The sequence below is a fragment of the Salvia hispanica genome, chromosome 3 (genome assembly GCF_029641045.1).
Source record: "Salvia hispanica isolate PSC_SH4W2 chromosome 3, Shi_PSC_v1, whole genome shotgun sequence".
Taxonomy (NCBI): Eukaryota; Viridiplantae; Streptophyta; class Magnoliopsida; order Lamiales; family Lamiaceae; genus Salvia; species Salvia hispanica.
Genome location: NC_142694.1, coordinates 10,636,478 through 10,769,280, shown reverse-complemented (window position 1 = coordinate 10,769,280; position 132,803 = coordinate 10,636,478). Strand labels below are relative to the sequence as shown.

General features: G+C 35.4%; 24 protein-coding genes, 1 long non-coding RNA gene, 5 other non-coding genes and 3 pseudogenes across 46 annotated transcripts in view; 18 read left to right on the top strand and 15 right to left on the bottom strand.

The window, feature by feature from the left end:
• The window catches only part of LOC125214009 (uncharacterized), a 3,084-nt gene extending 422 nt beyond the window's left edge, over nucleotides 1-2,662 (bottom strand). Inside the window, exons 1-6 of the mRNA XM_048114841.2 lie at nucleotides 2,536-2,662; nucleotides 2,350-2,425; nucleotides 1,865-1,960; nucleotides 1,206-1,722; nucleotides 635-770; nucleotides 1-52 (exon numbers count right to left, since the gene is read on the bottom strand). The exon at nucleotides 1-52 is cut by the window's left edge and continues 422 nt beyond it. Coding sequence (XP_047970798.1) covers nucleotides 1-52; nucleotides 635-770; nucleotides 1,206-1,722; nucleotides 1,865-1,960; nucleotides 2,350-2,425; nucleotides 2,536-2,649 — 991 coding nt within the window. The 5' untranslated portion in view covers nucleotides 2,650-2,662. The remainder of the gene's footprint in view (nucleotides 53-634; nucleotides 771-1,205; nucleotides 1,723-1,864; nucleotides 1,961-2,349; nucleotides 2,426-2,535) is intronic.
• Nucleotides 2,663-2,917: 255 nt separating this feature from the next.
• Nucleotides 2,918-5,922, top strand: LOC125214010 (uncharacterized). Its single transcript, XR_016137067.1, has 2 exons — nucleotides 2,918-3,057; nucleotides 3,621-5,922. It is a non-coding gene; the product is annotated as an uncharacterized LOC125214010 (long non-coding RNA).
• Nucleotides 3,226-5,546, bottom strand: LOC125214007 (putative clathrin assembly protein At1g03050). The gene is made up of 2 exons (XM_048114840.1): nucleotides 4,907-5,546; nucleotides 3,226-4,524 (listed from the first exon to the last, which is right to left on the bottom strand). Exons 1-2 carry the CDS (start codon nucleotides 5,544-5,546, stop codon nucleotides 3,452-3,454), a joined length of 1,713 nt encoding a protein of 570 aa, XP_047970797.1. The 3' UTR covers nucleotides 3,226-3,451.
• A 1,124-nt stretch (nucleotides 5,923-7,046) lies between the features above and the next one.
• Nucleotides 7,047-9,648, bottom strand: LOC125213251 (peroxidase 43-like). Its single transcript, XM_048113684.2, has 4 exons — nucleotides 9,320-9,648; nucleotides 9,066-9,251; nucleotides 8,821-8,983; nucleotides 7,047-7,705 (listed from the first exon to the last, which is right to left on the bottom strand). Exons 1-4 carry the CDS (start codon nucleotides 9,509-9,511, stop codon nucleotides 7,293-7,295), a joined length of 954 nt encoding a protein of 317 aa, XP_047969641.1. The 5' UTR covers nucleotides 9,512-9,648; the 3' UTR covers nucleotides 7,047-7,292.
• Nucleotides 9,649-9,790: 142 nt separating this feature from the next.
• On the bottom strand, nucleotides 9,791-12,654 carry LOC125213252 (vacuolar iron transporter homolog 4 pseudogene; annotated as a pseudogene). 2 transcript variants are annotated; one of them, XR_016136348.1, is made up of 2 exons: nucleotides 10,767-12,654; nucleotides 9,791-10,676 (listed from the first exon to the last, which is right to left on the bottom strand). The product of XR_016136348.1 is annotated as a vacuolar iron transporter homolog 4 pseudogene, transcript variant X1 (transcript). The 2 variants fall into 2 exon arrangements; XR_016136349.1 differs by having other exon boundaries at nucleotides 9,791-10,661; nucleotides 11,234-12,654.
• Nucleotides 12,655-12,782: 128 nt separating this feature from the next.
• LOC125213250 (uncharacterized) lies at nucleotides 12,783-16,260 on the bottom strand. The gene is made up of 2 exons (XM_048113683.2): nucleotides 14,360-16,260; nucleotides 12,783-13,165 (listed from the first exon to the last, which is right to left on the bottom strand). The coding sequence occupies exon 1, from the start codon at nucleotides 16,063-16,065 to the stop codon at nucleotides 14,377-14,379; it is 1,689 nt and encodes a 562-aa protein (XP_047969640.1). The 5' UTR covers nucleotides 16,066-16,260; the 3' UTR covers nucleotides 12,783-13,165; nucleotides 14,360-14,376.
• Nucleotides 16,261-16,861: 601 nt separating this feature from the next.
• Nucleotides 16,862-19,299, bottom strand: LOC125211820 (cytochrome b-c1 complex subunit 6-1, mitochondrial-like). The gene is made up of 5 exons (XM_048111757.2): nucleotides 19,177-19,299; nucleotides 18,965-19,000; nucleotides 18,692-18,776; nucleotides 17,300-17,389; nucleotides 16,862-17,210 (listed from the first exon to the last, which is right to left on the bottom strand). Coding segments are annotated over exons 2-5 (210 nt in total). The 5' UTR covers nucleotides 18,967-19,000; nucleotides 19,177-19,299; the 3' UTR covers nucleotides 16,862-17,177.
• A 3,078-nt stretch (nucleotides 19,300-22,377) lies between these two features.
• On the bottom strand, nucleotides 22,378-22,449 carry TRNAE-UUC (transfer RNA glutamic acid (anticodon UUC)). The gene has a single exon. It is a non-coding gene; the product is annotated as a tRNA-Glu (tRNA).
• Nucleotides 22,450-25,059: 2,610 nt separating this feature from the next.
• LOC125215745 (WAT1-related protein At1g25270-like) lies at nucleotides 25,060-27,191 on the top strand. Its single transcript, XM_048117277.2, has 7 exons — nucleotides 25,060-25,421; nucleotides 25,602-25,664; nucleotides 25,856-25,972; nucleotides 26,050-26,299; nucleotides 26,390-26,548; nucleotides 26,626-26,777; nucleotides 26,842-27,191. The coding sequence occupies exons 1-7, from the start codon at nucleotides 25,228-25,230 to the stop codon at nucleotides 27,137-27,139; spliced, it is 1,233 nt and encodes a 410-aa protein (XP_047973234.1). The 5' UTR covers nucleotides 25,060-25,227; the 3' UTR covers nucleotides 27,140-27,191.
• Nucleotides 27,192-32,858: 5,667 nt separating this feature from the next.
• Nucleotides 32,859-36,065, top strand: LOC125209198 (WAT1-related protein At1g25270-like; annotated as a pseudogene).
• Nucleotides 36,066-38,939: 2,874 nt separating this feature from the next.
• Nucleotides 38,940-41,023, top strand: LOC125215746 (WAT1-related protein At1g25270-like). The gene is made up of 7 exons (XM_048117278.2): nucleotides 38,940-39,133; nucleotides 39,366-39,428; nucleotides 39,621-39,737; nucleotides 39,835-40,084; nucleotides 40,170-40,328; nucleotides 40,406-40,557; nucleotides 40,621-41,023. The coding sequence occupies exons 1-7, from the start codon at nucleotides 38,940-38,942 to the stop codon at nucleotides 40,904-40,906; spliced, it is 1,221 nt and encodes a 406-aa protein (XP_047973235.1). The 3' UTR covers nucleotides 40,907-41,023.
• Nucleotides 41,024-43,146: 2,123 nt separating this feature from the next.
• Nucleotides 43,147-46,376, top strand: TLP10 (tubby like protein 10). The gene is made up of 6 exons (XM_048118896.2): nucleotides 43,147-43,354; nucleotides 43,474-43,525; nucleotides 44,089-44,534; nucleotides 44,709-44,796; nucleotides 44,960-45,092; nucleotides 45,599-46,376. Exons 3-6 carry the CDS (start codon nucleotides 44,187-44,189, stop codon nucleotides 46,272-46,274), a joined length of 1,245 nt encoding a protein of 414 aa, XP_047974853.1. The 5' UTR covers nucleotides 43,147-43,354; nucleotides 43,474-43,525; nucleotides 44,089-44,186; the 3' UTR covers nucleotides 46,275-46,376.
• A 2,254-nt stretch (nucleotides 46,377-48,630) lies between these two features.
• On the top strand, nucleotides 48,631-50,541 carry LOC125213169 (protein ROH1D pseudogene; annotated as a pseudogene). Of its 5 annotated transcripts, none has more exons than XR_016137042.1 (3): nucleotides 48,631-48,851; nucleotides 48,966-49,064; nucleotides 49,334-50,541. The product of XR_016137042.1 is annotated as a protein ROH1D pseudogene, transcript variant X4 (transcript). The 5 variants fall into 5 exon arrangements; XR_016137039.1 differs by having other exon boundaries at nucleotides 49,221-50,541; XR_016137040.1 differs by having other exon boundaries at nucleotides 48,935-49,064; nucleotides 49,221-50,541.
• Nucleotides 50,542-51,016: 475 nt separating this feature from the next.
• Nucleotides 51,017-53,880, bottom strand: LOC125213171 (bZIP transcription factor 12-like). 3 transcript variants are annotated; one of them, XM_048113559.2, is made up of 5 exons: nucleotides 53,166-53,880; nucleotides 52,963-53,034; nucleotides 52,839-52,868; nucleotides 52,607-52,690; nucleotides 51,017-51,334 (listed from the first exon to the last, which is right to left on the bottom strand). In XM_048113559.2, the coding sequence occupies exons 1-4, from the start codon at nucleotides 53,697-53,699 to the stop codon at nucleotides 52,634-52,636; spliced, it is 693 nt and encodes a 230-aa protein (XP_047969516.1). In that variant the 5' UTR covers nucleotides 53,700-53,880; the 3' UTR covers nucleotides 51,017-51,334; nucleotides 52,607-52,633. The 3 variants fall into 3 exon arrangements, with proteins under 3 accessions (XP_047969516.1, XP_047969515.1, XP_047969517.1); XM_048113558.2 differs by lacking the exon at nucleotides 52,607-52,690 and having other exon boundaries at nucleotides 53,166-53,878; XM_048113560.2 differs by lacking the exon at nucleotides 52,607-52,690 and having other exon boundaries at nucleotides 51,249-51,384.
• Nucleotides 53,881-55,317: 1,437 nt separating this feature from the next.
• LOC125217091 (uncharacterized) lies at nucleotides 55,318-58,500 on the top strand. Of its 3 annotated transcripts, none has more exons than XM_048118916.2 (2): nucleotides 55,318-57,343; nucleotides 58,207-58,500. In XM_048118916.2, exon 1 carries the CDS (start codon nucleotides 55,599-55,601, stop codon nucleotides 57,249-57,251), a length of 1,653 nt encoding a protein of 550 aa, XP_047974873.1. In that variant the 5' UTR covers nucleotides 55,318-55,598; the 3' UTR covers nucleotides 57,252-57,343; nucleotides 58,207-58,500. The 3 variants fall into 3 exon arrangements, with proteins under 3 accessions (XP_047974873.1, XP_047974872.1, XP_047974874.1); XM_048118915.2 differs by having other exon boundaries at nucleotides 58,204-58,500; XM_048118917.2 differs by having other exon boundaries at nucleotides 58,103-58,500.
• Nucleotides 58,501-70,264: 11,764 nt separating this feature from the next.
• Nucleotides 70,265-72,975, bottom strand: LOC125213095 (COP9 signalosome complex subunit 8-like). The gene is made up of 6 exons (XM_048113455.2): nucleotides 72,847-72,975; nucleotides 71,905-72,065; nucleotides 71,731-71,810; nucleotides 71,404-71,585; nucleotides 70,687-70,794; nucleotides 70,265-70,590 (listed from the first exon to the last, which is right to left on the bottom strand). The coding sequence occupies exons 2-6, from the start codon at nucleotides 71,986-71,988 to the stop codon at nucleotides 70,451-70,453; spliced, it is 594 nt and encodes a 197-aa protein (XP_047969412.1). The 5' UTR covers nucleotides 71,989-72,065; nucleotides 72,847-72,975; the 3' UTR covers nucleotides 70,265-70,450.
• Nucleotides 72,976-73,102: 127 nt separating this feature from the next.
• On the top strand, nucleotides 73,103-75,546 carry LOC125213094 (large ribosomal subunit protein uL3z). Its single transcript, XM_048113454.2, has 6 exons — nucleotides 73,103-73,204; nucleotides 73,568-73,668; nucleotides 73,927-74,037; nucleotides 74,234-74,538; nucleotides 74,631-75,040; nucleotides 75,134-75,546. The coding sequence occupies exons 2-6, from the start codon at nucleotides 73,584-73,586 to the stop codon at nucleotides 75,390-75,392; spliced, it is 1,170 nt and encodes a 389-aa protein (XP_047969411.1). The 5' UTR covers nucleotides 73,103-73,204; nucleotides 73,568-73,583; the 3' UTR covers nucleotides 75,393-75,546.
• A 1,519-nt stretch (nucleotides 75,547-77,065) lies between these two features.
• LOC125212879 (putative WRKY transcription factor 9) lies at nucleotides 77,066-79,557 on the bottom strand. 2 transcript variants are annotated; one of them, XM_048113163.2, is made up of 5 exons: nucleotides 79,312-79,557; nucleotides 79,093-79,230; nucleotides 78,692-78,988; nucleotides 78,497-78,610; nucleotides 77,066-77,946 (listed from the first exon to the last, which is right to left on the bottom strand). In XM_048113163.2, the coding sequence occupies exons 1-5, from the start codon at nucleotides 79,483-79,485 to the stop codon at nucleotides 77,290-77,292; spliced, it is 1,380 nt and encodes a 459-aa protein (XP_047969120.1). In that variant the 5' UTR covers nucleotides 79,486-79,557; the 3' UTR covers nucleotides 77,066-77,289. The 2 variants fall into 2 exon arrangements, with proteins under 2 accessions (XP_047969120.1, XP_047969121.1); XM_048113164.2 differs by having other exon boundaries at nucleotides 79,093-79,223; nucleotides 79,312-79,436.
• A 4,668-nt stretch (nucleotides 79,558-84,225) lies between these two features.
• On the bottom strand, nucleotides 84,226-88,619 carry LOC125215123 (uncharacterized). The gene is made up of 5 exons (XM_048116445.2): nucleotides 87,529-88,619; nucleotides 86,675-87,438; nucleotides 86,505-86,594; nucleotides 84,829-85,524; nucleotides 84,226-84,720 (listed from the first exon to the last, which is right to left on the bottom strand). Exons 1-5 carry the CDS (start codon nucleotides 87,608-87,610, stop codon nucleotides 84,595-84,597), a joined length of 1,758 nt encoding a protein of 585 aa, XP_047972402.1. The 5' UTR covers nucleotides 87,611-88,619; the 3' UTR covers nucleotides 84,226-84,594.
• A 3,986-nt stretch (nucleotides 88,620-92,605) lies between these two features.
• LOC125209334 (histone-binding protein MSI1-like) lies at nucleotides 92,606-95,235 on the top strand. The gene is made up of 6 exons (XM_048108937.2): nucleotides 92,606-93,118; nucleotides 93,548-93,874; nucleotides 93,973-94,125; nucleotides 94,363-94,487; nucleotides 94,627-94,722; nucleotides 94,823-95,235. The coding sequence occupies exons 1-6, from the start codon at nucleotides 92,774-92,776 to the stop codon at nucleotides 95,049-95,051; spliced, it is 1,275 nt and encodes a 424-aa protein (XP_047964894.1). The 5' UTR covers nucleotides 92,606-92,773; the 3' UTR covers nucleotides 95,052-95,235.
• Nucleotides 95,236-95,737: 502 nt separating this feature from the next.
• LOC125211966 (Ribosomal protein L10 family protein) lies at nucleotides 95,738-97,704 on the top strand. The gene is made up of 8 exons (XM_048111941.2): nucleotides 95,738-95,841; nucleotides 95,921-96,086; nucleotides 96,207-96,297; nucleotides 96,415-96,473; nucleotides 96,697-96,757; nucleotides 97,002-97,092; nucleotides 97,180-97,256; nucleotides 97,358-97,704. The coding sequence occupies exons 1-8, from the start codon at nucleotides 95,814-95,816 to the stop codon at nucleotides 97,472-97,474; spliced, it is 690 nt and encodes a 229-aa protein (XP_047967898.1). The 5' UTR covers nucleotides 95,738-95,813; the 3' UTR covers nucleotides 97,475-97,704.
• A 783-nt stretch (nucleotides 97,705-98,487) lies between these two features.
• Nucleotides 98,488-101,347, bottom strand: PYM (partner of Y14-MAGO). The gene is made up of 4 exons (XM_048111570.2): nucleotides 101,007-101,347; nucleotides 100,815-100,934; nucleotides 98,983-99,201; nucleotides 98,488-98,898 (listed from the first exon to the last, which is right to left on the bottom strand). The coding sequence occupies exons 1-4, from the start codon at nucleotides 101,184-101,186 to the stop codon at nucleotides 98,764-98,766; spliced, it is 654 nt and encodes a 217-aa protein (XP_047967527.1). The 5' UTR covers nucleotides 101,187-101,347; the 3' UTR covers nucleotides 98,488-98,763.
• Nucleotides 101,348-101,902: 555 nt separating this feature from the next.
• Nucleotides 101,903-107,343, bottom strand: LOC125215482 (Lung seven transmembrane receptor family protein). Of its 2 annotated transcripts, none has more exons than XM_048116904.2 (6): nucleotides 107,147-107,338; nucleotides 104,453-104,808; nucleotides 103,101-104,040; nucleotides 102,885-102,980; nucleotides 102,481-102,617; nucleotides 101,903-102,375 (listed from the first exon to the last, which is right to left on the bottom strand). In XM_048116904.2, the coding sequence occupies exons 2-6, from the start codon at nucleotides 104,641-104,643 to the stop codon at nucleotides 102,216-102,218; spliced, it is 1,524 nt and encodes a 507-aa protein (XP_047972861.1). In that variant the 5' UTR covers nucleotides 104,644-104,808; nucleotides 107,147-107,338; the 3' UTR covers nucleotides 101,903-102,215. The 2 variants fall into 2 exon arrangements, 1 of the variants encoding a protein (XP_047972861.1); XR_007175269.2 differs by having other exon boundaries at nucleotides 102,237-102,375; nucleotides 102,481-102,633; nucleotides 107,147-107,343.
• Nucleotides 107,344-108,969: 1,626 nt separating this feature from the next.
• TRNAE-UUC (transfer RNA glutamic acid (anticodon UUC)) lies at nucleotides 108,970-109,041 on the top strand. The gene has a single exon. It is a non-coding gene; the product is annotated as a tRNA-Glu (tRNA).
• A 1,055-nt stretch (nucleotides 109,042-110,096) lies between these two features.
• On the top strand, nucleotides 110,097-112,650 carry LOC125214382 (uncharacterized). The gene is made up of 7 exons (XM_048115384.2): nucleotides 110,097-110,538; nucleotides 110,888-111,031; nucleotides 111,200-111,272; nucleotides 111,357-111,462; nucleotides 111,532-111,628; nucleotides 111,702-111,797; nucleotides 111,868-112,650. The coding sequence occupies exons 1-7, from the start codon at nucleotides 110,230-110,232 to the stop codon at nucleotides 112,015-112,017; spliced, it is 975 nt and encodes a 324-aa protein (XP_047971341.2). The 5' UTR covers nucleotides 110,097-110,229; the 3' UTR covers nucleotides 112,018-112,650.
• Nucleotides 112,308-112,503, top strand: LOC125217262 (U2 spliceosomal RNA). Its single transcript, XR_007175679.2, has one exon. It is a non-coding gene; the product is annotated as a U2 spliceosomal RNA (small nuclear RNA).
• Nucleotides 112,651-113,672: 1,022 nt separating the features above from the next.
• Nucleotides 113,673-113,868, top strand: LOC125217273 (U2 spliceosomal RNA). The gene has a single exon (XR_007175688.1). It is a non-coding gene; the product is annotated as a U2 spliceosomal RNA (small nuclear RNA).
• Nucleotides 113,869-113,913: 45 nt separating this feature from the next.
• Nucleotides 113,914-115,491, bottom strand: LOC125214383 (putative plastid-lipid-associated protein 4, chloroplastic). The gene is made up of 6 exons (XM_048115385.2): nucleotides 115,143-115,491; nucleotides 114,926-115,039; nucleotides 114,701-114,796; nucleotides 114,450-114,524; nucleotides 114,296-114,363; nucleotides 113,914-114,172 (listed from the first exon to the last, which is right to left on the bottom strand). The coding sequence occupies exons 1-6, from the start codon at nucleotides 115,434-115,436 to the stop codon at nucleotides 114,097-114,099; spliced, it is 723 nt and encodes a 240-aa protein (XP_047971342.1). The 5' UTR covers nucleotides 115,437-115,491; the 3' UTR covers nucleotides 113,914-114,096.
• Nucleotides 115,492-116,074: 583 nt separating this feature from the next.
• On the top strand, nucleotides 116,075-120,845 carry LOC125213137 (chromosome-partitioning protein, putative (DUF639)). Of its 3 annotated transcripts, none has more exons than XM_089068382.1 (10): nucleotides 116,075-116,519; nucleotides 117,223-117,445; nucleotides 117,599-117,746; nucleotides 117,997-118,104; nucleotides 118,467-118,624; nucleotides 118,705-118,894; nucleotides 118,974-119,110; nucleotides 119,244-119,934; nucleotides 120,013-120,125; nucleotides 120,197-120,845. In XM_089068382.1, exons 1-10 carry the CDS (start codon nucleotides 116,294-116,296, stop codon nucleotides 120,714-120,716), a joined length of 2,514 nt encoding a protein of 837 aa, XP_088924508.1. In that variant the 5' UTR covers nucleotides 116,075-116,293; the 3' UTR covers nucleotides 120,717-120,845. The 3 variants fall into 3 exon arrangements, with proteins under 3 accessions (XP_088924508.1, XP_047969466.1, XP_088924509.1); XM_048113509.2 differs by having other exon boundaries at nucleotides 116,077-116,519; nucleotides 118,729-118,894; XM_089068383.1 differs by lacking the exon at nucleotides 116,075-116,519 and having other exon boundaries at nucleotides 117,305-117,445; nucleotides 117,591-117,746.
• A 194-nt stretch (nucleotides 120,846-121,039) lies between these two features.
• Nucleotides 121,040-121,157, top strand: LOC125217298 (U5 spliceosomal RNA). The gene has a single exon (XR_007175710.2). It is a non-coding gene; the product is annotated as a U5 spliceosomal RNA (small nuclear RNA).
• A 1,141-nt stretch (nucleotides 121,158-122,298) lies between these two features.
• LOC125213138 (F-box/RNI-like superfamily protein) lies at nucleotides 122,299-124,550 on the top strand. Of its 2 annotated transcripts, XM_048113512.2 has the most exons (4): nucleotides 122,299-122,479; nucleotides 122,996-123,741; nucleotides 123,820-124,100; nucleotides 124,179-124,550. In XM_048113512.2, exons 2-4 carry the CDS (start codon nucleotides 123,000-123,002, stop codon nucleotides 124,413-124,415), a joined length of 1,260 nt encoding a protein of 419 aa, XP_047969469.1. In that variant the 5' UTR covers nucleotides 122,299-122,479; nucleotides 122,996-122,999; the 3' UTR covers nucleotides 124,416-124,550. The 2 variants fall into 2 exon arrangements, with proteins under 2 accessions (XP_047969469.1, XP_047969468.1); XM_048113511.1 differs by lacking the exon at nucleotides 122,299-122,479 and having other exon boundaries at nucleotides 122,964-123,741.
• An 84-nt stretch (nucleotides 124,551-124,634) lies between these two features.
• On the bottom strand, nucleotides 124,635-126,467 carry LOC125213139 (transmembrane emp24 domain-containing protein p24delta3-like). Its single transcript, XM_048113513.2, has 4 exons — nucleotides 126,129-126,467; nucleotides 125,185-125,397; nucleotides 124,979-125,055; nucleotides 124,635-124,892 (listed from the first exon to the last, which is right to left on the bottom strand). The coding sequence occupies exons 1-4, from the start codon at nucleotides 126,342-126,344 to the stop codon at nucleotides 124,748-124,750; spliced, it is 651 nt and encodes a 216-aa protein (XP_047969470.1). The 5' UTR covers nucleotides 126,345-126,467; the 3' UTR covers nucleotides 124,635-124,747.
• Nucleotides 126,468-127,303: 836 nt separating this feature from the next.
• LOC125214491 (ankyrin repeat domain-containing protein 2B-like) lies at nucleotides 127,304-130,907 on the top strand. The gene is made up of 9 exons (XM_048115539.2): nucleotides 127,304-127,432; nucleotides 127,638-127,668; nucleotides 128,135-128,289; nucleotides 128,519-128,734; nucleotides 128,830-128,978; nucleotides 129,756-129,924; nucleotides 130,095-130,187; nucleotides 130,313-130,452; nucleotides 130,539-130,907. The coding sequence occupies exons 1-9, from the start codon at nucleotides 127,424-127,426 to the stop codon at nucleotides 130,636-130,638; spliced, it is 1,062 nt and encodes a 353-aa protein (XP_047971496.1). The 5' UTR covers nucleotides 127,304-127,423; the 3' UTR covers nucleotides 130,639-130,907.
• Nucleotides 130,908-132,803: the final 1,896 nt, after the last annotated feature.

Below are 132,803 nucleotides of genomic sequence, written 5' to 3'. Positions count from 1 at the left end.
ATCTATTCCCAGACTTACGCCACTTCAAAAATTTCCTCTCCAAGGATAAGTACTGCCAACGGAAATTTTGAAATTATAAACTCACAAGGAAAAAAATCGAGAAAAAATTAGATCCAGCATTGTCAGAAAGGTCTTCTTATTAGAGAGTTAGTAGCTACAGAAACATCCAGTGGATTTTTATATAGAAATGTATTTCTTGATAACAGATACTGATACAATAGGGAAATATATTCTTATAACATATCAATTTTAGTTCAAATATATTACGAAGGGTGCTTAAATATACCCCCTCATCAAACCAACGAGGCTGGGGAATAGAATACTTCTGAGCCGAGAACAAGGTGTTGGGTACTAAATCAACAGTGCTATAGAAAATAGTGGTTCAAAATGCTGGAGGCTTATTTGTAAGGTTTGGCTGGCAGATTTTCTTTTACAGTTCAGCTAATTCAGTCTACAAATTTGACACGTGCGCACATGACCACCTATTAACATTCCAGGATATCAAAACACCAACCAGGTATGTAATGTGAAAGGCTACCACAGATCCAAATAGAAACATTCAAAATATGAAGTGGAATTCACTTTTGAAACCGATATTAGACTGAACCTCTCTTGGGGCCGTCAAGCACTATACCTTAGGTAAAATAGTGCACTGTGATCGACTTCTTGTGGTGTCAAACCCATGCGAAACAGCTGCAGCAAAAGCACCGGAAACTCCAGCTGAAAGACTAACAGCTACTGGAGACAATGGACCAACTTCACTGTCATACCTGAAAAATATTTTGTGAAGTGAGGAAAAGAGAATAAACAGATCACTTATGCATAATTGTTGTTATATCCTACAAAATTCACAATGTGACTCTATAGTCTATAACAAAAGCTAAATTCTTGTTTAAGGAAAATTCACAAAGAGGCAGCTTGTTAAATCAGAAGCTAAATAAATGCTGAGTATTAACACAAAAAAATGGGCACACTTTAAGTTTCATATCTCTATAGAATATGACTACAGTGTTCATATTTTCCTCAGAACTGCTGACGAACTGATAGAATAATTCTTTATTTGTGCAATATGCAGACCAAAGAGGACATAATGGAAGATCAATAGATCACAAAGTCACATTTCTCTTGAAAATCACAAAGTCACATTTCTCTTGAAAGAACAATAGATCACATAATGGCAAACCAGAAAAATGATGAATATAAACCTTGGCATAGGATCCATATTCACAGCTTTCCAGTTGATCATGACTTGGTGCAAAAATTGCCAGCTCCCAAAAAATAAGCCACCAAAAATGGAATCTCTCACTATACCAGATCTATAACCTCGCCAGAGAGCCGTCCATCCTTCCAAAGAAACAATTTCTGATAAAGTTCGAACATTGCTAACAGGAGGTGGTTTTCCAGATCCTGTCATCATCCATGCGTATTCTTTCAAGGAATCCAATATGTTTCCCTTTCTATTGGTCAAGGTAGACAAAAGGCCCATGGATTTGCTCATTGCATTCATATCCAGGGAGTATCTGGGAAGCAATCTCGAAACTAAAGGAGGAACAGCACTCTTTTCAACAATGGGTGGCAGGGGCATATTGCCAGAAGCAGAAGCAACCTGAGCACGAACTTTGATCATTTCAAATGGAGAGCTTATCAGTGATTCGACCGTTCCAGAAGCAAATCCTGCCAGTAGAGCCTCGGAGAGAAGTAAATGATCGTCCTCACGACCATCTGGTGAGGAAAGATTGGGGTGAGCACAATATCATCTCTAATATGCTAGAATATATATTAAGGACAAAAGAACATTTATCACCCAAACATACACCAAGAATCTATAGAAAGAACAACAGAAATGCAGAAAATTTGAAGTTACCTTTGTAGAACGCGGTCAATATCTCATAAACACCAAAGCGAACACCGAGACCCAGCGTTCTTCCCAAAGTCAGCCACCCAACGCCACTGTACAAACCTAAAATACACATGAAAGAATAAAGGTATGAAGGGCGCAACACTGAATTATACACACTTAAAAGGAATGTATAAACCACAGATACGGAAAAAGATTGTACAATGCACCAGAAAACAAACACTGTTAGACCGGACGAGCTATAAACATGGAAGGTGCTTGATTCTTAATCATATCAATTTCCCCTCAAAATTTCAAATTGAGACCATAAATATCTAAAACTAACAATTACCAAGTTGCTAAATTCTCTCTCAGTCCTCTACAAATTTTGCTTCTAAGCATGATCAACAAGTACTGATAAACAACTTTATATCCACAAAGATGAGTTTGGTTTGAAAATTGCACTATTCACATACTGAATTTTTTAAGAGATTGGTGGCTTTAGAATTTACCTGAATATCCCGATAACACTCGCACTCTGTGATAAACATCAGCTGCAGCCAATGGCCTCTTACCGGTGGAGCCAACCTGTGTTCAATTCATCACACAAACACCTAGTATAAATACTGACGAAGATCGATAATCCATGGATATCAATGAAATCAAGCAGTAAGAGATCAAATTTACATATTTGAAACCTGCACCAAGACTTTGAGAGTATCCAGCGGGTATGTCATGGCAGTGCCTACGGCCACGGACGCCGCCGCAGCGGCGGCGTGCACCGCGAATGTCTTGTTCAACAATTCTTCCATCTTCAAGCTGAAGCTGACGATTTCACTCGAAATTTCGACGCCCGCGGTTTTTTCAGGCCCTTTTATCGGCTTAATATTAAATGAGTTTTCTTTCTGTCAAATGATGGGCTAGAAGTCGGTGGGCCTATTTTTTCAATAACTCACACGAAAAAGTGAATGAAATTTTCATAAATAATTATTGAAATTTCTAGATGTAGATTTGATTTTTTAGACGTGTTGATGCCGAAGAACGGAAGAAGTCCTGTCAATTCAATTCTCTTGCGTCGACAATTTCTCAGAGACCTAAAAATTTATGCACGCAACCTGTTTGATCAAAGTCCTCAGCGAGATGCTTGATACTATGTGATGAATTTCGAGATGTTATATGTAGCTATGATTTCTGATCAACACTGCTCCTCTCTTCCTAAGGTTTGGTTCGATTTTTTTTGCCAATAGCAATATTTCAGCATAATCAGTTTCTTCAATATAATGGGATCATAGTTGTAGGAAGTATTGATATGATCATTCTTGAATAACTAGGGTTAGTGTTTGCAGCTGTTTTACTTGTTACTCAAATTGACAAAACCGTGAAAAAAGTTATGCAAAAGAAGCTAAAATTGAAAACTAAAAACCATCAAAACACAGTCTTGTTTCCCTTTTCGGGAAAAAAACAAGTTAATATTAACAGTGTCTTGAACTTGAAGCAGTTTTGTGCTGGTGGTGATTCTTATCTAACTTGTATTAGATACTCGCAAAAAACATCACTTGGTGCAGTTTTTTTCTTCATAATCTCAAAGGCTGTCCCTTCACTCGCAAAACAATCTCAGTGCGCTGCTGCGTACGCGTTTGGAATGTATTGATACGGGCTCTGTTGTTGCAAATTCGCTAATCCCATTTGTCCGTGCATCCCGTCTCTTGTATACTGCTGCCACAGAAGCTGCTCTTGTACTAATAGCATCTGCTTCTGCTCCATCTCCGACATTTGTACGTAGGCAGGTGGTGCGATGGCAAGAGAAGCTGCGAAGGGGTCGTTCGGTGAGAAAGCATTAGGTCCATAGTTAGCTGGTGAATGTGGTGCCGGCAATGCCAGTATGGCTGGTCTCCCAGCCACGCTGCTAGCACTTCCGTTGGCATAGAAACCCGAGGAAGCTTGCATTCCCCCATATTGGTACATGCTATTAAAAACCAACGGATCGAAGCCTTGAGGGAGAGACGGCTTCTGGTTTGACAAATGGCTAGCGGACTGAACTAAGGCCGTCTCCCAATCCCCTGATTCTGGTTCGTTGAAGGCTTCCCATGGCGAACTTGTGCTTGTGGAAGGAGTCGTGGCGGGATAGCCGTCAAACAGAGCTAAAGCCAGTTGATCCCCAAGATCCTGAGGAGTTGGTGTGTCGTCGTACAGGTTCAGCAGATCGCCTTCTACTTGAGTTTTCTTATATTGCTGTGGTGCAGGAGTCATCTTTAAATCATCTGCTGTTTCTTCCTTGATTGGTGAGAGCAACTTTTGAGGCTCCTCTATCCAGGCTTCTTTTGCGAGGGCGAGTGCTGCTTGCTGTGGCTCGATGGCCTTCCTGCTGTGCAGTGTGGATGACTTGTGGTGGATGAAGTCGTCCATCATGTCGAGTTTTGGCTGGGAGATTTTCTCCACGTTGGGATACTCGTGGAAACGCATGATCCCGACATTCTTGCACCAGCTGTAGAAGCCATCAAGCTCGTCATACTGCTTGGAGACGTGCAAGAAGATGTCGTGGACTTGCATCATGTCAGGTACGTCCAGCTGCATAAAACGCTCTATCAACGTCGCTAGTATTTCCGTTATGCAATGGTAGATTTGGAAGCTTTCTTTCAGAATGGGGTAGAGTGCCACCACCACAATTCTGTTATGCTTAGCAGCACCTACAACAACAAATTTATGAGCATGAACTCAAGAATGATTGCTAAATCACATATTTATCTGTAGGATAAATTACCAAATAAATTATGAAAGCCGTTCAAATTCTGACCCCATCATTCCCTTTTCTAGCAATTACGTGCTGATGTGGCAACCGGTTTAAAACACGTGGATAAAACAACAACGTCTAATTAAGTTCGAAACGATGCTTTGTCCATGTGTTTTAAGCCGATAGGCACATCAGCGCACAATTTGCTGAGAAAAGGGAAGGATTGGATAATTGCGAAAATTTGGTCTTTCGTTATTACTCTTCTTTTTGAAAAGTGTGGGACAGACTAAAATTTGACCATCTTTCGTGATTTATATTTTCCCTTATATATATATTACCTATTGGTCTGCATGCTAAGAACCTCTGAAGAAGCTGCATGAGATGATCAGCTCGGGCGAAAACAGCCTCGGTGTCCATCTCAGACACGGGAGTAGCCCTCACAATGACGGCACCGTCATCCTCCTCCTCCTCCTCCTCCACCTTACGATCTCTGCCCCTCTCGGCATGGCCCTGCATCCTGAACTCGAGGAGCTCGTCCAAGTACAAGGCGTACGTGCGGACAAATGCAGAGTAGTCCCACGCCTTCCTTGACGAATCCCTGAAATCGCAGAGGTTGAGGAAGCGCGTCCCGCGCCTGGTGGTGAAAAAGATGTCCTGCTCGAAGGCAGTGCCTCCCTGAGACAGGAGGCGCTGGACGAGCAGGAGGGCCTTCAGGGCCACCACCCAGTTCTTGGTCCGGTTGAGGCGGCGGGCAATGATGGCGATGCAGGAGTTGACCATGGAGCGAGAGTAGCACGTGAGGCTGAGGATCTCGGCCACGTAGCACTGGTTGGGGGGGTTCTGGCCATGGCGGGTGGCTTTGACAATGGCCACTTCGAGGTCGGAGAGGGAGCTGCTGCCGGTGGAGACCTTGGCCAGGCTGATGCTGGTGTGATCCTTGAATGCTCCTATAACTTCTTTCATCTTGCTCGAGGCCATGCGTTTTTTTCTTCCTTTTCGTTCGTCAATGCTTTATGTATTCGAGTTTGATCAACTTTTTCGAGTTGTTGAGGATGAAAGAGGGTCAGAGAGATGGAGAAGGAGAAGAGGATTTGAGGAAACTACCTATTTGGATTCAAGAATCTAAACAGGTTGAACTCCTGTTTATTTTCTCCTTCTCTATCTCTCTCTCTCTGTCTGTGTATCTCTCTCTCTCTCTTCCTTCTTGATCTCATGTTTGTTTTGTGGAGTTGAAAAGATTGGCCTCAAATTTGGCATGAAATCAGGACACCCAGTGAAGTCAATGGGGTTAACATGTTTGTGGTGGAGATTATAGTATGTTTATAACTGTTTGTTAAATGATTCTTTGTGGAAAGATCATACAGTATGATATACTAATTGATGTGTGTAGTCTCTTTTTCAATGATTTTGGTAATTCAATTGGCCACGCAGTGGAGATTTTACTTGTTACTGGGCCTGAAAATTTAATCCGCAGGTTTCGGGTATTTCCGACCCAATCCCAATATCCGACGGGTTTTGGGTACCCGAAACCCGAAATTATGGGTTCGGGTATGGGTTCGGGTAGTTAATGTTAGAATTTTTTGGATTTAGGTTACCCGATTAAACCCGATTAATTATGTATTTGTGATAAATATTTTTATTTAGTATAGGGCCTATGGCCCGTAGGGTAAATCGAGGGTAATTTTATTTAATCATATGTAGATTTAATACGTCTTTACATTCGAGTTCGGTTCATGTTGCATTATTTATGTTCTTACTTGTTATCTTTTGAAAATAGTATATATTTAATTAGTTATTCTTTCTCCATTTTAGTTACATGTTCATTTAATGTCTTAAAAAATTATTTTAATCTCTTTTATATTTCAAATTATACCAAAAAAAACATTTATTTTAAAATTAAGTAGTGTCTATTTGTCTAATGTCTATGTCTATTTTATATAATATAGAATTATTGTCGATAAATAGTAAGTATTGTGTTATTTTTAATCATTTCTATTCTCATCACAATTTAATTTATATAAAAGAATAAATTTTAAATATAATAATTCCGGGTTTATGGGTACCCGATTAGTTGGGTTCGGGTACCCGCATCAGGTATTAGGGTACCCGAATTCACATACGGGTCGGGTATTGGGTATGATATTTTTTAGATTTCGGGTTCGGGTACCCGAATTTTCGGGTTTGGGTACCCGAATTTACACCCCTACTTGTTACTACCTATTTATATGGTATTTTGATCACGAATTTATAATTAAACAAGGACAAAAATAATTATACGATTATACAATTTGAATGTTCCTTTTGTTTAGTGTCCGTGTCAATACTCTCCTCCTATTCTGACGCAAGTATCGAATCAACCTCATCCATATAGAATAATGGTAGTAGTAATAACTTTTTAAAAAGACAAATCTGCGATAAAGTTTAATACTACTTACTAAGATTAGGTCGATTTCGTTTTCTAAAAGGTACTATTACAGGTAAATCCACAAATACAACTTCTTCATTTTATTTATTTTTCAATGCAATTGCATGTCACACGCTGACAAAATATGATAGTACTAGTATATTTATTTGTACATACATTCATACAACATATACTAGCTGACGAAATTCACTAATCCATAATTTGTGTCGCATTTCACATCATACTAAAATGAAACTTTTTTCATACCATATAGTAAAAATGAAATGAGACACCAATTAGAAACTAGACAAATTCATCGATCAATCGAAAGAGGCACAACTCCGCCTGATGGTGCCCTGCAGCCCAGTGAGGACTCCGATCCTGCCCATCCTCACCATCGCGTCGGCAAAATCCGCCTCGAACGATGGCCTGAACGAGTCCGCGAAATACGAGTCGACGACGGCCTTAGTCGACTCGTCTTGATAGAGGGCCGCATCGGACTGCAGCACGGCAAAGCCTTTCCTTATATTTTGCAATATTTGGCTGTCAAATACTTGCTCACTTCCCCTGTCGATCGGCAGCCTTACGTTGATGTCTCCGTTTTTCGGACACGTGGACATTAGCTCCGGAAGGAAGTCCGGGTTTATCGACGGATCGGAGCCGCCATCGGCCGGAAACTTGTAGAGCCTGTCGTTCATGAAGAAACATGCTGTTGTGCCAATTGAATGCGCAGCTGAAATAACACATTAATTCTTTCCATCAATTCAAAAGAACTACTATAACTTTGTTTTGTTTTCAAATGTTATAAATCCAATTAAAATTTGATCAAATTTTATAATTTAAATGCCTATTATCTCTATGCATATACATACAATAATTGACATCAATCAAAACAACCACTAATATATGTCTCTAGAGGCTGATAGTGACTCATCATGACCTATATCAATAGATCCAACATTATTTACTTAATATAGATAAAGTTGAATCGACATTGGCGCATCATAATCATTTATATAGTTTCTCTTCTCATGAAAACCAAATAAACTTATTCAAAAACATATTAAATGTAAATGACAACGATTTCATATATTGCGTGTGTGATCATCATTCAAGCAATGTAACAACTTGCATCTTTATTTAATTATCACATGCCATTATCTATCAATCCTTGTTTACATTAAGATATTTCCTTTCATGGCCCATCATTATAATTATGATCACATGTTGCATGGACTGGAGAATTCGTTATCATGATATATATCATCCATAATTTTTTGTACTAATTATTAAATCCCGAGTGCCAATTAATCTTGGCATATTTTCAATCATATTAGATGACATAGATCATCAATAATCTAAGACCACCGACAAAAAACATAAAAAATAAACAATAGTTAAAAGAAAATTAACATATTAATACTTGATCTTATATAGCACCTTTCACGTTGAATCATGACCTATAATTTTATTTATAATTGCCTTAAAGTGAAAAAGACGACGAAAAATCCAGACGCCTACGTGCAATATATTATTGATATTTTTATCAAACGATGTCATTTATTCATGGATAGACGACATCACTCAACTCATCAACGCGACAACCACATATGATTTCACGGCATATACAATTTCACCTGAAAACTCTGCTACAGATAATCGATAGTTTTTACTAGTGATTTAATTCTAAAGTTGCGGGCAAGCCGAAATTTGAATAAACTTTAAGATGAACATATGAACATTAGGAACCAAAAACTAGTCATTTATTCAAGACTTCCTACCGAATTCAACACCCACAAAAGTTGCATGCTTCTTAGTTCATGAGAGAGAGAGAGAGAGAGAGATTACCAGTAAGAAGAACAAGATCCTTGTGAGTGAGGCCTTTCTGCAAAAACTTGGTTTTGAGAGTGTCAACAGAGTCACTAACATCAGGCATATTATCTGCTGAATCCATATTCGAAACTACACCATCTCTCCTCCCCATTTCCACCTCATACGAACTCCCTTTCGCCTACACACAAATTTCAAATTAAACTCAAACCAAATTATAAAAAAAAAAACATGATCAAAATTAAGATGATAAAAAATGTTACCAAAAGTAGTGCTTCTCTCGCAGCCAAGGCAACAATGTCGGAACAAGAGACCGTTCTCGGGCACAAGGCCTCGAGCTCGGCCTTGGCCCTCTCCACAATATCAAACCCTCTCACCCCTTGATGCCCGAACGCATTCTTCTCGTCCCTCTCCGCCCCATTATCGATCAGGATCGACCCATCGCAACCCTAATTCATCACATTAATTTAGTGTGTGGAAATGCATGCAAGAATGTAATCAAAATTAAGTGATCGACCTCAACGAAGCAGTCGTGGAAGTGGAGCCTGAGTAACACGGCGGCAGTGTTCTGGTCGGAGGCGGCGGCCTCACGGACCACGCCTCCGACTATGGCCTCCACGTTGGGGCAGGTTTTCGCGTAGAACCCGACTTGAAGCTGCCCCTGCGAAGTTCCTATGTTGAACAAAAGGAGTAGAAGAAATGGCAGCATTTTATGTGATTATATGTATCTTTGAAAATGAATTAAAATGAGAAATTAATGTGCATTAAGAGATGTGGGAGAGAGAACATATAAATAGATTATTAATTGGACATATTCCTTGATATGTATGTATAGGCAAGGAAGTTCTGGAAAATGATGGCAGTGTGCTCTGCTAATTAATTCAAATATGGAAATGGAGCTGTTGCATTTGGTATTTATACGAATTAAATGCATGAAATCATTTTTTAAGTGGATATTATCTGTAAGTTTTATGTGTTCTATGCACGTTCAATGAACTACCAAAACGATACATACTGCACAAATACTTCATATGGAGTATACTAAAAAGTCCATAAAATATACTACCTCCGTCCACCAAAATTTGTCCCATTTCACTTTTATCATTTTTAGTAGTGGACCTCACTCATATTCCACTAACTCATTCTTACTCACATTTTATTATAAAACTAATATATAAAAGTAGGACGTACAATCCACTAACTTTTTCAACTCACTTTCTATTACATTTCTTAAAACCAATGCCGGGTCAAAATGGGATAAATTTTGGTGGACGGAGGTAGTAGTAATTAAATTCCTTAAAAATTAAAATAAGAGATTTTTTTTTTTTTTAGTCAAACGCCTTCCTGGCCGAGGGTTAGGCGGATCCTCAACCTGTACATTTCACAAGAAACGAGTTTACATGATGCCCAAAAGTGGCATGAAAATACATCAAGGAAACTAGACCTTACAATCGGATAGCTAGAGTATGGAGGTGGCGTGATATGCATGAAGATACCTTTGAACCCCGTTACTCTTGCCCGTTTCCTCCCTCTCAATTTCCTTCATCGTTGTCTTCTTCGGGTCGTCCACCATTCGGGACTCCCATGCAATCTAGTCTAGCTGATGCCTTAACAAAAGGGGGGGCTGATCCTTGGTCAAAACTAGTCTGCCCTTCCTGCCTCTTCCCCTGTTTCGCGAGGAAGTCCACGATCGCATTTCCTTCCCTGGGAATGTGCGAGATTTTGAATGTACATCCCCTGAGTTGATTTCTGATCTCTGGAAGGACATGTCGGAGGTCTGCAGCGTCGATCATGTTAACCACTTCGTGTGCGTCCACCTCTATCCGCTTCAAATTCTTTAGCCACTTCAATTGCTGTACCTGCATGGAAATGTACTGCAAAGCCCCTAAGAGATTGAGACTTCTAACATGAAATCATTCGAAAACTAAATTTCATTAGTGTCAGTTTATGTTTTCCAATCATACTTGAAGGTTTTTCCTTTTATGCAAATTGCCTCTTTCTGCACGAGAACATTTACCATCTTTTATGTTATAAATTTGTCTTTTGCCAACACCTTAAACAAAAATAAAAGATATTACAAGAAAAATTAGTACAAAAAGTTGTTGTTAAGGCACAATTATACTCCATCCGTTCAAAAAAAAATAAACTTATTAATAGACAACACAAGTTTTGATTCGCATTTGCTTTAGGAAAAAGAAAAAAAAAATGAGTAAATTATGAAAGATAAAGAAAAAGTGGAGAGGAAGTTTACATAAATAGAAAAAAAATAATAATGAAAAAATGAACCTATTTTCAAGAACGGATGAAGTACTAGTATATAATATCAGTTCATTATATTTGTGCTCACATCTCAATTATTCGTTTTATTGAATTTAAATTATCTTGAATTCCTAAAAAATTCTGGAGCGATTTTAAATCACATTTCTCATACCGCTAATTAACAGTAAGTAATTTAATAAAACAAGTGGTAATAGCCATAGCCATCCAGCCTCCCACCAGCACCCTAACACAGGAAGAGACCACCCGGCTCCGTCCCAGCACCGTCCCAAGGCCGCCAATCGCCGTCAGTGCCATGGTGGTGGAAGCCACAATGACCACAGCTAACCTAACTGTATATTCGGTTATATAAGCAGCCACGAGAATTGGGGCGAAAGCCCCCAGTGAAAAGGCGAGGGTTGCTTCAAGAGCAGGTCGAAAGGGATAGGCTGAGCCTTCTCCCCTCATCTGGGCTATCACTGCTTCCACAGCAGGCCGAGAGGGATTGGCCGAGCCTTCTCTCTTCATCTGAGCTATCACTACCTCTAGCTGAGAAGACGCATGGACAAGCTCCCCTATCGCCATACTGCAAGCACTAGCAAAGAGTCCTGCCAAGAAAGTGAGGATCAAAGCCCTAACTCCGCCTTTGACAGCTCCGGCCCCCATCATCAGTGAGGCAACAGATACAAATCCGTCGTTGGCTCCTAACACAGCAGCTTGCAGAAATTGTGCACTAAGTGATAAGTCAAATGCTTCTATTTCAGGAACAATCCTAATGTTGTCATGGTTTTGCCCTGTATTATCTCTTGGGATTGTAATCTCTATATGGTTTGGGAAAGCCATCACTAAGTGGGGGGAGAGAGAGAGAGAGAGGGATATGAGATGGCTGCTTGAGACGGCTGAGTATGAAAAGAGGTGTATTTATAGATAGCTCTGAGAATTTTCATGTATATAATACATATATATGAATTGAATCCAAGGCCGTGTGTTTTTCGTCCACCTAAAGATTATTAAATCCAAAGAAACTTATAAAAATTAAGAGAAATTTATGAAGATGGATGGATGCATCAGAAAGCACTTGCAAGAATGGAGAGTTTTGGACAACACACCAAAGGGTAGCATATTTAATAGGAAAAAGTGTGCTATGCACACACTAAGTGGGATGATAAGCCAATTAGAATATATCAGGGAGTGTGCATCCCACACAAAATCCACAAGCCTCACTAACATATTCATATAGTGCATTCATATAAAAACCATGAAGCTTATTCTCAGGTACCGACAACATGAATTGTCTTGTCAGACAAGCTTAAACTGCTAGAGAGAAATAGATGAAAGATCTAATGGAGCATAACTTTTCAAGTTGTGGTGTAAAGTACGAAAGCTATAACCTTCTCTTACACCACAACTAGTCTTACACACCAAGCTTAATGAAGAGGCTCTTGTTCTAACGTATTGGTGTAACAGCACTCGAACACAATATTGGCTTCCAGCCTAAAATATGATTGTGGATGCAAATCTTATATCCACATAACAATGTACACTAATGAGTAACTTCTATCGCCTTATTCTATAAGGGCAAGTAGAGCAAGGGCAGCATGTCACTTTAAATGGATGTTACAACTATGAATTAGATATATGCATATAGTATATAATATGTATATGCATGTCTGCATAAATTAGGAAATGCCAGTGCTTTCACTAATACCATTGTTAGACCGATAAAGATGAAATATAGGCGAAAGCAACTTTCTCATTTTTTTCTGTTCTTCCAAGGCTGTTGTCATATTAGAAAAGGGAGGTTTTGATCTAAGATAAAAGGCTATATACATCAAATCTACTCATCATCAGATAGCCACAGGCCACAGCATTAACTATTTCTACTAATACAGATTTCAGATGATGCATGCTATCATGAAGAAGCAAGAGGCTGATATTGTCAGCTTAATCATCAAATACTACAGAGATTTGTCAAAGCAGCAATGTGCATGGGCATCAAACAATAATGGAACAACAGGAAAGAGTACCCTTCTTACTCTAAGCCATCTTTACCATTTCCACCAATCTACTGAAAGAATGCCACCAATATTGGAGTAATTCAATCTTCCTGCAAAACAGTGAACAAAACTATGACTATTCATACTCCGCACTTTACAATGAATCCGATCACAAATTTATTGAACTTTACGAGATCACACTGCAGAAATATCACCAAAAATATGTTGATATCATGCCTTTTCGCAACGTACAGTTCGATTTTAACAACTATAGTGGAAAAGTTTACCACACATTATGCTTTTTTATTATGTAAAATCATATTTGGTGCATAATAAATTATTAAGAGGTGAATAAGTTGTTCTAGATCCATAACAAGTCAAAGCCTGAGAGGTCAAGCAATTATAAAGTGGACATGACATAAAGATGTCACCAATGACATCACAAAACCATGTATAACAAAATCAAACTTATAATGTGAAACTTGAACGCCCATGTTTTAAAAAATTAACCAAATCTAAGTGATACTCAACTTCTTACTGTGGAAAAGAATAGTGTGAGAAGAACCTTATGCCCCACAAAGAAATAAATGAAGGGTTACATAATCTGGTATCATGTTTGCTTATCGTGCTGCAAAGAAAATTGTTTAAGGGTATCTACACACAGGGCTACATAAGTCATAGCACTTCTTGTGAAATTACTGTGCAAGATTACACCTAAAGAGAAGTGGCGTACAGAACCGAAGCAGGAAGGTCAAATTAGAACAAAGAAGCAATAACTAGCATGACTTTTCCTAGTCCTAGTAACTTATTTTGGCCTGAAGCTTTTGTGGCGACAAAGGAAGGGTGAATTGATGCTTAAATGTCAGGCTGTGGTCTTTATCCAATATATCCCATAAATATTACTAGTACATAAATACCACTTACGACTTCAAGAATACAAATTCTATTAAACTCAACTTTTTACCAAACGATGCATTTCCCAGAAATAAAGGAAATCATACATGAGTGGTCCCCAAGACTAAAAACTATTCTAATAACAAATGTTGTCCATTTAGATAGTATATAGATTATAGACAGATGTTATTGTCAGCAACACAAACAAAATCCAACCGACCATAGAGTCCATTTAACAAAGCAAGAGCAGCTTAGTATAGTACTATGCCTTACCAGTTAACTACTAATGCAACAATCAGTGTATCCATTAAAATAAAAGAAAGTAAGCAACATGAAGAGCAATAACTACTAATGCAACAATCATTGTATCCATCACTTAAGGGGTTGAATAAAGAAACTAAATTCATTACCTGCTCATTGAGGAAGATCAATGGTAAAGGAGATCAGACAGAGTACTAGATTCCGCAGAGCAGTTGGTAGTTAATCTTGTAGCAGAGATGCCAATTTTATCCAGAAAAGCATTTGAGTGTGGTTTAGCTTCAGATTTTGAGCTGTAGTTGGAGCTCTTCACCCTCTTAGCATATTTAAACAGATAGCGGTCTATGCCATAACGCAGGAAACTCGAGTTAACTTTGGTGCCTGGAATCCTTTTCACATATTTCAGATTAAAGCGATCAGGCGCTGTATCAGAAGTGCCACTCGGCAAAATCTCCTCAGTTTTACTCTTGATAGTATTAAGGTTTGCAGAATCATATTGGCAACATGCAGCCTCGAAGGGCGATCCACAGTTACCACAAGGGCTGCTATCACCATTAACATCAATCCGGCCATTCATCTGGAATACCTTCTTCCCGAACCTAGTGCGCATGTAAGTTACAAGATCTTTCCCAATTCTACCATCATCTGCACAAGAACTAGTCCATCCAATATTATCACAACTTGGATCCTCTGATGTATCAGCACCACTCGTAAGCGAACACCCAACCCCAGCTTCATCTGAAGACTCAATCCCAGCATCATCCAAACAGGCAACCCCGGCCTCATCTGAATGCAAGTTCTTCAATGCTGGCTGCTGGCTGGATATTGATGCAGAGATTTCAGTATTCTCATTTTCTGTTGACCAGATTCTCCGCTTCTTGTCCCGCCTATAAGGTATTAATCCTTGGGTTAATCCAGTTAGACCAGCATTTGAATCATTCACAGCACTATCAGCACAGCTATTAAGCTTCTGATCTCCACTGCAGCGTTTTCCTAAATCAGACCTCTTATAAGATAAACCTTTCCAATTCCTAGTGTTCGAAGCATCCACATCATTGGAGCTTCCCAATGGTATACCCCTCAAAATTCTCGGTGAACTATTCATAACTCTATGTAGTTGAATTGCTAATTCAGCATCATCAGCTTCACTTTCACCACTAGAATCCGAACTCCCGGCCTTCAAACTATCCCTATGGTTCTTACCATGCAAATTAGATGTACCATCAACCAAACCATCCTCATCAATCGTCCCATTTCCCATACTTGTCACTTGATCCTTTTTAATCTTCTCCACCTCACACTTTCCATTCTCCTCCGAATTCTCCAACACATCTTTACCCTCACCCTTTTCTTTCAACCCACCCATGTTCTCACTCCCCAAAACCTGAATCGAATTTTTGAGCAATTCAGGCACCCAACAATCCACACAAACCCTAAACCCCTCAAACCCCGCCCCCAAATAACACCAAGGCGTGCATTTACCATAATCCCTAACACAATTATTATGAATTTTGCGTTGACAAGCTCTGCATGTACAAAGATCACCTGAATTCCCCGTTGCCAGGAAGCAGTAAGGGCACGTTAGGCCCGAAGAAACACCCCTGCGGCATTTCCTGCAGAGGAGCACTATCCGCCAAACGCTGTCGATCGGCTGGAGGCGGTCCTTAGGGTTTGATTGGTTAATCCGGCGACCGCAGCAATGGCAATCGGACATATTGGGCTGGTCGCGGGTCCTCTTCTCCGGCGCCGGACGCGTGCTGGTGGCGGAGGAAGAGGAGGCGGAACTGGGGACAGATTTGGGCTTCAGATCTGTGATGAGAAGCTTCTTGGAGGGGGAAGAAGTGGACGAGGGTTCCATAACTAACAGTGATGGAATTCGAGAGCAAATTGCCAGTTCTTGACCTTGAATATGTTTGCAATTTGAGGAGACAAAACTAATTGAGAAGAAAAACAGGGAAAATCTTATGGTTATTTTGTGATTTGAGTAATTTATTAATTTCGAAAAATAGGTTTTACTTTTAACATAGTTCAAATAAGTGTTCACAAAAGGGTTTACTCTGGCTATGGTTAGGAGAAATAGTATCACAACAAATTCTTGAATATAATGATTGACTTCAGCTCCAGTTTTCATTCATTATCACAATCTCTTATCTTTTCAATCTTGATAAGCACCATGCGTAATAAACTAGACATATCAAATGATCGTTAGTTTTTTCTCATGTTCAGTGAGTTATCATGAAATGTCGATTAATTTACTAGACATATCGTATCATCGTTAGTTTTTTCTCATGTTCAGTGAGTTATCATGAAATGTCGATACAAGATATTTTCAAGAAATATTGTCACAATTCACGCGGTGAACGAAGGATAAAATAATTAAAACTTGAGAAACAATAAAATATGAATGAGCTTCACAAAATTAATAGTCCTAAAAAATGTTAACCTTGAGAGAGATCTTACAAATGATTCAAAACAATTATCTTAAAGATATCATCCACACTCTCCATTGCAGCGAAGCTATACATTGAAAAAGTGATTTTTTTTAGTTCTTTAGGTTTACTTACTACTAACAATGTTTAACAAATTATTTGCAAAACATTCCACTTGTTCATCAAATAAAAGTTCATGAGATGTTCTTATCCAATTAAAACATGTTGACACAAACAAAGTTATTTCAAATATATTGTTACAGCCTTACTTTAAGTACAGTACATGCAAATCATAGCTTCAGTAGAAAATTAGCTGAATTATTTGATAACAAGCAACTGCAACCACAAATTCAACTTGCAAAAGCATATTTGTCCCAATTCCGAAATTCTTATTTCTCCGAAACTCAAAACTCCATGTGGCCAAGGACTTGCCTTGGAGAGAATATCTGTTCACAACAAGAACACAATAAAATTGAAGTGCCGGGTCCTTTTGAGACAAAAGAGGATAATCAGGATGAATGCCAATGTGGGTATTCTTCTGTTATTTAAGATGTGTAAATAGCTTAGTCGCAACCTGTAATAAGGAATTCCGGAAGTGAATCAGAATACAGCTTGTTAAAGAAGCAGAGTAATTAGAAGGTTTAACAGGAAAATGCAGCTTACACATTTGTCAACACAGCGCCAATAGTCAAAGTATTGTCCCGTGCAGTGCTTATGCCCCGATTCATCACCTTGAATTCTTTTAGCACATGCCTATTAACCAACAGCGTATTAGCTTTCCAAAACATCAACTTCCGTAAGCAAAACCACAGAAGCATGTGGTGTTGGGACAAAAGTTGGAAAGTGAGAAAAATAATACTAACAAATCATCACAGAAACACATGCTCACTGAAACAGCTGGAAAATATTTTTTCTCAGTTTGAAAGCTGTTAAGATTCCAAGACTAGACCACTGTACTTATAATGGGGATTTCACTGTTGTAACAACCTTATGAAAGAGCAACCGATACAAAAAGCAGATAAATTCCACACATGTTCAGATTGGGTTCATTGTTCCACCCAAAAAGTGATTTCTAAAACTTGTCTGCTGATTATACATTGCTTTGCAGAATCACATGGAACAAAAATTCAGTATCACTTTTTCCTTAGGATAATTCTAAAGTATCAAATTTACTATATTCACCTCATAGAAGTATATCATGAAGTATTGCACATATAGATCCATGAAAAGTCAAAAATTTAACTATTAAAATGCAGGTCTATGGGGGGAAATCTGTAGACAGTAGCAATGTATCAGTATGTGCACTGTACACAGGTGAATTAGCAGAATTCTCAATATGTCATGCAGAATACTCCTATTAGTTAAACAAGAGAATATCTGTCCATATAAAATTTGATTATGATTTCCTTGTCAACATTGAAGACATCAACTAGATATCACCACTTGCTTCATGTACTACTTCACTAAGTTTTGTTGTTCTTGCATCTTTATGCAACCCCCTCACACAATCAAACGGAGACCAGAAGGATCTCCTCTTATACAGGCTACACAGCAGTCATAAGCATTCAATTATAACCAACAATAAATTCGCACACGGAAAATGACAAGACAAACTATCAGAGATTAACACTAGAACAACAATACAAGTACAAAGAGTAATGAGTCTTATGAGTACTACAATCTGGCCTTTTTCTTGTAGTCCATACAATGGAATGCATACAAACAGCCTAATTGACACACAGCACAAAGAATTACTATTGCTATATTCAAACTAGAATTGACAAAAGAAGCTCAATTTAAAATAAATGATGCCAATTCAAATATTATTTGTACACATATACACAAGTAAATTACTAAGATACAGAGTGGGACTCCCTGCTACTATCACTTCAGGTTTTAAATGAATCATAGCCAATGCATAATGAGCAATAAACTAATGAATGAAAAATGAGCTACATGAACTAGCTGGAAGAGAGCTGCAGAAAACAACAACAAATGCATTGAAAAATAGACATTGAACATTTAACAATCAGTCAATTTGCCAACTAAACACACCTGATATTCTTTTAGTGGCCGTGTGCATGGAGCCTTGCACCGATCTTCGAGTTCCTTTTTAGGATCTACAGGCTCATCATCAGCCCTAAAGAAGAAAATCAAAAGCGCTCAATTAACCAGTTAGCAAATGAATGCTATCAAACATAAATTCCAAAGATATCAACTGGAAAAATTGAAACATTTTATAGTAGAAATGGAGAAAATCAGCGGGGAAAAAAAAAGAAAAAAAAAAAACAAGCGTAAAACGGGAATCGAAATTGAATGAGAACTCACATCGTTAAAAAAAGGTGAACAGCTAACCCAATCAACCTGAAAAGGAGAATAACAAAAGATAATCCAAGCAAATCCACTCAAACAAAATACGAAAAATCAAAGAAAAATTCGTCCATCATTGTAACACAACAAAAACTCAATTAAGAAATGAACATTAAATTAATGAAATATTGGACAGCAAGAGTATAAAAATTAGAAAAATAAAAACTCACCGAGCAACGATAGGCGGCGGAGATAGAGCGGAGGAAGAGGGAAGACTGATCAGATGAGATGGATCTGGCTGCGTCAAATTAACGTGTGTGCCCTACGCCTGGATTGTTCATTTCCAAAGTGCGAAATTACGATTAAGGGCTGCTGTGTTTATTTCTTTTTTTTAAATCTAAAAAGCTGATTTCATCTCCATGTGTATAATTTTAGTTATGCATTTTTTTAAAAATCTAATAAGCTGATTAAGGAGTAGTACTATTTAGTTATGCATTTTATTTAGCAAATTTCATTTCCATATATATAATTTTAGTAAAAAATTACATTATTATACAATCTATAATTTTTAAAAAATTCAAATATTATGATTGTGGCAATCGCGAGGTATTTGCTTTTGGAAGAGAAGTAGCGTGTTGGAATGTATGATGACAATTTTATGAATGCGTGTGTGATGTATGTTGTTAGGGGCCATCGCTATCGTGGCAAGATTGTACGAGGTGTTGAGGGGTTAATGCAAGGACTGAAGACAACAAATATTAGTATTGCCGGAGATTAAAGAAGTGCATATTGACATTCCATTGTCATTGCCACCACCGTCGTCACGGAAAAGTTTGCGACGACAGCAGGAGTAGGTAGTCTTTACACAAATCCTTGATGTAGATAGTTCATACAAGTTGTATAGTGGTGATAATGGATGAACTTTTAACTTTTTCAAGGTGATTTTGAGGTCTATCGATTTAATTGTTATTAGTCCACAATTGCACGCATCTTTCGTGCGACTAGGTCTAGACTGCAGAGTGGTGCATCGGAACTTATTCTTCAATTTTAGATAATAAAACATAAATTTTATATCATAAAATATAAAAAGGAAATAAATAATACAAAACAAAATTTTAAAAAAAATAATAGATTTGTCATGGGAGTAAGACCGCTGGCAGCGGTCAGAGGCAGCGGTCAGAGGGCTCCACAACCTCACCGTTTAGGTGAGACCGCTGGTCTATGGGCTTTACTTGTCACCAAGCCCGCATCTCTACGGTATGTGGCCCGGGGACTTTCCTGGGTTAGCCCGTTCGAAAATGGGCCAAAGCCCATTCACTTCATCCCATGACTTGTTAATGGCAATACAAAACTATTGAATACATATAGCGGTTTGAAAACTCTAACCGACTCCGATGTGGGATTAACTGCTAATGCTTTTGTCCCCAAAGTAATTAATTATAATTAATCAAATACGATCTAATATTTAGATCTATTGAATGGAATCTAGTTTAAAGGTAGTGATTCAAATTAATGTTTTATTCATAATTCAATAATTGGAGATGCTTTACAAGTTTCACAATCTAAAAAGAATAGTACTACTACTGTACTAAATTTAATGCAATCCTAGGTAAACTATAAGTCTTAATTTATAAAATAAGACACATTGTATTGATTTTTATCGATACGATCACAGGTGAATATTAAATTTAAATTCGACTTTATATGAAAAACTAAATACTCCCAACTAAAAACAAAAGAGTAAATTGGGAGTAAATTCTAAACTTTAGTCATAATCTGATCCTGCAACGGCTCATCTTCTACTGCACGTAAGATCTCAAGACTAAATAATGATTTATATTAAAAAATATTTATTCTTCTTTATTAGGAGTAACAATTTTTATTGATACTCGTACGTGAATATATACTCCTTCCAAAGAAATAGATAAACTTGTAAAGACATGAATTTTAATATGCTATTAGTAAAAAAAAAAGAGAACATAAGAGAGAGGGAAAATATAGTGGTATGTGATTAGTTAAAAATTTTCCATATTTGGACTTGTCTAATTTTGAATATCGGCTCAAAATAATAAAATTAGTCTATTCTTCGGACAAAGGGAGTATTTAGGTGTGTGTATGTTTGTCTAAATAGTACTCCTAATCCATAAAACAAATATGATCACATTATCTAAAATATTATTAGGTCAGATCCATATATTGCTTTGAAATAAAGTAAATTAACTATAAAAATTACTAAATGGGCAAACCCTGATATCAATAAGAAGATTAAATTAGTTAATCATTTTTATGTGTTTTATCTTTTATGAATATAAGTCCCAGCTTTTTTTGGATTGTATGTTGGTAAGAAACGAAAATAGGTTATAATCAAAATGTATAAGAGTAACATTTTTCATTTGATATATTTAGAAATTTTTCTTTTTAGTTCTACTGACATAAGTATATAGTACTCCACATAGTACATTAAATATTTTCGGTGATATATTAATTTCCTTATACTGATAGTCATTTTATCATCATGATATGAGGCTAAATAATTGAATTGTAAAGGTGCTTTAAAATTAATTTCAATAATTTCTATAATAAAAGGCATATTTAAGATGCAGTAATATAACTAGGCATCTAGATAGAAAAATTGATCAATAATATTTTAGAATACTTATAGAATTTTGCTTGGTTACTTTTTGATTGATAAGTTTGTTTAAATGATTTTTATCTAAGAAAAAAGAAAATGCTAGATGTTTATGTGCTTAGAATGTGGATAGTTAAAAAAGAAAATGTTAGATGCTTATGCGCTTAGTTAGTCACTACAAAAATTAATTTTTAGGGAAAAAAAAATTGAGATACAATTACTAGCGTTCGAAATTTTTAAAAATATCCGTGATTTAAGATGCAAAAGAAAGCGTCTCTAAGTTAAGGCAAATTATATTAATTTTTTTTAGAACGCTTTTATTTATATCCTCTAATTTTAGTTGACACACCTGCAATAAGGACATTTATAAAGACAAATAAATTATTTCAAATAAATTAAAATACCAACATGTGTTCACACAAACAGAAGATGTTTTCAACAATTATAACTAAAATGTAGACAAAATGGACTATGACATTATGAAGACAAATAAATTATTTCAAATAAAGTAAAATATGAACACGTGTACACACAAACAGATGATGTTTTCAACAATTATAACTAAAATGTAGACAAAATGGACTATGTGATGCATAATATGCGTTGCTTATAATAAGTTGGTATTTGTGAAAAACTAAGTATATCAACAATATTCATAAATAAAATACTTACTTATTCTTCTTTATTAACATTTACATAAATTCAATCACTAAGTTTCTAAATACACGTTTGATTAGAATAACTGATCGATAATATATTTGAGAATTGTATTTATAGAATTTAATTGCCAAAATAATAAAAGTTCCGTTGCCGGGAATCGAACCCGGGTCTCCTGGGTGAAAGCCAGATATCCTAACCGCTGGACGACAACGGATTTGTTATTAGCAAACATCTAAATTATAATGTTATATTTCAAACACGTTTTACATATTTTCCCTTTTTGTCCAATTCTGAATACAGATCATGACATAAATTCTTTTCCCTTAATTCTTCCCATCAAAATTTGGAGGCAAATCCTTTTCTCATATTCTTTCCATCAAAATTCGGAGGCAAATATTCTTCCTATTAAAATGTATTTCCCTTATTCTTCCCATTAAAATTAGCAGTGTTTTTTTTTCTATTTTAACAATTTTTTAATAGTTTATAATTTAATTTTATAAAATTTACATTTGAAAAAAAAAATTAATATGTTTATATTTTTCAGTAATATTTTTTTCATGAGCTCAATTTTGAGTGATGCAATGCAAGAAGCCAATAACATATACTCCCATGCACGGTCTCACTAATCTCCCTATGGTTGAAGATTAAGTTTGAAAAACTGTGTTGTGAGATAAGTTAAAAGAAAATAAAGGAGATAAATAAAAAAGATAATAAAGTAGAATATAAAATAAAGTAATACTACAATGTATTAAAACAAAATGTGTTGTTTTTTTTTAAAAAAAAAAAGAAAAAGAAAAGGTGAAATATCAAAAAAATCATGAAGTTTGTCAAATTCCAGTTCATCTGGCAACTTTAAAAATCAACTAATAAAATCATAAAGTTTGGATTTGTTTTCAATTATTATATCATGAACTGTTTTGACCGCCTACGTCAAATATATTGTGCATATTTTTTCTCGGACGATGCAATTTTCTTTGCAAATGACAATATTGTTTAATTAATTCGTAGTGACTTCCACACAAAAATATCATTACGTGACAAGTAAGAACAAATTTCAAACTTCACAATTATTCTGGTTGATATTCAAAGTTGCGTGACAAGCTATTATTTAACCAAATTTCATGAGTTTTTCCGACAATATACACAAAACAAATGACACAACAATAATTGAATAATATAAAAAATAGACTCAACTCTAAGACATAGAAAGGGAATATATTCTAAGATTTTATTAACTATAAATTTCAAGAATATTATGCAAAAATATGCATTTAGCCTATTTAGCCAAGGCAAAAGATATTGTTCCTCTTCGCAAAAGCGAAATCTTTTTATGATATGAGTAGTAATCTATCAAAACTTTTGAAGGCGCATATTACCCTATAAATGAAAAAATATGAACCACCTTAGAGTTATGAACGAAAAATGAAATTTGTCACAAATGTAATAAATGCGAATGTTTTCGGGAAGCGTTACACTTACAAGTCATGAAAAAAAGCTGCATTCACAATTTAAGAAAAAGTAAACTATTAAAAACAAATGCATTTAATTCATTTGCATGCAATTAATGGAACTCAACGCACGCCATGACGTGCACTTGCAAAAAACATACTTTACATTTTTCTAATAATTTCAAGCTGGCAATATATAAACGGAAAATTTAGACAACTAGCCAGCTAATTTGCTTCATATAAACATAACTAATTACATTAATTCTATGCACATATATAGAAATTATAATTACAATTGTAGAAACTAGAAAATCAAATCAAAATTGGATTTGAAAGGGAGTAATAAAATAAGATTTTAAAATTGGTGAGTGCATGCAGATTGGTGACGTGTCTATTAAGCCACCGCTACATTAAAAATTAGGACCACAAAACAAGCAAATTTCTGTTACATTTTGCTTTCTTCTTTCAATTTTCGGAAAGTAGCAATTAAACCTAGTTTTCTTCCCATTCATTAAATATTTTCTCTCTGTCTACAAAAAAATCTAATATTATTGTGAAAATATTCCACTCAACGCACAAATTTTTGAAAGTGTGTACATTGATAAGTTATTTAAATTGTCATTTTATATGCATACATATTTTGTATATGGTGAATAAAAATGTTACTATTTTACTACTAATTTTATTTAAATTAATAGCTCATACTCAAAATTGTAGAAGAAAATTCGACTTGGCCTTTTCTTTTTAATTTCGTAAATTTAATGCAGATTGGTCGATTTAATCTTCACATCCATTGTCTGGATTCGCGGACTCTTGTCTGTGGTCAAACCGTCAAAGTCTTTTCTCATTTTCTTCTAATCGTCTAATCTCAAAAGTAAATATCTATATAATCCTCTTTTTAATTAGAAGATAATTTTATTACATGCACGTATAATTAAAAAAGGAAAAAAGCGCAAATATATATTTATATATCTATGGATTGTACTACTAGTATATTATGTCTACATGTGATTTTTCAAATATTGCATCTCTTTTTTTTTGAGTTGTTTACAAAAATTAGTTATCTTTTTTTTTTTTTGAAAAATTTCTCTCACAGATGAGTTAGATCTCAAATATTAGCCACAATCCTTGTAATACTTTTTTTTCTATATCTCTCTCATTATATTACATTAAAATTTATGTTGTTTATCAATATTGTAATTCCTAGTTAGTAGTGTAGTGTGTGTAATTTTGAGAGTGGAGTTGACATGAACTAGATTGTAGAGTAGTAGTAAAGCCAAAAGTCAATTGAGATTTTGTTTTACATGGCCGAAAGTGCATAAAATTTAGTGATATCACCCTTCCTTCTCCTATATAAGTATCACTATCCCAACTCTCCTTTTATCAATACTTCAAGTCTCTTTTCACTTACAATTCTACACATTTATTGTGTCCAAAGTATTTATTTCCCCTTCCCAGTTCCAAATTTCAAGAAACCTAGTTAACCTGGTCCCTTTGACTTGGTCTCACACACAAACACCTAGAACACGCACTAAACTCAAAAAATGGAGAAGCTCTACAAAATCCTAGATGGATTGAAGCCGCTGATGATGATGGTGACGGTGCAGATCGCTCTCGCCGGAGTCAATATCCTCTACAAGTTGGTGGCGAACACCGGCATGAGCTTGCCCATTTTGATCGCCTACCGCTTCCTCTTTGCCGCTGCCACCATCGTCCCTCTTGCCCTCGTCCTCGAAAGGTTGTCCAATATAAACAAAATTGTCCAAAAATCACGAAGTCCGGTCAAATTCAGAAAATCGGATTATTATATTCCAAATTTACCTGAGTATTCAAATTGTACACGTAATTTTAATTAAGAAGTAGGAAAAAATAAATTTGGTGGTTGGAATTAAAGTACACCAATTTCTTATGTTTGCAGGAAAACCAGACCGAAATTGACTTGGAAGATTCTCGGTCAAGCATTTGCTTGTGGTTTGTTTGGGTGAGTTCAATCAATAAATATATTAATGTTAGGAAAATTTTCATGCATGTAGCCATTCACCTAAGTCCGAATTTGTTGTGTTGCATTTATACACACCTACATATGTATCCATTGATGTGTTATTTGGATGTTTAATTTCAAATATACTATTTGGATGTGTAATCGACTATTATTCTCAATGCTTAATGCAGGGGATCCTTGACCCAAAATTTATACGCTGCGAGCTTAGTGAAGACGTCCCCCACATTTATCGCAGCTATAACGAATCTTATTCCCGGATTTACCCTTATCCTTGCAGTGATTTTTCGGTATAGAAAGACACATTTTTCTTCTTAGTTTTATTTAAATTATATTTTCGTATAAATGATTCTATGAAACAAATTAGGATGGAGGCATTGGGATTAAAGACATGGCCCGGTAAAGCTAAGGTGGTTGGGACATTATTGAGCATAGGAGGGGCAATGCTTTTGACATTTTATAAGGGGGTTGAATTTGATTTTTTGTCAACCAAGATTGACTTCCTCCACCGGGGGGGACATGTGGCACCAACCGAACAAAAGCCCGGGAACAATGTCATGGGCCTTGTGTTGGGGCTTGCTTGCTGCTTATCTTCGTCGATCGGATTGATTTTTCAGGCAATTTATTAGATCGTGTAAATGCTTTTTTATATAATTTTTTTTCTTTTCAGAATGACAAATATATTCATGTTTTTTAATGGCAAACAGACTCAGATGACACAGTCATATCCATGTCACTATTCTAGCACTGCATGGATCTCAATCATGGGATCTCTTCAAGCTATTGTTTATGCTCTTTGTATTGAAAGAGATATGAAAATGTGGAAATTGGGATGGAACATTACACTTCTAACCGCAGCTTATATGGTAAGTTTACAAATATTAAGAAATACTATTATTAACACATTTAATTATTAACACTCTTTTTTTGTTTGCACATTTAGGGTGTTTTTGCATCAGGGATAATGTGGGTGTTCATCATGCTGTGTGTGAGGATGAGAGGGCCGCTTTATGTGTCAGTTTTCAATCCTTTGCTTCTCGTACTAGTCGCCATTGCAGGATGCTTGTTTCTACAAGAAAAGTTGCATTTGGGAAGGTAAAAAGTTATATTTGCTTTTTTACCAAAATTGAAACATATATTGATTGTAATTCGATGACAGTGTGCTAGGGGCTGTGGTGATAATAATTGGATTGTACTTAGTATTGTGGGGCAAAGGCAAAGAACTAAAAAAAGCGAAGCGTTTGATGGGATCAAAAAGATCCCCAAATCCGGCCATCGGAGAAAGTGGAAGAGAAAGCTTCGGAGGATTAAGCAATCGGAGCAATGTTATCATCGTTGCTCCAACATTTGTCCCAGAATTGGGGAGTTCAGATGTCTTTGTCTATGATGATGGTGAAGAACAAGCAGAAGAAGAAGATTTAGAGGCTAAAGTTTCTAGCACAAACATTAAAACTTGAAAAACATATGGAAAATTTAAGCCGACAATATATAAAAGGAAAATTTACTCAATTAGCCAGCTCATTAGCTTCATCTCTCATTAATAGACATCGCCAATTACATTAATTCTACGCATCTATATGGAAAATATTACTTCTACAATTGTATTTTACACATGACGTAGAAACTAGGAAAATCCAAATTGAATTAGAATGGGAGTACTAAAATATGTGTAAGATTTTAAAAATAGTGACCTCAAAACAAGCAAATTTCTGTTACATTTTGCTTTCCTCTTTCATTTTTCGGAATGTAGCAACTAAACCAAGTTTTCTTCCCATTCATTAATTGTAAATCTTTCCACAATGTAGTCACTAATGAAATATTCCCTATTTTTCTCACGGTTTCTCTTTTTCTTTGATCGACAGTTACAGAGCATTTTTTTTCTTCTATCATGAATTTTTCTGTTGTTTCTCCTCCAAATTTAACCCTCCACATTATATTATAAATATCTAAGAAATATTTTATTCGAATTATAAATGAAGAAATGAAAGAATTATTTTCTCATTTTCTGTGACGTAAAAACGCCAAGCACCTCAACAAGGGATTTTCTTTCTTGTTTTTTTTTTGATTGAATAAAAGGCTCAAACCATCAAAGGCAGTGAGCAGAAATGTTTCGACCCAACATAAAACGGACAACAAGAGCGCCAAAAAAAAACAAGCAACAAGCCAAAAACAAAGACACGAAAGAAACGAGCAACAAAACCACGACCAACACACCTCCCGCTAGGCCTGTCAAAATGGATATTGGGTATTGGGTATCCGATATCCAAACCCGAAAAAGTCGGGTAATTGGATACCCGATACCCAATTTTTCGGGTTTCGGATCGGGATCGGGTAGTGAGATTTTTGAATTTTCGGATATCGGGTTACCCGATATCCGATCGGGTATACCCGAATTACCCGATTTTTTTAATTTTATATATATTTTTATAATTTTATAAATTATCTATTCAATTAAATGAGTAATGAATTAGGGTCCGCAGTTCCAATTCTCTAAACTCAAACTGACTTACACATTGCGCATCTCACCTCTGTTCTACCTCCGTCTCGGCTCTCCCTCTCCTTCTACCTCTACCTCTCGGCGCTCTATCTGCCACCGTCCACTGCCGCCGTCGCCTATTGCAGCTAGGGATGTCAATGTAGCCCGCAACCCGTGGGCTGGCCCGAATAGCCCGCTAAATTTATAGGGTTAGGGTCGGAAATTTCTAGCCTGATAAAAATAAAACCCGATAAGCCCGCACCCGATTAACCCGCAACCTGTTAGGACCAGGCCCGGAAACCCGATGGGCTGGCCCGATAACCCACTAAAATTTATATTTTTCAATTTTTTACTCCTAATTCAACACTTCGTTGACTAATTTTATGACATAGATAACTAAAAAAAGATAACTTTCAATTTTATGGTAAATATATAAATTTTATATTGACTTTGTATTAATATAATAATTGTTAAATAAATTAATCTCACTAAAAGAATATTTAAATTTTTAACATGCATTAAAATTTCACGAAATATCACAAATATTAGTATTTTATGATTGAGTTTAAGCATATATCTCAAATTTATCATAATTAAATATTTTATATTTTACAAATATAACTAATTTTCACCATGATTTATTGGATTGTTCGAGCCTTAACCTTATCGGCAGCAACCCGATTAACCCGTCGGGCTAGCCCGAAACCCGAGCTTTTAGGGTTAGGGCAGAACTTTTACAACCCGAAAGAAATCACAACTCGGCAAGCCCACACCCGATTGACCCGCAATCCGAGTAGGGTTGGCCCGAAACCCGATGGGCCGGCCCGATTGACATCCCTAATTGCAGCGTAGAAGTTCCCGCCCCACCCTCTCCCTCTCAGCCCGATTGTGTGAATATGGACAGTTTGAGATCCTTATTCTTTAGATGATTTTTTTCTCCATTCCTCATGATTTAGGCACGTTTATGAGCATAGTGAGACTCAAGTTGGGAGAGAACTTGTTCAATGGCAGCATTCCTAATACCTTAATCTACCCGCCTCAACTTAACTTTCTTGAGCTGCAAAACAATATGCTCTCTAGTAATCTGTCGGAGAACACCGACTCCTCATCCAAGAATCAAACTAAACTTGGACAGATGAATCTCTCAAACAGTCAACAATCCTAGTACATTAAAATCGGGACTGGATACCCGATTTTTCGGGACTGGATACCCGAGTCGGGTATCCGGGTACCCAATTAGATTTTCGGATCGGGTATCAGGTATGTGATTTTGGGTTTTTCGGGGTCGAGTATCCAAAATTTTCGGATCGGGTATCCACGAATACCCGAATTGACAGCCCTACCTCCCGCCAACAAAGAGTAAGCAGCACCACTGTCCAAAACCAAGACAATCCCAGCAGAAACCAAAAGGCAAAAGAGGCGAGATGAAGTTCACCTTTGTATCAATTGGTAAGTGGAAATGGTTCTTTGATACCTTCCAGGCCATCTTCTAGCTTTAACCAGCTCATCATACATTTCTCCTGGTAGGAAAGGGAAGTTCGGGCACCACCCTTTTATCCATGAACCGAGCCTCCACAAAATTAGTTTTCTTTCAACCTCCCAATTTGGTTCAAAGTTTTGGAAAGCAACTTTATTTCTAATCCACCATATGGACCATGTAATCACATAGAAAAGGGATGTCCATATTTTCTTATCGAACTTGTAGAAAGGTACATCCATCCAAGTGAGAAAACACAAGACCGGGTCTTCGGGCAAGCTGAAGGCGAGATTCCATTGGTTACAGCAGAAGTACCACAGGCTGCTAGAGTACTTACATCCAAACATGATGTTGTTGATAGTCTCTCACTCTTCCTTGCAAAAAACGCACAGATCATCTGCAATTCCGGGAACTCCAAATCTGAAAAGTCTGTCCCTGGTGTTGAGTTTTCCTTGGAGGACAAACCACACCAAAAGTTGGGCACGAGGTGGGGCGACCTTATTCCATGCTAGTCTTCCATTCCGAGAATGGCTATCGTCTTCTCCCATGAAATGATTAACTTGCGCAAGAAAACCAGAAACAGAGAAAGCATTTGAAGTATCAAAAGTTCAATCTTTTCTCTTGTTCTATTCAAATAATTTCTATTTCTAGACCATTATTAATAATACCTATCAACTGGTGCTTTTATTGGTTTACTCCTCCTCAATCTCCAATCTGGGAATCGATTCCTACATCTTCCGTGCCCACCATCACTATAAAGGATCTGATGACTATCATGAAGGAACTCGTAGTGAAAATGAGCTCACAAACTTCAATACTCAAGTCCATGCTCTGCCGGTCTGTGTCCGTACGTCATCTGATAAGCAAAATTCATAATGCGGATTAACCAAAGCAAGCATGAAATATGCAGTCATTGGATTTGAATTTCAACTCCATGAGTTTCAGTTGCACATGAATTTCAATTTCAAGTTCAGAAAATTAAAGTAGCGAATGAAAACAATTGTTGATCAAATTGAATCAGGGAAACATACATAACCAAATTCTCGAAATTGGGGAGGTGAATTGCATATTGAATAGATTAAGTTGAATTGCAAAACATATTCACAAACCTCCAGTTCAATTCTTGGATTAAAGATGAACATAATGAAGTTGAAGTATTTCTTACTTTATGGAAAATCCACGATTCCATCGACATCAGAACGCTCATTCTCCATTGATTGAATAAATTGAAGATTGAATGAATAATTGAAATCAGCGCAGCCAAAATCTGCTTCAAATTATCGTGAATATGTTTCAAAACTGAAGAAAGAGAGAAGAAGGAAAATCATGTGATTTACGCTAGGAGAAAAACCGATGGAATTGTGTTTCCATTTCTGCTCTTCAGCGTTATTTCCTGTTTCTTTTTTTTTATATATAATTGAAAACCTGCCACATGTCAATCTAAGAATGAATCTGCTCACATATCTAACTGTACACATTGGTGGTACAATAAATGGATTGTCATTTGGGTTGTCCCAAGCTACTTGCTCCATTTTCCTTTTTGGTTGTCCCGAGCTATTTCCTTCATTTCTTTTTTTGTAAATATTTCATTTTCTCTCTCTTTCACTCTCTAACTTTTCTTCTTTCTTAATTTATTCTCTGTTCACTTAGCAATTTAAATATCAATTTTTTAAATTTTGTACCCAAACAAATCCATCGTGGAATGATTTTTTAAATTTTATACCCAAAGAAATCCATCAACTAACTTTGAAATGGGGAGAGTACCTATTTTATTTGTCATTTTATATATACTAACTAAACAACCCTAAACCCAACTTTAATCCCCATTTTATATACATGCATTATGCATATAGTGAATAATAATGTCATTTTACTAATTTATACTCTCTTCAGTTTATCTATAACTGAGTCATATTCTTTTTCGGGTGGTCCTATTATAGTTAAGTCATTTTTTGGCAATAAACAACACATCTCATCTCTCTTACTTAATTCTCTCTTCATCTTTCTATTTTATTCCCTTTTCTCTGAACCCATTTAATACAATTTTCTGAGTTACATAACCAAAAGAAATGCCTATACTATATAGGGGGCAGAAAAGTATATATATGCATGCAGAAGTGTGATAAAATGCAAACTTTATATATTGTACAAACTCTAAAATTTTCAACATAGTGTAAACACAGTGTAAAATTTCAACTTTTTGATCTCAATGCAATGTCAATACAATGTTAACACAATGTCAACACGGTGTCAACCATTGACATTGTATTGATATTTTCTGTTGATGTTATTTTGTCTTTCGTTGATATTTTTTAACGGTCCAAATCATAGTTTGAAGTTTGTACAATATATAAAATTTGTATTTGATTACATCCCTATACATATATCGTATAAATTATAATAGTTCAGACTAAAATTGTAAGAAAATTCGACATAAGATAGTAAGGAGTATTTATTAGTGATAGCTCATGAGCTATATTTCGTCGAATAATCTTCATATCTAAAATTGTCAGGATTCGCAGAATGTTGTCTGGGTTCATATCGTCATAGTCTTTTCTCTTTTCTTTTAATTTAATTCTGTCAAATCACACATTAATCACTATATAATCCTCTTCTTCCCCATAATTCTATTACATACACGTATTATTTAAAAAGGTAAAAAAGCATAAATATATACTGTACCTGCGTTTGTAAAATTGACTATTTACATAGCATGAATTTTCAAATATCACATCTGCCTAGTTTTATTTTTCTATTTTGGTTGTTGACAAAATTAGTTACTTTTTTTCACTTTTAACAAGTTTTTATTTTTAATGAATTATGTTTCAATCTCCAGTATTAATACCAATAATCATTTTTTTTCTAATCTCTTTCAGTGATCTCTCGTTACACCAATATTGTATTAAAATTGGTGTCAGTTTTTACATACGGAGGTAGTATAATCAATTCACCTTGCTAGTAGAGTTTAATTTAGATATTTACTGGAGTTGACATGCACAAGATTTTGGTATTTTCTAGTTTTAGAAACATGCCTAAAGTCAATTTAGGATTTTGTTGCATGGCCGAAAGGGCATTTTCATTCCTTTCTTACCCTATATTAGTATAGGTATCACATTACCATTTCCCCTCTTATCAATACTCCACGGCAAGTCTCTTTTCACTCACAATTTCGAAAAACCTAGCTTTCACACACAAACACCTAGAACACGCACTAAACTCAAAAATGGAGAAGCTATACATAATCTTAAATGGATTGAAGCCGCTGATGATGATGGTGACGGTGCAAATCGCTCTTGCCGGAGTTAATTTCCTCTACAAGTTGGTGGCGAACACCGGCATGAGCTTGCCCATTTTGATCGCCTACCGCTTCCTCTTTGCTAGCTAGTGCCACGATTGCCCCTCTCGCCCTCATCTTCGAAAGGTCGTTCCTGCTTGAGTAATCTTATCATATATATGAGCGTCTGAAAAATCATGAATTCTGGTCAAATTCAAAAATCAGTTGAAAAAAAATATGAATTTGCTCTATTTAGTTAAGTACTCATATTGAACACATAATATAAAATTAAATTAAATTTGGTGGTTGGATTAAATTCTCGGTCAAGCATTTGCTTGTGGTTTGTTTGGGTAAGTTCAATAAATTAAGATGCATTTGTATCAATCAATAAATATATTAATGTTAGGAAAATTTTCATGCATGTAGCCATTTACCTAAAGAACAAATTTATTTTATTGCATATATCTGATATGGATATCATATATCTGCGTAAACTCGAATTTTAGATCTTTTTTTAATGACAAACAATTATTCTTTAATCTTTATGCAAAATGCAGGGGAACCTTGAACCAAAAGTTATATGCTGCGAGCTTAGTGGTGACCTCCCCAACATTTATCGCGGGTATATCCAATCTTATTCCTGGAGTTACCCTTGTCCTTGGTGTGATTTTTCGGTATAGAAAATTTCATTTTCCTTCTTAATTAGTACTCCTTTTGTTCTATACTAGATGTCACACTTGGGTGATGATTCGAGATTTTAGAAGAGAATTTTTGTATATTGAGAGAATTTTTTACGAAAAAGAAATGTGACGTCTGTTGTTTAATAAACTAAAAAGGAAAGTATGATATTTAATTTGAAATATAAGAAGTACTACTATGTTTTTATTAAATAATATTTTTACATAATACGTGAGATATAACATTATAAAGTTATAATTAGGATGGAGGCATTGGGATTAAAGACCTGGCCTGGTAAAGCAAAGGTGGCTGGAACATTTTTGAGCATAGGAGGGGCAATGATTTTGACATTCTACAAGGGGGTTGAATTTGATTTCTTGTCAACCAAGATTGACCTCCTCCACCAGGGGGACACATGGCAACAGCCAAACAAAAGGCTGAGAACAATGTTTTGGGCCTTGTGTTGGGGCTTGGTTACTGGTTATCTATGTCGACCGGATTGATTGTTCAGGCAATTTATTAAATCGTATAAATGGTTCTTTTTTATTTAAATTTTTTCTTTTACAATGACAAATTTATTCAATTTTTAATGACGAACAGACTAAGATGTCACAATCATATCCATGTCAGTATTCTAGCACTACATTGATCTCAATCATGGGGTCCATTCAAGGTATTATTTATGCTCTTTGTATCGAAAGAGATATGAGCATGTTGAAACTGGGGTGGAACATCAAACTTCTAACAGTTGCTTACATGGTAATTTTACAAATACCAAGAACAAAAATTTTACTAACACGTTTCGTTATCAACACATTTTTAATATTTTTGCACATTTAGGGTGTTTTTGCATCAGGGATAATGCGTGTGGTGATGATGTTGTGTATGAGGATGAGAGGAGCTCTTTATGTGTCGATTTTCAATCCTTTGCTACCCGTGCTCGTCGCCATTGCAGGATGCTTGTTTCTACAGGAAAAGTTGCGTTTGGGAAGGTACAAAATAGTATTTATGTGATTTGAAAATTAAAACATATGTTGATTGATTTTTAATGACAGTGTGCTAGGAGCCGTGGTGATAGTATTTGGACTATACTTAGTATTGTGGGGTAAAGACAAAGAATTGAAAAAAGTGACCCGTGTGATGGGATCAAAGAGATCCACAATTCCTGCCATCGAAGAAAGTGGAAGAGAAAGTTTCGGAGGATTAAGTAATTGCAGCAATGTTATTGTTGTTGCTCCAAAGTTTGCCCCAAAATCGGGGGTTGCCGTTGGCTTTATCTTGGATGATGGTCAAGAAGAAGATTTAGAGGCTAAGGTTTCTAGCAAAAAAATCAAGACATAAAATATCATGTTTCATCTTACTTATATTATATGGGCAAGCCCTAAATATGTACCCCCCCTTAGCAATAAGAGAATGATCATGCTAGTATCTTTCTTTTGTACAACCAACATGTGACAATCTTAGGCAAGAGGAATGTAATTTTGACATGTTTGTATTGGTTCACAGACATCACCAAATAACTAAAAGAGATATTTATTTAACAAATGAACATAAAAGGCAGGCAAGTTACACTTAGTTACGATACAAAAATATATGGGGATTTGAAAAAAAGGATCGAATTTAGGGGTCCATTTAAATACATGAATGGGTGTTGTTTAATCCAGTAGGGAAAAAAATGGTAGGAGCTATGTATTTTAAATTAAATTTGAATTTTTTTTGGTGATTAGAACACATCTAAAAGTTTATTAAGGGCTTAATTAAGCCGCTTAAAGAGCATATTTGTGTCTGGCACTGGTCAAGAGCAAATAAAGGGACGACATACCTTCGCACATGCCTACACGCATAGCTGTCAACGGGTCCAACGGCACCGAGCCAAGCTCCAGCTAACCTGTTTCAAAACCCATGCGCCAAGGGTTGGAGTTGCAGAAATTAATTATGGAGTACATAATTATAAGCTGTTTATTATTTAAAATGTTGTCATATAAGTAATTATAAATACCTCCACACTCTCCACATTTATTTCCCTTTGAAGAAACCTAACTTTATCCAATCTGATTTCCACAAAGTTGATGGGAACTTTTTTGGGTGCTTTTGACATTTTACAAAGGGTGTATAGTCAATTTCTAACAATCCACATTGACATTGATCTCCTCCAGATAATAGACAAACATAAAAAGTGTGAAATAAAGGTTTATGATTTTAAGCATCAGATAATATCTTTATTTGCATGTCTCTAGTCAAATTATTCTTACTCAAAGTTTGAAAAGTGTGAAATAAAGGTTTATTTGCATGGATTATTTTTGTCAGCTTTGATTATGTTGTTAATCGTGGTTGCTATTGCTCATGCAGTTTCTTTCATTCTCAATGAGAAGTTGCAGTTTCTCCCGCAAACTGATGAATGTCACGTCGGAACTAGCAAACTTCAATACACGAGTCCATGCACCCCCAGTCTGTGTCCATGCACCGTCAGATGGTTGACTTTACCGACAATTTAACCAAGCTTGCCGGCAGTGCGATGAATTTTTTGTTTGATTTGTTCCATCGCTGCGGGGATACCAAGTTCAATACAACACTTGACATCACCAAGGCGGACGATATAATTATCAACACAGAGCCTACGACGTAACATTGTTTCCATAGATGGTGTTACTCTTGATGTTCTAAATAATGTGGTGGAGAAAACGATACCTTTATTAAAAAAATATTGTATGGATTATAACTTATAATTTAAAGTATATTTTATCGTTTTATTGGTAGGATGTAAATCAAATTTATTGTGATATATTTAAATGCACATCTATAAATATAATTATTTGTACAATAAAATTATTACTCATATTTGTGACGATATTGATTATATATTTTTATTCTATACTTCATCGTATGATATAATAATATTGTGATGAAATTTACTAATTTTAAAAAAAAATTGTGTATGTACTTAAACTGATGTGTATTAGATAATAGTAATATATTGTAACAAATAAATGTAAGTGTAATTTGCATTGTGTAGTCTCCTATCATTAGTATAGCTACAGCCTACATGCCGGTGTAAAAAATGTATTGTGTATTCTCCCAATATCGAACTTGTATTTGGCATCTTTTGCTAAAACTTCAAATTAGAGGCAATGGAAAAGTTGTGAATAGGATATGGCTATTCTCCTATCATTAGTATAGCTACATGCTTATATCAAAAATGTATTGTGTATTCTTCCATATCGAAAATTGCATATTTGGCCTCTGGCCATGCGTCTTAGGTTCTGCTAAAACTTCAAATTAGAGGCAATGGAAAAGTTGTCAACTGAGATGTGGTTATTGGAGTCCAAATGTTGGTTGCGTTATTTCACAATTTACGTTCTCTATACAGATTTTTTTAATATTTATGGTATAAAATATGATTATGATCAAATTTTACTAATTTTGTATCCCCTCCGTCATGCGATTAAGGCAAAACATTTTTTTTGGCACAAAGATAAAGAAATCGTGTTAAATGAGTTAAATAAAATAGGAGAGATGCGAGAGAATAAAATAAGAGTGATTAAATATTATTTTTTGTCAAAAAAATGACTCCATTTAGTTGGGACATCATAAAAAGGAATACGACTCAACTTAATTGAGACGGATGACTATGTGTTTTTTTCTATACTTAAATTGTAGGAGTATATGAATAATGGAATATTGGAGTATTGTTTTACTGTTGTCATGTAAATATTCAATTTTGTTATAATTAATTTAGGTGTTTTTTTAAATTTATTTAATCATAACGTTTCAAATACATGTAATGATCAGATGTTAAATTATTTTCTGAAAATTAATTGAGTGCACGGCATGGAACTAGTATTCAAAATATGTGCATGGGAATATTTTATTAGAATTAGGAATGGTGAAATGAAATAATTATTTTCTCAATCTCTCTGGCCTAAAAACGCCTCCCTGGCACCTCAATTAGGGATTTTCTTTCTTATTCACGCTTTTCTCTTGCTCTCTTCAAAATAATTTCTATGAGGTATACACTAAACAACCCTATAAACCCAATTTTAATTGTCATATTGTATATAGTGAATAATAATTTTTTTCTAAATTTATATTACTAATATATATGCATATCGTATAATTAAGCTCATACTCAAAATTGTACTAGAAGAAAATTTACCTTGACCTTTTCTTTTTAGTTTCAAAAATTTCTTGCATGTGACATAAGATAGTAAAGAGCATTTATTTCATTTTTGTGGTAATGAGCAAGGAGCATTAATTAATTAGTGAGCTATATTTCGTCGATTTAATCTTCATATCTAAAATTTGTCTGGATTCGCGGAAGGTAGTCTGGGGACTGGGCGTCATATCATCAAAGTCTTTTCTCTTTTTCTTTTATTAATTCTGTCTAATCGCAAAATAAATCTCAATATAATCCTTTCTTCCACATAATTCTATTGCATGCACGTATAATTACAAAAAGGCAAAAAAGCACAAATATATACTCCTCTGGATCATTAAAAATGAAAATTTTTCCTTAAAATTTTTTCTATTAAAAATGATATATTTTCTGAAATAGAAACAACGACAACTTTACTTTGTCTTTTGTTTTTTACTTTACGCTCATTCCACTAATTCACAAAACAATAATACGTAAAATCTCGTGTTGAAAAACAAATGTTTCACACTCATTTAATAGGACGGAGGGAGACGTTTGAAAAATTGACTCTATTTACATTTGATTTTTGCAAATGTCAAATATGTCCACTGTTGATAGATTTGTTTTTCTCTTTTTGGTCATTAACAAAAATTAGTCATCTCCAGTAACAATATCAACAATGAAATTTGTGTCGTTCTAACATACGGAGGTAGCATAGCAAATTCGCCTAGCTATAGTGTGTACTCTCTCAATACCATAAAAATAGAGAGACTTTCTATTTAAGTACTTATGTCCTATAAAAATAGTTCATTCTCCACTAACATATATACTCAATAATTTTTCCTTTCTATATTTTTCGTACTTTATCAATTACGCATTAAAACTTGTATCGTTCCAAAAATCTCTATTTTTATGGGACGGGTCGATAGAGTATAATTTAGAGAGTGAAGTTGACATGCAAAAGATTTTGATATTTTCTAGTTATAAAACAAAGCCTAAAGTCAATTTAAGATTTGCATGGCCGAAAGTGGATTATCAATTATCATTCCTTTCTTCCCCTATATAAGTACAGTCCCATCTCCCCTCCTACAACACTCCAACTCTCTTTTCACTCACAATTTTCTCTACATTTATTGTCCAAAACCTAGTTATCGTGGTCCCTTTGAATTGCTTTCACACACAAACACCTAGAACACGCACTACACTCACCAAATTGAAAAATGGGGAAGCTCTACAAATTCTTAGATGCATTGAGGCCGCTGATGATGATGGTGACGGTGCAGATAGCTCTTGCCGGAGTTAACATCCTCTACAAGTTGGTGGCAAACACCGGCATGAGCTTGCCCATTTTGATCGCCTACCGCTTCCTCTTTGCTAGCGCCACAGTTGCCCCTCTTGCCCTCATCCTCGAAAGGTCGTTCCCATACAAGTAATCTTATCATATAAATTGAGCGTTTGAAAAATTATGAATTTTAGTCAAATTCGAAAAATCAGTTGAAAAAACTATGAATTTGCTCTATTTTGTTAAGTACTCAATTTGAACACGTAGTCCTAATTGAAAAATAGGAAAAATTAAATTTAGTGTTTGGAATTAAAGTGTTCAATTTATACAATTTTGAGATGATAGATTATTCTTATGTTTGCAGGAACACCAGACCGAAATTGACTTGGAAGATTCTTGGTCAAGCATTTGCTTGTGGTTTGTTTGGGTAATTAAGTTCGAAAAATTAAGATGCAAATGTATACATATAATCTTAGGAAAATTTGGTGCATCTAACCATTTACCTAAGACCAAATTTGTTTTATTGCATATATCTAATATGAATATCATATATCTGCATAAACTCGTATTTTAGATCTTTTAATTAATGATAAACAATTATTCTTTATGCTTAATGCAGGGGAACCTTGAATCAAAATTTATACGCTGCGAGCTTAGTGGCGACCTCCCCCACATTTATCTCGGCTATATCCAATCTTAATCCCGCATTTACCCTTATCCTTGCTGTTATTTTTCGGTATACATAAATTCGTTTTCCTTCATACTCCATGTTTTAATTAAAATAATATTTTTATAGTAACATATACTCATAAATCTATCAAATAATAAATTAGGATGGAAGCATTGGGATTAAAGACATGGACTGGTAAAGCAAAGGTGATTGGAACATTTGTGAGCATAGGAGGGGCAATGCTTTTGACTTTCTACAAAGGGGTTGAATTCGATTTCTTGTCAACGAAGATTGACTTCCACCACCGGTGGGGACAAGTGGCAGTGACTAAACAAAAGCCCCAGAACAATGTTTTGGGCCTTGTGTTGGGGCTTGCTAGCTGCTTATCTTGGTCAATCTCATTGATTTTTCAGGTAATATATTAAATGGTTTACAAGCTTCTTTTATGTAGTTTTTTTTATAATTAAAAATATATCTGTGTTTTTTAATGGCGAACAGACTCAGATGTCGAAGTCATATCCATGTCACTATTCTAGCACTGTATTGATCTCAATCATGGGGTCTATTCAAGGAATTGTTTATGCTCTTTGTATCGAAAGAGATATGAGCATGTGGAAACTGGGATGGAATATCATACTTTTTACAGCTGCTTACATGGTAACTTTTAAATAATCAAGAAAAACTATGAACACATTTTGTTATTAACACATTTCTTTCTTTTTTTTCTTAATTAGGGCGTTGTTGCATCAGGGATAATGTGGGTGTTCATCATGCTGTGTGTGAGGATGAGAGGGCCGCTTTACGTGTCAATTTTCAATCCTTTGCTTCTCGTGCTGGTAGCCATTGCCGGATGCTTGTTTCTAAAGGAAAAGTTGTATTTGGGAAGGTATAAAATTATATACTATTGATTTGAAAGTTGAAACATATGTTGATTGTATTTTAATGACAGTGTGCTAGGGGCTGTGATAATAGTAATTGGATTGTACTTAGTATTGTGGGCCAAAGACAAAGAACTAAAAAAAGCGATCCGTTTGGTGGCATTAAAGAAATCCACAAATCCCACCATCGAAGAAAGTGGAAGAAAAAGCTTCGGAGGATTAAGTACTTGTAGCAATGTCATTGTCGTTGCTCCAACTATTGTCCCAGAATCAGGGGGATCGGCTGTCTTTGTCTTGGATGATGGTCAAGAAGAAGATTTAGAGGCTAAGGTTTCTAGCACAAAAATCAAGACTTAAAATATCATGTTTCATCTTTCTTATATTATATGGGCAAGCCCTAAATATGTACCCCCTTAGCAATAAGAGAATGATCATGCTAGTATCTTTCTTTTGTAGTCCCAACATGTGACAATCTTCGGCAAGAGGAATGTAATTTTGGCATGTTTGTATTGGTTCACAGAATAATTTCCATTACCCAAAAAGAGAGATTTATTGAACAAATGAACATACAAGGCAGCTAAGTTTCACTCCAGCTAACTGGTTTAAAAACCCATGCGCCGCCAAGGGTTGGAGTTGCAAAAATTAATTGTAAAGAAGTATACTACTACTATTTAATTATAAGTTGTTTATTATTTTAAATAAGTTTCTATGTTGGAGTCTCTAATCATAGTAATTATAAATAGCCACATATTACATATCAAATTATATTTTCGGACTCTCCACATTTATTTCCCTTTGAACAAACCTAACTTTGTCCAATTTAGCTCAAACTAAATGTTGAAAAATGGCTGAAACAGTTCTTTTTACTGACCGAAAAAGGCTCGAGCCTACATGTGACGACCAAAAATTCGAGACAAGCGGTCAAAAGCCAAACTGCAAAAACCAAAACAGAAAAATACACAACATGATAACATCCCAACAAAACAAAAAAAAAAGACGAAACAAAGCCAACTAGGCACTAGCTAACTACATAGCCAAACTAGAAACACACGCAGCAGCAAAAAATACGAGCAAAGGCCATAATGCAAAGTTGGAATTAGGGACATAAACATAAATCTTCATACCGAAATCTGGTATTCATATTCACTTGATCGATCGATTGTCAGCTCTGCTAAAACAATGAAAAGACTTTGACACTAAACCCATCGTCTACTTAGTACTTTAAAAGGAGTAATCTCCATGTAAATCATACGGAGTAAAATTTAATTAATGCTGTGATATTTATAAACAAAATATTAGACAATGTACAATTCATCATACCCATGTACCAAATTAAAAGCTGGAGTACAATCTTTTTTAATCACGACTAACTATTTATAACTACGTTGTTATATAATCTGAAAAATTAATTAAAATTAATTTCTTGATAATTCGAGTACAACCCACAAAAGAATTTTAATTTAACTAGCGATAATCGTATATAAATTAAATTACCATGCTGACGTTGTTTGGTTGTAAGATTAAGATTTTAAGACTCTATGCATTATTCAAACAAAATTCAGATGGCGGTTTAATTATGTCCAAATCATTCTATTTATTTTTCGAATTATGTCAATTTCATAAAGTCAAAAGATAAGCACCCCACATAAATTTAGTGAAACTATAGATAAATTCAACAGAATTGGTGGAATAAGATCGATGCAACATACTACATGTTCTCTTTAATCCATTAATTTACAATAATTATATTCTTTCCTTTTCATGGCAAATGTTACGGTTTCTTTAATTTGTCCCATTATATCACGTTTCTTTTTTTTTTTTTTCTGAAAAAAATTCTTTCACATTAAAATATAAAAATATATTTTCTCACTCTACTTAACACATAAACTTCTCCTTAAATTTCATATTATTATCCAAGTGCGGTATCCACGTTATGACTCTTCACTTAATACACAAAATTAATATTATCAAGTGTGACATTTACCTTTGAGCAAGGGAGTACAAAATTACAAATTAAATTCTCGATTTTCAATGCTCCACCAAATATCAATCAATATGTGTAACTAACTCAAAAAGTCAACCAGCAGCTTATGAAGAAAAAGTAAAAATCAAATTTATTTTAATGGTTGCTAAAAGAATCTCTATGCAGTATTCTTGATTTACCTAAACCAGAAATTTTATAATGTCAAATTAACATTAAATAAAAATAAAAATGAACTGATGAAAAGATAAGATCTCTACTTAGTTCCTTAAGACTTTTTTTGTTTATTAATAGGTTATTAAACTTTTAGTTGTTTCCATATGGTTATTATAAACAATTTTTGTCTAAAGTTTAATTTGATTGAATTTGCAGCATATGGTGTACCCTAGTGGAGTACTACAATTCAATTAAATTTGAGAAGGAAATGTCATAAAGACATCAATAGAAAAAAAATAAGTAAAAAATTTCCATAAATGAAAATGAGACTAATTTTGGGTGTAAGAAAAAATAAGACTATTTTTTCTTGAATATCATTTTCAATAAAAAAAAAAAAGGTATATATATTTTTGAATTACACAGCACAATAGGAAATAACATCATTAATCAAAACTCAATAAAGTCACGAAATCTCACCTGTGTCTCTAACACCTCACCAAACACAACCAACAATTTAATAATTTCATTTTCGTAAATTTTCATCATTTATAAGCCTCTCTTTTTCTTGATCTGCGGTTTAAATAATTGTCTCAAAATTTCTGGGTTTGGAGTTTTACACACTTGCTGTGGAGCTGGGGTTGTCAAGAATTTGTGTAATTTTTCAAAAGGTACTAAATTTATGATCCCATTTCCATCATCTTTTACTTTTCATGGTAAAGGTTGAAGCTTCAGATTTTTAAGTCAATGCCCTCGTTTAACCCTGTTCGAATTTAATGGTTCTTTGCAGATTTCTGATGGAAAATATGAAAGTTGTGTGTTTCTTGAAGTTCTTTTAGCAGGTTTACTTCTTTATCTCTCTCTCTTTTCATTTACTTTGGTGAGATTATTTACAAGTTACAATCTTTTATCTGATTTTGTGGTTTAGTATGATTGTGTCTGATTAGGTTAGCTTGAAATCTATTTGCTTGCTATTTTGACTTAAGGGACTAGTGTTCTAAATTCTTTGAAAGGCACTAACCTAATCGAATTGACGAATTGTTGAATAGGCATATTATGATTGAGATAAATCTTGCTATTTTTTGGTGTTTCTGTGGCATTTATGCTGATTATTTGTATGTTTAAGTGGATGATTCGAGGTTATTTGTCGAATTCATGTGTTTGTTTATCCGCCTTTTCTTTACTTTCACACTGCAAGTAGAAATATGTGAATCAGTGTCTAATTATGTTATGATTCACTCTACCTTTTGAGTCCATGTGAAAGTGAAACTATCCTTTTTCAACCCCTCTTAATTATCTTTTCCTTTTCATTGGTTTATTTCATTTGATTCTCCTATGAATGCTTTTCTCCTTTGTATTTTCAGCTTTTCTTCCATTGAATCCGCTTTTGTTTATTGACATCCAGGGTGATCACATTCCGAGTTATCTATAAATGATCGAAAAAAGGCTTTGTATTAGTACTTGATTCTGCCATTCCTCCCTACTTACCACTTGGGAAATTCAATGTCTTTCCGGAGTATAGCTCGGGATTTGAGGGAGAGTTTTGGCAGCCTGTCGCGGAGGAGTTTTGATGTGAGGTTGCCTGGACATTATAGGGGGAAATCTCATGGTTCGTTTAATGACTTGGGTGACCAGCCCTTGTTGATCCAGAACAGTAGGTGGGCTAATCTGCCGCCTGAGCTACTTTACGATGTGATTAGGAGGTTGGAGGAGAGCGAGAGCACGTGGCCCACCCGGAAACATGTCGTTGCGTGTGCAGCTGTTTGCCGGTCCTGGAGGAGCATGTGCAAGGAAATAGTTAAAAATCCGGAACTCTGTGGGAAGCTTACTTTCCCGGTTTCTCTTAAGCAGGTATTCACTGCACGTTTTTCTGTTGTCGTGTACACAAGTGTACTAAACTTCCTTTTGTCTCAACCGCTTCTGCTATCACTTAATGATTTACCAGCACAATGCAGCACTGACCTTAGAAACAGAGCTTCCGGTATCGTTACAATAAGTTGATATGGAATCTGTTTTCATATGCAGCCTGGCTCTCGTGACGGAACTATTCAGTGCTTCATTAAGCGAGACAAATCCAATTTAACCTACCACCTGTTTTTGTGCCTTAGTCCAGGTGAGTGAGTTCATTTCTTAAATTGATGATATGCTATTACTTGTTCTTCAATGTTGTTTCGTTATTTTCAAATGCCATGTATTTGGAAAACGATATCTGAAAACATGAATTAGTACATTAGGAGAATGTTTTGAGATTGTAAGCATCATTTTTGAATTCGCAGCTTTGCTAGTTGAAAATGGGAAGTTTCTTCTCTCTGCTAAAAGAACTCGAAGAACAACTTGTACAGAATACGTCATCTCTATGGATGCAGATAACATCTCCAGATCAAGTAGCACATACATTGGCAAACTAAGGTAGGCTTTTCTGTCGATCTTACACCCTATTGCTCGACCTTCGGCTCTTCAAAAGAGTACGTTTATTGCATTTACTGCTTACAGAAGCTTCTCGACTGCATCATTTTTCGCCTGATGCATAATTCCAGAAACTAAACTCTTATTTCGAAAATTTATTTCATACGTATATAGCATGATAACTTCTATAGTGGCACGAAGATAAGTTATTCAAACAGTGTTTCGCAATGCTGTATATTAATAGGTTGTGCGGGATTTCTTTCGTGGGGTGGAGAATGACAAGATCATTTTCATGACTAAATTCTTTGGCTTCTATACAAGAGGGCCATCGAGGAGCTTCTTGTTTTTTCGTTGCAAAATTAGTTTGCTAACTCCATAAGGCATAAATGATTGTCTTGTGTAGTATGAGTGGTTTTTAACTAAATTATTGTGTGTAGTTGAAAATATCTACCATTTATTGTTCATTTCTGTTTATAGAATGTTACTGAGCTATTGATACTAAATCGCAGATCGAATTTTCTCGGTACAAAGTTTTTGATATACGACACACAGCCATGTTCTCACGTCCCGCCACCGGGGAGGTCAAGCCGCCGGTTCTACTCCAAGAAAGTATCTCCGAAAGTACCGACGGGAAGTTACAGCATAGCTCAAATCACATACGAGCTGAACGTGCTCGGGACGCGCGGTCCGAGAAAAATGAACTGCATTATGCACTCAATCCCCGTCGCGTCCCTCGAACCCGGCGGCGTAGTTCCCGGGCAGCCGGAACTTCTCCCGAGATCCCTAGAAGACTCGTTCCGGAGCCTCTCATTCTCGAAGTCTCTGGACCGCTCCACCGAGTTCAGCAGCTCGAGATTTTCCGAAATGGCCCGGGTGTCGAACGAGGATGACGAGAGCAGCAAAACCCGGCCTTTGGTTCTGAAGAACAAGGCCCCGCGGTGGCACGAGCAGCTGCAGTGCTGGTGCCTCAACTTCCGGGGACGGGTGACAGTCGCGTCCGTGAAGAACTTCCAGCTGATCGCGTCGACTCAGCCACCGGGTGCTTCGGACCATGATAAGGTGATTCTGCAGTTTGGGAAGGTTGAGAAGGACTTGTTCACCATGGATTATAGGTATCCATTGTCTGCATTTCAGGCATTTGCAATCTGTTTGAGCAGCTTTGACACTAAACTGGCTTGTGAATAGACAAAATTGACCTTTGCTTGCTTGATTCTAACTGTGAGATGATGGTGTTTGTAGCTCTTTTATGTTTGGATATTGATGGTGATGGTTGTTAGTTTATATTAACCTTGGGGAAATTTCTGTTAAAAATGTCTCTATTAAAATAAAATTAGGTGACAATTATTGAAGGAAGCATAACATGCAAGAATGTGGGCTAGTTAAGAGGTTGATTGTCCATCCATATTTATGTTGCCTACCTATTATTGACAAGTGCCAGAAACATTAAGAAGAAATTAAATGCTATGCAATGATTTTACGTTTTAAATTATTGTTATCCACCAAATCATGAACTGACTGATAATTTTTGATGCGACACGAATACATACGAAGTTAATTTAGTTAGTATCAAGCCGTATCGTGTTTATATTCTTACTGGGTTAATACGATAAAGACACAATAATCTTGATTCGGATTCATGTAACTCGTTAATAGCTATTATTATCTATTTCTTATTTTACTACTACTATTTTTACTAGAGTTAAAATTAGATTATCATTTTCTCACTTTTCAATGTCGTTTCCACTCCATTGCCTTCACTGACACGACATCCACTATCACGTTGTCGTCGTGCCATATCTTATTTGCAACACACCTGAATCGTTCTGTATCGTCATGTGGTTATTGTGTCGGGTTCATATTATTATCGTGTTTCATCGGATTTTGCCACCACAAATCAAGTTTTGATTGGTAGTATATTTCTCATTAAAGTTCATATTCAACCTTAGACCGTCCTACTTTTATTTGTTGTTTTTATTGCTGTAATTCATACTATTATAATGAATATTTTCTATTACGATATGGAAATTTGTGGAGTAGACATTTGAATTTTTTGAACAATTTAATTTCATGATATTATGTGTAACCCATTAATGGTTAAATTAGTAGTATAAAGTTTACTAATAACACAAGATTTGTCACTTGCAACCTTTCTTAGTTAAAAAAAAAAGAAGAAAACGGAATGGAACGGATAAAACTTAATAGCCTGGATTTTTTCTCAACATAGATGATGTTTCATAAAACAATATTAATATATGATTTCTAGTTTTTTAAAAGACACGACTTCATATATGTGGGACAAGTAATAAAGAATAATAGATTGCTTAGTTAGATATATCATATATGGGGTGTTGAATAATCGAAATGAAAAGAGGAAGTTAAGCATCACATTGATTATACAAATGGATAATGTCTTGTCGATCGCATTCAATTTAGAAATGCATTATTGAAAGGTATTATTTAATTTTCAAATTATTCAATTGATATAAAAGTAAGTTCTGGGATTATAAAGTATTAATATGATTTTATTGGGTACTTTGCAATGGAAGTCATGGGACATGCGAATTAAATTACGTGACATAAATATAATAAATTCTGAAATTAAGTGTGAAAGAAACAATTGTGTAGTTATCATTTTTTCCCTTTGATTAATGCTCTTTATATGTCAATACTAGTTTTTTTTTTATTGTATGCACAATGCTGTACACGTTCAAAGACTTGAATTATTTATTCCGTATATTATAATCCAATTTTTTTTAATAGTGGAAGAATGCAACTTGGTCTTATTATATTCCTTTTATATTCACAATTTACTAATTTACACAGTATATAAATTTTATTGAGCAACACAAGAGATTTTAGTTAAATCGAAACGGCGGTTTAGTCAGATCCGGTTTTCAAGCCACAGGCCTAATCAAAATTAGTTTATCGATTCTACTGGGCTGATTTTGGTTAGTATAATAGTATCTTTTTAATCAAAATCGGAAAAATTTCATGAAAAAAATAGGAAAATCTTTTAAAATTTGAAACAATAATTAAAAAATGCCTAAAAATATATGGCGTCTTTGGAAAATCGTATTGGCTACGGTTCTAGCTCCCTTAGAACTGTGACCATCGATTTGAATCGACGGCATTGTTAAGCTCCAACTTGAATTGTTGATTAGGCCTCATCGATATCACAATTTGCGTCTAAGTTATTATTACATAAATCGATAATAGTTCCTCAGTTACACCAATGGTTTGAAACCCCTTCATAAAAATCGATGAATAAGTAAACTTGTTAGTTATGTAGAAGTATCTTAACAATTAAACTTCGTTTCGTGTCCTAACTCTTATATAAGTTGTATTTAATACAATTATCAAATACTCCATATATTTCATCTGCAAAAAAATTGTGTTATTTTCTCAATTTCAATATTTAAAGTTTTCATTTTAGTACTACATGGTTTATACGCCCCACCAATTCATTAAATTTATAATTTAATATAATACTAAAAAAATGAGATTACTCTCTAGTTTAGTTCACACAAACACACAATTGTGCGTGTTTGGACAGCCACCAGCAGTTATACAGTTGTCTCTCATGTACAGTAGTTTCATTTATTCTATTTTTCTGCTTAATTTTTCTTTGCGTCAAATATTTTCCACTCTACTTCCTTCCAATTCAGTCATAAGCTCTCTCTCACGCCATTAACTAGGGTTTGATTTTCAAAAATTTCCACTAGTTTTCGCATGTAGACATCACATAGCCGTGTAACAATCGAGGTGCGTTAAATTACTTTTGTCTTGTTATTTCTTCTCTGATTTCTACTAGATTGATTGATTTTCGCCTTTTGTTTTTGTTGAAGATCTGTTTTTGACGCAATTCTTCCTCTCTAGGTTGCGTTAATGCTGAATCTCTTTAAATCAATTGTGTTTATGAATTGATGTTCATAGAGACTAAACTCGGTTGATTTTCTGGTGAAATTTCTGATCAAGGTTTGCAATTCTTAATTGCTTATCAATTGTAATGTGTGTGATTGAAATCTGAAGTGGTTAGTTATGCTCTGTCATTTGATAACATTTTTGCTCTCTGATTTGGGGCTTAATTTAGGGCTCACTTAATGAATTCATTAAACTGGAGTTTGTTTTTAGGAGTTTGAGGAGATCTGTTACAATTTGAAGAAATGCCTCCTCCAAATAATCATGGATCCCATATCCCTTTTGCATCTTTTCGTCGCTCTATATTGACTGTAAGAAGTGATCAGGTTCATTCAGAAATGAGCCATGGTTCGAATATCGAGTACCTGGAGTTGTTCCAACGACAAGGGTTCGCCCGTTTCCATGATCTCTCAGTGGTTAGCGCGGACGAGCTCCTCTCCGTTTCTTGGATACACAAACTGTTGGACGCGTTCACTATGTGCCAGGAGGACTTCAGCACCTTACTATCCGATAACAAAGCATTGCTCTCGAAGCCACCAGCAGACAGGCTTGCCACTGAGTATTTCGAGAGAACCATCAAGGCAATGGATATCTTCAATGCAACCCGCGATGGTGTTGAGACTGTTCGTGTCTGGCAGAAGCATTTGGAGATTGTGGTGTGTGCTCTTGACGCGAAGCAGAGAATGGTTGGTGAGAGCCAGTTTCGTCGTGCAAGAAAAGCCTTGATGGATTTGGCATTACTGATGTTGGACGACAAAGATACCGGCTCTGTATTTTCACACAGGAACCGCTCTTTTGGGCGTAAGGGCAAGGAGCACCACCGCAGGAGCTCATCAGGGCACTCACGGTCACTTTCTTGGAGCGTATCACATTCTTGGTCCGCCTCTAAGCAGCTCCAGTCCATTGCCAACAACTTGGTTCCTCCAAAAACGAACGAAATAGCAGCAACTAATGGCTTGGCGATGCTCATCTTTGCAATGAGCTTTATTCTGATGTTTGTGTTATGGATTCTCGTTGCTGCAATCCCTTGTCAGGACCGAGGCGTGCAGATCCACTTTACAATCCCTCGTCAGCTCTCGTGGACCACGCCTCTGTTCTTGCTCCACAGCCGAATCATGGATGAGTCCAAGAAGAGAGAGCGACGCAACACCTGTGGATTGTTGAAGGAGATATATCAAATCGAGAAGAGCGTGCATCAGCTGACAGACTTGGTGGATGCCGCTCAGTTCCCACTGTCGGACGAGCTGAAGGAAGAAGTTAAAGAGAACGTCAACGAGCTGTCTTTAGCATGTGAGGCTTGTAAGACGGGGCTTGAGCCACTGCAGCTCAAGTTACGTGAGACGTTCAGGAAAGTCATGGCTTGCCGCACAGAGGGCCTCGACTTCCTTGGCAAGGCTACAGAGCCCTAATGAAGGAGCTGTTGGAAAGAAAGAGCAATTGCAAATACTCTTGTCATGCTATAGTTTTTACCATGAAAAAGAACCTGTTACTTATTGTTGCCCACAGTAATAAAAATTAATCAGGTTTGTGCTTAGTTATTATACCTACTTTCTTGTAAAATATTGCCTTCAATTTTTTTCTTGATTGATTCTTTATTCTTGTTAAATATGTATGTCTGGGAAAGATATTCCCTTTTTATCTAGTGCATTTCAAGAACACTTTCTGTCTGTTGTGATTCTATTTGGCAATAATATGTTTTGTTGCTCATAAATTGTTTATTATTCTTCTCAAAGATCTGACTGATCTGGTCTTCTATCATATGTAACTAAGTATTTAAATGATTAGATTTTGTCTACTCTGTATTTTGGAACTTGTGATCCAATGTTCACACATTGGTCGACATGGCATGTACAGAATATATTTGGTCTGAGTCAGTTTTAAATCAAAGAATTGACATAAATCTCTGCAAGTCTGTTAAACCTCACTAGTATATTCAACCATTTTCCTAGAGAAATATTTTTGCATCCAAAAATACATAAAATACTGAAAGAAAAACCCACAACAAAACATAGAAATACTCTACTACTAGCAAATTTAATTAATATGAATCCAGTAATTAGAGAAACTGTTTTGTTTTAAAATTTTAAAGTGTGCTGCTTTTGATTTACATGTCTGTAGCTACCACATCTGTAGCTAACTATCCATCTAGCTCATGCCAGAACGACCTCTCGCGACATTGCTGGAGCTCCGCCATGGCAGGCCAAGACCTACTTCCCTATAAACTTTGTCATTGCCAACCACAACATCCACCGTTATATGGAGCGTGTGCTCCTCAGAACTCTTGGAGGTCTTCGCTTCTCTACCACCGGAATTAAGTTCTCCATGAGCTGCATTACACCATTATGGATGCTCGGTGATTCAGACTAACACAATCAAACTGTTCAAGGACATAGATTTAAATATGCATGAAGAGGAAGTCAACAGATTTAGAGATATGTTGTCGACAATCACTCTGGAAAAAATATCACTAAGGTCATTTTTTCAATTAGCGGAGATATGTATTTGCTTTACATAATGACTGAGGAACTTAGCAATCATCATATCAACATGTTACAACACCATATCCACCAAAGTAAGAGACACCCTTAGTTTACGAACATATATATAAGCGAAGTAAGTTCTAGTTTATCACAAAGCGAACTAACATTGCAGAGGAATTAGAAGGATGTGTTAAAGCATGACAGTCAGATGTTAATCATGCCATATCCTGAAAATTACTCCTCAAGGCACTAATGGGATTCATGCAGTAAACAAGAAGGAAATCAGCATTATTTATGATATTGCTTGCGGTATTACATGATAGGATGGTTGAAACTTGAAAGTTTCCATCATACTTAAGTAGGATCAATTGATCATATTCATGACAGATTTGTCATGGAGAAGGCTAGGTATCTTGCACTATAGAATTTCAGGAAACAAAAACTCAGATCCGTATATAATTAAATTAAGACATCTCTGCGTCTTAACAATTACAAAGTCCTTCCAAGCTTACTCCATTGAGGAAAACCGAATCATTCCCTTTAACATGAAGATTAAAAACAAAATGATAAAATTACCATAAGCCCAAAAGTATAGTTCTAAATTTTATGTTCAACAGACCTGGTGTGCTTGTTAAGCTTCTGTAGTTAAGGCACCCTTTGTAATATTAATCATAATGATGTTTCAAAGACCTAAACATTTTCAATTATATATCATGTCTCTATCAACATATCAACCTTACTTACAAGTTTCCAGATACAGTTTGATACCCTTGAAAATTTAATTTTGATCACATAACATGCATACATCTTGAGATCACATTTGTATTAGATCAGTTAGTCCAGATAACTAACTACATACGGATGATCAACAGAGTCTATTAGAACAAATAGATTCACGAATGTCAGTTCTCCCACTCTTATCTCAGAGACTCAGACCATTCAAAGTTGATTTCATCAAACACAAACAAATGTCCTTCCAGATACAGTATGAGCAAGTTATAGCCAATGTTACCAGGTTCAACCCCAATTTCCCATCATCAAAAGCAACAACCAAAAATTTCACAACATATGCACATGGTTTACCTTGACAAGCTAGTGTTACTTTTGATTTAGATTTACCTTGACTACCTTAGAAACCAAAGACACTCAAAATACATGTGTTACTTCATATGCACATGGTCTAGAGAATACATTTGCTTTAGCCTGAAATTCATGGCAAAAGAACCAATTGCTTACACAAAATGAAAAAAGTATAAAAGGTGCATACATCTGAAAACGCATATAAAGCACTTTTCATGTCAAAATTGTGTAAAATGAGCTTAAATGTCGACAAATTCTCAGAAATACATACCTGCTTGTATCTCTTCCTGTTCATTTCAGCCTGCAAATTAGAGTTTTATGAGAGCCTTCCTCCACATCAGAAAATCAATTAGAAAAGGAAAAAAGGTTCAGAATATGCGATGAGAAAGAGGCACCTCTTGTCTCAAGAGCATTTCATGTTCCTCCTCTAGGCTTGTCACCTGAGCCTCCATCTCCACGGTATAAGCCTTGAATCAAGCAACAACGAAGCATTATGCATTAAAAAATGAAAAGTAGTGATAGAATTACTTAGGTTAAAAATTGGGGAAAAGCAAAAAACAATAAAAAAATGATGAGATAGAGAAAGAGAGAGCTAAACCTGCTTCCGCTCTCTCGACCTAGCAGCAGACTCCCTATTTTTAATCATCCGTCTCTGTTTTTGCTGAGTCGCCTTATCCAGAGGCACTTCCTCCGCCGCCGCCCTCCTCTTCCCCCTCCCGCTCCCAAACTCCACACCGATCACACTCTGCACGCACCCCGCCGCCGGAACCCCCGGCGCAGGATTCATCATCACCGGCGGCGGCATCGGCGGAACCCCAACGTCCTCCTCGTTCACGGCCCCCGCCTTCGTCAGGAAAGCCTCCAGCGTCATCGGAGCGTCGCCTCCGCCGGTGACCATGTCCCTCCACACCTCCTCCACCGTCTTGCCATTCATCGCTCCTCCGTCGCCGGCGCTGTCGAAGGAGGCGGAATCGGGGTAGATGTTGCGGAAGATTTCGTCCATATTCATGGAGCCGAAACCCCTAGGTGGTTGATCGGAGTGGATATTTATGGAGGAGGTTGGGGAGTCACGCGGAAGATCCGAATTGGGCGGTGACCTGGACGCGATCACCTTCGACGACGCCATCAACATGAAATTCAAACCGCCCGCCGCTTTTCACGGAATTGAATCAATTTTGTCCCCGATTGAAAATTCAAACTCCTAATCCTACACTAAATTCAAATTGCGTCTTCGTAGATATAAAGGTGACCGAAGCGTAGAGAGAGAGATGAAGATGGAAGAAATGGGCGACTACACTCCCTTTTTGCGATTTGTCGTACTCGCTATAATTATGAGTAGTAATTTTATTTTTTTTTAAAACAAATATTGCATTCATATTATTTTCTACAGATCAGACATAAATTTAAATACAGGAGTACTATGTTATACTATATAAAAAGGTAGGTCTGTCACAATTTAAATTTGATGTTGACCTAACTTCTTACTAAAAAGATTTTACTTTTGAAAAAATAAGTATGAGTAGCACAAGAATTAATAGGCATAGAGATTTAAGGTTTGAAGCTTCTGGATATAATAACTAGACAATAGACATTAGAAGTTAGAACCTTTGATGATAAATAATATTCGTGTAAATTAGGTGTGTAGTTAATTTTATTTTGTTCATGTTTTATAATTATTCGACGTAATATATTGTGAACGAAATCAGGGAGTAATATCCAATGTACCTTTCCATATAAAACATATCCAGAGTTTCGTATTTCAAAGCTTTATTTTACATAGTCAACCCACAACTACAGCATTCAATTAAATTTGTTTCTTTATTTGTCACTCTATTTGTCCATACATTAGCTGAAATTACACTGTTTGGTTAAAAAAAAAAAAAAAATTAATAAAAATAAAAATCAAAATAAATACAAAAAAATAACTCAATTACAATGCCTATATGTCAGAGTAGTATTCCCTTCACAAAATCCAGAATTATGTGCAATTATTTTCTTTATGGAACTAATGTATTTTAAAATTTACACGTAAAACATTTTTGTCGTTTTCTTGATGAGACTACAAAAGAGGATGCGATAGAGAAGAACTTATGGGCCGATATTTAAAGGCCCACAATTAATAAATTAAAAAGCCCAGCAACCTAAGTCTAAACCAAAGTCTAACATTGAAAAATCAATATTCATAAGCAAATACACACATGAGGTGATTCGAATTGTCCATGCATAAAAAGGAAATTGTTTTACTTATTAAACTACATTTGGACGTCATTTTTTTTTATCAATATGAAAAATTCACTTTTACAACTGCAATTACATTTACAAATTAAGTACTACTCCATGTCCACAAATAAGAGTCTCATTTTTCCATTTTGGTCCATCCACGAATAAGAGTCTCGATTCATAATTACCATAAATGATAAAGAGACTCCACATTCCACAACTCATTCTTCTCACATATCATTTAAAATTAATATAAATAATTGAGACTCATATTCCACTAACTTTCTTTCCACCCACTTTTTTCAACATTTATTAAAACACATGTCAGACCAGAGATGAATGAGACTATTATCCGTGAACGGAGGGAGTATGAATTAGAGAGGATGGGTGATGGATAAGGAAAATAATAATTCTAAATCTGAAAGCATGCCAATTATAAAAATGAAATTAACATTGAGTAATAAAATTAGCAATTTCATAAATTTTCAGAGCGATAATAATTTTAATTTCGAAGATTATAACAATGGAGAAAACGGTTTGAGCGGAGCTCTTTTTCAGGGCTATTTTCGACCGAACAAGAGAATATTTCCTCCTTTAGATATATGCCCTTTCATCTCTCCGCCGCGCCTCCGCCGCCGTCAACTAACCCTAGTTTCTCCGCCACCATTTTCAGATCCACACGCTCTCGAAACTCAACACTTCCATTTCTGTATTCCCTCCGATTCCAAACTCCACATCCAGACAATTTTTTGTCCAATGCGAGAACTCACCGATTGAAATTAGATACATTTCGATTACACAATCAATAACCATGGAGTTTTGGCATCAGCGGGCAATGATCTCGAAGGCTCTATCGACGGCGTTATTCCACGGCCAGGCGCGGACGGAATCCCCCAATTCTTCCCCTACTTCGACTCAGTGGTTCGTAAAAGTCGTCTTCACACTCTGCTCTCGTCACCCCCAATCGCTTGCTATTCTCAACTCTGATTATTTTCGAAATAATTTGGATCCTATGGTTGCTTATGGTGTAATTTATTTATTGAGCAATAGATCGGATGAGCCTAGATTAGCCTGTAATTTCTTCAGCTACTCACGGCTGAATTTGAATGTTACTCACACCGAATCAACTTTCGAGTTGCTGATTAGGTCACTGTGTCGAGCAAACCTCATTGATTTTGCTAAAACAGTCTATGATTACATGAGAGCTGACCGGATTATCCCGGACAAATCTCTGTTAGATTATCTAGTTTCATCGTTTTCGAATGCGGGGAAGTTTGGGATTGCGGAAGACATTTTAATTGCGAGAGGTGAGCTGTGTAAGCAGAAAGATGAAACAGTTAGTCCCTTTGTGTATAACAAATTTTTGAGCTCATTAATCAGTAGAAATCAGGTGGACAAGGCAGTTCTATTTTTGAGAAGTCATATATTGAAGTCGAAATGCTTCCGCCCCGACAATTTTACGTTTAACATAGTGATGCGGGGTATGTGTGTGGCGGGTAAGGTTGAGAAGGCTTTTGAGCTTTTCAATGTCATGAGCAGTTTCGGTTGCTATCCTGATCTTGTTACGTATAATACCCTTATTAACGGGCTGTGTAGAGTTGGCAGTGCGGATAGAGCACAGGAATTGCTGAGAGAAATGCAATCACTGTGTGAGTTCTCTCCAGATGTTGTGAGTTACACCTCGGTCATTTCTGGATATTGCAAATTAGGTAGGATGGAAGATGCTGCTGCCCTTTTTCATGAGATGATTGGTTGTGGGATTAGACCGAACTTGTTTAGTTTTAATGTTGTTATTGATGGTTTTGGGAAAAAGGGTGAGATAGCTTCAGCTTTGAAGATTTATGAGCAGATGGTCAGGAGTGATGTCCGTCCTGATGTCGTGACACTCACCTCTCTCATCGAAGGCAACTCTCGGGTCGGAGACATGGACCAATGCATGAAGCTTTGGGATGAAATGAATAAGAGGAATGTGTCTCCTAATGCGTATACTTACTCCATCGTTATTAGTGGCCTGTGCAAGTGGAATAGATTGAATGAAGCTTGTAGCTTGTTAAGGGAGCTGAATGGGAGGAAAGAAATTATCCCCCAACCGTTTATTTACAACCCCGTGATCGATGTGCTTTGTAAAGCTGGAAAAATAGACGAGGCAAATGCAATTGTTTCAGATATGGAGGCAAAGGGGTGCTCCCATGATAAGATGACTTATACCATTCTGATTCTGGGGCATTGTATGAAAGGGAGAATGTTTGAAGCTATAAAAATTTATAACAAGATGTTGTCAACGGGTTGTGCACCAGATAGCATTGCTACAAGTTCTTTGGTGACTTGCCTTAGAAAAGCTGGGATGGGACGTGAAGCCAATGAGATAGAAAAAAATGCATTAAATAGTGTGCAGACATGTTCATTGTCATCTGAGAGAACTACAGAGTCTAGGATCAACTTAAAAATTCCCCTGGCTGTTTAATCGAAAGTCATCTTGGCTGATACTTTGTCTTGGCATAGCACTCACATCAGGAACCTCCACAAATCTCTTTCTCTGCCGATGGACCAGAAAAGGTATAAAGATTTTACCGGTTTCTTTATATATTTATGTGTCTCTAGCTATGTGCATCACTCACATCACAGAGCGATTAAGCATGGTCTGTTTTTAATGTTTTATTCTGGTCACTGGTGCTTTTAGCATTTTTTTGGGACTAAGATAATTTTACAACAATGGTAAATGTGGCCTGAATACAATGTGAGCATTCGAAGAAGAACGGGAACTATACCTGAGTGACTCTAATTAGGGGAAAGTGGCCCATGTACTTAGGGCGTATGATGTCAAAGTTTAATGTTATATGCTTTGAATCAGTTATGCAATAACAAGATTAGGATAAATAACTCCTAGTAATTAATGTAAAACTATATAGTCTTATAACATTTCATTCATAAGGCTTTTTATTCCATTACTGATAGGGTTTCAGTTGGAGTATGATTTCTAGTTTTCTACACCTGTGAATCATGAGCATGAGCACAAAGCATGGTCTGAATTGCCTGGCTTAAATATACATGTATGTGTGTGTAGGTCTCGGTTAAAAACAATCTCTTATTTGTTAGAACTTGAGATGCTTGCCCTGCACCTGTAAGTGAGGGTAAGAATGTTTGCACTGCACGTATAAGTCACTTGCACTGTATCTATAACCATAAGTCATTTGCACCGAGCTTATATGGTGAATTCACCATATTTGCTGAGTGTTGTGTTGTAGATTCATAAAACGTTGTCACATTCTCAAACAAAGAGAACAGCAATATTTGAATCCAAATCATATACCACAGGGATCATGCTACACCTCAGACGGACTCTGCACAATCATGTGGCATATTCTTATTTCCTACTAACGCTACCAAATAGTGATTTTTCTTGCAATTGTTGCCAGAAGTTTGTTGAGGTGCAATGAAGAAAGAGTCTCATATATCAGACTGGCTAGGTTTGGTGTACTAGATCCCGGAGAAATTGCTCCAGGTGAATTGGGGAGAATTCGAGGAGGCGAAGCAAATGATGCCATCGAGCCGTACCAAGAGCAGCAGTTAAGATCATCTCCCAATAACTACAACAAGGCTACGACCCTCACCGACCATCTCCTGCGTAGAAATATTGAGGCTTTTGGAAATTCCAAGGCCGTGTAAATGTCTATTTTTTGAGATCATTTTTGACATGCCATTTTCATTGCTCACTCACGGTTCTTTCAATGTGCCAAGGAAAAATCACTAAAATTTCTCAGCCACAGTTCATTGATCAACTGTAGTAAATCCCTAATTTCTCACCCACATAGATTTAAAATATAAAAAAAAAAAGTTGATGGCATCAAAAAATTGAAGATGGAATGTATTAAAATGAAATGCTAATGAAATACTAATCTGTATGATTTACGCAAAGTTGTACCAACATGAAACTAGTTCAGGTTTATACATCTCACTCTCTTTCAACGTTTTGTTCATTTGTTATGCCACTCCATTTTGTCAATGAGTTCCTCTCTTGAGTTTCTCTATATGAATCTCATTCTCATCATACAACTCTTAGAACTCAGAGTTCTCTCTTTTTTTTATTATTGCATTATAAACACTTTGACTTAAAAGCTCTTTTAATTTCTACAAGGTTTTCGACTTCGTGAAAACATCTAATGCATCGTATTTATTCTTCAGTAAATAAATCCATAACTTTCAAACGGAATCCCCAATGAAAATCATGTAGTAGTACGAAATATTTTCGCATCAAGTTTTTCACATTAACTAAACATATAGACATATAGTCATACGTATCCGTAGAGAAAAACTGGTGCTTATATCTTTTTTGGTATTCACTATTCGAAATAAGAATGGACGGAGTAATTACTAAAATTAATCAGACATTTGCCAAACACACCGCAAAATAAATGAAATAGTATATTTATTTGGCCAACGGGTGAACGGGTCCCACAATTTATCTTATTAATCAAAATTATTTATTTTCTATAATATTTTAAGTCGGCGAAGAACGATATTAAGCCTTAACTCATACGCTGATTATATGAAATAAATTCCAATAAATAATGTCACAAATACTTTACGCTACGCTATATTACCTTATTGCCCCTCGTAGTACTATATTGATTAATTCTCCAAATACATGTATTCTCTTGATCTCTTCACATATTATACTTACTACGAGTATATCTTATTCCTTTCATTAGATATTGTAATTTAATGTTTCCCACAAATGTCATGTGGTATTTAATTAATTACTATAATTTATAATTATTTTAATGTGAGGAAATTATGATTATTCATTAAAGCTAAGGTAGTTATTAGAGAAAATCTACAAGTAATATTGATTTTGTAGTGTATGACAAAAATCCGAATATTGTGTGTGACATTGTCATATATAGACTAAATTATATCGATGATATATCGCTATACTAACATAGAAATCATGATAATAGGATGGATATATTGATATTTATTACTTTTTGAAAATATATAAATGGAGTACAAAATATCATCAAAGTTATTTTGAATATATGCAATTATGATATCAATAGATTTCTCATATAATTACCTTTTCTTTCATTTTTTTAATTAAAAATCAATTTAAATAGAGAGAGTTTATGCGAAATTTAATATTTTGTGGTATTTTCAGAATAGATAAAGTGATTATCTTAATAGCATTCACTCAAAACAATATATTTGTAACTACAACTGAAATCTAGAAGAACATATCTATAGACTATAATCCCCATTAATTCTATGTTCTTATCATAAAGGAGATCACAACCCTATCTCCATATCCCATTATCCTTAAACTTGCCCATCAAATTCTTCTTTTAGAAGGGCTATTATAACTATCTTTTCCAGAAAAATAGTGCTACTAGTATTACTATATGTGAGTAAATTATTAAAGTAAAAGAAGAAATAAAAAAAGTATATAAAATTTGAGAAAAATAGATTATGAAAAAAAATAATAAAGAGAAATAAGATTAATTTAAAGGGTAAAAATAAAAGTGCAAAAAAGGAAAAAAGTTATCCAAATAAGAATTCCATAGAAGGGCAATTTGGTCCTTTCAAAAACCATGAGCAAGAAGGAATGACTTTCGGTTTCGTGTCCCATTGGTCAGTAATTTGTGTATATTTGAGAGCATCCCATTGCCCATCCCACTTATATATTTCTCCTCTCTTTCTCTCTCTCATCCTTTCTCTCTCTACATATATACCCGTTAAACAAAAATCCAAAGAAGCAGAAGCCAGATGGAAGAATCGAGCCTCACACAGCTAGAGATGGACGCAGTGCTGCAGCTGATCCAACTCAGCAGCGGCGATTCCGAATCCGCCGCCGATTTCCACCTCCTCTGGCTGGATTTCCCCAAGGAAATCAAGCAGCGATCAGCGGAGGAGGAAATTGGAGAGGAAAGCGTGGGGGAGACGACGGCGACGGCGACGACGACTGATTCTTCGTCGAGCGTGATCAATCCGGAGAAGCTTCTAGAAGAGGCGTTGCCGCGGAGGAGAAAGCGCGTTTTGCCCCTCGCCGATATCTACCGGAAGACCGCTCTCAAAAGGTGCACAAATTGAGGGGTTTTCGTTTCCGATCTCTTTGTGAATTGTGAATATTTGGCCTTGCCTTTACTCGGTCTAGAGAGAGACTGTTTTAGCCATACGTGTATGTATGTGTATATAATGACTTCCGGTTTCACGTGATATGCATAATCATCTTTGACTTGTTGATTTTATGTGAAATTATTCGGTTTAGTTGTGTTTTTAGCTCGATTATTTCATGTTTTGGTCATTTATTTTCGCATCGATTAGAGGTTTAATCACTGCTAAACTAACATGCAGCAGGAGCAGATATCAGTTTAGTTTGTATATACATAGACATACATATATATGTGTATATGTGAGAGAACATAGCTTCAGTGTGATCGCTCGATTTACAGTGCTTGTGATTTGGTTTAGAGGAATAATATTTTTATTTAGCATATTTCAAATAACATTTAATTGATCGTTTTTCACTTTCACATTTAATTTGTTTGTAAGCGTTAATGTTTGTAAATGTGGGAAAAGCAGCTTCTTGATTTTCGAAGAAATTGTACAGGAGGTGAACTTCTGTTTTCCTCTTTACAGTCTTGAATTTTTTTACTATTTTTTTTATGTAAATAAAGTTAAAGTGCCTAAATTAGAAATATAGAAGGCCGAGTCAAGGGTTTTTACTGGAATTATTGATGGACTTATTTAGAAAATTTCACAACACGCAGCTGTGAATTATTTTTAAAATGTGATTATATATTAAGCTAATTTGATTAAGATAAATTAATTGATGTGTTAATCGTAATTCTAATAAAAACATTTAATAATTGTGAGATGTCAAATGTGAAACCGGAAATGATAATTTGTAATGGACGCAATTGAGTCATGAAATAAGGGACCAAACGAAAACTATTCATAAAAAAGTATTGATATTAAAATGAAAATAAGCGTTAATGTATATGAAAAAGCAAAGTTATGATAATAACACTCTACTATTATATGATTGTGCCACTTTTAATATTTTTCTAAGTTCTTGATCAAATTGATGAGACATAAAAACATCAAATTATATTCTTAACGTGGGTTGTTTTTTCACTTGTTAAAATGCATTATATATGATGGGCTATATATTTCATTTATTTAGTTATATTGAGATTTGATTAAATGATGATGATATAGAAATATTGAATATATGAGTAAATTATATGTGATCAATGTTGAGATTTATAAAACCCTATTCCTCTCATATGAGTAATTAGCAGCAATCATGATATTGCAATCTAAATAAGATTTTAGAAACATCTATATTTTTTTACAAAAGTGGGGCAAGCAACACTTTCTTTATGACTATACGATTTAATTTAGGAAATTTGCAACATTGTACAATATCTGATTTTAGTAATTGTAATTACATTTTTTTATTTATTATCGCTGGCTGACATAAGTTATGTTCCAAATAAAAACTATAGTATAATCTTGTAAAAAGCCATATAGATAAGAATTTCTTTATTGCTTCAAATTAATTAGCAAATTAGTCGCCAAACACGCTCTCCTTATAGTTAAAATAAAATAGCTCCCCTTATAGTTAAAATAAAATAATTCATTTCATCAAGTGCACCTATAAAACAAATTAATTCAGTGGAATGAAATATAAATATAGGAGTAAGTATTTTTATTACCTTTAAATGACAATATTCTCCCTTGAAAATCTTCGTACACGGCTAAAAGAGAGAACGAATATTAAAAGGTACACACAAGGTTTTAATGGAGAATTAAATAATTGAGGCGTTTCATTTATGATCATTTACTAGAAACTTCCATTTATAATTTATATCTTATAGGTGATTTTGTTTTGGATAAACTATATTTTAAGCATGAGAAGATTTTGGATCGAGTAATCGAATATATCCAACCTTACATTTTGTCTATGATTGAATATCTTACTAGATTTAGTATTTGTTGTGAAATTCCACTAGTCAAATCCCATAATATGTTGTATCAAATTCCATTAAAGTGTGATTAATGGAGGGTCCCTTTCCATTACATTTTAATTTTTGGTTTTGTACTTGCATCGATGGAATAACATATCAAACCAAATTCTATTATAGAATATATTGGTGATTAAGATTTAATTTAGGCAAGGTTTGACAATTCATTGTGGGACTATTTAGTTTAGTTTTTTCCAAACTCCACCTTCTTTGTCTTAAAAACGATTTTTGAATAAACTTATAGCACATTTGAATTGAACATTGATTAACACATGATGAGTTGGATTTAGCCTACAAAAATATTGTGTGAAAACCTCATGGGATATATAGATTAGGTATGGGTTGAAACACGCATCTTAGTTGTGAGACTATGCCAAGGGAGTATTCGAGTAGATAACTATCGTGTATTCTACAAGTGTTACGTCGACATGCAATACATGGAAGACCGTGAAAATTAGTGACATTTGCAAGAAATAGAACTTGTAGGGTCAGAATTTCACTTCTCATATTGTTTTGTAGCTCTAACTTAACGTAAATGTGACCATTATAGATTCTTGACATTCAATTGATAATTTGATCTCATATTATTCAACAATTCTAACTTAACAGTAATATGACCACCATAGATTCTTTAAAAAAATAAAATTCAATCAAAATACATCACAAAAAGGGTTGGGTGGGAGACATAGCTACCATAGGATCGTGACTACCAAGAATTGTCGGACTGATTAATGGAGTTTTACGATGTCACTCATGGTTGACGGTGATGTCATTCAACTCTGGTGACCCCGACCCCACCTCTATCTCTTACCGCATGAAATCGTATCCCGACCCCACTTCTATCTCTTACCGCATGAAATCGTATGTATATTGCCCAATGAATCCTTACATGACCTAATTAATTTATACTGTATTTATTAATAATTAAGTTTATATGTGGTTGGTTCAAATTTTAATATTGTACTTTTATTTATTGTTTTTTTATGGTCCCCTTCGACTAATTTCCTGAAAACGTAAAGTTTTAATTTGTGTATCGCATGACAACAGTCCAATATATGCAACTTCGTCATTGTCGCATGTGCCATATATTTGTGTGTGAAAACTACAGATGTTTCATCCATATAGTTAATGCATGTATATATTTGTGTGTGAAAATTACAAATATTTCATACATATAGTCAATGCAATTAATTGGAAACCGGATAGATCAAGATTGGACAATTAATCCTTAGTTACCAGCACATTTATTTGTCTGGTGACTCTTGATTAATTATTTTGTACTCAAATGTGCATCAAATCATCTAAGTAAATCCGACTTTGTAATTTCATAAAATCGTACTCCATCATATCCCCATTAAATGTCCAATATTTGACCAGTATGTATTTTAAGAAATTGTTTAACTTTGTTAAGAAAAATGAATAGAAAAATTTAGTGAAATAACCCAATTTTTATATACTACTCCCGCCGTTCCCAAAGAATATGCACTTTGGGTTTGGTACGAGTCAAAATTAGTAAAGTAAGAGAGAGCAAAACGAATTAGAGTATTGTTAGTGGAGAATGGCTCACACCTCATTAGAGAGACAAAAAATTCTAAAATTAGAAAGTGCACATTCTTGTGAGACGGAAGAGTACTAATTAGTTTTAATAATCGTTAAGTAAAATGAATTAGTGTGATATGAGGTTTAGAGGAGTGATCAAGGTCTAACTAATTTTAAGTATATAACTAGAGACTAAATCTCAGCCACATATCTTATTACTCCAAATTAATCCTATGGCTTAAATAATCTTTCAGATTTTTCTCAAAATAAAAGCCCAAGGGCATTTTCGGAACTCATAAGATTAACGTGAATTGTGTGTAGCGATTTGTACAATCTGAACCAAATTCAGCTTATGATTTCTTCCATAGATTCAAAATTGTTCATCTTCCGTCCAGATTTCTTATTTGATCTTCCTAATCAAATCGCGTTTTTCCTGAATCATCCAGATTTCTGATTTGTTCATCGTGAATCGTCCAAATTTGTGAATTGATCAGTCATGATTTACGAATTTTCTCCATCACAATTCAACGATTCCTGATTTATTCATCTCGATTCATTCCTCATCGCGATTGGTCAGCCACGATTCAATACTGCAGCTCGATTTCTTTCTGATTCATTTCTCCAGCGAGATTGATCAACGACATTTGAATTTCTGATCGCATGGATTCAATTCCGTAACCATCGTTGGCAGATTATTTTGATTCAGATTCCCCTTCATCAGAAGAAGAAGAAGAAGAAGAAGAAGAATCTAAAGGTAATTATCAATTATTATCATTTCAAGTGATGAAGATGAAGTCTATGTGTTTGTTCTTATAGCATGATTAGTGTGTGTATGATGCGAAAAAAGATGTCAGAGTGAGGTATATATGCTTTAAATGGAAGTGTACGCGTTTTGTGAATTGCACAGCATGATTAGCTCTAAAACTACTTATATTACGTTGGAGTGAAGTATTTATCATTTATAGTGATGTAAATATTTCATAGAGTGAAGTATAACTTTGGTTTTTTATACACTAGTGATTTAATGTTTACACTGATGTGTATATTTCATATAGAGAAGTATATATAACAAACAATGAAGTATAACATTGCCTTTTTATACAAACAGTGATTTATTGTGAATATTTCATAAAGTGAAGTATATTGAGTATATAGTGAAGTATATTGAACATATAGTGAAGTATATTGAGTATATAGTGAACTAGTATATGCTTATAATGAAATATATTTTGCATGCTTTATAGTGAAGTTTATATTACTTATAGTTAATTAAAGTTGCTTTATAGTGTACTTATATGAAGGTTTTAATATGTAGCTACTGTATGATATTTTCTCCTTTTACGGGTAAGGATAATCATGGTCACCATTTGACATTTGTTGTTGCCCTTCTGTCCCAGGTAAGAAGCATCTTCTTGCAGAAGGTGTTGTCATGTCTTCCACACAAAAGAGAGCATTGATTGGGGAATTGCAAAAAGGGGAATGAGAAGGCAAAATATAGGCAGTGAGGATTTGGACATAAATAATTCACTTTGTAGAGCACTTATGACTCATTTTTAGTACACTTTTGAGTGATTTTTATTTCAATTACATGTTTTGGTTCATTTATTGTGAACATATACTTGCAGTGAAGTTGAAATACTATATAGTGTAGTAACTGTTGTGTACAGTGATGTAAAACTGCTTTATAGTGAAGCAAATATGCTATGCAGTGAAGTAAATTAATAGTCAACATAATATTGAATTTAATTGAAACAGATAAGCTTTATATTGTACTAAATGACACATATTATGAACTAGTTTCATACAAATGGTCATGAACGCTTGAAGTTTACAATCATTTTTCCACATTTATCTCCATGTTGTTGCTACATTCTTGATAATGCTTTGATGTTGTCGCCAAGTTATTCAATGACTCATGGTTTGTTTCCGACAATATTAATGAGCTGCAATACTTTGTTCTTAGCCTTTGGAGTATTCACTTGCTGCTTCTTTTAGGCAATACATTTTCAATCGTGTTCCCGCTCGCCATAGTAACAGTCATCATATACTTCACTCTAAGGTGCAATGCAGCTTCTTGAATCTATATATGGTGCAGTGTTACTGAAATCAATAGAAGAAAGATAACATTAGCAATGATTACTAAAATTTTCACCTTTGTTAAGAATACATTTGTATATAGAAGCACCATAGTATTTCATATACAAGTATTATTATACTAACAATCAGCTATACATACAATCATCATAACATAACAAGAATTCGAAGCCTTCATATTAGTAGCATTGTTATTTGTTTACTGTTAATTCATGCATAGATCACAAACACTTCACTCTAACACTGGAATACTTCACTCTAACCATGTTTTACTTCACTGAATTGGAAAAACAAAGCACTACAAGCATAGATCACAGACACTTCACTCTAACACTGGAATACTTCACTCTAACCATGTTTTACTTCACTGAAATGGAAAAACAAAGCACTACAAGCATAGATCACAAACACTTCACTCTAACACTGGAATACTTCACTCTAACCATGTTTTACTTCACTGAAATGGAAAAACAAAGCACTACAAGCATAGATGATAGACACTTCACTCTAACACTGAAATACTTCACTCTAACCATTTTTTACTTCACTGAAATGGAAAAACAAAGCACTACAAGCATAGATCACAGACACTTCACTCTAACACTGAAATACTTCACTCTAACACTGTTTTACTTCACTGAAATGGAAAAACAAAGCACTACAAGCATAGATGATAGACACTTCACTCTAACACTGGAATACTTCACTCTAACATTGTTTTACTTCACTGAAATGGAAAAACAAAGCACTACATGAATAGATGACAGACACTTCACTCTAACACTGGAATACTTCACTCTAAACATGTTTTACTTCACTGAATTGGAAAAACAAAGCACTACAAGAATAGATCACAGACACTTCACTCTAACACTGAAATACTTCACTCTAACCATGTTTTATTTCACTGAAATGGAAAAACAAAGCACTACAACCATAGATCACAGACACTTCACTCTAACACTGGAATACTTCACTGTAACACTGTTTTACTTCACTGAAATGGAAAAACAAAGCACTACAAGCATAGATCACAGACACTTCACTCTAACACTGGAATACTTCACTCTAACCATGTTTTACTTCACTGAAATGGAAAAACAAAGCACTACAAGCATAGATCACAGACACTTCACTCTAACACTGGAATACTTCACTCTAACCATGTTTTACTTCACTGAAATGGAAAAACAAAGCACTACAAGCATAGATCACAGACACTTCACTATAACACTGGAATACTTCACTGTAGGCATGTTTTACTTCACTGAAATGGAAAAACAAAGCACTACAAGCATAGATGACAGACACTTCACTCTAACACTGGAATACTTCACTGTAAGCATGTTTTACTTCACTGAATTGGAAAAACAAAGCACTACAAGCATAGATGACAGACACTTCACTTTAACACTGTTTTACTTCAAACCAATGAAAAAATAGAGCAGAATAAGCATAGATCACAAACACTTCACTCTAATAATGTAATACTTCACTAAATGAAAAACAGAGCAGGTAGTTGTTACTCACGATCAGAGTCTACGGTTGTTGTTTTTCTTTTTTTTCTGTCGATCAAAACCTACAGAAAACATAGAAGTAGTTAACTGTAGTAATTAACTGTAAGCTAACGTCTGTTCTATTCAATTTGGATTCCATAATAAACTACTGCATATCTCGCTTATTAAAAACTCTCGGCGTTTGAATTTGCAGAATTCTCAAAACTAAATCTAAATAAGAATGAGAAATCTAAATCAGAAACTAGTAGAACAACTTACATTTTGAAAAATCTTTCTCATTTCGATTCATTGTTCGACTATGGATGGAGGCGACAGCGATTGCAGCGACAATGGATGGAAGCGATGGCGACGATGGATGGAAGCGACAGCGACGGTGGATGGAAGCGACGGCGACGATGGATGGAGGCGACGGGAAGAGCAGTGATGGCGGGAGATGAATTCTGCAAATGAGAAATTAATTCAATTGTTAACCCTAATTTTATTAGTGAAATGTCCATTATACCCCCGCCTTGTATAGTGAAGTAAATCTGTGATAGAGTGAACTGATTTCTCCTTCAAATTCGAAAATCTCATGTGTTAAAACTAGCCCTTGATTTTCTTGATCTTGTGGCTGTGATTTGTTCTCTAGTTATATACTTAAGGGGCACTTTCCCCATATCACTACTCATACTAAAAATGATAAAATAAAATGGTACATTTATTGAAACCATCCAAAAAAAAAAAAATGACATATTTAATGGGGCCAAGAGAGAGTAATTCTCAAAACCCTAATATTCAAATTACTTCTATTCCTCTGGGGCTATATAGGTAAAAAAAAATCTGTTGGGCCCACAGTAGTACTGTCTTAGCGTTGTGTTTAAGTCAGGAAGTTGAGACCTAGAAATCGAGAATTGTTATTCCAACTTGGTTGTTCTCAAATGACCATTATATCCCCCAAAAATATCCATGGTCAATAATAATTATTTTAAAAAAATGTACTCCGCAATGCAATAATGAAAAGAGTCAGCAAATTAAATGACTAATGAGTTATCATTTCAAAATGAATGAGCAGGAATAAAAATCAAATTGTAGTGCATAGATTTCTAGTATACAATTGTTATATTTGAACTATCTATATTCATAAAGAGATTAGTAGTGTATTACTCAATGGGCTCACTTGCATTTGAACAAGATCATGTATAAATTTCTGTCACAAATCATTATCACTTATAAAATTAACAAACTATAAATGTATAGATAGGCATCACCTAATAATAGTTTATCATTGGATCTTCTAATGTTTACATTATGAGGTGTTTCTGTATTTTTAGCTCACCATCGTCTGTTCGGCTTAAGAATTTTGTATAGATATATTAACCGCAAATGTGATTTATTTCTAAATTAATTTGCCCATGTAGCAATGAAGATTAAATCCAATAATAAAATGCAAAAAAAGAAAAGAGAAGAATGGTACTCGAATAGACGAATTCATCAAATTTTTGTGGTTGATGCAAAAAGAATAAGATTTTTTGTCTCCCTTCATAATCATCCCCCATTCTGGATAAGGTTTTGTACCATACAATTATTTCCATAACCAAACTGTTGAATTACACTAGGGAATATTTCATCTTGTACACATGTGTTTTCTTCGATATGAGGGGAAAAAAAGACTTTCAGTATTAATCCACAAATTCGGTCGAGCAGGATTAATCCGATTCTGCCAAAGGCAGACTTGGAACACCTGTGGTCAACCACAAAAAACATTGTAATTAAATTGGTAGCCTGGCTCCGTTTTATCATCTTGTTCATTTTTGTTTTGTTATAATTTAATTTTATGGGTTTGGCCTAAAAGTTAGCTACTTGATCAATCAAATGGTTGATTATAAGAAACGATGATCAAATCAATAAATAGTCTTTGTTCCCCACGTTTATAGTATGTGTTGGGTGAGTTTTTGGTTCCATATAAAATTCACGTTGATCACGTTCTTCATCTCGTTTGCACTTTTTAATTAGGCCCACTTTTTTAATTTTTGTATGGAACAAATTCTACTCATGATTCCTTATTGCCAAACAAGATTTTTTTTTTTTATTATTATTATAAAATCACTAATGAACTAGTGATATCTCTGTAGATATAAGTGTTATACATATAAAGTTGTATTATAGTTAAAATGCGCATTCTAGATTATTATTAGGACTAATTTGCGAAACCTTATCTAAAAATTGGCATACGTAGTTGATATTCGGTATACTAGACAAGATAATACTTACTACTACATCATTGCAACATTCTAATGACTTTTTCGATGCACGTTTCTTAAAACTTAAGTACAAAAAGTAGAACTCTTATTAATGGACGGAGAAAGTATATGTAAAAGCTAAAAGATCGGCCAGTCATAGATCAATGGAAGAGATTGTAAAATATCTCTGTCGATAAAAAGAAAGACATATGAACAGCTCAAGCTCCATCGATGCGAATAGCCAAATGAATATGCATCCGACTCGGTGCATCAGTGCTCGAGGTGAAAGACATACTCAGTTAGCCGCTGTAATTTACTATGATCCAGTTTCTGTTCATTCACAACGGTCTGCTTCTTCACTGTGAGCATCCGGGATGCAGGGTCCACAGTCCAGCCGTGTTGCACTACATCTGCAAAGAGAGAGCAATCACCCACTATTAACAAAAGAACCACTTTGTGAACAGCAAGTTAGACATGTGATTGCCTTAGCGAGGAAGGGAGCTTACAATTTTTTGCGTCGTCCTCATTCATTCCGAGGAAAAGAGCAGTATCTTGAATGCTTATTGTTGAATAAGCTGATTGTAGCAGTTCAAACATCCTTTTGGTGTACATTTCTGCAATAATTTCAACATAAGCATTGATAAAAAAGTATGTTCCGGTCGTCATAGTTGCTGCAGCATCAAAATCATACAAAAATGTGTTACGGGTTTCTAAAACCTCCCCTACACTAGTACAAGAATCAACAAAGACTAGACTCTTGATGCAAGATTGAAGTCTCTGTTTAAACACAAGGAAAAATCCCCTCGCATTGTGTGTTCTGTATATACAAATTCATCATTCACAAACAGGACAATGGTGATCTAACGAGGTATATTAATTCATTATACTGTTTGCTAGGTTGTAGTTATTTAAGACCAACAAATGGCTAATCATATTGGTGTTAGCAACCCATTTCCTTGAAGAGTTTGAGAGCCATACTCATTTTACCATTATCCAACAAACAAAAAAAAACACTAGAAAGCAATCAAGTTGACGATTATCCAATTCACATAAGTTTCTGATAAATCTATATTAGTGCTACTCAATGTACCATAGTGAGTAAATGGAATCACCAACAGGTCCAACACAATGCACTAAATTCTTCTCACTAAGACACGTAGCTGAGAACATGAATAGTAATGTAGTTAACTGATACGAACGGAAGTTAACGCACACAGACGAACCTGAGAAAGCTGTCATGATTCCCTGACACTGTGGACTCCAGATAAACTCACGAATAGCCTCATGAACACTGGCGTAATCCTTAATCCACAACCTCTGCCCAATTTTCCACGCGGCTGATACTTCTGGCTGGCTCTCTTTCACTGACAGTGGTATCTTCTTCCACAAGAACCTTGCGCTATTACTGTAATAGTTCAAATAGCACAATCGCAGCCACAATCGCCACCACCATACCACGCAACCAAATTAACATAATCAAACAGAAACAATATAGTTATAATAAATTCCTCCGCAAATTCTATAAAATTTAACCAGAGAACAAAAATTACATGTCATTGATGTAGATGTGGCCGATGAGATGAATGGCGTAAGGCCAGTCTTCCTGAAAAGAGACGCCCTCAGATGCAGCCTGTAATCGATAAAAAGAAGAAAAACAGTAGTGTGAGAAAGTTAAGGTTTGCAGCAGGGAATGCGAGGGTAGAATAGGCATGCTTGTACACTACCTGGAACATGAGACTGTCACATATGTCTGCGACCTTGTCATAGGACTTGAAAGCCAGTGCTTCATTCAGAGCGGAGAAATCCATTAATGGCGGCGGCACTGCAGCAGGTGGCGGTGAAGCTGTCTTACTCTCTTTCTCTCACTCAGGTGCAATGGTGATGCCTGTTGTTACATACATGTTTGTTTAAAGAAATTTAATTTGATAGTATGATGCTATGATATATACGATTTTCTTCCTAGAATTGACATTTTAAATTTCTTAGTAGAGTTTTAAGGAAACATTCATTGAATTGCAAGGAAATCACATCTCAATCAAAACGCAACCAGTTAGAATGCAGAGAACATTGTATGATGAAATTTCTAAATGAGAGTCAGGTTGTCATCCCTATATCAAAACAAGACTCTTATTTCAACTGCTAGAAGCTCAATGTACGCATACTCATCATGTATGCTTACTTCCTTAGTGCTTACTGTCACATACTCCACTCAAAAATCTCATTTTGCTACAACCCTAACAAATCAACTACTCTTCTAAATTTCAGATCAATTTAAGCAATTAAATCAGTTTCAAAGTTATAGGACTCTTCTGAATTTCCGGTCCCCATATATTCAACATAAAGCTTTATTCCCATTCACTTTAAACGTCAAAGAAATCAATATGGACAGATTCAAGCATACGAACAAAATCCCAACATAAACCCCATTGAACATTTCGGTCATCCCCAAATCTCACTCCAATGTTTGATCTTATTTCCTATTCATGCATAATTCATCTATTGGGAGTAATTCTTACTTCAATTTAGAAGAATTCCACAACTAATCAAGTATATTTTTAAAAGGGTAGGTTTCGACCCCTCCTTCCCCAGACTCTGAAACTTCATTCAATTCTCCTTAATACCAAGCATATGAGGTGAGTTTGCACAAAGAAGAACAGAGTTCTTACCTCTGATAGCAAAAATCGAAGGTTAGAAGGGCTTGATTCTCAAAATTGAATCTTCAAATAAAATTGGAGGAAGGAGTAGCAGATGGGGAAATCTTTTCTTTTATTTTTCTATTTTTCTATTTTTCGTATTTGGTAAAATAACAATTAGAATTGTTTAACATAAAAAAAAAAATAAAAAAAAATACTGGGCTTACAATCAAAGTGAGACCAATTTATATCTGGCCCATTAACAAACAGTCCAAGCCCAACCCTTACTGCTGAAAAACAATAACCTGCCTATAAATAGAGAGATACCATCGAATTAGGGTTTTAGCTTAGGGCTGAGCCTCACTCTCTCCATCGCAGCAGCAGCATTCAGGTACTGTTCACATGCTTCCATTCTCTCGCATGGGTTTGCATCTCGTCTTTCCATTTTCATCATTTTGACGCAGATTTCTGATATGCAGTTTACACGTCTAGTAAAAATTGAAAGCAACGTTTATTTTAATAATTTGATAAGCGATGCAATCTATCCATTTGCTCAATTGGTTTTATGTTCTGTGTTTTTTAGAGGTTTGGATTTAATCACGATGCTTAATTCTCGAAATAAAACACGATTGTTTGATTTAATAAAAGAAGTTATAAATTGAGCGGATATGGAAGTAAATGCTCTGTCTTTATAAGAACTGGATGAATGTTAGCTGAAATGTTTTTGAATCTGAATGATTTGTCCCCTTTTCAGGTAAAAGAAGCGAAAAATGTCGCACAGGAAGTTTGAGCACCCAAGGCACGGTTCCCTCGGTTTCCTGCCGAGGAAGAGGGCTGCTCGCCATAAGGGAAAGGGTATGTCATTTCTTATGGTTAACGTTCATTCATAAAGCATTTCGTTTAGAATGTTCGATTACATTAGATATGATTTGTGAATTGGTATTGCTGGTATTACTAAATGTCTCACCTCACCTCACCCTTGTCCATTTTCTGATTTACCAAATGTGTGTTGTATAATGGATTAAATAATATATAACGTTTTCTGTGAATGTCTTTATATTGATTGTCTTTGTCCAATATCTGATTTTCATTGAATTTTCTTTGAGATTGCAGTGAAGGCTTTCCCCAAGGATGACCCAACCAAGCCGTGTAGGCTGACCGCCTTCTTGGGATACAAGGCTGGAATGACCCACATTGTCCGAGATGTGGAGAAACCTGGATCAAGTATGTATATCTTGCATTTGGATGTTCTTTATTTTATATTTTTTCTTTATATGTATTGTTAATCAGCTAAATCCATATATTTATGGGCTGTGATCTACACAAGCTGTATCAATCACTTGTCAATTGCTTTCATTGTTTTTCACTATAAGTGTTCAAAAAAGCCAATATCTTGACTAATTTGAAAATGATTATGCAGAGCTCCACAAGAAGGAGACATGTGAGGCTGTTACCATCATTGAAACACCTCCCATGGTTATTGTTGGAGTTGTTGGGTATGTCAAGACTCCACGTGGTCTTCGCTGCCTGAACACAGTCTGGGCCCAGCATCTCAGTGAGGAGATCAGGAGGAGGTTCTACAAGAACTGGTGCAAGTCCAAGAAGAAGGCCTTCTCTAAGTACTCCAAGAAATTGGAGACTGATGAGGGTAAGAAGGACATCCAGGCACAGCTGGAGAAACTGAAAAAGTACTCTTGTGTCATCCGTGTTTTGGCTCACACTCAGGTCTTTCTCTAGCTCCTTCAATATATAAAATTCAATAGTATGATCTTTTTATTGAATTAATCTTGTACTTACATGATGTTTGCACTCTGCAGATTAGAAAGATGAAGGGGCTGAAACAAAAGAAGGCACACTTGATGGAGATTCAGGTTAATGGTGGGACCATTGCTCAGAAGGTAGACTTTGCTTATGGCTTCTTTGAGAAGCAGGTCCCTGTGGATGCTGTTTTCCAGAAGGATGAGATGCTCGACATCATTGGTGTGACCAAGGGTAAGGGGTACGAAGGTGTTGTCACTCGTTGGGGTGTCACCCGTCTTCCCCGCAAAACCCATAGGGGTCTGCGCAAGGTTGCCTGTATTGGTGCTTGGCATCCGGCAAGAGTTTCCTTCACTGTTGCTAGGGCTGGTCAGAACGGGTACCATCACCGTACTGAATTGAACAAGAAGGTCTACAAGCTCGGTAAGGCAGGCACTGAAGAGCACACTGCCAGTACTGAGTATGACAGGTAATTTGATATTAATATTCTTCAAATTGAGAGAATGTGATATGAATATAAATGATTTGTATCTAATCCTTGTTTGAAACTGGATTTATGCAGGACTGAGAAGGATGTGACTCCTATGGGTGGCTTCCCTCACTATGGTGTGGTGAAGGATGATTACCTGATGATCAAGGGTGGAGTAGTTGGACCCAAGAAGAGGGTTGTAACCCTTCGTCAATCCCTCCTGAAACAGACTTCTCGTGTTGCGCTGGAAGACATCAAGCTCAAGTTTATCGACACCTCATCCAAGTTTGGACATGGACGGTTCCAGACAACCTCAGAGAAGCAGAAGTATTACAACCGGGTCAAGGCCTAAGAAGTATTTTGGAGGAATCCAAGTTCTTAGTATTTCTTTTACTGAGACAGTTTTGCTAGTTGTCTACATTTGCAACAACTTGTGTTTTAAAAATTTCTGTTTGCGACATTTTTGTGATTTCAAATCTTTTCAAGTGATGTTTTGTTTTCGTTTATGTTACTGACTTACTGTATTTCTTTTGCCATGCTTGATATCCTATATACATTTCAAGAAATTTATATATCTAGCTCATCTCAATGAATCTCTTCTAATAGTACTTTATTCCTATGAGTAACTAGTAGGAGTAGTATCTAGTTATAATTATCTATTGTTAATGGATACAATTTTACTACTAATATATTTCCCCCACAAAAGTGTCAATATATTTCTTTGCCATATAGAAATAGAGATGCATGTTTCATTTGTCTCAATGGCAAATCAAAGGGTTTAATATGATGCATTTATCTTACGAACAAATTTTGCACTTATCATATGGAAACATATAGTAGGAGTGTGACATTTTATCTTGATAAAGAAGTTGAAACATTTACATGGTACATATTTCGGGGTCTTCAAATTCAAAACTATTACTTGATATTATTGAAATACGAAAACTCAGAGTACTCCAGGCATCCTTACTTTGTTTTGAATAAGCACAAAACTCATGGTACTAATTCTATTTAATTAATAAATTAAATTCGCATGATCCTCTTTAAATATTAATTGGGCTGACCAAACAATACATGCTAGATTGGGCTACCGAAGTTCAGGCCCAAATCAAGTATCTAGATTACTAGTAGTATTGACAGTTCGTTTAATTTAGTTCTTAAACTCCATGAAAACTAAATTTTGTTGTGATTTGTGAAACTGAGTAAGTATCAAATAGTAACAGTTTTAACAATCAATCTTGTTACAGAATGACTGTTTTCGAAATCGCTACATCTTGACAAGGGTTATACTTTACAGATTATCGAGCGTAAACAAAATTTAAATATTGACAAAGCTTTTATTACAATGATTAAACCTGAAGAATTAACTTTAAATTTTAATTAATTTTTTCATTTTTATATCAAATAGTAGTCTGTTTTGCTTACTTGTTTTTTTTTTTTTTTTTTAGAATATTATTGAGGTGTTATGATGTGTTTGTAATAAGCTTTAAAATATCTTTATTGATTGTTTTAAACAGCTTACTAAATTGCTAAAACGCGCTCTAATATGTCCACTAGCTAGTATACTAATTGTATATTAACACTATTAAACCTTTATTAACACGTCGATAATTAATTACTACGTGTTACTGCTAATTTATCAAAGGACGTCGCATTAATTAGCCAATTGAGCAGAGCATATATAGGCTAATTACTTTCCTTTGAAATTGCCCACCTAATATTTTAGAAAAATATATAGCTCTTATATTATAAATCAACATCGTAATTAATTACTATTATATGAGTATATTTCATGTATAATGCTAGAAAAAAAAAGAAAAAAAGATCAAAAAGCAAGATGGGAAATTGCGAAATTAAAAATTATGCATGTGCAAGATAATTCATCCCTACTCATGTTCCAAGTAAAGTGACATTAAAAGTATCAGAAATTAAAATTAGGATCAGATCCAAATTTTTAGGAAAATTAACAAGAAAAATATGGACCAAGTTCTTAAACAATTTCTTGATTTTTACAACAGTCAAGGCTTCACATGGAACCTCCAGCTCACAGAAATATTATAAATCCCAGAAAAACATAACAGAATTTAATGTTCAGTATATATAATGTAATCAAATCCTCTAGATTGAGATAAAACCAATTACTACAAAAATATAGATAAAACCTGTCATCTAAATTTACATTAATTAATTCTGCAGGAAATGATACATTAATGTATTTAATTTAATGGAGTATATAAAATTTATATAAATTATTCAGTTGGTGATTGATGGATAGGGTTACTGCTTGATTCAAGAATCCAACTCTTATCCCCACCGCTCTCCCCATCTTTAGGGACTGTTTGGCTCTCTTTATTTATGAGTGAAGAAATTGCAGCTGCAACAGCAACCCTAAACTTAGGATCAGAAGTTATTGCACTCACATTTTCGGACAACGACGTCGTTTGGTCCAAATCCCCTCGATCTTGGTCTTGTAACAACCCATTGGGGCGAGGGAAAAGGTGGTTAGCAAGTGTTTCTCCATTGAAGTTTGGTGGTTTAGGGATCAAAGAATACCCTAATTGGGCCATGGAATTTGAAGAGCAAGGGTTGTTGGTGAGGTCCAAAACAATGCCCTTTGTGGGGTCATAGTAATTAGGGTTTAGGGGTCTTAGGTTTGGTATGAATGGTGAAGAGGGATTTATGACTAGAGGGCTATGAATGTTATTGTAATAAAGGGAATGTTGTTGATTTGAGGTTGGATGGAGTAGTTCGGAGTTGTGGAAGGGATTGTTCGCGTCGAACATCATGTATGGCGACGCTGCTGATGTTGTTGACGCCATCGCGGTTGCACCTACCGGAAGGGGATGGTTGTGTGTGCCTTCGTACGTTGTGATCAGTATCGATTTGTCCTCTAAACATCTTTGGACCTGCTTGTAAGAACGTATTAATTACACATAATTACAATCAATGTGATATAGTAATTTAAACAATTAACTCAACTGAACACAATTAGTGTATCTAATTATAGCTCATAAGTTTGATCATATTACAAGTGATCACAAATAGTTCCAAATCAAACCATCTCCATCGAAGTTGTAAAACCAACAACAATATTATCATTCTTATAATCTTTAATTATGAATAGAATAATTAATTAATGCTGCCTCAATAAAGTTTGTCTAAGGCCATAATGTTCATTCATGTTAATTCATACAACCACAATGAAAATAATAATGATATTTATATCAATTCTTCAAATTGATATAATAGTACATGCAATGCTACTAGTAGCTTTAACTAAGTATAAAATGATGTAAAAAATCTCAATATAGCGGAATGAAATGAGACACGATAGTAGTGTAGAATTTACTTATTAAATGGAGTATAATAAAAAATGAAATAGAAGATGTAATAACAACACACATTCCAAAATTTTAAAAAAAAATGAAATATTTAATTACAAAAATTATACTCCACCTGTTTTCTCACGGGGCATCCCGGAGCTACAGTGCAACGATAGTAGGCTCGAGGGCAAGGGTTTCCTTTAGCAATCTTCTGGCCATATTTTCTCCATTGACATCCGTCACTCATCTGATCAATTCACATGAAATCAATTTCAACTCATTAATATTCGATTAATCATAAAAAAAAATTAAAAAAATGTGAACCAACCGTAGCTGAATCACATCTTGCCCTGACAGAAACCCTAGCTCGTTTATTTGGTGGAGAATTGATATGATTCATAATTCCAGTCATGTTATTGCTATGCATCTGATTTTGAGCTGGCCTGAACGCCACCGTAGCCTCCTCCCTCTTCTCCGCCGCTTCGCCGCCCTCACTGCAGCTGCTCGCCACCCGCAGAGACAGCCACAGCCCGTCGTTTCCCGCGCCCTCCTCCTCCTCCGACGGCGATCTCCGAACGTCGTCGTTTTTGTGATTCTCGTTCATCGAGTAAATCATATCGGGATCCTAAATCAATTTGAAAAAATTACGAGAGCTATTTTCGAGAAATTAAAAAAAAGAAGGTAAACAACATGGATTGATTTCTCGCTACAAATCGTGTTTCAATTCACCTTGTTTCCGCTATTTTGCTGAATCATAGAGAATTTCGTCTGCAAATCAGTGTAATCCTTCATAGTCTTCTCCACTGCGTTTCGTAACTGTTTGTTCTCCTCTTTCACGCGATTCATCTTCATCTGCAGAACTGTAAGCTGGATCGAATTCCACACTGTTAAATTAACTCATACAACGACATGATTTCATCTCTCGATCCAACGAATTTGCGATTATACCTCTTGTGTGCTGGATCCTTGATCGGAATTTTGATCTGGAGCGCGATCACCAGGTGTTCGAGTATTTGACGATGGAGATTCGTCGAGTTTGTTTTGCTGTGCGTCGAGCTTGAGCGAGAGATCAGGTTCCATTGCTGCGGCGATTATCTCTTCTTCTCCTTCTTCTCTTGACATGGAGATGATGAAGAAGGATTTATGGAGTTTCTCTCTCTAGATAATGGTGCTGCTTTTGAGGCGCACAAGTCAATTAGCTCGTCGTTAAGTAGTAGTGATGAATAGAAGAACAATTAGAAATTGCAATTAACACGCATCTAATTTTTGACTTTAATCTTTTTTTTCTTGTTAATTACTCCTATAGTAATCAATAAAATGTCCCCATATTTAGGTGAAGCCAAATTATAAGTGTCCAATTTTTTAGAAAGGGAAAATTATCATAATTTCGGTTACACTTCTGGTTAATTCAATAACATTCAATTCAAATCATGCAAATTAAATTGTACTTGTACCGAAAATTTGGAAGTTGGATTTTTTTTCGACGCACAACTGTGGTTCGCAACTCACGTTGGCGCGGAAGCGGGACTGAGGCTATGTTTAAGCGCGACATAAGTATCATTTCATTAAATAAGTGACAAATAATCATAGGAATGTTATGGTAGCATAGTAAATTTATGATTTAACTTGCAAGAGAAAGTCGGGGAATTGACTTGAATGAAATTTTCCCTTTTGATATATAACATTCTTAATACACTATGGCATGTTTGGTAGGGGTGATAACTCATTTATGGATGAAAATCTATGAACAAATTTTATTTATAGATTTCCATTCATAGATGAGTTATCACCCCTACCAAACATGACCTAGTAATAGAGATCATCTTATTAAATAGAATTGTTATATAATCGTTGAAAAATTGGTCTTGTGAGATAATTGCAAATTGTAGTGAAGTTCAATTAATTTCGCATGATTTGAATAAGATTAATTTGAAGTCAACCTAAAGCAAGTTTTAATGGTAATTTTTTTTTTAAAAAAAAATTGATATTCTTAATATAGATTCTTATGTTGTCCTCTTGAAAATATTAATATACTTTTTTCATTCCGTTTCAATGGAGTCATATTTTTTTAGGATGTTTCATCGTAGTTATTTTTATATTGTGAAAAAATTATCTCATATTTATTCTCTTGATTTCTCTTCTATTTTATTCTATTTATTTAATATATTAAAGTCATATTTGATAGAGATGATAACTCATTTAAGGATGAAAATCTATGAATAAAAATATCACATTCAGTACCAAAAGAAAATGTCTTTATTAATAATAAAAATGAAGAAAAATGAGATTTGGGTATTATGTACATATAAAAATTGTGTATGACACATTTATATAAGATGAGTACGAAATCCTATATATATTTAGTAAAAACAGAATAATTTGGATCAGATCTGGAAATAGTCAACTGGAAGACCCTCCAACCTCTTTCCAATTTCCACTCTTCCTTGTTGAAATTCTCAATGTCCCAAATATATTTTACACATATTATATTCATCAACTTCTCCATTACTTCTGAATGATTTCAACTTGATTAATTAATTAAATTCGATTGGCTTCTCACATTCACACAATTTAAATTTAATTTATTGCATGCTTCTTTCTTCACGCTAGAGTTATAAATGCATATGTAGATCTTGAAATTAGTCTATGATTAATCACAATTGAGACTTATTAATTTACTAATATTGTTTAATTATTTTAATCAATGAATAATACTGTACAAAGAAATTCTATTGTTGAAAACTTGTAACCAAATTTCATAGGAGATCATTTGTATATAGTATTATATAAATTGTTTTATAAAAAAGGACTGATTATCATTATCGAATTAATTTCATAATGTTTGTTATGACTATGCAATATATTAATCTATCCACTATTGCTGGAAAGTGACGACGACAAAATCATTAAAAGTGTTAAATGGAATTGATTTTCCACTTCTAATATTATTTTTAATTATTTGATTTTAGTTGCATCAAAAAATGTACTAGTAACAAATATAATTAGTACTAGTAGTATTTCTTTCATTAAAAAAAATTGGAAAAAAACAAAAAAAAATCAATGAGAAATTTTGTAAATACCATAGAGACGTGGCTAGATCTGATTAGTTGAGTTTACGGATTGACTTAAAAGTGCAGCGTTGACTTGTGTAAAGCAAGTGTCGCTTCCACTAATTCTTTCAACTTGATTTCCAATTATTTAAAATTTAATTAACCGTCTAACTATATATAAAAATAGCACATAGTTTTTTGGGGAAGTTGCATTATTATTTAATAATATTTGAGTGATTTAGGGATCGTTGCATTAAATTGAACTTTAAACATCGATTCATTAACTATTTGATTATAATATGTAGAAATTAGTTTCGATTCGATCTGTTTGACCGAGGTTCCAATTTTTATAATTCACATCTCAACTTTATTAAATCTTGAAAGTGTATAGTTTCAAATAATAGTGATCCCACCCCAATCCAATTGGACCCAAAACACCTAGTTCTCGAATTAATTAAAGAATCAATAATCATATTTAAAATTATGTCTATGAATTTGCCAGAATTTGAGTAGTGATTTAGTATAGTATGAAAAATAAATATATTAATTAATCATGCAGGGGCAGTTTTAAATGTCGAAGTGTTTTGATAGTTAATTAAGAATTTAAGACCTATATTATTACTTATCTAAATCTTGCTTAATTAATTGGGTTTACTTACAACTCATTAAGTTGGCATGAACTAACACGCCCTACTAGGCTACCACTTGATTAAAATCACTTTTTTCAAAAGCAATAATGAATTTGCAGCCACGAAATCAAAGGTATATCGACGTTCTATTAAAGTATAATATTGACACTATTAATTTGTAAGGTTTGGGATGATAACAATGAAAGAATAAGAAAAAGATTATTAGACCAAAGAGTTGAATTAGACTTTAATTTCCTCACACTTGACCTCCTAACCTACCCTCTAGTATGTATATCGTGGTAGGTTGGTGGACTCTAATGAGGCCTTCTAATTGCAGATTTTTATCTTCGATTTATCAGAAGCAAAATAAAGTTAAAGACATCATTTTTGGTAGGGGTGGAAAACGGATGATTAGGTATCGGGTATACTCGCACATCGGCACATGACCCGATATGTTTCAGATTATTGGGTACCCGATACCCTATTACAGGTTCGGGTGCGAGATTGGGTACTATCCAAATATCCGGTTTACCAGATTTTAAATATTACTACTAGGTCTTTTGGGATGAGTAAGGATCATTCAAACATGTTCTAAATATAATTACGTGGATATTACTTGGGATTTTTCTCTTTATAGTGATTAGTTCATTTATTTATTTCAATTTAATGAAATGATTTATCCTGGTTTATACAAATAGGATAGATGGTCAACGAAAATATCCAACTGAATAGCCATACGTGTAGTATTTATATAAACTCATTAAACAATGTTAGAAAGATTGAGTAGTCAAAACAATTTGATCAATTGAATGATGGCATCTAGATTTATTTTCTCTAAAGAGAATGAGACAAAAAAATATTCTAACTTCTATTGGACTATTGGAGTTGTAACATACTACCAATCAACGGTTGACGCATTCCATTAATCCCATAGGTCTAATCCAGCTATAATCTATAATATTATTTAATGAATATTACATTTAAATATATATCTCCATTATAAAATATTGGGAATATCAATATATACGAGTAGTATATAGAACTACTCTATACCGATCTTAGAGTATTCAAAAATTTCTATAGTAATAATGACACTAGGGTTCGAATTTTTCTTCTTAGTAATAGAAGCTCGAAGATTTTGAATTTTTTTGGTTGAATTTTGTTAACAGGAAGTGGCTTTAATTATTCCACAAAAATTAAATCAACATGACATAAAATCTACATATCACTGCTTTATTAATTGATATTTTTGGGGTTTATTGGTAATTATACGTTGAAACAGATTGAGAACTGTAATTAGTCCTTGATTAAATGGTTAACAACAGTCTTAATTAAATCTAAGATCGTCATAAATTTCAATATGAGCCTATTGTGAGAGAGGTCCATAATGCTAAGTTGAAAATTGCGGTAAAGCCTTTTGTTGTTAGCTTTGGCCAAAGACCTAACTTACTCTACCACCTAACTAAGTCACCTTAGTTCTACGAAATAATATGCAGCTACATATATTTAGATATATAATCTATGTGGGCATTTTAATATGATTTACCAATGATGTGGTATCATCTAGGTTAGTGTTCGATTTGATGGATTAGATCATAAGATTACATTACGAAAATTGTTCTTAGATAGAGTCCTATACTGAATCTTGGGATAATATAACGTAAGATTAGTCTTGACTTATAAGTGTATACAAAACTAGTAAAAAATATTACTATAAGGCTTATAAGCTCTTACTTTTTTTTCTGTTTATAAATTTGGGACAAGATTTTCTCACTTTAGTGTTCTAGTATTAACAATTACTAGAAAACATGATATATGGTTGTGGTCTAATTAACAAATTATATACATGTGTTATAATTTACAAATTGTATGACTAGTGACTATATCAAACTTTATGGTCGGCCCAAAGTCTTGAAATGAGAAGTTTATCAATATTGTATGATTGTATTACAATTATTCTATATTACTGTAAAAGATTATCATAGTTCAATCAATATCTCTCAGAAAAAATTATACTTCATAAACCGTGAAAATGGGCTAAATAATTTCTCAGTTACATATTTTTAAACAATCGTTTTAATTAGAAACTCCATGCTTTTAAGCAGAGGAAGCAGCTGCTGACTGTTGACTAAACAAAATTCAAAAATACTGATATACACAAATGATGAGAAAATGAAGAAAAATGTATAAAACGGGATATGATTCATTTTTCCCCCAAACAAAAGAAATATATATCAATTGTTCAAAATATTACCCTATTTTGCATAAGGCAAACACTGTTAAGACCAATGCAAACATTAAATGAAAAAAAAAACTATTTCTATTCTCTTCACTAAAATCTTTTGTTGACCTTATGAAAAACTCTAAATCCCCACCATAAGAGCAAAGGGTCACTAGAAATCATCAGTAGATTATTCCTATCCCACTTCCACGAAACACCAAAACTACAAACGAACTCTACTTTGTGTCGCCAGCACCGTACTTTTTCCACAATCGAAACAAGAAAGAAAAAGGACCTCCGCAAAACAAAGATCTAAGTAGAAACCAGCACCTCAAGATTCCAGCTTAGTGTCGGAAGAACTCAATCCAGCAGAAATGCCCCCAATATGCGAGTTAAACAGAAAGGTTTTTGGCAGTGCTACTTTCAAGATTTTGTAGGATGGATTTGAACTGATGTGCTGTTCAACATACAAGTAACAATAATTTCAGTAACAGATACAAGTAATAAAAAAATATTCGGTATGAATAGAGGATGAAAATAAGTTCACTTCAGAGGCATCGAATACCTTGGTAATATCCTTAATGAAAGCACTGATTTCCTCTTCAGTAAGACCACCCTCATCATCCTCGGCATTTTCCTCCCATCCCAAAGAACGTAAGAGTGCAGTCTCTTTCTCCACTGGGAATATAAGGTCCAAGCTAGGGTGCACATGACAAGCATCATCCTTTTCCTCTCTGTCACCTGTGATCTCCGACAAATTCTCCTCGCCTAGGCTTTCATCTAAGGAAGTTTCACCAGCCTGAGAAGCATTAGCACACATAACATCCATATCAGAAGAGGATGGTGAAATTGCATTACTGATCTCCTGCATGGATGAGGAGTTTGCTGTTGGCGAATCAGAAGTAGAAGAAGAATCCTCCACAGACTTCTTCCTCATTGAGTTGAAAAATGCATTTCGGCTCTGAGCTTGGGAAGTGGGTTTCTTCTCCAGCACAGTAAATACAGGCTTGCGGGCATTGACTGGGTTGTTTGTTGAACCCCTAGTTACTGTGGATCCAGAAACAGCTGGAGCAGCAAGTGTAGAACTCACAAGTCTGCTACTTCTTGTTGGGCCCAAGGCATCCTTCAAAGCAGGAGCTGTGCCATTCTTTTCATGCACTGACTTGAGAATGTGGAGCTTCCCCGCATTTGATGCTTTTAAAACATCACCCTTCACAGGCCCAACAACCTTATGTTTCTGTTTATCTGAAGAACTCCAGGCCTGCGCATATAATAGCTTAGTTACAATTGACAATTTGACATCAATAACCAGAAGTGATCTTTTTCACACAACTCGTTTTCAATGAAGTAAAACTTGTAGTAACAAACTTTTACAATTCGGCTCAAATCATGGAATAATCAACAAGTATGGTGGCAAATGATACAAATGGTAATCAACAAGTATGGTGGCAAATGATACAAATGGTAATCAACAAGATGGTGGCAAATGATACAAATGGTAATCAATAAGTACGGTGACAAATGATACAAATGATGAATTCATCCTTACCACAAATATTAGTCTGCAAATCAGGGGCCCAAACAGTTAAACAATTGGTACAAACATTCTCACCAGTCCCCAACACACGTTTTTAGATAAGTGTAAGAAAAATATTGGACATTCCCTCTTTTAGAATATGCAATATCAACCGTCACAGTATTAGCCACTCGCCTAAATACTTTGATAAAATAAGATTCAACACTAAATAAAACAAAGTTGTCATGAAGACACGAAACCATTCTATGCATTCAAAAATCATCATTAATTCCATAAAACAGGATCTATTTATTATTATATCGCTCTAGAACTATATAATATCTCAACTGTCAGCCTCTCCACAGATTATACCTATCTTCAGTAAAATACAAGGCATTGGACATAACTCAAAAGAGAGAGTACTAGCCTCATACTCAAAAAAGAGCACCACATATATGCATCCACAAGATAATACTTTACATATGATATATTCAATAGTTAAATCATGCAGGTCGGAGCCTCTATTTTTTATGATCTGACTTTGATTCTGGCCTCTGGACATTCCTGAACAAGAATTTTATCATATCATTCTATTCATTTTACCCAACTTTAAAAAAGACACCAGTTATATTGAACTAATAAACAGTAGCAATCTTCCAAATTGATCTAGCAATTCTTCAAAGCACATTAACGATAAAAGGCAGATCATCTCTTAAATGTCTCACCAAAGATTTAGGCGCTGACGGCATCACAGGAATTAATTGCTTAGCTTGTTTGATAGCGAGTTCTTCAAGTCTCTGAGTTTCCACAGATAACTGCACAAAATAACATTTGGGTATCATCCTATGAGCAAATATACACAAAAACTTCTACAATATAAAGACAATAAACCCACCGATGGAGTAGTTTGACCACGATTAGGAGCCTGAGCTACTGCTTCTGCCATATTGAGACTGGTGCTTGAGCCCAAAGCCACAAATGTAGAACTTGGTGTAGCTTCCTGCCGCACGGGAGAGATGCCATTACTATTGCTTCCAACTCGAACAGGAACTTCAGCCAAAGCCGAAGTCCATTTCTCACCACTGACAACAGTTGAGGAGGAGCCTAAAGGTAAGCCCTGAATTGCAGAACTCAAACTAGGTGATGGGACTCTTCCAACCTCAGGCATAACTGTTCTTTCTTCAGCCAATGATGGGAAATCTTTTTCAATAAATGTTGTCTTCACCCCAGCCATGGAACTGCTCTGATCAAGTAAACCATGGGCTTTAGTTCCAAAACTAGTGCTTGAATCAGTTATAGCCTTCCTGTGCCATGTATCTACATTATTTCTAGAAACCATGGAATGAGAACGCCTGAACCCATCCCTCTCATATGTACTTAACAAGGTGGCTCCTGATCTATCTGATGAGTCCCGCCGCCACCGGTCTCCCATGATTGAGTTTCCCTTATCACGAAAATGATATGTACTCCTCGCCCAATCCTTATTATGTTGCTTGCCAAAACCACTATGAGACCCCAGATGACCAGAACCATTACTACTAGAACTTCGGCGAAAATATGAAGAGGTAGTTCTGTCAGAACTAAAAGATCGTCCAAAATCAAGACCATTACTATTCACAAATGACTTATTTCTTGCAAGCTTCAATGAGGTTTGATCATCTAAACGACAAAACAATCATCAGAAACTCAAAAAAAGGCAGGACTTGAAATGTTCGATAAAATAGATCACCATAAAAACAAAGATATTACCTGAATTTGATACCGAGCTGGCACCATTTGGACTTGCATTTTTCAACCATTCTGGTACAAAAGTGGGTTCACTTTTTTCCATAACTAGCACTAAACATTACTTACGTAATGACTTCGCATCCAATTTCGATCCCACTGCCAGTTATTGCCAGGCTACAACTCCCGGACAAAAATCAAACGGACATTGTCAAAAACGTTAGGACTAATCTCTATGCTAATAAATTCCCTTCACTTTATGTGATTAATCTCCACCTAACTACCCTAATTGCCTTCTCCGGTACTCATCAGCAAGAATGCCAACAAGGAATCCAAAAAATCATGAATTTAATCCGCAAGGACACACGTACTCAATTAAATCGACACGCACAATACGGGGAACTCGCCTTTTCTCTATCCAATATCTAGTCAATCAAGAGCTGTTCCACTCAATCAGTCAGCCAAAAACAAACTTATACACCTCTCAACTGCAGAAAAGGCTTGAGTAACAGCTTATATAGGCCTTGAAACTGAAAAATATTCAAGCCAACAACACCCAAGCATCTCAGCAGCAGGTAAATTAACAAACCGCACTAAATTTAACCCCAATCCCTCAGAAAGAATGTGATATAAGCATAGATGATCAAACCTATACCCTAAATTCCATCCACCAATTGAACACAAAATAATCCCTAGGGTTTGAGCAATCCAGCAACACGCAAAATACCCAAAAAATCAGAAACAGCCCTTGTATATATATATATATGTATATCAATGACTAAAAATATAGACTGAGGCGGACTTTTCTGGATTGTAATTGAGAAACTGGAAATCTATACCCTCAAAATTGATGGATTTTAGATTGATGAAAACCCTACAGTCGCCGCCGCCTGAGTCATTGTATGTCGTTTCAGAGTCTGTAAAAAAATATGTGAATCGATTAATTGAATTTCCTAGAGAATCAAAACAAGTAACGCCTAATTTATCGCTCTTATTCTAACTGCGCATCAATGCGTGATGGATTCGAAGAGATTAAATCTGTGGAAATTTGACGAAAGAGATTTTTGTATGTTTATATGCGTTGGTATTTTGAGGAAGTTGAGTGTTTCTTGCTAATTACTATGAATGTCAGTTTATACCCCCTATTTTTTCTCTTTTTTTCCACATAATCTTATTCATAAAATATTTATATATAATATTTGGCTATTTGCTGTATTGATTTTGAAGGTGAGAGGATTTGTATCTATCATCTTATTCAACCAAATCTGAATTTTATTAATTTAAATTACATTTTATTGATTTTTGAATATGAATTTCGTGTTATGATATAGGAGATCTTCTATATGAACCCTCTCCATATTTAGAGATATTGTGACATCTCGAGAATAAAAATACGTTAACTTGGAAGAAATGAATTTAAGCTTCCAGTGTTTTTATCAAGTTTCATTAACTTCTTAATTAATAAAGATAATATCACATAGTATATCACTGTATGAAAATAAATAATAGTAGTGGATTTATTAATTAGTAGTATATTATTTGTATTGTGTTAAGAATAAAATGTAGAGTATTGGACAACTATACTGGTCCTAACTTCGTAACTAAAGCCAACCTGTATATAATTATAATCACGTTTGGATAATTTGGTGCATTTTTTAATATCATGACTTTGAAAACACCAACAACACACCAATGGTGACTTTGGAATGGTTGGATTCATCACAACGACTACGACACAATCGGTGTCACTGGCGGATCTAGAGGGGGGTCGCCTCCTCCGTGCGACTAATTTCCTCCTATCCGGAAGTAAAATTATCATGTCCGCCCCCTCCGTTTATCCTGACGTCGTCCCGAAAATTGAAAAAAATTATCATTTTCGCCCTAAACCAATCTACGAATATATATTCCGCCCCCTCCGTTTATGAATCTTGGATCCGCCACTGATCAGTGTAACATGCTGAAAATGAATTTGGTTAGTGAAATTTTATTCGTTGAGTAATATCAGATAAATTATTATATTGTACTATATTATTCATTAAATACACATCTTAAATTACAGAACATATGGTTGAAGATCGTTATATATGGCATGGCAAAACTTTTACTACTAAGTTTATTTTTTAAAATATTTTCTTACATAAAATCTTCAAACAATAGAAAATAAAAGAAAGTATTAGCGTGTGTTAACAGAACTAACGTCTTGCTTATGGCGGGACGGAGGAAGTATTACTTTGAATATTCAGAATGTAATTTCTCAATCCATTATACTAGTACTCCACTATTTATGAATCTCATAACACTTTTTCATTGTTCCTTAAGAAATAAGTAACACACGACCAAACTCTAGTGATTTGTTCACTTAAATATTCATATGATCCATTTTTATCTTGCATTTCTCCTATTTAATCCAATTTAATAGAGTACATAATTACTCCGTAAAAATACACAATTGAAACATATTTTGCATGTACATTTAAAAAAACATAACTTCATATCGGGCCATCCTTCGGGTTAATTTTTGGACCAACCCTATCAAGTTGGGGGTATTTAATTGAAGATTATTCGAGTCGTGGTTTCCTTTGGATTTATAATTTTTCCTCTGTACTCTTATAAAATGTCAAGCTTTTGCTTGTTGAAAGTGATGAGGAATTAGCGTAAAGTGATGCTTTTGCTAGTATCGCACCCGTGCTGTGCACGGTCAATTTTATTTTCTTCAAAATATGAGATATTTATTTTAAATAAAAAAATATTATTATGTGGATCTATAAGTGTAAATTTATTATAAACATATACTCACAATAATACATTTGATAAAAGTAGTAAATTTTATTAGTGTATAAACATTACTTATTCTTAAGAAATCTATTTTATAAAAAGATACTCCATTATAGTCGAGCTTCATGTATAGTGACCCTATACACTAAAAACCCTAACCTTAAAACCTAAATCCTAAACCCTTAGCTTTAAAATATACTCATCATGACCAACAAATGAGCCAAGTATCAATAAAATTTTCCCTCTGTCCCAGTTCAATTTTACTTTGTTAATCACTTATCTATTTTGAGGTTTTATATATGTATTCGATATTCGATATCTTACACTGGGTCGGCCTACTTGATAATCCTTACTGATAGTAGAAGTTTTTTTTACCTGAATCTTGGCTGTAAATATGTTTAAATGTTCATATCAAGAAAGTGTTTTACAATAGAGCTATGTGAACGGTAAACAAAAAAAAAATCTTGCTTGCATTCATCCAAGCATCTATTCACCCAATGGTAATATTTATTGGAGCCGAAGTAGTATTTTGTTGAAGCTATACTTGTAAAAAAAAGTTTAAATATGAACTAATATCAGTTAACAGAGAATGATCCTCCGAATAGGATTTAAAAGTGATAGTTTCATTATGATATAATTTAAAAATAGTTCTAACGTCACCAAATTATTTCTCACGACTTTAAGCTTTAAAATGGTCTTAGATGTACAAATTTTTTAAGTTACTAATTTCATTTTCATATACTACGATTTTTAAAATAAATAAGTATATATGTATATAACTATCTAAACAAATAAGTATATTTTTCTATTGAGAAATTGTAAGTTTATAACATTGTATTAAATACGTATGTTAAACTATACTTTGCAAGTTTAGGTACATAAAAAACGGAGCATTTCATATTATCAATTTGTTACAATTTTTTAATATTCTATTCATGCTTGAAATCATTCAAAATTATATGTATAGATTGTCAATTGATTGGTCCAAACTTCAAAGTGGCCATGGAATAGGTGGTTACATGATTTCTCAATAGGCATAAAAAAATTTATAACGTAAAATGCCTAAACTTTATTAGCTAATTAAAAACTTATTATTAAATCAATGGAAAACGCCTAAACTTTATTAGATAATTAAAAACTTATTATTTAATTTTCCAGTATTAATAATATTGAATGGAAAGTGTGAAATGATTCAAAGCATGGGAAGGCAACGTCTATATTATAGTTTTCATTCTTAAATGTCTACATTATAGTATCTAAATTATATATTTAAGCTTAAATTGTAATTCCATAAATATCCCAAAACTCTCCTTAGTAATTTCATAAATACCCCCAAAACTCCCCCTTTACATATGTATAGATAATGATATTAATAAGGACTTAATTTGGGGAAAAAACAGTATAACTTATAGTGTTGTTTGACCAAGATAGTAATAATTAAAAAAGTCACAAAATTAAGATCAAAGTAAACTGAACTGCCTGCTATAGCAATTCTAACCAAATGCGTAAGATGATTGATATGTGGGAATAGTCACCTCCAAATATGTAAAATTTAATCAATTCTTGCATTGGACATGCATTCAAATGTGTTTTGATTAAGATGGTGAAATTTGATTATCACTTTTTTATATCTGATAAAATTTGAACAAATATAACCTGGCCATTTGTTATATCCACGATAAAACATTTACATATTTTTAACATTATTTTTAAAAAGACAATTTTTTATGTAAATTATAAATTATTTGTATTGTAATTTCAGAAGCCGGCTGTTAAAACCATGAATTTTAACATTTTTCTCGTAATAAAAAATTTATACTATTCCTTACTTATAATATGTCGTTGATTTGACGCACACATGTTTCAAATCGATGACGTGATGAAGTTAAATGTGTTAAAAAAAATGTGAAAAAAAAACACTTGCTATCGTTAAAATTTTCAAATGTCACATAAAATTCAATTTCATGATGATTAGACTCCTTGAAAAATAAAAATAAAATACTACTCCCTCCTCCATTCACGAAAAATAGTCTCAGTTTGTCATTTTGAAAAGTCTAAAAATATATTTTCATTTCTGAAAATGAAAAATTTATCTCCTATATTTTATTTACTTTTTTTTATATTTATCTCTTTTATTTTATTAATTTTTAATTAAAACTCATGCCATATTTGAATTAGTAATAGGGCCGAACAATTTACTCTTTAAAATTGAAACTGCGATCGCCTCTTAGAATAGCCCAAAATAGGGCCCAACCAAACATTTCCCCCCAAATTCACATTTCCTCTGCAATAAATTAATTAATCTCACAAAAAAATCACACTTTATTAAGGAGAAAAAAGAGTTGAGAAATCCAATTCCCTCCAATTCTCCCCCAAAACCCTCCACACCCGGGTAAAATTCAAACCAGAATTCCTCCGATAACTGCAGTAGAGCACGAAGTGAATCACAAATCCGCGCAATTCGCCGCATTCCGCGACGAAATTCGAAGTGAAAATGGAGAAAGACGACGACGAGATGAGGGGGGAGATAGAGGAGCGGCTGGTGAACGAGGAGTACAAGATTTGGAAGAAGAACACACCGTTCCTCTACGATTTGGTCGTCACTCACGCGCTCGAGTGGCCGTCTCTGACCGTGGAATGGCTGCCCGACCTGGAGGAGCCGCCGGGCAAGGACTACTCCGCCCAGAAGATGATTCTCGGCACCCACACCTCCGAGGATGAGCCCAATTACCTCATGCTCGCCAGGATTCAGCTGCCGCTCGAGGACTCCGAGAACGATGCCCGCCATTACGAGGACGAACGGTCTGAATTCGGTGGATTTGGTTCCGCCAGTGGCAAGGTGCCTCTTTTAATTTTTTCTATTTTCGTTTCTTGAATTGGGGGAAATGCTGTTGTACTTTGTGTTCTGATGATTGGACTTCCATTTGATGGGGTTTGGGGAATTAATTGTGGATTTTGTTTTTCTGGATCTTAATATTTTTGGTTGGAATTGGGGAAGCTAAGATGAGATTAGAGAATGTAAGAGTCCTTAAAAACTACATATCATTTAAGAGCCTTGATTTCTTGCTGTTGTAGACTTGCATCTCTTTTTATGTGTTTGTGTAACTCTTTTAATTGTTCAGTAAAATATAAATAACAATCTTAATTTGGTGTGGTAATATCTCAGGGAGTGATTTAGGTCGTAGTTAAAGTTTAATTTAAATGCAGCAATATTTATATGTAACTTACTATGATTTTAAGTCTGTACTTGTTTTAATCCTTTTTGCAGGTTCAAATTATCCAGCAAATAAATCACGACGGGGAGGTCAATCGGGCCCGTTACATGCCCCAAAATCCGTTTATTATTGCTACCAAGACTGTTGGTGCAGAAGTTTATGTTTTCGACTATAGCAAACATCCATCCAAGCCTCCCCTAGACGGTGCGTGTAACCCTGATTTGAGGCTAAGGGGCCACAACTCTGAAGGGTATGGTTTATCGTGGAGTCAGTTCAAGGATGGTCATCTTTTGAGTGGTTCGGATGATGCCCAAATATGTTTGTGGGATATAAATGCAACTCCAAAGAATAACGCTCTAGATGCAATGCAAATATTTAAGGTATTCAAACAGAATCGAAGCTAGAGTTTTATGTTCTTGGCCATAATCAGCACCACTGATTTTTATTTGGAATCTTTAATTTCATCGTTCATAAGCAGATTCATGAAGGTGTTGTTGAAGATGTGGCATGGCACCTCAGGCACGAATATCTGTTTGGTTCGGTTGGAGATGACCAGCATCTGCATATATGGGATCTCCGTTCTCCCTCAGTCAACAAGCCAATACAATCTGTACTTGCCCATCAAGGCGAGGTTGGTTTCATGATTAGCATACTGATTAAACTAAAGAACAAATATGATCAAGTTTACTGTACATCAACATGTTTAGAGTATTAGGGTAATCAAATACTCCACCTCCTACCTCAAACTACTTATCAATGTGGTGTGATCCTATTTTTGGATAAACGTACACTTTAATTACATAGTTCAGCTGCTTTTGATCTGGTAATTGTAGTCTTCAACTGTGTGTTTTCAACGATGTTTTTATAGGTAAACTGTTTGGCTTTCAATCCTTTTAACGAGTGGGTTCTGGCGACCGGTTCCACTGATAAGACCGTCAAGTTATTTGACATGCGAAGGATTTCTACTGCACTACATACATTTGATTCTCACAAGTAAGCAGTTCTTATGCCTATGGTTTAACAATCAAAAGAGATATAATTACTGTATATCCATGTTCGAAAAGATTTTTGCCTTGATAGAAGTGTGGCCAAAATATGTTGTTTGCTTAAACCTGCTGCAATCGCTCTGCAGGGAGGAGGTTTTTCAGGTCGGATGGAACCCAAAGAACGAAACCATCTTAGCTTCGTGTTGTCTTGGTAGGAGACTGATGGTCTGGGATCTCAGCAGGTATATTTCTCGTTAACAGTTCCATGCTTCTCCCTTGATCGAGCAAAAGCTGGTTTCACCATGATGATGCATGCTGATGTGGTTACTCATGCCTTGACAGGATTAATGAAGAGCAGTCATCGGAGGATGCTGAGGACGGACCACCAGAGCTCGTATTCATTCATGGCGGGCACACTAGTAAAGTATCCGATTTCTCATGGAACCCTTGTGAAGACTGGGTTGTTGCTAGTGTGGCGGAGGATAACATACTTCAAATATGGCAGATGTCTGAGAACATCTACCACGATGAAGATGATCTGCCAGGCAACGACGCCATGAAAGGCTCCTAGTTTCAGTTTTTTCGACTCGATGTAGCCTGTTTAGCTCTTCAAAATATTCTGTGTTTCTTCCTATGGCTGTGTTGCACCATTTAACTATCGCTTTTAACTTATGAGAACAATTTCAAGTATTTTTGCTACATATTTGAACCTTTTTGTAATATAAAATGAAAAGGGAATTGTCTATTTCTCTATATTTAAGAGTGCAATTTCTGAAAAAACTAAAATTGTGATAATTGTGAGCACAGCCATACATGGTTAAGCCTACTGAAAGCAAATAACATCATTGCATAAAATTTCAAGAGCCCTAATTCTAACATGAAATACATACGAAAAAAGAATAGAATTGTTTTAGAATATTATCAATAAATATACAATTGCCCCGAGACAGCCCTAATAAAATCATCATATAGTTGTTTACCATTTTTTCTATAAAACAGCCTTGATAGAATGCTAGCCTGCTAGATAATAGTGTATTGAATCCCGGACAAAGGTCACGGGTTCGAGTCCACCTTTTAAAATTTATGTTTATTTGCCAATAAAAAAATGCATTTAATGGGACCTAAAATTAATGTAAATTATTGTAATAATTAAATAAAACAACGAAAAAGGATGATAAAATACTTAAAATTTGAAATTTGTTGGTGTGTTAGGCCCAAAACAAAAAACTGGGTTGGGCCCAAAACAAAAACAATAAAGCGCAGCAAACACTCCGTCGTCTCAACGAAGACTTTAACTAGGGTTTTAGCATTCTCGTTGAAGCTCTGAGAAAACATGCCTAAATCAAAGCGCAATCGCCCAGGTTTGCTTTTTATACTCTCTACTATGTCTGCTTTATTATGCTTTTCATGTTTTATCTGAATTGTTGATTGATTTTGCAGTGACTCTGTCAAAGACAAAGAAGAAGGGAAAGGAGCATAAAGAGAACGTGTTGAATACCATACGCGATTCCGTTGACAAGTACGAGTCCGCCTATGTTATCGCTTTCGAAAACATGAGGAATCTCAAGTTTAAGGGCTTCAAAGAGAAGTTGAAGTCTTCCAGCAGGTAACCAAGCTCTCCCCATTGTTGGATTTTGGTTTATGATAAGAATTTGATTATTTCTCGTGATTTGCTTTTGATTCTGCTGGCGATATGAATGAATTTCTCTTCAATTTTTGTTTTCAGATTTTTTCTTGGCTCAAACAAAGTTATGCAAGTTGCATTAGGTAGGTCTGCTTCTGATGAGATTAGGCCTGGACTGCACAAGATTTCAAAGGTAAGGAATTTTCAAATTTCTTCTTGTTTGGGTGTGTGATGTTCCTGTGCTGTATACATACTAGTAGTATATTTTATACTGTTCTTTTCTAATTCATTAGCTCTTCATTTTGTGCAGCTTCTTCGTGGGGATACTGGGCTCTTTTTAACTAATTTGCCAAAAGAAGAAGTGAAGAGGTACGTCTGAGCTGAAGAATGATTTTTCAATCTCGAGAAGATGTTTTTTTGTAAATGGTAGCTTAATAAGAATCATTTTAATGTGAACAGTCAAAAGCTCTTACTATGCTCTTGAGGATGTATATTCTGTATATACTTGTCTATTTTTACTTGTGAGGAAACAAGATGAGTTGAGCAACTTAATCATCACATTCATGTTCCTAACCCCATTGGCTTTTTGCAGAATATTTGATGAATATGAAGATTATGACTTTGCTAGAACTGGAACTGTTGCCACAGAAAAGGTATAGGCATTCAACTTAATGGGCATATACTTAGATGAATGCTGACTATTATGTAGATCCTGTCATGTACACCTCATTTTTTATTTTATGGATTTTGATGGGAGCTCATTTCTCAAATCATATTTTCTTTTCTTGCTTATGAGAACATCAAATTACTCATCCTGCAGTTTATGCCATTCTCTTATTTGAGTTATCTAAAGTGCAGATCAGTAGGAATTTATGTTATTTTACTTTGTGTTTGCAGGTGGAGCTCAATGAAGGTCCTCTTGATCAGTTCACACATGAAATGGAGCCTTTCTTGCGCAAGCAGGGGATGCCTGTTCGATTGAATAAAGGTTTGCATTTCTTCCATGTTAGTCTATGATAATAGTACTCCCACCTGCATGTACATGCTTGCTAATTTCAACTCTGTGTGGTTTCAGGAGTAGTAGAGCTTGTTTCAGACTTTGTTGTATGCGAAGAAGGAAAACAATTATCACCCGAGTCAGCCAGGATACTGGTTAGTATATATCCTACACTAGTCATGAAACTTGCTGCTACAGAGTGTGGATTCTGTATAGATTCAGACACTAACTGTTCTGTTTGTTCAATTGTCTACAGCGCCTCTTGGAAATTAAGATGGCCACTTTTAAACTCCACTTAATATGTCGTTGGAGTTCCGATGATTTTGAGATTTATAGAGAAGGTTTGGAAGATTCAGACATTGAATCCTCGTAGAATCATGGGACAGCCTTGTTTGGGATAATTTTGATTCTGCTGTTGTACCCTTGAGGTTGTGTTCCAAATTTCAAGTCGAAGATGTGGAGATCTGCAAACCAACTTTGATTTTTGGTTTTTATCTTTTAGAGATTTATGTATTATTAACAGGCTGAAAAATCTTTCAATTTTGTTTAATTGCTGGAACATTGAGTGTATCCTATTTGAAAATATGTCTTGCTCATTATATACTCTCTCTGTCTCGACTTAATTGTCACATTTTCATTTTGACATAAGAATTTAGATAGTAGTGTTTGGTACTTTTGTTAATGAAATTATTAATAATAAAGTAAGAGAAAGAATAAAGTAAGAGTGAGAATAAAGAAAAAAAGAGAAAAAAAATGAATATAATAAAAAAAGATAAGATGACAAAGTAGGATAGAAGAGTGAAGTAATTATTGTCAATAGAGTGAGTTATCTTTTTATTTTTTGTTTGTCTTTCAAAAATTTTCCTATACTAAAAATTGAAAAAGTTACTCTCAATATATTACTCACTTTTTTATTTTATCTCCTACGTATTTTATTTACATTTTTTCTTTTCTTTTTCTCTTCTATATTCTCTTTTATCTCTTATGCTACTTATCAATTTCTCTTTTTTATTTTTCCTACTTTATTCACTTTTTATTTCTTTATTTCTGGTACCTTAACTAATTTTGTAGTATGAAAACTTGTGTTGGCTACAATTCAGACTATTTTTTATGGACTTTCCTACTTTATTCACTTTTTATTTCTTTATTTCTGGTACCTTAACTAATTTTGTAGTATGAAAACTTGTGTTGGCTACAAATACAATTCCGACTATTTTTTATGGACTGATGGAGTATTAATTTATCAATGTGTGACAGGAATACCCATTTTGGATTTTAATTATATACTGCTATTGCAATCAGACATCAAAGCTTGTTGCTGTTGAAAGAAATTTTTCACAATTTGACTTTGAGAAAACAAACTGTTATTTACAATGCAGAAAGAAATTAACACATAATTATAACTTGATTAAATTTTGACAAAATCACCACCGGAAGAAAGAAATGTTCATCATGAAACAAATAACTAAAATCAGAATCCTCACTGAAAATGAAAAAGCCAGTTTCACTCTCACTCTAACAAATATGATACCAGCTACATCTGCAGAGTTCAATTCCTCTCTCTCTCTCTCTCTCCCTCTCTCTGATACAATCGCATCACAACATAAATGAGATTTTCATAAATTAGCTAGTTTGGCACAATCACATTAAGAAATCGGATGCTCATAGTTGGGATTTCTTATCTTCTAAGAGCTTCAACTCGTTCTGCCAACCTTCTAACTTGGCTAACTTCTCCAACTGTTCCTGTGTCATGTCTGCCTCGTGCGTTTTTTGCTGCTGGGCTTCAGTCAGCCGAATCTGAAAAGATAGAAGAAAAGTATCTCATGATTCTGCGTTCTGTGTTGGAATTATTGCATACGGCTGGTAGCATGTAAAATTTACCTTCTTTTTTAGAGCTCGAATCTTCTTATCAATATCTTGAACTTGATCTTCTGAATTCGAAGACTGGGTTGAGCCTGTAGATGGTGCAACTGACGAGGCACTTTCAGAAAGGGAGAGCGAGCTCATCTTTGATGAAGTTGACTCCAAATCTTCTGGCAAATCCTTGGAATTATCAGCAGACAGAACTTCATCTTGATCTGAATCCTTGTTAAGAGCAGCCTGTTACCAATCATGTTACCACAAGTTAGAGATATATAAGTCGAAGAAGCATTCTTCTCACCAAATCAACATAAACTATTGTTACACATGCCAGCACAATAGTGGAGTGTCATTCTTTTTAAATTTTGCAAGAGCTGCCTACGTATGAATTAGCTGTAAGGCTCATTCCTGCCATTCCACCCTTGACAATGTATCTATCACTCCCAGTAAGCATCGGCAGTTTCAACTAGCAATTAATTCATTTGGTTCATTATAAAGATAGAATTGATATCAATGTCCCGTGAGACTTAAGAAAACAAAACTTTACATGTCTTCTTAAATACACCTCACCTAACACATGTGTTGATTGTTTCTGAAAAGGCACCAAATTGATCAATGAGGTAATGGAGAGTGAGCCATCTTTTTAAATGATGAGGGTATAAGGATATTTTGTTGAGAAATTACCCCCAAATGAAACATCAATGAGTCCTACATTACTAACTGAGGTGCATCTTGATATTCAGCTTGATGAAACAAGAAACGTGCTTTAATGAACTAGTGCTGACAACATAAATGAACTAGAGACAAATAGCAGCAGCAACTTGACTGTACAAGTTGTGGTAGGGCAACTTATGTTTGGTTCGTCCTGGTCATGGCAGCTAGCTTACTCGTGAGTTTGACCACTAGTAGCACTATGCGATCATTCTGAGATTTGGTGAAGTCAAATGCATATTGATGTTTACATAGACATAAATTCATACTACTAATCTGGTCAAGCAAGTAAAATGCATTCTTGAATATTGCAAGTTCCGCAATCAATATTGGCAATAATTGTTTTTTAGGAGTGTGCTTGGAATTCATCTTAAGATGATCTCTCCATTGCCTAGCTCTATGTCATAAGGACTTGAATTTCAACAGCACGACAGACTTAAAAACAACAACTCTGAAATACTGTAATAATTAGTTTTCGGTTTATCCTTACGAGTTCATAAGGGAAACATCAAGAAAATAGCTCAGGATAGGTGCCCATCCACATCTGATCATTCATTTACTCAAGAGTCAAGACTCCCCAAAAATATGACACTTAGTAAATAGACTGATAAGAAATGTCCAGAATATCTTTTCCTTCGCACCTTGATTCATTGTTTTTGCAACAAACCACAGCTCTAGTTGCTCGCGCCCGTTGATTAAAAACAAAAGCATTTAGTCCAAAGAGATGCTTTGAATCATCATTAACCTAATGTAATGACCTACAAAAGATCCCATCCCCACAACAGCATCAAACAAATCCCTCTTCTGATATTCATGCATCAGCAATATGTGGCAGATCACAGTGTAATTTACAAAGTAATCATATCAAAATACACCACTCGCAGCAGAAAGGGCGAAAAGGATAAATGTTTAACCATCCAAGAACCCCAAAACCATGGCAATTACCTTCACTACAGAAGCCTAGAGTACACTTTACTTAAAACTTTTGAGTACTTCCAAAGTAAACTTCTTTCTAAACAAATTATCAACATCATTAACCAAGTTAGAGTCTTTTTCAAGTGATCCCCTAAATTGATAAAATCCCAAATTCAGTCGCCAAACTTTATAACAATTAGCAAATAGTAATATTAGTCACTTATTACCTGCTGACGCTTCTCTTTCTTCCTCTCATTCCTCTTAGCTGATTTCGACTTAGGTTTCGCTTCCGCCGCCGGCTCATATCCCGGCGGCACCTCCTGCATCGTCGACATCTCCTCCTTCCACTGCCGTCACAGTCAATTTCAGCATTCCGGATTTTAAAAAAAACAATCGAAATCCCTAGCTGCGAAACATACCATTGAGCCTTTGGATTTGTAGATTGGAACTTCATCCTGGGGCGTATGGCCCGCGCGTATGCGAATAGGCTTGCGTAGGGTTCCGTCGGGGCGGCGCGTGGGCGCCAAAATCCTCTCCCCTTCTTTTAGGGTTTGCTTGTGCAGCTCCGCCGGCGCATCGCCCGCGCCTCCACCGTTCATAGCTAATTAACTCGATTGAAAATTCAATTGATCTCGCCACTGCCGCCTCTGCGATTACGTATGCTTAACTCTGTTTATGAATTTTTTCCCTCAATTTTGATCCAAATATTTTAGAGGGAAATTGATTTTATTTTCAAATAAAAAAGGCTCAATTTATCCCTTACTACTAGGATTCCAACTATAATCTAATCCTATTTAAAGAAAAAAATATTTTATATACTCAATAATTATTGGGTGACGAAGATGTGTCTTAATTTTAACAATGAAGACACTTATTAAAGGGATAATATTTTACTAACCAATATGCAAGAAAAAAAGTGAATGAAAAATCAACATATTTATAGCTAACAGTTTTTCAGTACTGTTGTTAATAAATCTAAAATGATTACAAATTGACATAGGGAGATCGACATTAATAACTGAGCTAATAAACGTAAGGAAGTTGCTCGAGACAAAGTACATTGTAAATTATGTGATCTACAATCTACTATAGTCTCTAAAGCAATAAAATGAGTTAGGATTAACAATTTTCTCATACGTCCAAAGTGATTTATTTTTTCTCCCTCAGATATTGAGACAGATAACATGGATTTTACAAAGGCCATATTTTTACCAATGGCTGTGATTAAAATTCATGATTTTGGAGACAACCTTCGTCTTCATATTTAACATTCATCAACTCAAAAAAAAAAGGCAAAAAAATCACTACACGTACATAAATAAAGGTACAACTGTTGAAAAATTGCATGGTTTGTAAGTGACATATTACTACACAGTAACACAACAATACTACAAAACCTGACCTGACTAGCAATTGTCTGAATCCCATAAACAATATCGTTACAATCACACTCATAGAAACACATGAATTTCTGCAACGGATCAATGCTTCAATTTTGGCCTATACACTTTGAAAAAAAAATATATTGAATATGTTTATCGTGTCGAAGGTAGGTAGGTCTACATGAACATCCAAATCAGTTTGTTCTCTCTTAGTATTGCAGCCATTTTCCATCATTCACACAGCAACTATTCTTTTTTACCTTCTTCGGCCTCTTCTTGATCAGAAGTTTCGTCATCCTTGCTGTTTTGCTTCACTAGACCGATACTGCCTTTAGGTGTTTCTTTACATAACGATTCTGTTTCTTCTTCATCTGTGTCTCCTTCGTTATTCTCCATGTATGCATACCTGACACGGAGTTATGGAAAGTGAGCTGAAGAAAACCTAACAAAGATTATGCTCAAATTCATATAAATATAATTGTGCTCATTAAGCTAGAACTGTAACATGTACCTTTGGCAACTCTGCGAGGGGGCCCAAAGATAGCAGATTACGCAGAGCAAGGCAAATGCAAGAATATCCCAGAAAGCTGTGACAATCCAAGCATTCTGCCACCTTTCATTGAAGGGATCTGTTGCTTTGAAATAAACCTGCAGGGATTATATACTATGAGGTGTTTAAAACATAACTAATCACAAAACATCAGATAGTAAAGATACTGGGCAAACAAGAGTAAGCTGGTTGTATAAGATAAGTCTCGTAAAGAATATTCATAGTCTTAGAGATGAGCACAACATCCAATAGTTAAACTGTGTCGTAACATAATTTTAGGGGTGTCCATTATAAAACTCATTCATTTTGCTCTTCCCACAGAGAAGAAAATAATGGCAAGAGCCAAAGGTACACAAGGCATTTACCTCATATCCGATCCACACAACTGAAGCAATAACAGTAACTGCTAAAGCGTTTGAGAATTTTCTGTATATCTCCAATTTGACAGAGCTTCTTTTAGCCTGACAAAGGAAAACATAGCCATAGTTAGCACATGGATAAACTCGAGGAAAAGATGCAACATAATCACCGAATGGGAGTGCGAAAAACTTTCAATCAATGGGGATACCGGATATATATACCTGTAATTGCTCTAATGTTCTTGAAAGAGAAGTGAAAATCCATGAAATCAAAAATGCATCCAAAAATGCAACTGGGAGGACAAAAAACACTCGAACTCGCCCTGCAATGTCATTTATGCTTCCTACGTACTCAGCAATGTTAAGCATTTCTGTTGCCAAGAAGTAGGTGACTCCAACAAGAAGCACCTTTGTTGTTAGACCACCAAGGGTTGGACGCACAACACCGTAGCCCATAGAAACAGAAAGAATAAGGATGCGTGAAATAGTTCTTCTTATTGCTCCAATCGTAACGACCCAGGTTGTGATTCCAGCCGGCCTTGTACCAGAGCTATTGAAGTACGCATAGTCAAAGTACCAGAATGTCATCTCCAACAACCCAAGAGCTATAACAGAAGTGATGCAGTGTTGCAGCAGCAAAACATCGTTCCAGTGTCTCACATACTGGAAAACCCATATGCCACAAAGTATTGCATAAGCAATAGACATAAATACATAGAACTTCATCAGAGGGGCCATCCTACCAGGTAAAAAGCCGGTAGGGTTTCTCCACACTGTCCTTCCCGTTACCTTCAGTCCCTTGAGCTTTGGATCACACGTTATGAAGAATAAGTTGTACATCCCGGTTTTCTTTATGTTTACTTCTTTATTCTTTTTCAAATGTGCGGATAACATGTTTCCTCTAAACTGCACATTTATAACAACTGGCCAAATCTTATCAGTTGCTGACGGTGTTCGTATCACTTCTCCTTGTTTGCATCCTTCCAGTTTGGCAAGATCAGGGGTACAACAGATCGATCTCTGCCCACCATACGGAGATCCACCAATATTATCGCGATCAGATGCTTCAAAAATAACAGCCTGTACCAACCCACCGTTGTACGCCAGACTTGGATTATGCTCAGCAGCTTCTTTACTCCTCCAGAATGTTATGTTCTCGAATCTAAGTGAATTCAATTTTGAATTAGAACAGAGTAACAATGTGTTTAAGTGGAAAAGCCCTAAATCGTGCGAATCAAAAGACGCTAAACGAATGAACTATCACTTTGAGTGCATACGATCAACATAAGCACATGGAGGCATACAATTGACAAATTGTTGATGAATCTACTTCTCGAACACCTAATACACCGAAATTTAATCCAACTTTAGAGAAAATCAAGCCATTTCCCAACCGATTTCAGCTCAACTACAGAACTAAACTCTCACACGCACACATTACTCCAATGCATCACGTGTTACGATTTACAAACAGTAGCGTCAATGGCGTCGATCTAACAAACCCGATTACGTTTTCTTCAACTCAAAAACTCGATTGCCGACAAAATGTGATAGATCTGATCAGTAGAGATTACCTGATGTAAGAGCGGGCGTGCTGCGCGGCGGCGACGCCTTCGCTGCCGCCTGAGAGGAGATAAGCGGTGCCGACTTCTCGGAACGGATCTCGGTCGTAGCTGTGAATCGAGGCTTCAGTGAATGATATTAGCAGGAAGAAAACGAAGGATTTGAGAATGGCGGCGCGGCATTGGCCGCTGGCGAGGGCCATGGGGGGCGAGATTGAGGGCAGGAATAGCGGGGATTGTAGAGAGAGAAAGAGGGGAGAGAGATCGGCGGGGAGAATTTGGTGGCGAGGTAGAGTGGTGATACAGCAACTACGATTTCAGCATCAAACAATCATGTGCCACGCGCGTGATGATCTTGGCGTCGGTTACTGAAAGATATTTAACACCTAATAAAATTGTTAGTATAGTTAATTAAGTTTATAATATGTCTATTAACGAAAAATTAAATATTGCAATCCTTTCTCTTTGTATATTAGTCAAACATAGTCTAATAAGTTGGCATCCAATTTTTCATTTTTAGTTTATGTACACACATATTGGACTATTTTACAATTTTGATACTCCTTATTATACTAGTACATGATATTTAAAGTGATTGATTAATAACTTAAATATTACTATTAATTTAATATTTTAACACTATACTAAGTTATTTTTTATAGTAAAAATGTGAAACATTTAACATTTTTTTTTCTCAAATATGTTGACATTGCGATTTTAGTCCATAATTGGAGAATATTTCATTATTTGTTTATATTTTGCCAAAAATTTAGAGATTCACTGGAGTGTATTTTAATGATGTTAGGGTTTCATATCGACGGTGAATGGCAACGATATATTAGGGGTTTAAAATTGCATCATTCGATCTTCAAAATTCTTTATGGAGTATGGCCACAAAAATCATACTCCTACAATAATAATGTCCGATTCCAAAGGTGAAGTTAGCATCTGAATTCAGGCATGTGATCCTCCAATCGGTGAAGGTGATGTGGACAATCATTCAAGACAAGATGAAGGTGGTGGCCAAAGCTAATTTCTATTTTATGGGTTGAAACATTAATTTTGAAATTTCTAATTTATTACCCCTTTCTCCCCTTAAAATAGAAACTCTTTCATTTTTTATCCATTTCCTAAAAATAGAAACTTTCTATTTAAGAAAATTTCTCTTTCTAATAGCATCTTCAAAAGAAGAGGTAAATGGAGAGATAAAATTATCTAACTACCATATTTACTTATTTTTCATGAAAAATCATTCTCCTTAGGGAGAGATAAATGGAGATGTACATTTTATCATTTTGAAGAGGTATCTTTATTGAAGGTAAATGGAGATGTACATTTTATCATTTTGAAGAGATATCTTTATTGATGGAGAAGTAAAATTTTATAACTACCATATTTGCCTTCTTTTCATGAAAAACCATTCTCCAAGGGAGAAGTATCACACTTTATGTTTTTTAATGCATTTTGTACTATTATTGTATGTTTAAAAAATCATTTACCTTTCTATATACATTTTTCGTTTGGAGTATGTTTCTTTTTGGAATGGTATATTTCACTTTTTTAGGAGGTATATAGATGATATACCTCTTCTATTTACCTTTCCTTGTTGGAGATGCTCTAAGGAGGCGGAACCCATTTTCCATCCACACACTTTTCTTTCTATCTCTTTCTTACTTTCCTAATTTTGTATTATTAGTCATGTTGTGTGGACTTTATAACTACTAAAGAGAGAAATATTTATAAAGATATTTATCTATAAATATACAAACTTTTATTATATTCTGCATTTTTCTTAAATTTTTATTGTAAATCTGAATACGCTAACTTTTGTCTTTTCTGAACAACAATCATTAAAACAACATTTTTTTTAATAAAATTAAGTAAATTTACTATTAAAATACTATGAACTTTTGAACTATTGTGGTTTTTTCCCCCAACTTTAAAGATTTGAGATTTCTAAATTTTCTCCGATCATAAATTTTCTTTGAAACTTGCTTGAGCAAGCGTAATACAAGCGCATGCATGTGCTTACAACACGAACATAACTAACACGTACGGATTGAGATGTTTTTTTTTTAAATTGTGAAAAACACAAATTAAATGAAATATGGAAGACAAAATCAGAAATATCTCAATGCACAAAATATCATAAATTTTGTCATTTATTCAAGACACATAGTCTAATGTAATTCACATAAGAGCTGCTATCTAAAAAAAAGTTAAAGTCACTAAATAATTTAAATTTGATCAAAATTATTCTTCTTCAGGAGAAGGAGGTGCTATTTGAAAATTCTAAAGTGCATATATTTAAATTTGAAAAAACTGACACTTCAAGCAAAATTTAGAAAGTACTATTAAAAGTTTGAATATTTTTACAAGCAAATAATTAACAAATCTATTAAGTAGAGAAAAACATATCTATTAAGTAGAGAGAGTAGGAAAAGCTGAATCCCTTTACGTTCTTGCTAATACTATCATCTTTTTTATTTTGTAGGGTTAATTTGACCAGCACAAGTAACATTAATCTTTATGAGATTTCAACCGAAAAAGAAGAATAAATTTATTCCTAAATATACCCACAAAGACAGGAACTTGAAGAAAAAGACACAAACTTCTCTCAAGTCACCAAAGATTTGCTTCTTCAACATATATAGAGAGAGAGAATTTGTGATTGAGATCTTGAGGAGTTCTCAAAGAGAGACTTACAGGGCTAATTTGACAAGCTGGCCGCCTCCTGTGGCATGGCATCCTCACAGATCTAACCTCAATTTCTTTCGTCTCCGTATCATCAATGCACGCCACGTGTATTAAATACCAAGACCACTCATGGAGGTGGACAGAATGCCAAATTAGCTCTGCGAATTACCCTTGAGAAACCCTCCAGATAGATAGAACCATTTAGCTAGAAAGAGAGAGAGGTGAAGATTATAATTTATGAAGATGGAATGATAAATATATATACACATATAATATATGGTGTGTGAAAGAGATAATTAATTAAAGAGCCACCAAAGCCGACACACCATTATTTGGCATAATAATGTTTCCAAAGACAAAATAATATGCTGAATGATACTACATAATGAGTGTTACTCAATTGTACTATATATGTGACATAAATATTTCAAAATTCCAAATGACTGAACTTCAAAGTGAGTGTTTAAGCAGTAGTGTCATATCACTGTTTTGGCATATATATGTGTGTGGAAAGATGGAGAAAGTCTGATAAAGAAGAGGGAGTGTATTTCTTTTTATGAGAATGAGTTTGTTGATTGTGGGATGAGAAAAGGTGTTTAGTGGTGCTGACTTTTTTGGGTAACAGTAGATATATAGAGAGTTAGTGGGCTTCTTTTCGATGCATGAGCGTGCATGGTGTTTGTACTATCTGTGGGGGCAAACTGCCCTTTCTTTTCCTTGTTTGAATCATTTTTTCCCTTCTTACCAACTTACCCTAAAGGCTTTTCAATTTTAGCTCCTGCTTTCGATGCTTGTACCGTACAATCGAGATAGACGATGTTTCTCGCATATACGAGAATGAGATGCCGTATTATACGCTGAGGAACCAGTAAAGGGTACTCATATAGAGTCGTCTGATTATTGGTATTTTGTGTAGAATAGTCGCCAAATGTCGTATTCTCACACAAAATAACTAGCACGCAGTATTCTTGTAAAGTCGTCAGATTATCGTAATTTGTGTAAATAGTCGCCCAATGTCGCACTCCCTCCGTCCCAGGTAATTTGACCCATTTCACTATTACCATTTTCGGTAGTGGACCTCATATTCCACTAACTCATTCCTATTCACATTTTATTATAAAACTAATATATAAAAGTAGGACTCACATCCCACTTAACTTTTTCAGCTCATTTTTCATTACATTTCTTAAAACTCGTGCCTGGTCAAAGTGAATCGAATAATCCGGGACGGAGGGAGTATTTCCCAAGTGGAGGAATTAGTGGGGGGTATTCTTGTAAAGTCGTTTAATTATCGGTAATTTGTGCTAATAGTTGTATAATGGAACCAATAGGGCTGCATAAGATATGAATGTTGTGTTTGGTTAATTGGATGTAAGAAAAGAGATTTGTAATTCTGTAATTAGGGGTGGTGAAGCTTAGTTTGACCAAGGATGCTGAAGTGCTTTATTGACTTGCTGCAAAAGCAGAATGCAAAATGGAATGCTATTGTCTCCCACTTAATTACTAGGTTTAATGTCAACTTATTAAACTGTTGCTAATTTGATTACACTACCCTTGCGTCATCCTATGCGCTTTGTGGCATTTTTATGAAAGGCTTATTTCTTTTATAAAATTCAATGATTCGACAAAAAATCAGGTTGGAAAATGAGAATTTATGAAACCATCTGTGCGGCGTAAGAGTTTGAGACGTGAAATTTTATCAACTTTTAGATAGGTATAAACATTTTATAACATGTGGTAAATTTTTTGTTTGAGTCGCTTTCTTCTGTATTTTCAAACATAATTATGGTAAAATATATTATATTTTATAATTACAAGAAACTTAACATAAATCCGTTGTCGTCCAGCGGTTAGGATATCTGGCTTTCACCCAGGAGACCCGGGTTCGATTCCCGGCAACGGAAATTTTTTTCCAACAAAATGATTTTTACAGTATTTATTTAATTATAAGTCGAAATTATGGCAAACATTTTGCATTTGGATTTGTTCAAACGTACCTGGTTTCTTCATCTTCAATAGTTTATACTTTATAGTAAAAAGATAGGCTATGAAGAGTTAACGATATTTGTTTTGAAACATTATTTGTTGACTTTGTATATTAGCATATATTTATACATTAAGTGTTCATATTTTGTACTACTATTCATGATTGTGATTAGAAGTGTGAATTTAATTTTACAATTGTAAAGGACAAAATGTATTTGTTTTCTAATAAGAAAAGTCAGTACTGACACAAAATTTGAATCCTTATACTCCCCCGTCCCTCATTAGGAATAACACTTTGATCGAACACGGATTTTAAGAAATGTAAAGAAAAGTTGGTTGAAAAAATTAGTGGAATGTAAGACCTACTTTTTTATATTAATTTTATAATAAAATGTGAGTGAAATGAGTTAGTGGAATGTGAGACCTACTTACCATTTATGGTAAAAATGAAATGCTACTCTTAATTGGGGATGAACCAAAATGGAAATTAGTAGCAACTCTTATTCGGGGACGGAGGGAGTATAATTCAAAGCACACGATTAAACTCGATGAATAATCAATCCGAAATATCTTAAAATTCGAGGCCAAAAACCGTAACCTTTTCTAGATGAAAATTGAAAAAAAAATCCACATATTTTATAAAACTCTTATTGTGATTAACATACGTATCAGAATAGAAATATTTAAATAAAATTATAATTTGATACACTAATGTTTAATCTTAATCTCATGTGCATTGAAAAATTCGAAACTTTGGATTTATTCTATAACAAAGAATACTAAAAAATCGGAATTCTGATGATACAAACTCGATGATGTTCAAATATTAAAAAAATCAAATTTAATATCTAGGTTTAATTAGTCCGATTGAATTATCTGTATTATGGATAGGCATAGGAATATAGGATACATGATACACTATTTGCGTTGACCAAAAGATAAAAAATACGACCACCAAAAGTTGTGTCGGTTATTATAGTTAAAAAGATTCCAGCCTCTCAGATTCCGAAACAAACTAAAATTAGAAAGATTTTCATCCTGAAATTACATACTGAAAGCGAAAGAGAAGAGAAAAACAAAAGAAAGATCCTTGCAACATCTACCCAATGAAGAGAAAGGCAATATTTTCGATGTTTCTGAGGCCGCCATTTTCAAAGGAGGCCACCCGCAGACCAATCACGGCGGCCATCTCTTTCTCCACCAAAGCCAGGCTGCCGAAGGACGAGGGGACCGCGGCCGTGGTGGAGGACCCGGTTAGGCCGGGCACGGTGTGGGAGCAAGGGAAGAAGGACGTGGAGGCGGAGAAGAGGCGGAAGGCCGTCACCAGCCCCGGGTTTAGCTTCTCTGCCGCGGGGCACTTGCTCCCTTACCATCTCGGGGCGGCTCGCTTCCTCATTCAGAAAGGCTATATCAAGGTTGCTACCATTTTTCAATCCATTTTCTTCAATGATCAAGTTTGTGATTGATTAATGCCTAATAAAAAAGATTGGTTTTTAACATCAAATTTATGTCAATTGTTTAAAAATTTGGCATCACCACCTGCTGAGGATTTGCTGATTTTGGATTCTTGCTGTCTGATTCTGTCATCCAATTTGCTAGGATTCTTTGCTGAGAATTTGGCATTCTTCATGGTTTGCTGAAGTTTGTGGGGGATCAACTCTGTCCTAATGCACTGTTAATAATCTAATTGAGGCCATTATCAATTTATCATCACTAGTCTTGCCTATTTTTTTCATGATTTTGATCTTCTTTTTGGGGAGACAGGAAACAACACCATTGGCTGGTTCGTCTGCCGGTTCTATTGTGTGTGCCGCGATTATCTCAGGAGAAAGCATGGAGGAGGCACTGAAGGCTACCAAGATAGTGGCTCAAGATTGCAGGCTTCGTGGGACTGCATTCCGTGTTGGGGTATTTACACGCCTACCCTTATGTCGAAAAACTCAACCTACCACATTAGACTTGTCATGAATCTAAAATTGGACAACCATAGCAACTAGCAAGCACAGCTGTTAGAATTAAGAACATGACCTTATGACTCAATTGAGATGTTTTTGTTTGTTTATTTGTTTGGCTCAGGCTCTTCTTAGAGATTTTCTGGACCGGTTTCTGCCAGACGATGCTCATATCAGGTCGAATGGAAGAATTCGCGGTGGGTACAGTTATTTTAGTATCTCACACTATTCTTGGATAAGAAGGTTTTTGATAGAATTTTGTTGTGGTGGTTTAATGGCAGTGGCTGTGACGGAGATTATGTGGAGGCCGAGGGGCGTGCTTGTGGACTACTTTGATTCGAAAGAAGATCTCATCAACGCAGTCTTCACCTCATCTTTTATTCCCGGGTAAGAGATTCTAATTCACCTCTTTGAATGGAACAGTTTTTTCTACTGATAAAAGTGATCTTGATGCAGATATCTTGCTCCAAGGCCGGCAACAATGTTCCGTGATCGTTTATGTGTAGACGGGGGTTTGACACTGTTCATGCCGCCTACCTCTGCTTCTCAGACGGTATAATATGTCCGTCTTCAATGAAAAGATGATGATGCTTTATGTTTGCTTGAACAGAGCTCTGCCTTGACAGGTGCGTGTTTGTGCGTTTCCTGCTGGTCGTTTGGGGATGAAGGGAATCGGGATTAGCCCCGACTGCAACCCAGAGAACCGCGCTGGTGCGCGAGAGGTAACATTTGGATGCAACTTCTGAGGTTCCCATGGTGACAAGAAATAACATTTGTGTGTGTTTGTTTTAGCTTTTGAATTTGGCGTTCCAGCCGGCTACAGACGACGTTCTAGATAGGTATTTCGAGCTTGGATATGTGGATGCAGCTGCGTGGGCCGAGAAGAATCCAGTTGATGAAATAGTTCGACAAGACAAAGATGACCGTCCGACGAACAAGTAACTGGAAAAATCAGCCATCTGATACTTGTTTGAGTTATTTTTCAATACAAAGAAAGCAAATTGTGTAAGAATAGGGATAGGGATGTGTATATTTATTTTTCCTAAATATGTAGTACTACTACTTTTTTGAATCTATAGAGTTATTTAAACTACAAATTGCCATTCATTTTTGTTCTTGCCTTTTTCCAGTTCATGTAAAATAAGAAAACTTATTATCCCACATCGGATAGGAGAATGAAGTTATCTTAAAAAACTAAGTATAAAAGAGGAGGTGCGTAGATGTTGGAGCTCATACCTTTCTCGGCCTTTTGGCTAAGATCAAGTGTAGTATCTGTTCTTATCAGTTTAATATCTGATATGTGAGCAACTGGCTCACACGATATTAAATTTATTTTTTGAGGGGGAAGGCCCATCAAAGTAGCTTGCTACTTGGGCCTTCAAGCGTCGCCAATGCGTTGCACTATTGCACGGGCCTGGCGCACCCCACCAATTCAATTTTAATCTTTACTTTGTTAACTTCTTTTGGTTGCATCCAACAACTCTTTATAATATTTAACAAATGTCATTGTACTCTTGTTTGATATTTTGGATGTTTTTCTATTGATTTGATAATAATTATGAATTCTTGCTGTCTGATTCTGTCATTCAAGTTGCTAGGATTCTTTGTGTGAGTTTTTCATTCTTCATGCTTTGCTGATTTTGGATTCCTGCTGTCTGATTCTGTCTGTCAATTCTAGGATTCTTTGTGGGGTATAAAGTAGGTCCTAATGCATTCTTTGTGAAACAAGAGGGAATGAAAGAACTTTAATGAAGACAGACATATAACAAAGAACAAATCCTCTCTCGAGGCTACAAATTTCTCCATCCATGGATTGCTTCCGGCCAATAATGATATCCTCCAAAGAGTTCCTTGCCTTGTAGCATCATCAGTTTTTAGATTTCAATTTCTTAGCACCATTCACAAAGAGTTCCATGTAAAACAAAGAACAAATCCTAGTCTCTGAAGATCTATGAACTGAAACAAAGACAAAAAAAAAAATAAGTGTTTCACTCAATAGCACCTAATTGTTCTTTATTTGTGTTTATATTAAGTGCTTCTCCTTGTAGTGTATTTTTGAAATTGATTAATAGTATAACTGATTTTGCGGAGATTTACATAGTTGGTTTTCACATATAGGTTTATAAGCATTGCAGGTTTGCAACTTAGCTTTTATAGTTGGCTTGAAGAATTGACTTCATTCTCATTTATAGATAAATTTTACTGTGAATGCTTCACTAGTTATTCTGCCTTCTTATGTGTTTGTGGATAATAAGAAGAAAAAGGTTGAGTTTCATGATCAAACAGACCATGAATCCAAATTTGGGACAGCCATAGCTCTGGGAAAGCATAACTGTAAGAATTAAGAATATGACATCAAGACATTGAGCATATATGGAAGTTCAGACCACTTTACAGTTTAGTTGAGATGTATTTTGTTTGTTTTTTTTGGCTTAGGTTGTTCTTAGAGAATTTCTCGACCGATTTCTGCCAGACGATGCTGAGTACGCGGTTGAATTCGAAACATGAAGGGTTCATATTATCCCACATCCAAGATGAGAAGATAGTTTTATTTGAAACAATGTTATAAAAGAGGAGGTGCGTAGATGTAGAAGCTCATACCTTTCTCGGCCTTTTGGCTAAGATCAAGTGTAGTATCTGTTCTTATCAGTTTAATATCTGATATGTGGGCCATCGGCTCACATTGTATTAAATATATTTTTTGAGGAGGAAGGCTAATCAAAGTAGCTTGCTGCTTGGGCCTTCAAGCGTTGCCCATGCGTTGCACTATTGCACGGGCCTGGCGCACCCCACCAATTCAAGTCCAATATTTTAACATGTAAAATCTGAAGATGAAAATGTGAAACTATGTTTCAATAGCAGTTAATAAATTTGTGCAATGCTGTTTCTTTTTACACAAGGACTTGAGTTGATAGGCTATATAATACAATGAGCAAAATATGTAAAGTTTCCTATGATGTATGTGAAAAAAGGAAAAGAAGTGTAACACAAATATATGAAGAAGCCAAAATCCTTGCTTGATCATTTAGAAGGTATTCTATACGAAGGATCGATCATTTTGAGAACGAATAGATTGCCTTTGTCACCTCTCGAAACTCTGCAATAACCGAACACACAAATAATGTAGTACTCCACTTAATAATCTGACAAAGGGTAGAACTGGAAGCCAACTTAGTTGAGACATGAAAATGTTAGAATCTGGGATTTGTGTTTTTATTACCTCAACTCTTGATCCAAGTAGGTGATCTCAAGCTCGCCCACAGCAGTCTCGGGAGCCTTAACAGGTATCTGCATTATCACAATGCTACTACTAAGCATATCATATATTGGTGATGATCATCATCACAATGTGTGTCTATAATTTCTTGACTTACCAAACCTCCAATCTTGAAATAGTCGAACTTGACAGCGACTTTCTTGGGATTCAGAGGTGTCAAATCTGCAGTGACCTGTACAACATCATATATATATGTATATGTATATGTATATGTAAGACACATTTAAGAAGATCAAAGCCAAATAAGCAGTAACAAGACGTTTACTTTTATCAATCCATCCTAGTATGACTTAATGAAGTTTGGTATGAATTTGCACAAGACTGTATAAACTATGAGTTGTGGATGACCTGATTGAAGAAGGGCGCGGATTCCATGTTTTGAGCTCGAAGGATATCTGCGTTGATTGCTTGAAAGTTCCTTCTACTTCTCAACAATTTAGGCCTCTGCAAATCACAACTATATATCTCAAGAGTCTCACAAACTAAAACAAACCATCATTAGCAGTGCAACTACAACATTCTATCATTGTATACATTATACATTGAGAAATGGAGATGTGAAGGGAATCATACAGTGGTCTGCAAAATAGACTGTGAAGTGGTGTAGATAAGCTCCCACTTGCCATTGAGCAGATCAGATTTGAGAGGCTCTTTTGTTGGATTTGCAGCTTCTAATTTCCGAGCTATCTACAATTTAAACACATCAAAACAAAAACCATTTCAACTTTTTTGTAAGCAAAAGATAATGCCAATACTACAAATTTAGCAAGAAACTGGAAAGAAATTCAACCTGATCGATGAATTGCTGATCTTCAGGGGTGGCTTCGGCGCCGCGGTCGAGGGGCTGGATAGCCTCTAGAAGCTCTTGCTTGATGGGTTCTGGATTCTTGGTTTTGTTGTTGTTGAGGAAGCCAGTGAAGAAGGACACATTTGCTCTCCATTTGAGCAAAACTGGTGGAGTAGGAGAGGTTGACAGAGAGGTGCTGTGGTTGCTGGCCGGAAAAGGGGCGGCGGCGGAGGGGTGGTGGAGCAAAGAGGAGGTGGAGTGAGTGGTGAAGGGTGGGGAGAGAGTGGATAAGGCCATCGGAGTTGTGGTTTCAGTCTTTGTTACTCATACTCATCAATTGTACTTGTTGGTGTTTTTTGTTTTTGTTGTTTTTTCTTTTTATTATTTTGGACGCAATAAATAATTCATCAACCACTTTTTTTTTAGATTTCAAATACTAAAAATAATCTGGATTTGAAAGAAAAAAAATACCTCCTGATTTATGAATATTATTTTTGTTGTCATTCACGTGATACATTGATGTATTTGAAATCCCATTTGATTTTATTCAATTATTCAATTTTGATTTTGCACAAATTAATCAAATGTGTTTACTTCTTTTAAATCATGCAAATAATTCATTGAATTGAACAGTTTTAGTCTTTTAGATATTTCCACACATGTTTTTAGACGAATAAATAATTCAGCACGTGGTAATGAAAGAAAACTATTACTCCACTCCAAACCAATATGTTTTGGAGTAGGTGAGAGGATTTCCAATAAATCTTGGTGATTAATAGTAGTTTCATAACTTAACTCTATAATCAGCATTAAAATTAAAAAAAACACACACATAAAATCTATCATCGTCATAGTTTTTATTAAAATAAAAATCTGAACTTTTTCATGGTAACTTATTTTTTTAGCCGTACAAAATGGCCCAACTTTCTCTCAGCTCAGCGTTTACTTCTCGAAGTAGCTAGCCCTTGGCTGCTTCCTTTAATCATCTCTTCTTGCTAATTCGTCGTTTTCAGCAATGTTTATCTCTTTGCCCATAATCCTAAATCAAGAATTTAAAGAACGCATCTTGAAAGCTCAGACAACAAATCATTCCTCTCTGGCAAACCTGGGATCATGAAATCTTGATTATTGGGGAGAGAATCTTAGTCTGAAACATGCTCTCTCGGTTCCCACCCGAATCACCTCACACAATAAGCCTAACCCCTAAATCTTCTTCTGCAACTTCACATCATAAGCACAAGAATCAGCTCTTCAAGATTGCTTGCTGTGTAAAGAATGGTTCCTCTGATTCTCCAAATTCCTCGGATAACAGATTTGGATTCAATCTGGTGGGGCAGTCTCTTGGGGCTATGAATTGGAAGCTCAATGATATTGATGCAAGTGAGTTTCAGTTTCTTGGTTTTGTGTGTGTGTGTGTTGGTGTTTGATTTTGCTGCTTAATTTATGGCCTTTGGAGCAATTGAAACTAGTTTATTCATTATGGTATGAGGTTTGCTTGTTTTCTGATTGTTTGCCAGCAATAAGTTTCTAGAATATGCTACAAAAAGTTGTTCTATATTCTATTGTATGCAATAGAAAAAACCATGTGAAACTTGTGTAGTTGAGAAAGGTGTTTGTAGAATCAAGAATATTAAGTAGTTCAAAAGGAAAGTTGCATCCTTTATATCTCTTTCATGCTGACTGACCATTTAATTCTTGATGATGGATCGAAAAGGAATTGAATATCCGTCTTGCTGCGTAATCATGGTACTAGGAGAGTAAGTAAAACTGTAAAAGTTGCTTGTTAGACCTATTCAAATGATCAACAAAAGAGGGGTGTAAGAGAGTAAACAATGTATGGGAAGGAAAGATAGGAAGTGCTTAGCGTTTCCGAGGCCTAAAAACTACTATCTAATAAGTATATACTTAAGATATTGTCTATGAAGATGACATTTTACTAGAATATGTACTTTCTTCAGATGTATTTCCTTCTTGCCAAACAGTTATGTCTTTTTCTGGTCGGGTTGTTTTTACTTATCATGTGATAATTCCAGAGAACTATATATGTTCCTATATTACAACTAACGTCTTTTTTGGTTGACAGATTCAATGCAAGAGTCAGTTACCCAATTGCTATCAAAGACTCAAAACTTTTTGAATGAAGTGGCTTCTCCACTTGTAAAGTCTGTTCATGATCGAAAGCCTAGCCCTCAGAATGACACTGAAGATACAGATGATATATTTATGATTGAACCGACTGTTGATTCAAGAACTTCTGGAGGGGAGCTTTCTGAAGCTGCCATCGTTTCCATTGAACAATTTAGCCGGTAAAGTTACTGTTTTTCAGTTTTTTCCATCCTTCATACTTGTGCATTTTTCTTTCCACATTATGTGTATAGACAAGGTTAAAAATTGAAGCAATACATCTTGCTGGTATGGAGGAATTAATTTTTGACTTTTCCCACGTCTAAGATATGCAGGATGAATGGATTGACAGGGCAGAAAGTGCAAAGAATATTTAAAGCACTTGTTCCAGAATCAGTTTATAACGATCCACGTTATTTGGTGGAATATTGCTGCTTCAGGTTTTTGTCAAGGAATAATGTTGAAGTTCATCCGAGCCTCAAGGTCAGTGCAGTTGCTTCATTGTTTCCCACAAAGTTCATATGTATAATATTGCATTTTTCCCTTCTTATGTTCACGGTCATACCTCATGCCACTCTGCTCACACTCCATTATTCCTTCAAACGTTCAGACTCGACCACTAACTCAATGTTCTCCGACTTCTCATTTCAGTACACCCTTTTCTCTTGTGTTAGCTGGAGTTGCTAAGTTATTGGCATTCACTTATAATTAATCTTTTTGCTTCTGATACCAGGAACCTGCGTTTCAGAGGCTAGTTTTTATAACTATGCTTGCATGGGAGAATCCACTTCGACAAGGGAAGGGTAACCGACTCAAATCATTCAAATGGAGTCATTTTCAGGTATTGCCTATCTGTTCGGTTTTCCTTGTACTATAGTCATTTAACCGATTACTTGCATATTGCCATCTTATTGTTGCTTTTGCTAAATTAGCTTCTCAAAGTATATTCCATGTATCATCTTCCAACATTCTTGTGTATTGCCTTGAGTATCATATTTTCAAGAAATGCTACCCAATTTTTATCATGCATTATTGGAGGCCTATGAGGAAATCTGCCTTGTTCAACTGAAATTCTAGAAATGCAGAAAATCTAGGGTTCAAACTATTCTCGTAGAAATGGTGAAATGTGACAAATATTCTCTTTTACAAGACATATACAGACATTGAGATGTGTGACCAAAGATCTGTTTTTCGAACTTGTAGAAGAAGCTCGTGGGAGAAGAGGCTTTTATTCGCATTGCTCCTGCTGTTTCTGGTGTAGCTGATTGTCCCACTGCACATAATCTTTTTAAAGCTTTAGCTGGTGACGAAAAGGGGATCTCGTTTAGCATATGGTCCACATATATTACTGAACTTGTCAAGTGAGCATATTTTTCTCGATTTTGGTACTGATGCCTTATGTTTCATGACCGCGATTGATTTCTATCACGAATCTTGACAGTATTTGTTCCTTCCCAATTTATAGAGTGCATGAAGGCCGGAAATCACATCAATCCCAGGAGACCTTACAATATCCTAAGGAAAAAATCCTTTGTCTTGGTTCCAGTCGAAAGCAGCCTGTTCTAAAATGGGAAAAGGACATGGCATGGCCAGGAAAGGTCACGTTGACCGACCATGCACTTTACTTTGAGGTATTGTCTTCGAGTGAATAGAGTGATTTTGATGCTAATTTTTCTTAGAACCTTTTTTGAGTAATGGTTTTTTATTCAGGCAGCTAGCTTGGTCGGATCGAAAGAATCTGTAAGGCTGGATCTTACTCATCCCAATTCAAGAGTCGAAAAGGCAAGAGTGGGACCCTTGGGATCAAACGTTTTCGACTCTGCAATCTCCATCACATCTGGTCCGGAGTGAGTAAGCTTCTCTGACCTTATTTCCAGTCAAATTATGTATCAGAGTTTGCTTGAAATCTTCCTATTTCAGTCAAAAATAGCAGACTCGAAGTTGACGTTTCGTATAAGCTTTAAAAAAATTTACTTGCAGGTCTGTGTCGTTGGTTCTTGAATTTGTCGATTTAGGTGGTGAGGTGAGGAGGGATGTATGGTATGCATTCATAAGTGAAATTATCGGATTATACAAATTCATACGCGAATATGGACCTATGGATAACGATGAGTCGGTGTATGACATATATGGTGCTCACAAAGGGAAGGATAGAGCCGTTGCTCATGCCATAAACGCCATTGCTAGGCTTCAAGCTCTCCAGTTTATGAAGAGGACATTTGACGAACCTTCTAAGCTGACTCAGTTTTCATATTTGCGCAATGCACCATACGGGGAGGTCGTCCTTCAAACCCTCGCCGTAAATTTCTGGGGCGGGACGGTAATCAAGAAACTACCGGACATCGACACTGAGCCAGAGGAGGCCCTTGTGAGACCCAACGGTGAGGCTTCTGAGAGCAGCAGCCATGTTTTTGACATAGACGGAAGTGTCTACTTGCGGAAATGGAGGCGGTCAGCGTCGTGGGGAACTAGTGCTTCGTTAGCCTTTTGGAAGAATGCTTCGATCAGACACGGAGTTGTGCTTAGCAAGAACCTCGTCGTGGCTGACATGAGTTTGGTGGAGAAGGCGTCGATGACTTGCAGAGACAAGTCCAAGGTAGTTGAGAAAACTCAAGCAACGATAGATGCTGCCATGATCGAAGGGATTCCCAGTAATATCGACCTTTTTAAGGTTAGTTCTATCAACTCTCTTCTTCGTAGTTTCAATAAAAATCGAATCTTGAAAATGTGATTGTGTTTTCCTTGGCAGGAACTTGTGCTTCCTCTAACTCTCACTGCTAAAAATTTCGAGCGGCTTAGGCGTTGGGACGATCCTCTCGTTACAGCGTCCTTTCTGGGACTTGTATATACACTTATCTTTAGGTAATCTTCAATCTCTCCCTTTTACAAAATCTTCAATCTCATTGACGAACTCCCATGTGGCTTGATTTCAGAAACCTAATGTCTTACATATTCCCGGTGACGTTAATGATGTGCGCGGCCGGTATGTTAGTACTAAAGGGGCTCAAGGAGCAAGGTCGGCTTGGGAGATTCTTCGGGAAAGTTACTATATACGACCAGCCTCCATCGAACACGATCCAGAAGATTATTGCTCTGAAGGAAGCCATGCGCGAGGTGGAGAAGTCGCTCCAGAATGTGAACGTCGCGCTGCTCAAGATTCGCTCCATCATTCTCGCAGGGCACCCTCAGGTGACGATGGAGATCGCGCTTGCGCTGCTGGTTGGCTCGACCGTTCTGCTTCTGGTGCCGTTCAAGTATGTGCTTGCATGCTTGATTTTTGATGTCTTCACGAGGGAGCTCGAGTTCAGGAGGGGGATGGTGGAGGCGTTCGACAACTTCTTGAAGGAGCGGTGGGACGGGGTGCCGGCGGCTCCCGTTGTTGTGCTGCCAGTGGAGGAGAAGGAAGAGGAGGAGAAGAAGCAAGTGGAAAAGTTGAAACCAGAAAGAAGTTAGTTTTAGCATGGATTTTCTGGTTATGTTTTTTTTGGGTAATTTCTGTTTTTGAATAGATCTGATCACTAACATTTCTTGAGCTGCCAAATGCTCTGTTTATATGTTGCAATCATAGTTACAATTTGAACTTTTTGTGTGAGCCAAAATTTATAGTACTAGTAGTACTATGTATTTCTTGAAATACATTTTTTTTAGTGCAAAGGATCCAAGGATGATGTGTATTCAGTGAAAGAAGCCAAAATATCCCACATCGGAAGTGAGAGACAAAAGAGTAGCCAAGCGTTAGTATAAATAAGGAGGCGAATAACTTTACGGAATCACGCAGCCGCGCGTTGAGCACATAGCGAACTATTCTTTCGCCTTTTACTAAAGAATACCGTGTGCTTGTCGCTTATAAGCGGCATACGCCTCTTTTTGGAGGGGTCTTTCTGAAAAGGAATCCCCCAGCAATATTAGTTGTTTAAATTGTCATGTCATCGTTATTCTTATTTAGAGAGTGAAATGACGAGAAATCTTACCATATGAATAAATCATCCAATAAAACATTGATATTTAACACCAACATGCAACAGAAGCATATACAAATTCATACTATGTTCTTTCTTCGAGAAACACCATTTTAAGAACACAATTGTTTTAGCTCACACAAAATTATACAAACTCGAAAAGAGAATACTTTCCTGAATCAACACAAAAACAGAAAACAATGTTTAATTAGTAGTAATATAAATCTAAATATGATACAAAATTTATACTAGTACTATGTATTTCTTGAAAGGAGCCAAACACAGTCCACACACGATACGATATAACGTGTGTTAATATGATAATATCACAATAACGGCTTGAACCTGATTTATATGATTAAATCTGATTTATACAATAAAAAGTTGTTTTACAAAATTTGAACCTAATTTACACAAAACCTAAAGTATAACTATTTAAAAAAAAAAATAATAATAGTATTTTTTTAATTTATGAATGTCCCTAATTCAACCCAAAATTATTGTGTTCCTAACAAATCAATTCAATGTGAAAATGAACTAAGTACGGTTTTGATCAAACTCATTTACTTGTACCTAATCGCGTCAAGTTTTCATATCATATAAAAAGTTGCAGCTCCAATTTGAATTAATGCCTTCGCTGATACCCCGAAATCGTATTTCATTTTTGTTCAATCATCAGAAATGACCTCTATCTATTTATGGTAAATTTATATTTTTAAAAATTGAGTCACATCTTTCACAAAAATTACTCTAACCACTATTTCTCTCTATCCCCCTCTTACTTTACAATTTTTTCCATTATAAACCTATATCGTGCATTGATAAAATTATATTTCACGGATGATTGAATTACAATAAAAAAAATTCCTTTTATTTGATTGTGTATTTCCTAAAATTAAACAAGTTTGAAATTTGAAAGTTAGTGCAAACTTGCTAAAACGGTCGAATTTTTGAAACCAAAAGAGTTAAAAAAACAAGGCGGGTTTAGATATTTCACTGACACCCAATATTTGAAAATAAAAATAAAGGAAAAATAAAAGTGTGTGCGTTTCAAAATTTGAAAAATCCCCCCTTTGAGCTTCCATATACGCGCGCCTTGCATTTCCTTTTTCACACATGTATGTATATATGTGTACTCATACATCTACCTCGCCATTCTTTCTACTGCAAAATTGGGAATGAAATATAGTAAAAATTGAAGCTTGAATAAATCTCACCATTCTTTCTAGACTCAGCTTCGCGAAGTTCATCTTTCTTGTAAGCCAGCTCGTTTTTTAATCTTTAATTCACTTCAGTTTTGAATTTGGGGAGCTCTTTCTTACGTGTTTGTATGTGACGTGAACTGGATTTTCATCTCTTCTTTTTTTTATTTGTTGTGTTGTATATATAAATCTATCGATCCTGAAAATCTAGATGATCATTCATGTTGAATTGAATAGATTTGATTCAAATTTGTTTATTGAGATGGGTTTTAGATTTAATTGGTATTGAAGGTTAGATTCAGCTAAATCTGTGTTTTTGGTTTGGATAATCTGAAGAATGTCAATTGTGGATTTTTATGACGAAGTTTTGGGAATAGCATTTGAGAGATTTGTTGCATATTGCAGTTTTTTGAGATTTAGCTAAATCTGTGTTTTGTTTGCATCTGAGCTTCACATATATGCATTATTCTTTTTGATTCAATTGAGCATTTCTCAGTAGATTATTGATATTTGGAAGTAGCGTATGGGAGAATTTGATTATGCATACTAACTGTTTGATTTTATTCCTCAGAGAAATGGAGTCACTCCCTGATGCCCTAGTCCAGTCCATTTTGTCCCTGATTAGTAATTCCAAGGATGTGGCGTCGTGCAATTGTGTTTCGAAGAGATGGAAGGATTCAATGCCTTACCTGAGGAGCCTTTTCTTTTCTCGGAATATCTTTGACAACCTAACCAATGGAGACACTCCTGATGATGCAGTGTTGCGACTTGTGTCTTCAGTTGTTAAGCTCGAGGAGCTTGTTGTTTACTGCCCGTTCTCAGGCTCCGGACTTGCATCCTGGCTGTCTGTGGCAGGTGCTTCGTTGAAGAGCCTTGAGCTGAGGTTGGATAACATAACTGAGCACGATACCTACACTGAGATTCCCTCAAAGTTGGATTGCATTAGTGCCGCCTGGAACTTGGAGTCGCTTAAGCTTTGGGGTGTGCTGATGGTTTATTCGCCCAAATGGGATGTTTTCCATCGGCTGAAGAATCTTGAGATAGTCGGTGCGAGGTTGGAGGAGCACGCACTTTATGATGCTCTTCGTGCTTGTCCGAATCTGACCCACTTGTTACTTCTCGGGTGTGAAGGATTGAGGTCTGTCTCGATACAAAATCCTTATCTTGAGCACTGCAAGCTTGATTTTTTTGGGGTGGGAAACTGCTCACTTACTGTTGATTCATCGAAGCTTCAATCACTTGAAGTGCAAGGTTGTAGCTTGATTAGAGTTTGTGAAACTCGATGCTTGAAAAATCTGTCCATCTCCAACAATGCAGGTATATATGCATATGATTTGATATGGTTTCTGATATTCATAAACGTTTGCATTTGCTGATCATTTTGTTGGCTTATAGGGAGAGTTTATATGGTCGATTTTGGGAAACTCGTGGCACTGGAAACGTTGTCAATCCGAGGAGTGCAATGGTGTTGGGATGCTATAAGCAAATTGCTTCAGATGGCAAGTGAAGTGAAGCATCTCTACATGAAGGTGGAATTCACCGGGGACTCTGACACACTTTTGCCCTTTCCGGAGATTGATTTTGTCGACTTCTTCAACAGTCATCCGAAGTTGCAAACCTTTGACATTCACGGTGCAATGTTTGCTGCTATCTGTCAAAAGAATAGCCTCAGAAATGTGAGTCCACGAAATTAGGAATTGAGTCGTGTCGTTTGCTTCTTGTTGTGAGGATATAACCATTTTCTCGCATTGCAGGTGGACTCGAGGTTTCAAATTCCGTGTCTTGAGAAGGTTGTAGTCACAGTAAGATCTCCGTTGAATGCGGAGCAGAAGATGAGCACCTTGGATTCGTTGATAAAGTACGCGAAGAATTTGAGGAAGATGACGATAAAGATTCTTCAGATGAAGAGCAGCCACAGCAGTGCTGATGATTTCTTTGAAGACATTTGCAGGTTTAGCTACATGAATCGCAAGATTGTCTCAATAGAATAAACCATTTTGTATGAGCTAATTCCCTTTTTTTTGTTCTTCCTCTTTCTCAGTGGAATAATTTTGTTGACTATGGTTTTTTGACATTCTCATCTACTATCATTTTTAATGTCACAGTTGACATATTGTGTTGTTCTATTTGTATTTTCACAAATATTGAAATCCAAAAAATTGATCTAATGTAATAAAATGAAGCATCGTAATGATATTCTGCTATGCAAAAACAAAGAATGATAATGATTTTAATCAAAAACAAAATTGTGATGATACATAATCAACTGCAAAATGAAAACAAAAAAAGCACATCTCAATGAGCTATTCATCTACCATTTCATCTAAATCAACTTTTTCTTTTGGAAATATCTCTTCAAGTACAATATTTGGAGTGCTGAAACCACAATGCATATGGTGAGTGACATGAGGCTGAACAGAGCAACCCGAGAATTAGTGGCTTCATTCGTTGTCCTCATCTCTGCCTCTCTGCAACGACAAACACACACAGAATCAAAGGATGAACAAGAATCAGCTCAACAACCACTGAGTTTGGTTCAGAAACAAAAAACAACCTGGTCTTAAGGTAGAGAAGATTTTCATGGACCGTCTCCACTGCTTCTTCGAGTTTTCTAAGTTCAAGCTCGACACCCTACTAGAGATACAAACTGAGTAAAGATCGTTTCAAGATTACAAACAGTCTCAGTGACAACACAAAAGTGATCCAAAATTAAGGTGAAAATAAGAGCATAGCAGCATTTGATTGTAAACCTGGTCTCACCTCGATCTTTTCTTTTCTTGCAACTGATTCCCAATCCTTTGCTGCAATACCAGTTTTCCACTCCATGTTGATGCTTAGCCCCCCTGTGCCCGAATAGTTGCCATCGACCCAGAAACAAGCTAAATAACTTCCAGCCTCAGTAGTCGTGAATGCAAATTGACCATGCGTAATGTTTTCCTGCCGATACAGAGTGTTGCCATACGGAGAAGTCACCTACACAAAAACAACACGCAATCACTGGAGTGCATGCTCGAGCTGATTTCAGGCCAGAAAAATCCACATGGACTATGTTACAACAGTTATAAACCCTCAACATTTCCCATATTAGTTTATGAATGTGCAAACAGACTTGTTGCCAATCTTCCTCTTTTGTGCTTTTCTTTGCCTATGTTAACTGGCATAATGCACCGGCATTGTGCTTTTCTCTTCCTAAGATTTTTTTTAACAAATTTGATGATACAGCTAATAAGAATGCACCTCTACACTTGAATTTGTCAAGTATAGTAGTAAAACTAAACCCTAAACCAATCAATACCTTCAACTAGAAGCCCTATCCCTCTTTCCAAAACCATACATCGATCGCATCATTCATTTCGAATTATCACTTAACATACACACATTTATACAAATGGATGATTAATAGCATCGAAATCAGGTAGAATTTTGTCATATCTCAAGGCGAGAAACTCAGTAATTCCTAACATTTCTGTTGATACAACTCAGAAGCAAGCAAGTTTAGCAGTAAAACTTAACTAGTACTAATTCACACAATGCCTCAAACAAGAAGCCTAGCCCTCTTTGCAAATTGCAATCAATGGAATCCAATTCCAAAACTATACATCAATCACATGATTCTCTTCCAATAATTATTCAATTAACACACATTTACACAACATTGTATCCATCGAATTCCAAAATTAAGAAAATATCGCGATCAAAATAACCTTAGCGGAAATGGTGGGGGTAGGGTGGACGTGATCGTCGGATATGACGACGTAGTCGGCCAAAACGACGACGTTGTTGTGAATCTCGTCGGAGACGCATTTGGTGCCGGTCGCCGGCAGATTCAACCATATTGCAGCGCTCCTCCGCGATGCGCACGCCAACAAGAGTAACACCACCCACCACCAGCGCACGATAGCACCCTCTCGCCTCACCATGTTAATCTATGTCGATCGTTGCCGGATCGGAGAAAAAGCTCGTCGATTTGATTTCATGCAAACTCACACATTCACATCTACAATTATTAGATATTTCCCCAAAATAAGTAATCAAACTCGTTAATTTACTCAACTATCATACTTATATATTTGTGTTCATAATTGCTTAAATTTATGGACTACTTATATCATTTAAAATATTAACTAAACTTTCTTAATAAATTTATTCCATATGGCTTTAATTACCATATGGAGGAGTAATTACAAAAGAATGATATTGATGTTAGTTCTTTTATTTCTCTTATTTTGAATAGGTAATTACCTGGAAAATATTTCTATAACTTAAATGAGAAAGTTTATGGTTTTAATTATCATATTAAATAAAAATATCAAAAATTAAACTACAAATTTAAGTGATGTGTAAACTTCCAAATAAATGTATTAATTTTTTTTATATAAAGGAAAAGAGAGATTAAATGTATTAAACTTTCATATAAAAAGGAAAATTTTCAAATAAATCATGAAAAAACAGTCAAATTATCGCATGTCCCATATTTTTAAAAATGGATTGCGAAGTTTGCAATGTTTTCAATTATCTCAATTGTCTCCTCTTCGACTAAATATAAAGTTATAAACACATACTATGACCTTACAGAAAGAAATTAACATTCCTAACATTATCATAATATTTTTATGTGTTTAAAATTGACAATCATATCATCACGTATTTTATCAAAAGAAATATGAATCAAATATTTACAAAAATTGCAAATTTTATAATTTAGTGGAGTACTAGTATAATTCAAATTTTGAAAAATATAAGATAAATTAGAATTTGACAATTTTTTACTACTATCGCAACTAGAATTAAGAGTGGTTTAAAGAAAGAAATTCCATTATTGGAAGCCCAAACCCAAATTGGGTATGAATTAAATCTGCGCCATTCAATTATGGTGGCGGTGAGGATTAAGCTGGCCCACCGTCAAACTGCAATACTTCCCCCAAATCACCAAAACCTCAGCTTTCTCTCATCTCTCTAAATCTCCGTCTCTCTCCTCGGGATTCATCCGCCTCTAACCATGTCCGAGGTACTGTTGCCGAATCATCACTCAATTTGATTCAATTTCGCAATGTTTTCAACCGATGATTCATTTCACTACTATTTTGACCTTTTATTGCATTTCTTATATGATTGACTGGATTTGTTGATGTGATTCTGCAATTCTGTTGATTACGTCTTTGCTGCTGATGTACTGATCTTAATTATTGATGTGTTTTTGGCGGTCTGTGCAGGCTGCAAAAACCCCTACGGTCGCTAAAGAAGGTAAGCGTGATTTCTTATCAAAAGACTTCATTTTTTTAGCTTGTTGAACTGTTGAAGTAGACTAATTAAATTAGTCGTGCGATGAATTGGTTCCGCTGCTTCAAGAGATTAGTCGAGAACTTTGAATTATTCAGCTATCAGTTTGTGTATTATGATGAAAATTTTGGATTCTCATTGTTTCTGTTCTGTATGTGAGCTTTTTTAGTTTGTGATGATTCATGGGTGAGGGAGTAAACTAAAAATTTTAGTCAATGTTCATTGGAATCGAATGAATGTGAAATTTTAGTTTTTTTGGATAATAGCTTCATTATATTTTTAAATAGAATGTTTAATTCTATAGCGATTCAATCAAGAATCAAAGTTTTCTGAAATTGCTAGTTCTTGTTATTTTGAAAGTATTAGAATTTTTGTGCTTTCACTTGCTCATTAGTTTAACCGTTGTTGGCATCTTACTCTCTGCCCTCAGAGGAGAAATCTGACGCAGCTGCGAGCAAAGCTCCTGCTGAATCAGCTTCTTCGGAACCATCATCTGGACAGAGAAGGACAACCCCTGCAATCCCTCATCCAATTCCTGGAATGCCAGATTCATTCGACTTCTCAGCTATGTCAGGACTGCTAAATGTATGTAAATGTAACCTCTTCTCCGGGGATAGTCTTCACCTATATTGTCAATGGTGTTGTTTTTCCAATGAAATAGGGGTTAATGCATGTAGATCAAGTTAGTCTTTTTATATGTATTGGTTCTATCGTGGGACCTTTTTCATTGGCGCATCTTATTCTTTCTTCGAGTACACATTCACATTTTTGTATCCAGGCTTCTTTCTCTAAAATTAAGTATTTGTGTCTGTAGGACCCAAGCATTAAGGAATTAGCGGAACAGATAGCAAAAGATCCTTCATTTAATCAGATGGCTGAACAACTTCAGAAAACCTTTCAAGGTGCTCCTGCAGTTGAAGAGAGTGGTCCCAACTTTGATCCACAACAATATTATTCGACAATGCAGCAAGTGATGCAAAATCCTCAATTCATGACTATGGCTGAAAAACTGGGTAGTGCATTGATGCAGGTATTTGTTGGTCTATCACTACTACCTATTAATAAAATATAGCAGTATTTTCATTTACAGTTTTGTCTAATTGTTGCACGGAATCATTTCTACAGGACCCAGCCATGTCTGGCATGCTTGAGAGTTTAACTAACCCAACAAATAAAGAACAGCTTGAAGAGCGAATGGCTAAAATCAAAGATGATCCATCATTGAAGCCTATTTTGGATGAGATCGAGAATGGTGGTCCTGCAGCTATGATGAGGTTTTGTTTTCTCCATAAGATTTTTTTGTTCAAATCGATATAATTACCGGCTCTCATATTTTATAAGATAATTTGGTGTGTGAGATTCTAGCTGACAACCCAAATAACCCTGAATTCGAATGGTGTTGCACGGTTAGCATAGAAAAGTTTGAATTTTTTTTTAGTATGCAATTGAAATCAATTTAGATGCATTCTTTTCTAGAGATGGCAAGAAAATTTGAACTTACAAAAGGTCTGTTTAATTAAATATTACTTGAATTAGAAGAATCCATCCATAGTTTGATCATATTTGATGAATTTTGCAGAAGTTTCTAGCTTGTGCCATAGATGTTTGAAAACTTTTTGGTGAATTTCTTCTAGCTGTGTCATGGTCTCAAGTCATAACTTTAACTTGCTGTGAATAATTTTGGTGAAGCAACTATGCATAGTTCCATCATTTGATTGAATCTGCAAAAAGTTGCCAAATTCCATATATGACAGAAATCTTCTTAGTGAGTTCCTTCTACTCGTGTTATGGTCTCAAGTCTCTGAAAGTGAAAACCCTACAGCTGTAAATAACTTTAGAAGTTAATGAACCCGGGGAAAAAAAATCTATAAATCAGGATACATAACCATGCTACAGTTAAAAAGCTTTCAATAGGATCCTTGCTGGATTAATTCTATTTCTCATGTTTTATAATCATGTGTGATCCTTAATAGTAGTTCAGGTTCGCCCGTATGTGTTTACAAAGAAATCTTCAACACTTTTAGCAGCGAATCACTCATTCCTCTGATCAGGTACTGGAACGACAAAGATGTTCTCCAGAAGTTGGGTGAAGCCATGGGATTTGCTGTTGGTGGTGAAGGTGGTGCATCCGGCGTTGATGCTGCTGTTGAAGAAGACGAAGAGGAAGGAAATGATGAGGAATCTATAGTTCACCACACTGCTAGCGTTGGCGATGTGGAGGTACATGTCACCGTATGATCTATGATGCATCATGCATTGCAAACATATTGCGGGGTTCATATACTTTTCCTTTTGTAGCAGTTGAGAAGTTTAGAGTAGTTATTGAACAGCTCAGCTTCTCTACTTATCATTAACTCATATATATGGAACTGCTTATATGAAATAATCAGGGCCTGAAGAAAGCTCTGGCTGATGGTGCTAATAAGGACGAAGAAGATTCCGAGGGAAGGACAGCATTGCATTTTGCATGTGGTTATGGCGAGGTATTGCAGACTTAAAGATTGAACTCCATAACCTTCTTATTCTTGTATGTCGGATAGGATAGGCGTTCCCTGTTCTTTTTAGCTCCTTATCTGAAAGTTGACTGCATATCTTGGTTCAATTTCAGGTTAAGTGCGCCCAACTTCTTCTGGAGGCTTATGCGAAGGTGGACGCCTTGGATAAGAATAAGAACACTCCTCTTCATTATGCTGCCGGCTATGGCAGAAAGGAGTGCGTGGAGCTTCTGTTGAAGAATGGCGCTGCTGTGTAATCCCACTTTTCCCCTCTTCTTTTTATGTTGTTGCTTTTATCTACGTTTTCATCATTTAATTTTTCGTCTTCCATACACACAGCACGCTCCAAAACTTGGATGGTAAGACGCCCATTGAGGTTGCTAAATTAAACAACCAGAACGAGGTGCTGGCCTTGCTCGAGAAAGATGCATTTCTATAAGCTGAGATGCTCGGAAGCAGTTGTGCACGCTCTCGTGCATCATGGTGAGTCTACAAGCGCGGGTGTGCTACTCTCAGTTCGTATTTGGTGATGTTTGTTCGTCGATGTATCCAGCATCTTTTATTTGTTTGCATGAAACTGTCTCTCAGAGTTGATACACACTGCGCCATTTGAAGCAGTGATTTAGAAGCTTGCCATGTTTTCTATTGAAAAGTTGGATCTTGGTGTTTGTAAGCTTTTAATTTAATATATCATCCAAAATTTTCATATGTTTGACTTGCTTCGGAATTTTTATAATTGTCTAATGGAGGATGCCAGGATGGTCAATAAAGTCTATTGCATTTTTTGAAATAGATAAATATTAGTACTACTTTTATATCCTACATAATGCTCACTTTATACAAATATTCGAAATTTTAAGAAATACTTCTAATTAAATCCTAAACCAGAAATATTCAACATTCATTTTTTTAGTCCTGGAATCTTGAGTTTTTCCCAAGTTTTAGAGCACATAAAATGCCATTTTTTGCCTGGAAAATAAATACTGAATATTTTTTAATGAAAATATGGGTTTAATACTTTAATTAATTAATTACTCCATTTTTTATAATGAAAATATTAATAGAAATATAGAAACTAATAGTACATTTTATAATAAGAATATCAATAGTATAGGATTTAATTAAATATTTTTTTATAATGAAGATAATTTTTATATTTATTCATGGAGTATATTTTTGGTATCTCGTGTGGCATCAAATTAAATGAAAATGCAAATATAACTAATGCAATTTTCATGGCATGAAATAAATACTACCTTAACGTAATAATTCCAGAATAAAGTGTTATTATTTGGAATAAATATAATTTTTAAACTTTTCATTTTGCTTTTATTTTTAGTCAGAATCTTTAAATTTTGAAAATGGACTCCAAATTATTGACATATCATTTGGTTCTACTGCTTTGTCAGAACGTCTATCCATCTTAAATAGGCTGTCAAAGCCATTGTGCCCCCAGCTAAATATTCGACAATTCTCATTATTTTATTTAATCCTATTTAAAAAATAATTTTATTGATTCAAATTAAACTTTATATCTTACTTAATGACGTCTTTCTAATTTTTAGCATTGAAGTGACGAGCCAAAACTCTGGCAGTTCAATCTCAAATCTGTTATGGAATGTCTGTTTAAAATTACAGCTGATTTTTTTTATCCTAATGGGTTTTATTTTTTCACATATATATATATATATATATATATATTGGTATTAATGATAAACAACATCAAAGAAATAAATGAGTAAATAAGAACAACGACGCACTGTCACAGATTGAATGAATTCAACATCAAGTTATAAATGCGGCGACAGAAAGAAGAGAACACACGGATTATTGGATTCCTCTCTATGCACCTATGCTCTATTAATTCATGACCAGTGACTGATTTAGGAAACATAACTTGTGGGTCGAAGGTACTATGGGGTTGATGGAGTCTCTGTCCCATTAAAATTGAATCGTATCTATTTTTGGGCCATCACATTATGATTGAATTATTATCTTTCATGAAAAAATTCAACACAAATAGTCTTCTTTTAATTTATTCTCTCTTTAATTATTTTTCTAATTATCTTTCATAGTACTTTATTTTTTTTTCAATTGTAATAGGACGAAGGAAATATAATTTTCCTGTGTTTGTGGACCCACGGGCTGGTGGGGTCGGCCGACCCGTGCGACCCTCCTCCATCTGTGCATGTGAATCAAGATGTTTCTTGCGCAAATATCTTGTTGGAGTTTCATTTATATAACAATTTTTGCTTGTTTGTTTTAGGTAATTTGTGCATTTAATTTTTATATCATCAATAACTTGGGTTATGTTTGTTGAAATGGTAGAAATTTAGGATTTTTATAGTGTGATTTACCATTTCTATGCACAAGAACAGCTGAATAGCCATTGACTAATGATGTCGAAGGTATAATTTACACGTTAGAAATATCTTTTCCACCCGCAACCAATAGATTAGAGTCTTGAGTCGATTCAGATGCAAGTGCACCATGATTCAACAAAACAAGTAATTTGACTAATGGAAATATGCAAAAATGTACTAGTAGTATATGTAATAAATAGATGGAATCAAATTTACATGCACAGTCTACCACCTTTCAAAG

What these genes read in the sequence shown, in the direction of transcription:
- LOC125214007 (XM_048114840.1), bottom strand. Translation starts at nt 5,546, where the DNA reads ATGGCCTCGAGCAAGATGAAAGAAGTTATAGGAGCATTCAAGGATCAC. An exon ending in CTTAGCATGCAGACCAATAG is followed by an intron (nt 4,525 to 4,906) that starts GTAATATATATA and finishes TTGTTGTTGTAG; the next exon opens with GTGCTGCTAAGCATAACAGA.
- LOC125213251 (XM_048113684.2), bottom strand. Translation starts at nt 9,511, where the DNA reads ATGCTGCCATTTCTTCTACTCCTTTTGTTCAACATAGGAACTTCGCAG. An exon ending in TCCACGACTGCTTCGTTGAG is followed by an intron (nt 9,252 to 9,319) that starts GTCGATCACTTA and finishes GTGATGAATTAG; the next exon opens with GGTTGCGATGGGTCGATCCT. An exon ending in GGATCTTGTTCTTCTTACTG is followed by an intron (nt 7,706 to 8,820) that starts GTAATCTCTCTC and finishes GTGTTATTTCAG; the next exon opens with CTGCGCATTCAATTGGCACA.
- LOC125213250 (XM_048113683.2), bottom strand. Translation starts at nt 16,065, where the DNA reads ATGGAACCCTCGTCCACTTCTTCCCCCTCCAAGAAGCTTCTCATCACA.
- LOC125211820 (XM_048111757.2), bottom strand. An exon ending in GGCCACTAAAAGAATATCAG is followed by an intron (nt 17,390 to 18,691) that starts GTGTGTTTAGTT and finishes GTTGGTTAATAG; the next exon opens with GCATGTGCTAAAAGAATTCA. An exon ending in GGCGCTGTGTTGACAAATGT is followed by an intron (nt 17,211 to 17,299) that starts GTAAGCTGCATT and finishes TCCTTATTACAG; the next exon opens with GTTGCGACTAAGCTATTTAC.
- LOC125215745 (XM_048117277.2), top strand. Translation starts at nt 25,228, where the DNA reads ATGGAGAAGCTCTACAAAATCCTAGATGGATTGAAGCCGCTGATGATG. An exon ending in TTTGCTTGTGGTTTGTTTGG is followed by an intron (nt 25,665 to 25,855) that starts GTGAGTTCAATC and finishes TGCTTAATGCAG; the next exon opens with GGGATCCTTGACCCAAAATT. An exon ending in TTCTAACCGCAGCTTATATG is followed by an intron (nt 26,549 to 26,625) that starts GTAAGTTTACAA and finishes TTGCACATTTAG; the next exon opens with GGTGTTTTTGCATCAGGGAT.
- LOC125215746 (XM_048117278.2), top strand. Translation starts at nt 38,940, where the DNA reads ATGGGGAAGCTCTACAAATTCTTAGATGCATTGAGGCCGCTGATGATG. An exon ending in ATCCTTGCTGTTATTTTTCG is followed by an intron (nt 39,738 to 39,834) that starts GTATACATAAAT and finishes ATAATAAATTAG; the next exon opens with GATGGAAGCATTGGGATTAA. An exon ending in GAAAAGTTGTATTTGGGAAG is followed by an intron (nt 40,558 to 40,620) that starts GTATAAAATTAT and finishes TTTTAATGACAG; the next exon opens with TGTGCTAGGGGCTGTGATAA.
- TLP10 (XM_048118896.2), top strand. Translation starts at nt 44,187, where the DNA reads ATGTCTTTCCGGAGTATAGCTCGGGATTTGAGGGAGAGTTTTGGCAGC. An exon ending in GTTTTTGTGCCTTAGTCCAG is followed by an intron (nt 44,797 to 44,959) that starts GTGAGTGAGTTC and finishes TTGAATTCGCAG; the next exon opens with CTTTGCTAGTTGAAAATGGG. An exon ending in ACATACATTGGCAAACTAAG is followed by an intron (nt 45,093 to 45,598) that starts GTAGGCTTTTCT and finishes ACTAAATCGCAG; the next exon opens with ATCGAATTTTCTCGGTACAA.
- LOC125213171 (XM_048113558.2), bottom strand. Translation starts at nt 53,699, where the DNA reads ATGTTGATGGCGTCGTCGAAGGTGATCGCGTCCAGGTCACCGCCCAAT. An exon ending in GGTCGAGAGAGCGGAAGCAG is followed by an intron (nt 53,035 to 53,165) that starts GTTTAGCTCTCT and finishes GCTTGATTCAAG; the next exon opens with GCTTATACCGTGGAGATGGA. An exon ending in AAATGCTCTTGAGACAAGAG is followed by an intron (nt 52,869 to 52,962) that starts GTGCCTCTTTCT and finishes TCTAATTTGCAG; the next exon opens with GCTGAAATGAACAGGAAGAG.
- LOC125217091 (XM_048118916.2), top strand. Translation starts at nt 55,599, where the DNA reads ATGGAGTTTTGGCATCAGCGGGCAATGATCTCGAAGGCTCTATCGACG.
- LOC125213095 (XM_048113455.2), bottom strand. Translation starts at nt 71,988, where the DNA reads ATGGATTTCTCCGCTCTGAATGAAGCACTGGCTTTCAAGTCCTATGAC. An exon ending in CACATCTACATCAATGACAT is followed by an intron (nt 71,586 to 71,730) that starts GTAATTTTTGTT and finishes GAACTATTACAG; the next exon opens with TAATAGCGCAAGGTTCTTGT. An exon ending in TGAGGACGACGCAAAAAATT is followed by an intron (nt 70,591 to 70,686) that starts GTAAGCTCCCTT and finishes CTCTCTTTGCAG; the next exon opens with ATGTAGTGCAACACGGCTGG.
- LOC125213094 (XM_048113454.2), top strand. Translation starts at nt 73,584, where the DNA reads ATGTCGCACAGGAAGTTTGAGCACCCAAGGCACGGTTCCCTCGGTTTC. An exon ending in TGTGGAGAAACCTGGATCAA is followed by an intron (nt 74,038 to 74,233) that starts GTATGTATATCT and finishes ATGATTATGCAG; the next exon opens with AGCTCCACAAGAAGGAGACA. An exon ending in GCCAGTACTGAGTATGACAG is followed by an intron (nt 75,041 to 75,133) that starts GTAATTTGATAT and finishes GGATTTATGCAG; the next exon opens with GACTGAGAAGGATGTGACTC.
- LOC125212879 (XM_048113163.2), bottom strand. Translation starts at nt 79,485, where the DNA reads ATGTCAAGAGAAGAAGGAGAAGAAGAGATAATCGCCGCAGCAATGGAA. An exon ending in AGCAAAATAGCGGAAACAAG is followed by an intron (nt 78,989 to 79,092) that starts GTGAATTGAAAC and finishes AAATTGATTTAG; the next exon opens with GATCCCGATATGATTTACTC. An exon ending in CAAGATGTGATTCAGCTACG is followed by an intron (nt 78,611 to 78,691) that starts GTTGGTTCACAT and finishes TGAATTGATCAG; the next exon opens with ATGAGTGACGGATGTCAATG.
- LOC125215123 (XM_048116445.2), bottom strand. Translation starts at nt 87,610, where the DNA reads ATGGAAAAAAGTGAACCCACTTTTGTACCAGAATGGTTGAAAAATGCA. An exon ending in CAGCTCGGTATCAAATTCAG is followed by an intron (nt 87,439 to 87,528) that starts GTAATATCTTTG and finishes TTTGTCGTTTAG; the next exon opens with ATGATCAAACCTCATTGAAG. An exon ending in CGTCAGCGCCTAAATCTTTG is followed by an intron (nt 85,525 to 86,504) that starts GTGAGACATTTA and finishes TTATATGCGCAG; the next exon opens with GCCTGGAGTTCTTCAGATAA.
- LOC125209334 (XM_048108937.2), top strand. Translation starts at nt 92,774, where the DNA reads ATGGAGAAAGACGACGACGAGATGAGGGGGGAGATAGAGGAGCGGCTG. An exon ending in TACTTGCCCATCAAGGCGAG is followed by an intron (nt 94,126 to 94,362) that starts GTTGGTTTCATG and finishes ATGTTTTTATAG; the next exon opens with GTAAACTGTTTGGCTTTCAA. An exon ending in CATACATTTGATTCTCACAA is followed by an intron (nt 94,488 to 94,626) that starts GTAAGCAGTTCT and finishes ATCGCTCTGCAG; the next exon opens with GGAGGAGGTTTTTCAGGTCG.
- LOC125211966 (XM_048111941.2), top strand. Translation starts at nt 95,814, where the DNA reads ATGCCTAAATCAAAGCGCAATCGCCCAG. An exon ending in GAACTGTTGCCACAGAAAAG is followed by an intron (nt 96,758 to 97,001) that starts GTATAGGCATTC and finishes TTGTGTTTGCAG; the next exon opens with GTGGAGCTCAATGAAGGTCC. An exon ending in GCCTGTTCGATTGAATAAAG is followed by an intron (nt 97,093 to 97,179) that starts GTTTGCATTTCT and finishes GTGTGGTTTCAG; the next exon opens with GAGTAGTAGAGCTTGTTTCA.
- PYM (XM_048111570.2), bottom strand. Translation starts at nt 101,186, where the DNA reads ATGAACGGTGGAGGCGCGGGCGATGCGCCGGCGGAGCTGCACAAGCAA. An exon ending in AGAAAGAGAAGCGTCAGCAG is followed by an intron (nt 99,202 to 100,814) that starts GTAATAAGTGAC and finishes GATTGGTAACAG; the next exon opens with GCTGCTCTTAACAAGGATTC. An exon ending in TTCGAGCTCTAAAAAAGAAG is followed by an intron (nt 98,899 to 98,982) that starts GTAAATTTTACA and finishes CTATCTTTTCAG; the next exon opens with ATTCGGCTGACTGAAGCCCA.
- LOC125215482 (XM_048116904.2), bottom strand. Translation starts at nt 104,643, where the DNA reads ATGGCCCTCGCCAGCGGCCAATGCCGCGCCGCCATTCTCAAATCCTTC. An exon ending in TTGTGTGGATCGGATATGAG is followed by an intron (nt 102,618 to 102,884) that starts GTAAATGCCTTG and finishes TAATCCCTGCAG; the next exon opens with GTTTATTTCAAAGCAACAGA. An exon ending in CCCTCGCAGAGTTGCCAAAG is followed by an intron (nt 102,376 to 102,480) that starts GTACATGTTACA and finishes ACTCCGTGTCAG; the next exon opens with GTATGCATACATGGAGAATA.
- LOC125214382 (XM_048115384.2), top strand. Translation starts at nt 110,230, where the DNA reads ATGAAGAGAAAGGCAATATTTTCGATGTTTCTGAGGCCGCCATTTTCA. An exon ending in GTCGAATGGAAGAATTCGCG is followed by an intron (nt 111,273 to 111,356) that starts GTGGGTACAGTT and finishes GTTTAATGGCAG; the next exon opens with TGGCTGTGACGGAGATTATG. An exon ending in ACCTCATCTTTTATTCCCGG is followed by an intron (nt 111,463 to 111,531) that starts GTAAGAGATTCT and finishes ATCTTGATGCAG; the next exon opens with ATATCTTGCTCCAAGGCCGG.
- LOC125214383 (XM_048115385.2), bottom strand. Translation starts at nt 115,436, where the DNA reads ATGGCCTTATCCACTCTCTCCCCACCCTTCACCACTCACTCCACCTCC. An exon ending in CCGCGCCCTTCTTCAATCAG is followed by an intron (nt 114,525 to 114,700) that starts GTCATCCACAAC and finishes GATGTTGTACAG; the next exon opens with GTCACTGCAGATTTGACACC. An exon ending in ATTTCAAGATTGGAGGTTTG is followed by an intron (nt 114,364 to 114,449) that starts GTAAGTCAAGAA and finishes GTGATAATGCAG; the next exon opens with ATACCTGTTAAGGCTCCCGA.
- LOC125213137 (XM_089068382.1), top strand. Translation starts at nt 116,294, where the DNA reads ATGCTCTCTCGGTTCCCACCCGAATCACCTCACACAATAAGCCTAACC. An exon ending in TCCATTGAACAATTTAGCCG is followed by an intron (nt 117,446 to 117,598) that starts GTAAAGTTACTG and finishes TAAGATATGCAG; the next exon opens with GATGAATGGATTGACAGGGC. An exon ending in AAGTTCATCCGAGCCTCAAG is followed by an intron (nt 117,747 to 117,996) that starts GTCAGTGCAGTT and finishes TTCTGATACCAG; the next exon opens with GAACCTGCGTTTCAGAGGCT.
- LOC125213138 (XM_048113511.1), top strand. Translation starts at nt 122,964, where the DNA reads ATGCATACTAACTGTTTGATTTTATTCCTCAGAGAAATGGAGTCACTC. An exon ending in GTCCATCTCCAACAATGCAG is followed by an intron (nt 123,742 to 123,819) that starts GTATATATGCAT and finishes GTTGGCTTATAG; the next exon opens with GGAGAGTTTATATGGTCGAT. An exon ending in AAAAGAATAGCCTCAGAAAT is followed by an intron (nt 124,101 to 124,178) that starts GTGAGTCCACGA and finishes CTCGCATTGCAG; the next exon opens with GTGGACTCGAGGTTTCAAAT.
- LOC125213139 (XM_048113513.2), bottom strand. Translation starts at nt 126,344, where the DNA reads ATGGTGAGGCGAGAGGGTGCTATCGTGCGCTGGTGGTGGGTGGTGTTA. An exon ending in CCCCCACCATTTCCGCTAAG is followed by an intron (nt 125,398 to 126,128) that starts GTTATTTTGATC and finishes GTTTTTGTGTAG; the next exon opens with GTGACTTCTCCGTATGGCAA. An exon ending in CAAGAAAAGAAAAGATCGAG is followed by an intron (nt 125,056 to 125,184) that starts GTGAGACCAGGT and finishes TATCTCTAGTAG; the next exon opens with GGTGTCGAGCTTGAACTTAG.
- LOC125214491 (XM_048115539.2), top strand. An exon ending in TGGGTAGTGCATTGATGCAG is followed by an intron (nt 128,735 to 128,829) that starts GTATTTGTTGGT and finishes TCATTTCTACAG; the next exon opens with GACCCAGCCATGTCTGGCAT. An exon ending in TTGAAGAATGGCGCTGCTGT is followed by an intron (nt 130,453 to 130,538) that starts GTAATCCCACTT and finishes CCATACACACAG; the next exon opens with CACGCTCCAAAACTTGGATG.